General features: G+C 41.0%; 2 protein-coding genes across 3 annotated transcripts in view; both read right to left on the bottom strand.

The window, feature by feature from the left end:
• rprd2b (regulation of nuclear pre-mRNA domain containing 2b) overlaps positions 1-16,852 on the bottom strand; it is a 21,043-nt gene extending 4,191 nt beyond the window's left edge. Inside the window, exons 1-10 of one of the 2 annotated variants that reach the window (XR_011979718.1) lie at positions 16,631-16,852; positions 7,915-8,044; positions 6,831-6,961; positions 6,491-6,537; positions 6,215-6,341; positions 5,940-6,115; positions 5,329-5,611; positions 4,180-4,461; positions 3,791-3,991; positions 1,429-3,671 (exon numbers count right to left, since the gene is read on the bottom strand). Coding sequence is in view for 1 of the 2 variants with exons in the window: in XM_072679877.1 (XP_072535978.1) it covers positions 1,693-3,671; positions 3,791-3,991; positions 4,180-4,461; positions 5,329-5,611; positions 5,940-6,115; positions 6,215-6,341; positions 6,491-6,537; positions 6,831-6,961; positions 7,915-8,044; positions 16,631-16,832 (3,558 nt within the window). In the remaining variant the exon portion in view is untranslated. Of the gene's footprint in view, positions 3,672-3,790; positions 3,992-4,179; positions 4,462-5,328; positions 5,612-5,939; positions 6,116-6,214; positions 6,342-6,490; positions 6,538-6,830; positions 6,962-7,914; positions 8,045-16,630 lie in introns of both variants that reach the window. The other variant, XM_072679877.1, reaches the window with a different exon arrangement.
• A 6,760-nt stretch (positions 16,853-23,612) lies between these two features.
• Positions 23,613-96,966, bottom strand: adamts16 (ADAM metallopeptidase with thrombospondin type 1 motif, 16). Its single transcript, XM_072678869.1, has 23 exons — positions 96,816-96,966; positions 96,627-96,720; positions 93,014-93,348; positions 78,397-78,754; positions 75,830-76,032; positions 73,399-73,482; positions 72,771-72,930; positions 67,988-68,093; positions 67,574-67,711; positions 62,561-62,714; positions 57,046-57,141; positions 54,730-54,878; positions 53,645-53,817; positions 52,719-52,849; positions 49,019-49,142; positions 48,071-48,315; positions 45,520-45,658; positions 42,959-43,085; positions 30,259-30,463; positions 27,911-28,099; positions 27,488-27,697; positions 26,127-26,274; positions 23,613-25,062 (listed from the first exon to the last, which is right to left on the bottom strand). The coding sequence occupies exons 1-23, from the start codon at positions 96,903-96,905 to the stop codon at positions 24,947-24,949; spliced, it is 3,774 nt and encodes a 1,257-aa protein (XP_072534970.1). The 5' UTR covers positions 96,906-96,966; the 3' UTR covers positions 23,613-24,946.
• Positions 96,967-144,179: the final 47,213 nt, after the last annotated feature.

The raw sequence follows: 144,179 nt of genomic DNA, 5'->3' as shown, positions 1-144,179 counted from the left end.
AGCAAAACACTAGCTAATATCTTACACTCAGATCTAACAGAATAACACTTTTGAATGTCATTCGGACTGTCTAAAACACACAAATCCTATCCAGCCAACCTCCGCAGGGCAGGTTGTGTAGGAGATGTTGCTGGAAGCTGCGATATACACATTTGTACACTTAGAAAACGTTTCTGGAGAACTTAAAGAGTCACCTTGATGACCTCAGAACTATGCAAACTGAAGATTTAAATAAATGTATGTGGTTAAGGGGGGTGGGGGGGGTAAAATAGGAAAAGAAGATACAAAAAATGCAAAGTGTAAGTGAAAGGCATCAGTGCCTCTTCATTGGCATTCTCCAGGATCAGCTTTCCAGGATAGTGACGGAACATACACATGGCCTTAAAGGAGCTACTTGCAGGATTTGCTTTTTAATTACACTGAAATTTGGCATGATTACCTTTACAACAGAAATACACTCTAAAGCATTTCCAGATATTTAGTTTAAGCCGAATTATACAGTTGTCCCAGATGTGTGACCCAAAAATAGCGGGCAATCACGCTGACTGGTAACCAAGTTTAATATTACGTGTAGCTCCTTTAGAGGCCACAAGACAGTGCCTGCCTTAACCTACAAACTCAGAACAAATGATGAACAAAAGGACAAAACATGAAAAAAGGATCAAGGATCAAGATCAGAAAACAGAACAGGTTCTTTTTGTTTCTTTAGTTTTACTAAAGTTACACATTCTGTATTCACACTTCTACTGAAAAAAAGCAAAAGCACACCAAAACTAAAAATGTGAAACACTGTCGTCATCGCAATGGTAAAGAAATGCTAGCCCCCATCATTCTTGGTTCTCAGCGCAGGGCTTTTATTAGCAACAATACACGTGAGAGCTTGGTTCAAAACTGAACAACAGAAACTTGAAGGAAGAAAGCACTAGGAAATCCATTCTGAGGCTTGAGTCGCTCTGCTTTGCTCTGCTAGCTTATTTCTGTACCACAGCCTTCAAGCTTGAAGAAGGGCAAGCGGCGTTACGAACGACCGTGGATGGCCGAAGCTAAGTCTAAGGTTAATTTTGAATTCAGTTTAAAGTTGAAGCAGAGATGAACTGGTCTGTTGAGTGAGTGAGTGTGTGTGTGTATGTGTACAGAAAGAGAGTGACAGGGCTTAGAGAGCAGAAAGGCTTGTTTTCCCCTCAATCAGAGCTGTAGGAAAGCAGAAGCCATACACAGTGGGAAAGAGCAGTAATAGTTACAAGAAGGAAAGAGCTAAAGTTCCTATTTACATTTATAATTACAGCTCTAAGTAACTGAGAAAACTTGTTTTTGCACACACACACACACACCCACCTATATACACACGCACACGCGCACACACACACACACACTCCTTCATTCGTGCTACTCCATCCCAAAAAAATTGGAACTGAACTGAATAACCACCTTTTGGCTTTCTCTTTCTCTCTCTTATTTCGTTCGTCTTTGTTGCGTCGTCTTCCTTTCCCTCCTAGTTCATCACCGTCATCATCTCTTAGTCTAAACGCAAGTGAACGTTGCTGGCTGTGGGTGAGCAGGGTTGAAGGTTGAGGGGGCATCAGTGAGTGTGTGTTTAGACTTTAATTATGGCCTGGAGTCTGGCGCCAACCCTTCCTACACCAGACCGCAGCATGAAACGAAACTTCAGGCGGACCTTTATTCTACCTAAGCCTAATAACGTGGGGGCATGAAGGGTCGCTTGGGGGGGTGCAGCGATCCTCCTCGAAAGGCAGGACCAGGTCGTTTCATTCCAGGCAGCAGTGGCTCTCGTGAGAGGGAAGGGGGTGGGAGAGGCAAGGGAAGTGGAAGGCCTCCTCGGGACAAGGGCCTCTGGGACATTGGGGAGGTGGGGGGCGCGTGGTGGGGTGGGCGAAGGAGGCCATGTGGGGAAGGGGGGCGACGAGCTCGTTGGGCTCCAGGTGGGGCAGGTAGACAATTCGGGGAGGGCAGGAGGGGTCGTGGGTCTCCGGATGGAGAGGGTGTGGTGGGAGTACTTGGGGTGGAAGGTGACGGTGGGCCCTCTCGCCCTCGGCCCAAAAGGGGTGGGGGTATGCCTGGGGCACCAGGGCGGTGGAGAGGAGGGGCATGGTGAGGGATAAACTGCTCTTTAAGTGTGCCAGGTCGCAAGGGCAAAGACTTACCCCTGGTGGAGGTGCCAGTGCCAGCCCCACCCCCTTCTGGGCGCAGGTTGGCAGGCGGGTGTGGGAGGACACGATCAATAGGCACCAAGACACCTCCTACCATAACTGCAGAGGTGGGGGAGAGAGGAAAGTCTCTGGGGGCCAGTGGGGGCTGGGGCAAGGGTGGGGCTGTTGTGGGTGGAGCAACTGAAGGGAGTGGGGGCTGAGGGATGGGTGGAACTGGAAGGGTGGGGAAAAAGGGAGAAGGTGGATGGTGTTGGGGCATAGTGTGAGTGTGCACAGGATGGGCAGAGTCCTCAGTGGTGTAGGGAAGTGGGGGGTATTGCCCCTGGGGCACTAGACGAGCAGGAGGTGGCGCCAAGCCCAGCTCCTCTGAGCTCTCAGTGGCATGGTTGCCAGGATGCGATGGGGGCGGGGCATCCATAAACTCCTCCTCTTCATACCAGGCTCCGCCTGCTCTGGTTGCAGCTCCACTCGCCCTCCGAGGTCCTCGGCCAATCACGCGAATGCTCTCCACTGTCTGGATGCGGTTGCTATAGCCCAGTGCTTCTATAGGCGTGCCTTCATTGCTGCTGGTCGCAGTGGTAACCACAGTCTCAATGTGATGGTAGTGCTCACGGTCTTCCTCCTTCTTCCCTCCTTTCTTCCCTTTCTCTTCCTTCTCCTTGCCTCCGTTCTGAGACCCACCACTAGGTCTGCGCAAAGAAATACTCTTCCCTCCAGATCCCTCCATCTTAATTGCCTTTCCGCCCAAATCTTGCACAGAAGAGGCCGAGCCTGTGGATCCCCCAGCTTTTCTTTTCATGCCATCCAGCTCTTTGAGTTTCACTGTGCTCCTGCCTGCGTTTTTCCCGCTGGGACTGAAGGCCTGTGGCCTTGAAGTTGAGGAGGACGAGGCAGGGGTGCGGTAGTCCCTATCCTTTCGCTCATCCTCTCTTGGTGTGATCACAGCGTCCCAGGGGTCACTATGGTATGCCGTAGGTGAAAGAGCCCCGGAACAGCCTGGTTTCTGGTCGTTAGGGACACAGGGGGTGTCCATGATCTCGTCCTGGGTTGGGGTGCTACCACTTTCATCCCGCACCGGGGTGCCGTCCGCATTGTCTCCGCCTACCAAGAGGGGGCTGTTACTGACCCCGTCATCCAGGCCCAGGGCGCTGAACCCAGGGTTTCCCTGCAGGAAGCTGTTGATCTTGGACTCCAGGCTGGGCATAGTGGCCACCTCCCGCTCTCTCTCCCGCTCCCTTTCCCTCTCTCGCCTGTCCCTCTCCTTGTCCTTCTCCTTCTCCTTCTCCCTGTCTCTCGCTTTTACCCTGTCCCACTCTACGCCTCGCTCACGTTCCAGGTCACGCTTTAGGTTGTTGCAAGGAGGCTTTGGAGTCTTAGGGGTGCTCGAGGTCGTAGTAACTGTCGCTGTGGTGATGGTTGAGGATGTTGGGGTGGAGGAAGGAGGAGTGGGATTCTGTGAACTGAGAGAGCCGGCACGAGCAGATGAGAGCAGAGAGGACAAGCCTGAGAGACAGAAACAGATATATATATATATATATATATAAGAGAGACAAAGGCAAAAAAAGAAACAGAAGAATCTGTTAAACTGTTACAATCAATATGAGAGAGGTGTGTGTTCATACCTTGTAGACGTGGGCTGTTTGCCTGCGTTTTGGTGAGGGCACTGAGTATGCCCTCAGGTGAAATGTCCACTCTGGACAGAATACTGGCCAGTGGATTGGATGTAGAAGTTCCACTGGGAGCAGCAAGAGGAGCTTTTGAAGGGGTGTGGCTAGATGGTGTAGTGGGTGTTCCAGGCGAAGGGCGGGACACAGGGCTTACACCTGTGGAGAAAAACAAGTATATAAAAAAATAAAATATGTGAAACTATATTTGGATATATAGTAAATACATTTTGCCAAACTATCAATTTAATGTTTTATTACTGAAATAAATCAGAGAGATTCTGGATGTCTGTAGAATCTTCTCAGTAAGAAATATAGCCCTGTTGCTAGCATTGAAAAAGGTTCACCTGTGCTCTTCATCACATTAGTGATGCTGCTGAGAATGGAGCTGATCTTGCCTAGATCCACATTTGCCAAATTCATCTGCAAAGCGGCATGGCTTGCAGGGACAGGTGTGGTAGGGGTAGGGGCCGGAGACGCTGGTGGCATCTGACTGGATGCAGGCTCAGACACCACCTTCGTAGGAGGGGCTAAAGCTGGGGCCGCTGTGACGTGAGGAGATTGGGCAGCTGTTGCGTTGGCAGTCTTGGAAGCAGCCACTGGAGAGGTCTTTTCTTTTTTTTCTTCGACTGAAAGAGAAGCGAAAACTAAAACGGTTAAGAGAGACATTTTCTACAGTTCCCCAGTCACACATCTTGCATTAAGCCAAAGACTTCTGTAGCACGCTCACTGTGAACTCTCTGGACAAAACTTACTCATACACCGGCTCACTAGGACATTACCTGGACGTTGTACTAGGGGGCCGACAGGATAACGTCTGGTACAAATGATTCAGGCATTACATATGTTTTACTTTTTTTTTTTCTAATTTATGATAAAACAACCAACTCTGTCAGGTATATATAAATTAAACACATACACTCTTTACTCTGTCTAATTGCCTCCAAATAGTAATTTGCACAGCAGAACTGCAATACCGGATTAGTGCTAGTTGTGTGCATAATAAATGATTAAGAATAAAAAGACTAAAAACATTAACAGTGTTATGGTACGAATTCTGCCACTCTTAAAGACCAGCTCCTGCTCCCTTGAAAGATGCCATGCTTATTCTGACTTGTGCCTTTAACCCTCTGGGGTCTAAGCTTCAGAAAAGTAGTTGGGCGTATGCATAAAATACAACAAGAGGCAGAAGACAAGGTTCATTGGACAATGAGTGGAGTGCCCATTGGACAATTTCGCATGTGTGGGTCACATAAGATATGGCAATAATATACAATGGAAAGGGTAGGCTCTACAGATTCAGGAAATATTTGAACCGTATTTCTGTGCTGAATTATTGCAATTATACTAAATGGAACATTGGAACTATAATAATTGACTGCCCAAAGGAGAAAATTACTGCGATTTGCTCAGATTCTAAGAAAATTCCAGGTTAATAAAACAAAACAAACAAACAAAACAAAAAGGTGGACTCCATCACATGGTCCTGTTCTCACCTATGATGCCAGGGTTTGTGAAGTTCTCCTCCTCCTCAGACAGGTCCATGTCCTCCACATCCCGATTGTCCTTCTGGTCTCCTGCTCTCACTCCCTCTCGGTCCGCGGTGGCCTGGCCCGCTCTTGCCCCCAGCGCATGGAAGGGAGACTCCGAGCCAGTGGGTGAGGGAGCATCCTCAGATGGCGAGGGAATGGGTGAGTCCTCCATGTCTGGTAGCGTGGTCTTCAGAGCATCCAGTTTACGCTTTAGGCCGGACACTCGATTAGCAAAAGTTTTGTACGCCTGAACGGAGGCAGAGAAAGAATATGAAATGGTAGTTAACAGGAACAGTTGAGGCCTGAAAGCCCACAAAACATTTTAGAGAAAATGTGACCTAAAGGTCATTGAAAATCTGGATACTTAGTTCCTGCAAGACTCCACAAAAATCTCATAGAATTAGAAGCCTTTAACAGGGAGGAATGGAAAACCAGGAAGGAACAGGAAATCAAGCCATCTTATACCTTCTTGGCTACTCAGTAACATGTTTTTTTGCATTTAACCTGACAAATACTCCAATTCATTGTTTCTATGGTTGTTTCTAAAACATTAGACATAAACAAAGCTGACTTACATTGGCAACAATCTTGACCTCTTTGTACTGCATTTCATAGAAAACTTCTGCATTCCCCAGGGCTTCCAATAGAGGGGGTCCTGCTTGCATCTGCCCCTCCAGAAACTTTACAAACTCTTGCAGCTTCAAGCTGCCCTCCTCAAAGTCTTTCGAAAACTTATTTCCTCCTGCTTTATCTATAGAGACACAGAAGAAGAAGCAAAGAGATAAATGAAGAACACAGCATTTTTCATTAACAAAACTCCCACATGCATAGCAGAAAAGTTCCAAGTCACCTTTGAGCCTCTTAAGGGCCTCTGTGCTGCAGACATCTACTCTGAGAGCAGTCAGCTGCTTCTCTCTTAGCTCACTCTCTTCCATAGAGCGCTTATAAGCGGCCAAGCTCTCAATTAATACATGCGGCTGGAAAAGGGGGGGGGGGTAGAGACAACATTAATTGATGAGAAATAATATGAAGAGGAAAAATATTCAGCTTTCTGGGTCTTAGGTATCAAAAAAAAAAAAAATAAAAAAAATAAATAAATAAAAAAAAAAAAATAAAAAAAACTTACCGCAAACTCTGCCACGATCTTCGACTTGAGGGCAGTTTTGGGGTTAACTGTGAGAAGGAAAGAATGAATACACAAGCCATTTCTAATAAACCTTGTGTCACTTGTGTAATCAGTTCAACTATAAACACAACTTCTACACTGCTGTTGTGATAATCACTGTTCTCCTCAAAATCACTTTTAATCAGTGGGATATCTCTACTGAAAATAATTGGTATGATTTCCAGAAAAATCATACACCCTTAGGAACTACTCGACTGTTAATCATTACAATTTGTCAAGAGTCTTAAAATCAACAAGAATGCTGTAGCAGTCCTTTCCGAACTATAGAGTATGCAGTTACCAGAAGGTGGTGGTGGCTGATCTTTTTTCTGTAGAGTGGCCTTCAGCTCGGTGATCAGTTCTTCTGGATAAACAGTCCTCTCCTGCCAGATGTTGAATATTCTCTCCACTGACTTGCGCACTTTAGCATCCCTACAGACAAAGCAGAAAAAGAAACACGGAAAGGATGACACTTAAAACAGACTTGATTAAAATGTAAATCTATTCAAATTAGTGTTGAGAGTCTTGCTTAGTTTGAATGATGATGATGATCAGGGTATCCACGGGTCAGCAGTCTGAACATTTGCCACAAGGAGGCGCTAGTAGCACTCAAAAAGCATTTGTAAAATCACAAATATGACATCTGCAACAGCAGAATCTTATGAAATGCAGGTATGTGTGTAGGTACAAACTGTCCTTCTCAGTTTTAGCATTAAAAAATTGACAAATGTATTGTAAAAGTTGGACAGATCAGTGTTTTTGGGGCATATACTGACCAAGGGCAGAGCTGGATGTCACAACAACCACATTAACATCAAGATTACCAGATTTAAAAGATGCATTTTCAACGGCCTGCCTTTTGAGGATTTTGGAAACTTTGAAAGACGCCTGTTTGGTTGGATACTGGATTAGCAAGAGAGTGCCAGACCTTTCTCCACTCATACACTTAAAGAATCATCCAAATGCCAGGTGTGCGGCCCACACACAGAGTGTAATTAAATTTTTATATTTATGCTGCATATTGCAAATACAAAAAAACAAAACAAACCAAAAACAACAACAAAACCCACTAATCCTTGATGTTACAGACTGCTTTGCATAATAGTGACCAAATTTATTTTGCTGGCTCATGTGAACACCTTTTTTAATTCAACATTATCTGTGATTGGTCAGGATACTCAAATAACATTCAGTTACTGGTTAGAGGGACATTAGCATATTTCTGTAGTAACTGTATTATAAAGAATGAAAAATATGATTAGCAAACAACATACTGTGCAGTCATAACACGCGCACACACACACACACACACACACACACACACACACACACACACACACACACACACACACACACACACACACACACACACACAAAGTGCTAACCTGACCAGCAGGGCGGCATCTGGTAGGACGTCAGCGAAAGCGCTGCGGTATACGATTGCGTTCTTCCTCTTGCAGTTCTGAATGACATCATTAGCGAGGTAGAAGAGGTTCAGCCTGTGACTGGGATCCGCTGTACAGGGAGGAAGAGGAAAAATTGATTGGAAAAATGGAATGGAAAAGGATTTCCAATTTACAATATTTGTCACACAAGCTTTTTCTTGCAGTGGCAATTTCAATGAGCATCCTCTGCTGCATCTTGAAGGGTGAGAAAAAGAAAAATAATAGAGATTCTTCGTTTACCGTTTACCGATATACATGTACATTTAAATCTCCACTCTCATGCTCAGGTGAAAGGCTTAAGCCTATAAAGGTAGCTACTGATACTGCTGCTTTGGTGCCAGATGGGTAAACAGCAAAAGTGTGACATATTACATTAGGGCTGGGCAATAGGACAATAGTTTATCGTATTGTGATAAATTGGTGTTATAGGGATGCACAATATGCTTTTCTTAACATAGAGGATACTGTTAGTGCTTAATAAACACTGATAAGCTGCAGGTTTCATTGCAAACTGTGTAATAAGGCTAGTTTGATTAGATGAAGTGCAGCAGGTGCTGAATAAATGCATGATGTGAGCGTCAGTAAGCTGGAACAGAGTCTGTGATTCATTATCATCTAAACATTGCGGGGTTTCAGTAGCCAGACTTGAATTTGATCTGTGGTGAGCAGACTTATCCTGTTAACGAAGTTAAGGCCAACCAGCTTCTCTCTCCTGATTCAGATTGAGTAGTTTAACATCTACAGCTGTTGTCAGACTGAAGGTTTAACACTTACTGACTGAAACTGTGCACTTGGTCTCCGACCCTGTGAGTAAACCGAACTTTGTATATGATTGTGTTTCGGTTTTAAATCAACGCAGGAGATGAGATTGTTCGGAAGCCACGTAAACATAGAACCATCTGCGGAACTTCTGCAATTTGCGCTAATCCCTGTCCCCGGTAATACTGTATACAGCAGTAATAAATGAGACGATGTGATGGTGCGAAAAAAGTGCATACCACCCAACCCTATTAGTGTCAAATTAAACAGCTCGATTGTCAGTGTGGTTACTCAGGAGCACATTAATATTTAATATTTTTTGAAGGCTGATGCCACAAAACACAGTACACTGGATACTATTTTGATTCTTCACACAATGAAATTAGCACAATGATAACTTGCGATTTCTAACTTTTTTCCCCCAATTTAGTTCAGGAAAAAAAGATGCGTTTGTAATATACTGAGATTTACCATCTAATCTGTAATTTTTATTTGTCAAGTAATAAAGGATAGGAATTTGAATGTCAAACGTATTAGATGGCTTCTTGTAGAGGCAGGATATCTACCTGCAGCAATATTTCATGCCGTGCACATGGTATTTTTACATTACAGTAATGTAATTCTCACACAAAACAAAAGCATACTCAAGATTTCGGTATTGATCATGGGACAGAAATAAGAGGCATCACATCATTGCTATTCTTTAACGTTAATAAGAAAGAAAAACTGTACATTACCCTTGCTCTCCTGCCCTGGACAGCCCAGACTAGTACCATGGTTCATCTGTGACCTTACTTGAACTTGATAAACACTACATGAGGCCAAGGGAATGATTCAGAATGCCAAGCAAAAAGCTGCTGATGAACCATGTTCAGCTTGGTTTGTAGCCTCAGACAGGCCTAACCGACACATTCCACCAACTGACAAACAGCATATATGGACAGTGGGCACAGCTAACAGCTCAAAAGTACCACAGTTTAGGAAATGTCCCAACAAGTTCCTTTTTCTGTAAATTTTTGCCAAAAACTAGACATTAATCAAACATTTACAGTCAGTACCACAAGCAGAGTGACTGGTTAGCTTTGGGGCTTTTGCCTTAGTTAACTTTAAAATGATTTTAACGTTTAAAATGATCCTTTCACTAAATCTGGTTGCACAACTTATCCATATGGCATGTCCTAACTAGATAATGCGCAGTCTACAACCGTGATAAACAGTGTCACACAGACGGCAATCAGCACAGATTTCTTCCTGCATCCCTAGATTTTTGAAACAAAGTTAAATACAATGTAATAAAAGCACAGTTTGCTCTGACCCAGGGAGAAAATAATGTAGCCCCAAACAAGCCATATTTTGTTAGCTCCAAGTTTAGTTGCAACTCACATCTGTTTAGGGGTAGGTGTAAATGTTCAGCAGGTAGTATCTTCTATGCAGATACGACGCAGCTGTTGTGTGATGCAACCCGTTTTGATTTAGGAACGTGTAAACCTGAACTTGGCACACTTACGTTACAACTAGCCTTTGCTTAAACTGATACACAACTAACGCAACCAGGCCCTGGAGATGACAACAGAACTATGAAATAGATGCTGTAGACTGACCACCAGCCAGGCGAAGAGTGTGTTCACTGCTCAGATCTTTTTTTTTTTTTTTTTTTTTTTTTTTTTAAACTGAAAAAGTGACACATTAGGGTAAAGGACGAAATTTCAGTTTCTGTATAATTCATACAAATGAATTTTGCACCTCACCTCATTTGGAGGAGGAGGAGGAGAAAAAAAACCCCAAACAAACCAAACACCTTGCGTAAAGGCTAAAACATTTAAATCTAATATTTTTCCTATGTCTGATGTCAAATGTCTGCCTTGATTATGAGAGTTCCTAATACTAGGATATGTTTTACAGTGTCATGAATCGATGAAATTTTTGAAATAGGTCTAAAAAATAAATAAATAAATAAATAAATAAAAACTTCGCCTGCACGATATCAGGAAAAAACTGACACTGCAACATTTTTCTCCTTGGTGATACATATTGCAATAAAAATAATAATAATAAAAAAAAGATACCAGACTTGGTCAAACATCTCATGATGATAATGCCCTCGTGTATCCAATATTGGAGCAAAACAGATGATATTGGCCAAATATATTCTGCCCTGCCTGCCTTACGAGTTAAATAAACAATCACAAATTTTTAATCACAAATCCAGTGAGAGGAGACCTTACTCACAGGAGTAAGACTGTTTCACAGTTGATGTTAAACATCTCCCTACAGCATACATTAACCAACCACACAGTATCTCAGCATCACCCCAACATTCGGTTCTGATGGAACATGCTTCACCTAATCAGTTTGAAATATTAGTCAAATCTAAACATCAGTCCAATCAAACTGCACTCAGCTTAAAGCCAAGCCATTGCCCTTGCAGGAAGTGGCTCTTGACAAAGGCTCAGATATTGAGTCTGATTCAAGAATAGTATTTTTTGCATTACTTAAGGGATGTAATTAAGCAGCATTTAACACACTGACCAGGCCTACACTAATTAAGTTAATTTTTCTCTCTGGTTCTTTTAGGCTTGTAGGTATGTGGTGAAGAATTTGAGAGGTAGAACCTGTGATGCTTAAAGAGAAGCTCCACTGGACTACTCAAGTCTTTTCTAGAGGTCACCTGGCAATCTGAGACACATTTCTGGGAAAGTGTTGAGGTACTGTAACTCTCTGTAGTCCGAGAGAAAGGATGTACGAGTTAAATAAAAGAGCCCAAAAGTTATAAGAACAGTTTTAACCACAAATGGAGCGAGCTGAGATCATGACCTTACTCAATCACAGGAGTAAGACCACTTCACAGTTGAGGTGAAACATCACCCTACAATGTACATTAACCAACCACATTATTTTTCATGTGACTTCTTTTGCTAACAAACACTGGACATATTGTTCAGCTTCAAATATCAAAAAAGATAAAATATGAGATCAAACTACATCATTTGCATAACCCCCTGTTTTGTAGCAGGCTTGCGTTTTCAAACTAGACCGCAACTTGTGAGATGATACCACAAATTGTGCTGTATGAAACCACTCCAAATCTAAATGTGTTTTCAGTAGGTTAAACAGTGTCTCTGGGCAGGTATTTAAGATCAGCCATAATTTGCCACTCGACACTCGTGAAAACATCTTCAGTGAGCTAAAGATGATGTAAATGGGACGTGCAAATGTTGTCAAGAAAATTTACTCTATACATATATTTTATTATAAAACAAACGATTGCATTTTTGTTTTTGAGGTAATCATGTCCTTGAGGTAATTTGTCAAATAGTCATGGTATCTAGCATTTGATCATCTGTGATCATTAGGGCTATGCAATATTGGAGGAATATATTTACATTGCAATATGTAAAAAAAAACAAAAAACAAATAATAATAAAAACAAACAAATTTGGAATAACAAAAACATTTTGAATAAGCAGCAAAAACGCTTGTCTCACGACATGCTTGACAGAATTTCACAGTGCATGTCTGTGAATATTGCGCATGCACACAGCGACGGCGATGTTGAAACGATATACTGTGCAGCCCCAATCACCATCCTGCTCAGCTCTCCTCAGACTCAGTGCTAGCATTTCTCTTACACAGGTCTGGGTTTCTGGCTCAACATTAGTATTACACAGAAGTGTAACGTAAAAATGTAGTCACCTCAACACTGTTCTGCTAGAAGAGGCTTCATCTAATCGGTTTGAAATATTAGTTACATCAGTCCAAACTAATTCCACTGAGTTTAGAGCAAAGCCAGTGCCCTTGCAGTGAGCCTTTACAGAGTCTGATTCAAAGACAGTATCTTTTGCATTACTGAGTAATTAAGCAGCATTTATAACACAGACCAGACCCACAAAGGGTACTTTATACTGTTTACTGGGCTAATGTTAGACAGCAATATTTGGCAGGCCATTAGTTGTACCATTAGTTGTTTATACTAATTAAGTTCATTTCTTTCCTTTTAGATGAAGAAATGTGAGAGGTGGAATGTGTCAGTTTCTTTAGGTTTTTGGTAAAGTATACCAGAACAAGACCAGATACAAGAACAAAAACAAAAAAAACAGAACAAATAAAGAAACTATTTTAATGACATCACCAAAATAATGCAATTTAATACATTTGATGACTTTCGATCTGGCGCACACTGTCAAATTAATGAAGCCTGTCTAGATGCCACTTCTGCCAAAAAAAATAAAAATAAAATAAAATAAAAAATCCACAGAAAACACTGAATATGATGTAGCATATAATCCTTGATTAGTTGAAGAACCCAAAACTAGTTGGAAAACCCTCAATCAACGCATACGTCTGCTATTCCAATTACTCCTTTACATTTATCAATAGCTCAAACATTTATATACATTTATATATATAAACAATTATAGGTTGTCATTTTCTAGAGGTCATGTAATGTGTAGGTGGTGCTGGACTACTGCACTACATACCAGCATTTCAGTTGTTATAGTTCTTACCCATGCTGACACAAGCCTGACACAAACATCTGCACTTATATTCGAGATTAAGCATTATGTGTCACTGCAGGGCTAATCTAGATGGATTTTGTTCCAAATTATATATGTTTATGTATTGGTGTCGACATATGTGGAAATCTCAGTTATTAGCAACAGCCCACAATTCCTATAAATCCATCCCCATTGCTTATTTATCACTGCTGTCATACAAAAACAAAAAACAAACAAACAAACAACAAAAAAAAAACAGTGACTATACAGAAAGAAAAAAAAACCCCAAAACAATAAAAACTCTTCTTAACCTCCAATAGAAGTCAACATAAAAACATACCACGTTTTGGAGCATTTCTATTGGTCCAAATTGTGAGAGACTATAATGATGAACAATAGCCACCACATTCAAATGATGTTATATCACAGCAAACATACATAAATGTGTTATCAAGCAAAAATTTAAAGTCTAATCAAACTGGAGTTTATAAAAGAAAAAAAAAAAAAAAAAAAAAAGAGAAAATAGAAAAAGTTGATCATTTTCTAACTGGAAATGAAAAACAGCTACAGAGGAAACCTGCTGTCCAGGCCTACACACAGACTGCTTACTTCAACCAGTCACTCACTCGTCCCCTTGACTGCCACAAAAATAAACGCTGCCCTCATGAGTGGTAAACCTAGTATGCACTTGTTGTTCACAAACGCAAGCAGCAAGTAGCCAACAGGCTGAGACTGATAAGGTAGAATTGAGAGACAAACTTTGCCAAAAGTTTACTGGACTTTTCTTCAACATTCAGATAAGAACAGATAGCCCTCACCACTGGAAACAGCACTTACCCACTAATAACAGTGTGAACCAAGTTACATCTGCTAAATATTTAAATGGTGGCACAGAAACACTTCCACGGTAGAATTTTTAAACTCTAGTGACCAGTTAGCAACTGCTGATTCAGCCCCACAGCTGCACAACTGACAGACAGTCTCAGTGAGGCATTGTGGGGAATGTGGTATTTGTGGGTCTGCTGATCTGTGGTGCACGGTGTCAGTGTGCGACCTCAGTTCTGCTAAAACAGCCATTCAGAAACAACACCTAGAAAATTGTACTGATCAACAGCGTTGGTCTCGCAATACTACAGCTTCATCTACCGCCCTGAACCATCTACAACTCTGATCAGAATTCTGGACACGACATTTGTTTTTCAAGCTTCCTACAAGCTGTAAGTAACAGCATGGTACTGGATATATAAACACGCGCAACAAATGTTTCTTTTATACGATTAACAATCATTTCAGACGTTTGAGAAAGTTTGTGTTTCAGCTGGGACTGGTTTGTCTGTTAGTGCTCTGAGAGGACGGAGGCTGCATAGACCTTCACTATATGACTATGATTCACAGTTTCAAAATGTACCACAAATGTTGCAAGAGTGGACTATTTAGAATTCCATGGTCATGTGAAGCCATATATATATATATATATATATATATAGGGGCAGTGGTGGCTCAGCGGTTAGAGCACCGGGCTGTCGATAACAGGGTTGTGGGTTCGATTCCCGGGCTCGGCAAGCTGCCACTGTTGGGCCCTTGAGCAAGGCCCTTTACCCTCTCTGCTCCCCGGGCGCTGGAGTTGGCTGCCCACCGCTCTGGGTGTGTGTGTACTCACTGCCCCTAACACATGTGTGTGTGTGTGTGTGTGTGTGTGTGTGTGAGTGTGAGTGTGTGTTCACTACCAGATGGGTTAAATGCGGAGGACACATTTCGCTGTACACTATACAGTGACATATACTTGCACCTTTACCTTTATCTTTACTTTACTTTTTATATATATATATATATATATATATATATATATATATATATATATATATATATATATATATATATATATATATATAAAAAACAATCCCACGCACATACTGTATATTCACCTAGTAAGAAGGGCTGTGAATTGGCAAGAACCTGCAGGCTTCTGATTTAATATTATGTGAAACCCTCTTGACCCTCATATACACCAAAAGTGCCCAAACGTTTGCATACAACTGCATGTAAATAAAATCAAGGTTTATGTATATAAAATCTGTATAGACCAGAGAAGACTTTCTACTAGATACTTTGGAGAATTGTGGTGAGGATTTCATTGCATTCAGCATCAAAGTGTGTTAGAGAGGTCAGAATGTTGGATGATCACCACCTCATCTAATCCCAAACTCATCCCAAAATTGGATGGAGCACTAACCATCTTTCCAGAGAACACAGCTAGATTGCTGGGCTCAATGCTGGGGGAGGGCTTTATAGCCCTCTAGCCCCCACCCGGCATTATGTTCATGTTTATGATTATCTGCTCCAGTCATGTTGTATGTATGTATGTATAAATAAATAAATGTAAAAAATATATAATAATAATAATAATATATAATATTAATATATAATCAAAAAAATCTCTACAGGGACTAGACAAGCTGTGTGTGTGTGCAATATGTCAGCAATAGGAGTAGCTGAATGCATTTATTAGAAGGGCTGTGTTCAAAACATTTGGACATACAGTATAGCGAGTAGATGGATGCATACATGCATATGTAAGGATTGCATTGTGGTGCTTGTACTAAGCAGCTTTAAACAATGTTTAGCAATTTGTGTGAAGCTGCAATAATAATAATACTAATAATACTACAATATACATACAAACAGCCCCATGTCATACAGTGCATTCTGAAATTATGCAGAATGCCATAAAGCACTGAGCAAAATAATGTAAAGTAATAAAACAGCGCGTGTAACTGGACTTCAGTGCATACAGCTCTGGTGTGTAAAGGCTGCTGGGCAGACCTGTGGCAATATGGGCTCAACCCCAGTCCTACATTAAGAGGGGTACCCAGGCTTAGTTTAGATGCCAGTTCTGGTGAAGATGCACCTTCTGAACGCTTTAAGCAACCTGCCAAAATGAAGATACAGTCTACAGAAAGTTCTCATCTATCTTCACAGACTCTGTCTCCTAAACTCGCTGTGCAGACTAGCCAGCCCCCACAACAGCAGCCCTCATCATTAGCACTAGCTGGTGATCTGATATGTGCAGCTGATTGAGGTCAGACCATGTTTAAGGGACAGTTACGGTGACTTCATGTTTCCCTGAAGCACAAACCAGATAAACCAGGCCTGGATGATCAGCAGCAGCAGCAGCAGCAGCAGCAGCAGCATGTTAGCCAGCAACACCAACACAAACTGAGTCACCATGTCCTCTGCATGGAGGAATACAGCGGAAAAAGTGCCCACAGCACAGCCTTACAGAGTTTCAACTGCGCACACATGGCTGCAGGCTTCCCACGAAGAAATAAGCGCTCAAACAGCAGACAGGCAGGCTGGGCCGGAGCCTGTGCAGAGCAAAGCATTGAAAGAAAAACACTCACATTTCTTGAGCCACTTCATCCAGTAGCGCACGACCAGGATGTGGTGCTTCTTGTTCTCGATGCACCATGAACTGAGGCCCTGGATGGACTCCATTGTGTTGGAGACTCCCTGGAAGCGGCGGTCCATCGTGGCCTCCAGCGCGGCCGCGAAGCTGATCCTGCTGCGGCTGCGACCACGGTCCGCTTCAGCTCCGGCCGCCATCTTTCCTTCACCTTCTCCCAGGCCCCAGCCGCTTCATTTAGGACTGACCGCTGGAGGGCGCCAGGGGGCGGGACGCTGCTCACTACAACGAAATACGGGGTCGCGTCCCAAACCGCAAACAAGCACACTAAAAAGTGTGCCTTTTCAACTGCGTATAGTAGTGAGGTAGACAAGTTAGACTGTTCCGTTGTGCGGGTTTGGACACCTGAGTACCCGCTCACTTTACTTCAAAATTCACACACCTCATTTCAGTTGGCTGTAAACAATATCGATTTAAAATAAAATACACTGTCAGAATGAAAAGAAACACTGAAGATAATGACTTAAGGAAATTGGCTCAATTGTTCCCGTTGGATATTTTAGTTTCCAGCAGAAATTTACCAAATGTGCTTAACAAAACACCAGAAAAGGATAATATTGGCCTAATACATATCCTAATAAGCCCCCGATACTGTACAATTATTATACATATCAGATAGAACAAATATAAATAATAAATATAAATAAAATAAAATAAATATAATAATAAATTAAATACAGCTCATGTGTTTATTGTAGTAATTGTATTGTGTCAGCAGATGGCGCTGTCAGACTGTTTATATGGAGGCAATGGACCCAGACGTTCAGGTCAAGTCCCGAAAGGGTCCGTCTTCATTCTCTCTAGTGTATTAGTGTGTACTTTTACTAGTATACTTTCGTTTGCTTTTTTCCTTAGTTACATTTTATTATTATTTTTTATTGATTCTGTAATTGTATTTTTGATTCATTTCATTCACGTCTGTTGTTTTTCTGTTGTGTAATTCTGAACTTTTATTTTAGACCAAAATGATTTTGGAAAGTGAAGATTAATATCTAACAATTCCAGGTCATGTGCTGATAGATGCTTCATGTTACTCTGCAGTTCTTTAAGGAGCTTTAGGAGTTGAGCAGTATTAAACCTCACCACATTTTAATTATTTAATTGTAGTCCTTTTATGTGAGGATGGATTTAGGCTGGCCTGTCTGCTCAGTCTTTTTTCTGTCTGTCTCAAAATGCATGCTTAACTCCACACACCCTCAAACAGCGGAGTCCTGTCACTGCTGTAAGTGGCTAACAGTATGTGGATCAGTGATCCATGAGTTCTTGTCCATCATGATAGCTTTTCTGAACAAAGCTCTAAGTTTGCTTTCTAAACTCAAGGGTTGCCACGACACTCACCTAAAAGGGTGTAAGAGGGACAGAGAGGGAAGGAAGTTGAGCATGTTGGGGTCAGGTAGGAGATAGGTAGGAGGTCAGCCGTCCCGATCCGCCAGATAAGAGATAAGAGGAGACTATTGTGGGATATTAGCCTGGAGGGGAAGAGACTTGCTGTTACAGCCATCAATCCGCAGAATGATTACTCTTTCGTGAAGTTGGGTTTCCGGTTTTCTTGGGTTGCTCTAGGTCATCGCCTTACTGCAACAAAGAAAGTCCCTCTGTTTAAGACTGACTGAAGGATTAACTGCACATGACAGTTTGGAGAGGCTGGAGAGCAAACACTTGTAGCAGTCCAGCTTGGAGAGTGAGCACAGGGGGAAGGGTGGGTGGGGGAAGGCTGGGGTGCAATGAGGAGGACAAAGTTACAGTGTTAGTTTTCAGGCCTTTCAGTGAAACATGGTCCTACCCTGTCAGTGTCTGATGCACATCTGGCATCGGTTCTTAAAGCAGGAGGAGCATGTCTCATGGTGGTAACTGCCTGGGGAGATGCACTGGGATTGTATGAGACTGCATGAGGTTTTAATGAGATTGTAAGAGACTGCATGATGGATACTTGAGGTTGTGAGAGACAGTTTGAAACTATATGAAATTGTAGAAAAGAACATAATGAGGAATAAGACACTATATGGGGACTGTATTTGACTGTATACGGACTGTATTGGGTTATATGATGACTGTATAAGACTGTATAGGGACTGCATGGGGTTGTATGAAGACTGTATAAGACCATATAGGGACTGTATGGGGTTGTATGAAGACTGTATTAGACTGTATGGGGTTGTACGAAGACTGTATAAGACTGTGTAAGGATTGTATGGGGTTGTATCATTTACATTTACATTTACGGCATTTAGCTGACGCTCTTATCCAGAGCGACTTACAAGGTGACTGGAATTACAGAGGTGGGCCAATGTAGTGTTAGGAGTCTTGCCCAGGGACTCTTATTGGTGTAGCACAGCTTAGTCACCCAGACTGGGAATCGAACCCTGGTCTCCCACATGGTGTAATAGCTCACTGGCAGCTAGTGGTTTTATCTGTTGCGCCACACCAACCACCATCACTGTATCACTGTATGAATACGGTGTGAGTATTGTATAGGAATGTATGTAGACTGTATAGGACTCTGAGTATTGTATGGGACTGTATGTAGACTGTATAGGACTGTAATGATTGTATGGGACTGTTTGGCAATAAGACTTCAAGACCCTATTAGTACCTGGCCACCTTATTTGACTAGTATCTGGATTGTATCCTGATAAGATTTTAGCCACATGCATTTACACTTGTTAGTTGAATGGGTCTCTGGTTAGTCAGACTGAAGTCTGATTGCTGTGTGGGATGGAATATGCAACTTTGCTTGGTGCACAGCAATTATTACTGGTGTTTCCTTTGCACTGGGAGGGTCTTGGAAAGACGGATGCGTTTCCATTGCTATAACTTTGTTAACCACTTCAGACCACCTCCTGAAGTGGTGGCTATCTGATTTGTATCTGTTTAAAGTGAAGGGCCTGTTTCACACCTGGCATTAACCTGCATTTTTGTATTTTTAAAAACCCTCTTTGACACACTGTAATCGAAGCACTCAGACCCCCTTTGAAGGTGGTCAAAATCTTGTCCACATTTAATACCAGTGTGAATGGAATGTAATTGGATTCCGTCAGGCAAGCGGAAATAGGTCTGTCAAAGAAAAAAATGAGTAATGAGTTAATATGAGTAATAAATACTGTGGATCTTGGCCTCTCTCGTCCTCTTACTCTATCTCCATCTCTCTCTCTCTCTCTCTCTCTCTCTCGTGTTTGTGCGTGCTTATTTATGGGTAGATGAGAGCAGTATTACATAGTTTGTTTCCCTGCAGTTTAAATATTCCTGACCCTTTTTCTGATTGAGCAGTTACAGGAATTTGAGAAGCATCTATTGTTCCACCACATTGTAGAACCACTACCATTGCTCTAAACTGTCTCCCATAGCAGGACAGTTTTGATGAGAAACTGTTGTTTACAAGAAGCGAAACTGAAGTTTTTTTTATGCAGGAAAGTAAAATCGCATGTCATCTGATCACACTAGGGATGCATTTTAATGCCAAGTGTATACAGAATCAGTCACGGTATATCCAGATACTACCCGGATACGATGCATGTTGATGCCCTATGTAAACAGGCCCAAGTGACCAGGTTTCATGGGACTGGGTGGCTGTGTGAACACTGCATAAGACTGTGTGAATACTGTACAGGGGTGTGTGAGGACCATTAGACTGTATGAAAGACAGCATTAGATCATATGATGACATGAGCCAGATTCAAAGCTTTGCTCCTTATACATCTATTCTTACATTGGCTGCTTTGGCTATAACAGTGCCTGAAACATCTCAGGATCTCTGTAGAACTGCGCTGGAATGAGCTGCGACAGTGAGAGAATTGCTCAGACATTAGTAGCTGGAAGAGCTGACATCAGCTTCGGCTTGGTCAAGCCCAGGCAGGAGTCCTGCAGGGGGTAAATAAACACCCGCTACTGCCTCAGCTGACCAGCTATAAATCACCCTTACTCATCCCCTCCTCTCTCTCTCTGTCTCATTCTCTTTCCTACCGAGTTTCTCTCCCATGAGTTCATCCAGATGTCCATTCTGCGCTGTCGTCCCATGACTCAATGGGATGAAGGAGAGTTGGTCAACTCTGAGTTAATGAGGAGCAGCTTGCAAAGTTGTATCCATTCTGTCTGCTGCCTATTACTTGAGAGACTGGCAGGCCATGAAATATAAACACACATGAGAGGTTTAGCTTCCTTTTGGAAGCATCAGTGCTGTTTCTAGGATTTAAAACTAGAATATATTTACAGACAGGTGATAAATCAACAGAAAGTATCTTAGTGAGGTGTTGGGCCACCACAAGCAGCATGGACAGCTTCAGTGCGATTTGACATAGACATCACAAGTCTCTGGAACTGAACTGCATGGTATCATGGAGGCATGGTATATCATTCTTTCAAAAGATATTTCCTTCATTGATGTTTTCATGATCATGGTTTAGAGTGTTATCAAGCGCGTTGGTCCACAATCTCGCAGCAGAATATAAATATTTACATTTAAGGCCTTTAGCAGATGCTCTGACGGCTCATTTATGCTCACCGTTAAATCTGGATAAGGATACGGACAGAGACTTCATTCATGTTTATTTCGTCCGTATTTGTGCACGTTTTCTGAAAGCTTACAGATAATGAGGAAATGGAGCAGTACCACTGGAAACCATGGGACAGTGCAGCCAATAGTTCAAGTGAAACATGACCAAATGGACCAAATGGACATAAAAAAAGAAATCTCTGGCAAAAAATAAACTTATGGTGGAACATTTTACACAGTTTTTTTTAGCCAATAATGCCGCTGCCACTTCTGGCTTTTTGTAGTGAGTACATTAGAACAACCTCCACCACTGTCGCTGTATTTGTTGAGTGACGTACAAATGAGGTATTGAGACCAAGTGGGCAAGTGCATGTGGTGCATTTACTAAGAGAAGTGTACATACATGAATGCTTGACCCGTACAACAGGCCACAGGGCACAAGTAGTCGATAACTGCATTTACAATGGCATGCAAATGTTTGGGCACCATTGATTAAGGAAGTAGACAATTAACTGACTTCAAAAAACTCCTTGGTGTCACAAGAGATTTGATCTCTCAGATAACTTTTACCAATATCTCAGACCTCACAATCATCATTAGGATACACATTTGAAAGCTTTATAAATACTCTGACTCTTCAAACCTTCAGCAGAAGTCCTCTAAGCTATCTAATGCCCACAAAGCAGTAGAAGGCTATGGAGTGGTGGTGTACTGTTCTACAGTGCAAATATCTCCTTCATGAAAATCAGAAGAAAAGCTTTTCAGCATCCTCACCACATAATCAGAGATGGTCAGAGCCAGAGATTTTCGAGGGAACATCTAAACAAGCCCTGATGTATTTTGGAAACAAGTCCTGTGCACTGAGGAAGTCACAATAGAACATTTTGATCGCAATGAGCAAAGGTATGTTTATAGAAAACAAAGAGAGAGGAGCATGGTAGGAGAGGAAGAGGAACCCAAAGATCACAGTCTTAGAACATCAGACTTCCTGGAAGAGTTCCATCATAGAAACCCTACCTAACAGCAACTCACAAAATGCAGCACCTCAACACCACAAAATGTCACTGAAACCTCAAACGGAATCATTTACTGTGGTCAGATGATACAAATATTGAACTTTTTGGTCATGTTCAGCATCACTATCATTTGGTGAAAAAAAAGACTGCATACAAGGAAAAGCTCATGATACCCACTGTCAAATATGGTAGATCACTGATGCTTTGAGGCTGTTTGATACTGAAACTAGGCCATGGTGGACCTTTCAGCAAGATAATGACTCCAAACAAACATCAGAAATCCACAAAGAATGGTTGTGGGAACTCAAAATCAAAGGTCTGCAACAACAGCCCATCCAGTCTCCAAATTTGAACCTAATTGAAAACCTGTGTGCATTGAAGAGGGCAGTCCACAACCAAAGACCCAAGGATATCAAGGGACTGGAAATGTTCTGCATGGTGGAACAGTCCAAGATCCTTCAACAACATCACACAATTTGAGAAATCTCCCTTCCCAGAACAGCTTAATCTGGAGACAGTAGTGAATGCGCTGAGTCAGCATTAGCATAGTGCACCCAAATGTTAGCAATCAATGTGTCTGTTTCTGGAGCTTTGGGCCTCCATAAGCATTGATGATCTGACACAACTCTCAATTTTGCTTCAAATCATATCTGGTTTAAACAAAAAAGTGATTATGCTTATTAAGATTGCACTGTAATATGAGTTATGAAATCGATTAATACAGTGCTTTGGACGGTCCATCTTCTTCATACCATAGTTACCCAGACAGGGCAATATCCATAATTGCCACAGAATATTATACAACCTTTACCTTTCACTCATTGGCCACATTCTAAGCTCTACCTATCTTACAGGTCCACTATAGCAGGTGTACAATTTCAGACTGTCAGTTTCTGAACACAAGACTGCTGCTAATGGGATATTATTTGGTTGGTCAAAAACTCTGTGAGACAAGATAAGGTGAGAGTAACTCAGCAACAAATGGCTCTGACCATTGATTAAGCGCAACAGCAGGAGTGGGCAATGTGTCCAGCACAGTTAGCTGATTTCTCTGCTCTAAAAGACCTACTAAACCCTCCAGGACCGGAATTGCCCACCACAGCACTAGAGGAAGGTTTACTTAATTCTGCATCAGAAATGCTACAGTCTCCACCCATTCAGCAGCAAATTGAAGGGCTTTACTAATAACTAGGATGGTGTGTTTAGTCTTTTGGGGTCCTAAAGCTGATAAAAAAAGCTTACTTGACGCAACTAAACCACAAGCTTTATAGTCGGCGATGTAACATGCAAACCAGTAATACAACTGACAAGCAAGATGTCAAATACTAATTATTGTACATTTAATGCAAAGGCACGAAGACATACTATACTATACAATACATACAAAAATAATAGCACGTGTCTTTATAAGGGGATAAACCTGAATTCATTTTGACAGATAAATGCCAAAAATGAAAAGCACATTAACATTCAGAGTAACAAGAGAGTGCTGTTAATAAATAAGTGGATCAGTTTCAAAGGTCCTACAGAACGATTCACTCAGTTCATTTTTTTCTGTTAATTCAGAACACTTAAGAGGCTCCAGAGCCTTTGGTTAAGTTTGGAAATGTGTAGCACCATGAAAATACTGGCTGTGTAAGAGGTGTAACATGCACTGCAGAACTCAGCTGAACACTGTAAGGAAATGAGTGCCAGAGAAAAAGGGAGAGAGTGAGACAAAGAGTGAAAGAGAGGCAGACAGAAGAGATTGAGGCAGAGAGAGCAAAAGTGATACAGAGAAGAGAGAAGAATGGGAAACATGAGAGACTTAAATACGGACAAAGAAGACAAATAAACAAGAAATACATGGAGAGAGATACACTTTATGGACAAAAGTAATGGGACACCTGCTCATGCATCGTTTCTTCCAAAATCAAGGGTATTAAAAAGAGTTCATCCTGCTTTTTTTGGAGTAACTGTCTCTACTGTCCATCTGATTGCATTCAGCGACAAGCGTGTTAGTGAGGTCAGGATGTTGGATGATCACCACTCAACCTCATCACCGACTCACCCCAAAAAGATTGGGTGGAGCACCATCCATCATTCCAGAGAATACAGTTCCACTGCTTTATACCCCTCTAGCCTCTCCTGGCATTAGGCGTGATGGCCAAGACAAGCTGTGTGCACGCATTTGCACATCTGTGTCAGACATGGGTGCAACTTCAAGTGTCAACTTCACTAACATTTGGACATATAGTGTAGGTAGGTTCAGACTAACAGAGAGAACAAACATTCCTGAACAAAAATCACTCCTCCACTCCTAAATAATCAGTATGAATAATCAGCAAATGTCTGATTTGTGCTTCATCAGCTGATCCACACAGATGTCAGGTGGCTTCACTTAGCCGTTGGGGACCAACACCAATCCCACTGCAGGTGCAGCTGCGCGACGAGACGCTCCACGCTCATCTCTCCACATCTGCGAGTCCATGGGGCGCTCCGAAAACCATCACTAGTTCCTTTAGAAGGAGAGGAGAGATCTCTCTCCTCCATGGGTTACAGTAAACGTCTTCGCAGCCATCTTCCAACAGAGAACAACGAGAGCCGAGCGGCTCAAACCAAAGTGGCACACACACGCAAACCACACTTGCACGCCATCTTGACAGCTTCCAGTCACTAGAAAACACTGCCGTGATCCTCATCTGCCTGCAGTCTCACATGCGAAAGCCGCTGCCTTGGCTGCACAGTTCCAGCAGCTTGCAAACGCCTATCATAAATTCGGATGTGAGCAGGATCTACAGCACTGCTTCCCATAAAACTTGTGATTGCACACTCCATGCTGGGGAACCAGGTAACACCAGCTGAAAGAATCCTTACAGACAGCATCTGCGAAAGGAAACAGAGAAAAACATGAGAAAATGAAATCTCCAGACAAACAGAAATGTCTTATCATATGCCGTGATGCTGTGCTACACAAAATACAGGACTCTATATTCAATGGTTCTTCTGAAATTACAAGTTTTAATAGGGAGTTTGTGCCCCTTTTGCAGCCTCTACAGCCTCTACTCTAGCTTTAGATAATTAGTTCCAGATCACTAACGCCACGCTCCTAAAAATGAAGGTGCTACAAAAGGTTATTTGAACAATGTCACAGAAGAACCATTTTTGTAATAGAGATGTGTGAGTTTGTGTGTGTTTGTGAGAAGAACCTTCCTCACATCTCTTTCAAAAACTGAGCAGTTTTGGCACTGCTCAAAAACTCCAACTCATCCCAAAGGTACTGGATGGAGCGCCATCACTCCAGAAAATACAATTCCAATGCCAGTGGGCTTTAAACCCCTCTAGCTGAAGTTTAGCATTGAATAGGAAACCTTAGGCTTGTGTGCATCTGCTCCAGAATGTCCCGTTCTTTTGAGAATGGAGGTTCTACAAGCTGTTTAGATTTAGAAGGGTGTCTAGACATCTGATTAAGAAATCCGTTAAAGAGAACTTAACTTTAATTCATCAGATTTCTCACAGCATGTATACTCTTAATTGGAGTTGTTTCGGATTTCTCAGTCTGTGCATGTGTAAAATGTACCAGAAACAAGCAAGCAGCATGTAGCACAGCACCTGCAAAGCCTTTCTGGAACAACGCTGAAACTGACAACATCACTGACAAAACGAAGGATTTAATTATACCGTCATCTTCTAGATGCATGGTCAATATAGTGTCTTAATGTGTAAAACAAAAACACTGGATGAAGTTGGGGTTTTACATCACGTCTTATTCTGTGAGATTATTGGCTGGTGGCAAAGCAAAACTATCGGATTACTCAAGTGTAATAATCAGTAAATGTGTTACTGACAAAATCCAATGTTCTGCAGTTATGGAATTCTGAAGTGCATGTACACAAACTCATTATTTTGTTCTGTATGGCTTGGGATGATTAATACTGCGGGAGTTTTACCTTGGTTCTGCTGTTGAGGACAGAAGGATGTGCTGCAGGCCTGAGACACAGCTGGCTTCAGCTGAGGGGAACAGGCAGATGAGGGACGGCCGAGGACAAGGCACTGAACAGAGCGTACCTGAATGCCTCCACCACACGACACTGTGCACTGCGCGCACACACACACACATATACAAAACACAATTAACTGCCTGGAAAAAAGCTGATGGCTGATAGAGCAGGGTGGGTTGAAACAGGGCTTAGTAATGTGGTATTTCAGTCACTGCTAGATGTTAACACACCAATTCTACTCTTGGCTTTGGGAATCTAATATACTGGATTGTTGCTTAAAAAGGTATCCATGTCCTGAATACAAAAAGCTTGCTGTCAAATCTGGGGGAGGGGAGAGGTCCTCATTATCTAACATACTGGCCCATTGGGAACGTTCCTATGTCCTCATCATCTAACAAACTTCCCAATGACAAATCTGTGTCATGTAATGTTAGGTCAGCATTATATTTATTTATCTTTGCTATTATTTTTTATTTGGTTTAATATTTACTTATTTTTATTACTTTATTACTTTAATACTTATTTATTTACTTAAAATCCATAAACCTACACTATAGGGGGATTTCACATAAATTAACCTTTTTTTTTCATTAAGCTTGAATAACCTTCTGAGATATACACTTTTTTAAAATTCCAAGTTAAACAAAAGAAGCTGGGATTTTCAGTATAGATGTTATTGTGTACAGAACCTTCTTACCGTAAATCCCAAATCCAATCTACGCTACATCTGCAGAGACTGACTACCATACCATAGCAGATACAGAATAAGCAAGGAAGTGGATATTTTTGTATTTTTACTTTTTTAGTTAACAGCTTTTTTAAGTTCAATTATGGACAAAAAATCTATTTTTTCTTCTGTACATTTTTTTTATATTAAATATTTGTGTTGAATAATAGATAGATAGATAAATAGATCACTTTATTTATCCCACGGGGAAAGTCAGTTTTTACAGCAGCAAAATCAAACAAGAGAGCAGCATAATAAAGGCACTTAAAATAGTAGTAAGAAGTGGCAAATAGGAAACAGTAAACCTGACTATGAATACAGCTATATTAATAAACAGCTATACAGCTATAATATACATAATATAACCCAATTATATAAATAATAATTGAAAAGCTACATTTGTGCTGAATCAAAGGACATCCATCACATCATCCATCGTACTTTAATACCCTACCAAGTTCAATAACATAAAAATTCAACAAGGTGGCCACTTTTAGGTTTAGATTTTATGTAATTAAATCTTTTCAGCTTGTGCTAGAAGAACCGGAAAAGGGAAAAACTGGAAAAGGGATGCTGGACTTGCCTGTGACCAGGGTGAGGTGTACCAGTCTGGCCTTTGTAGGCGATGGATGCTGGGGCAGTCTGGCTGGACACACACTTTCTGAAGCTCCGCTGAGGGTTTGGGCATGTGCTGGCACTTCTTTAACGCCAGATCCTTGTACTTCCCCCCAGAGTCTTTCTCCACACACTTTACCAATCGCACCTGAGTACCTTTACCACACGTTACTGAACACTGTTGGAGGAGAGGGTGGAGAGAGAAGGTTAAGAATGTGTTAGGTATTAAACCTCAGGAGTTGCTGCTTAATAAAACAATTGCTTTTTGAATTGTTTGCAAATCAGTCATGATGTCTTATGATTTTAATTAGATGGAATGGTTTAAATGGGCCTCCAGGAGTAAATGTGTTGTCTAATTCTGAAAGTAAGCTCTAGCAGTGGAAGTGTTTACCTGCTGCCAGCTGGAGAGGGTCCACTGGGCTTTGTGCTGTTTGGGACAGCGTTTGAGCATGCAGCTATCCTGGCTGTGAGGTTTGGGCAGGAGCACACAGGAGCTGTCCGGCAGCATGCGTGATCCTGGAGTACTGCTCACACACGTCACAGTCCTCTTCCTCACACCCTTCCCACACTTACGAGAGCACTGGGAGCAAAAAAAACAACAAACGACCCTTTCAGACCTACTGCATACTGTTTGACATGATTAGCGCATTTAAGAGAGAGTTTTTAGAGTGCCAGCAAATATTATGCTGTACCTGCCTGTCAAATGTTTGGACATGCCTGTTCTATAAATCCATACTTAATTACTACATTTTTAATGAATGGCTTCACCCAGCAGTGACATTGATGTCAGCACTTAATTTTGTTTGGACCAAAAATGTAAATTATTATACATTATATGGATGAGCCATTACATGAATACCACCTGCCTAATATTGAGCCCCTCTTGTTCTGCCACAACAGATCTGACCACTCAAGGCATTGGCTCCACAAGACCTAATATATAGACACAAGGTGCTAATAAAAGGTGCACGTATTTGTCACTGTACAGTGTACACTGTACAGCGAAATGTGTCCTCTGCAGCTTGCCGAGCCCGAGAATCAATATTATGGCTGATCGGGTATATTTAAGCAGGTGTGCCTGACTGATCCCCAGATTGAGCAGAACAATGAGGTCTGTCTGATACGGTTAGACTGTTTTTGTAGAGGAAACGTAAAGAAAAAAACCCTGACAACTGGTTTGTGCCAGGCTATGGCTGGATTTGGCAATGAGCAAGTTAACACTGCTCTAGACACGGGAATGGTTTTATACACTCTACTGCTCTGAAATCCATTACACACCTAGTGTGGACTCAGAGGAAGTGATGTAAACAGTCTTTGTAGTGTGCAGGGAGTAAGTAGTGCAGTAAGTGCTTTTTCAGATGGTTGACGGGTGATGAAAAGCTTTATTCCAAGCTTTATTCCAATCCTTTTTTACAGGAAATCCTTCTGTTAAATGTGCTGAATGTGTTCTGATTTGCTCTGGAGCCTCAATTTAAATTATTGCAAATCTAGGCTAGTTTGTATCTGCACTTCATCTTCTTTTTATCTGATTCCTTTTTATCATTTGAACACAAGATCACAGCGAACGCGACCATCCAGCAGGACTACAATTAATAATTACTTCTATAATCTATTATAAATACATTACACAGCTTTGTTCACTTGTTTGCTTCCCACAGCATTAGACCCCACACACTAATATTGCATTTTGGACCACCAACACTGACCTCTGTTTGCTTACTTCTTACTTCTACCTCATTCCTCCACTATTATTACTCCTTTCTGTACTGCCAGACCGTAACTCCTTCTTCTTTATTTATCTCCTATTACTACAAAATCTTTCTGCTTCTAAAACTCCTCTCCCCAGACTCCTCCTTTAATCTTTATTTGCATTTTCCGTGTGCATCACTCACTAGGAACTCAGCTGTCTGATGTATTGGTCTGGGTCAGCTCTGGGCTAAAGACAAAACCCTGGAGAACATTTATCTGCTCTCGGCTTCTTCAGAGAGGAGCTGCTATTTATACACAGACACTGGGTTATACTCAGACACTGAGTCTACTTCACAATCAACCGATACAATATATGGTTCAATACGACTACAACTATAACAATTGCTTCTTCCTGCTGCTTTGCCATCAGTGACTGGAGTCTGAGAGAGCACAAGTGGCCCCGCTCGCTGGTGTTTTCTCCCCTTATTACTCTTAAAGCGATGTTGGCTGGCACTGATCTGTCTGTCAGCTGGTTCGGTGGAGCTAGGGAACCGACGCTTTCCTCAGAGCATGTCATCTGCCCGGCGATGCTGAATAGTGCCGCAGAGTACTTCTGCTTTTAAGTAATTGATGTGTCAGTGTGTGAACTACTCAACATAAGTTATGAGTAATAACTTAGTAATAACTTAAATAACCAGTCATTACAGATGTTAGAAGATCAAACTACAGTACAGTTTTTAGCTTGTGCTGTCATCAGTGGACACAGATCACTTGATGCCAGCACAATACATTCAGTGAAATATACCAAAATACTCAATAAAATAGAGATATGGCCAGGCAACCACTTATAGCCATAGGCAGAGTTCAAATCATCAGCATATCATAGCTGCTGGAACAAAGTCTCCAAAATAGCACCTTCGCAGCAGAAGCACCAAATCAACCCTAAATTATGCAAAAATGGAAACATAAGGTTTGGGATGATAGGACATTTTCTGTACTGTAGGAGTGTTCAGCTGAGGAGCTTTTTGCTGTTTATTTGGGACAACTCACCTGAGACCATGCTCCTGTGCTCCATGTTGGTGGACAGGTGTGCGTGTTGCAGGGCTGCCTGCGGGCTGGAGGGGGTAGTGCACAGTGGGCATCAGTCACTACGTCAGTCTGACTAGAGCTGGTTTGCTGGACACACCGCACCTGTCGGCTCTGCTCTCCTGACCCACAGGTGCGACTGCACACACTCCAGTCTCCAATGCTCCAGCTGTGTTAACACAAACACACACACACACACACACACACACACACACAAATTAAGCAAATAAACAGTTGTGTATTAAAATGTGCACCTGTTTTCACTCAGAAAATGAACAAAACAAGCCAGTCAATCAGAGGTTCACAACCTTTGGCATATGACTGTACTTGAATGCAGACTTACAGTATATTATATTATGTTATTAGTGACTGTGTTGATATTTTTTGGTCCTTTAGTTAGATTATATGTCAAAAAGGTTTAAGCTTTTACTGTGCACACAAGTTGGAGTGTTGAGTCCTTAAGGAGGCACCATTACTACACCACTACACCACTAGTAGTAAGCAAATGCAACTGGGATACCCCAATGCTACAAATCTTCACCTGTATGTGTCTGATATGCTAATGGCAGCATGCTTGCCCATCCGTGTCAGATTTATAACTTTCAATGAAAGCTTCAGAAAGTATGTTATTATAGCACCTTGGAGCACTTTACAGTCCTTCTTCTTTCCATAGCTCTTATTACCATGAAACCTCTCTTTCCAACCTCTACCCTAGATGCCCCAGACTCCTCCTCCAATCTTTATTTGCAGTTTTCGTGTGCATCACTCAGTAGGAACTTGGCTGTGTCTGCTGTAGTGGTCTGGGTCAGCTCTGGGCTAAAGAAAAAGCCTGGAGAACATCCATCTGTTCTCAGCTTCTTCAGAAAGGAGCTGATATTTATACACGAGAATCAGACACACAGTCTATTTCACAAGGTAGATTTGGCAGAGCACAATCTGAAATCTGATCATGCTTTAGATGTTATGCTGGGTCAACGCCTCCACCCTCATTAGGTGAACATTCTGTTATGTCAGCAAGAAAATTCAAACTTTTATTACTGACACCTTTAATTAATTCATGTGCATTAAATAAATACTAAATAAATAAAATAATAAAAGCTCTAAAACACTTTAAGTACACAGCTAATGCATTCTCCAAATTGTCCACTGTTAAAGTCAGTAAATTTGACTGAAAAATGTTAATTTCAGGTTAAGCTTAATGTAATGTAGTCCTGATCCCCAATAGATCATTAGTATATTATCGTCACTTGCACCTTCATATTAGGGCTATTTATAATGAAATGCTTTAGATTGAAATCTTCTGACTGAGACACTGAGTGTGTATTACATAAACAGTCCTTACAGAAAACATACACCATAGTAAGCCTCATAAGTAAACCACATTGGGCTTAATTCAAGTAACAACAAAAAAAAGGAAATAAATGTTAATTTAATCTGGATTTCTGAGAGGATGTGTCATGATCTACACTTGCATGCAGTGTTTGTGTGTGTGTGTTTATAACTATCTTTGGGGGTTAAGAGGTTATTAGCATCCCACTGTAACCCCAACCTGGGCTGATGTCAGTCATAAATGTAGCCAAGCACCTATTTCCATGATGTAATGGCTTCTTGAGGTCCTCCCTGGCACTCCTGCTGCAGTGCAACCAGATGAAATAATGCAGAGTCCAAAAATACCAGTCCTGCTGTGATCCACGGCTGGCATGTGCATATGTTTGTATGCTTCTGTTTTGGTCAGTCAAACCCTCCCTCTGTCTACGCTGAGACTTAGAAACGTTCTGGACACTGCAGTTCCTGTCTCCTAGTTTAGAGTGGATAACACGATGAAAGTCCACTTTCTTCAGCTTTGCTTAAAAGGACATGTTCATAGAATTTTGAAATGCAGTCGATCAGCCGAGACTGGTGGCTGAAGTTTGCTTTTACTGTTTTGCACTGGAATTCCAAGACTTAATGTGTCTTAAGTAAGCTTATATCCCACCATAAACACAATTAAACTGAGATTACTTAAAAACTATGCAATTACTGACTATATTTAGAATATGGACCATTGGGTCAATTTGATATTGTAAATTGTGCATTGCAATATTTTTGTGATAAAAAATGCTTACAAATAAAGTCAAAAAGTTTAAGTTCACACTCCTTCCAGGTTTTTTTTTAAATGAAAATGCCCCAGATTTACATGACAGGGGCACAGTAAAATAAACACTAATGTAAAAATAAAGCCAACAATAATGAACTATATACTGACAAACAATTAAAACCAAATAAATAAGTGCAATTAAATTAAAGGGACATAAAAAAACTTTGTAAAAAACAAACTGTAAACTAGAACAACCTTGAAAAAGGGTGGGCATGAGGTGAGCAGCAGCTCATTCTCATTTAAAGGAACAGGCACTTAAAATTCTAATATAAAAAATACAGGAATGTTTACCAGATGCCAGTGATCCAACAGGTCATGGTATTAATAATGCACACTTTGCATCCTAAAATAAACAATATTGTCCAGACAAGATCTCTGGTAGATCTGTTGTGCGACAATACACAAGACATTGCACATCCTGCATTGTGACCTTTGCGTATGTGCACACTGCGATTACGATGCTAAAACAACATACTGTGCAGCCCTATTACACATATGAAAAGGGGTATGTTTTGCTAATGTTTTGACTAAAGCATGTCACAGACATCTTATTAGAACTGAGTCTAATTACAGTGTGGCATGTAACAATTTCAATTTACCTGAAGTAATTAATACTGTCTTCATAGGAGGTTTTTCAGCCAATATCATAAAACACACAAATGATCATACAAACCACCCAAAACAGAAAGAAAAAATAACTAAAAACAACTACTTCTTGAACACTTATGCGGCACAGGTAAAGTATGTGACTGTTCATACACTTCTCTAGCCTCACGCTACCAGGTGTTTTGACATATGCTAAAATGCAATCTAGTAGCAGCACTTTACACTTTTCCAGGGGTTCCCTCATATTTTTCAATATCATGAGGGTACCTTGCATACGCAACGGGAGCCCTTCGGAAATGCAGAGGAGAATAAAAGAGCAGCAGTAAAGTATTCACAGAGTTCACAGAGGGCACTAGGCACGCGTCAGTGCCATTACAGAATCAGAGGCCTGTAGCCCCGAAATCTGCATCTGTGTGTGTTTGTTTCCACTGCCAAGTTTGGATGACTTTTAACCTCTGCCTCCCCAGAGGGTACGACACATGTGGCCCCACACTCCCCTAGCACCATTAGGGGCATTTAACAGCAGTAGCAACTAATCACTCATGAGAGAGAAAGAGAGAGATAGACAGATAAATAGATGCTCTAAATGCAGTTTGTTAATATCGGCAAAATGTCGTACAAATATCAACAAGGCTTAAGAAAAGGAGAGTAAAGTAAGAGAAAAAGATTATGTCTCTCAGGAAGCAACAAACCATCTAGAATACAGACAGCAGCAGATGAATAAAAAGCCCCTCAGTGTCATTATCGCAGACCATATGAGGCTTTTTATGATGTGGCTTGTCCATGCCGTTCGCATACAAGCACCACGCGATGCCCCAAAATTGTCAGTAAACAAATGTTTGGCCCATGGCGAAAGAACTAAACATTTTGGGTGAATCATAGTTGCCCTTCTGGACCCCTGGATCATCACTGCCTGCCTTTACAGCCTCCAAGGATAAACAAGGCCTGTCTCTCTCGATTCTGGCCTGTGTACTAAAATGCTGCAAAACACATAATTCTGTTTATTTCAGTTTAATCTGTGTAAACCGCGGCACTCTCTCTGTGCTGCTGACGTCTTCTGAGTCCACTGAGACCAGCTGAACCTCAACATGAGGTCACATCTCATACAAATTCAGTCAAGGACTATAAGTGCGCTAACTAACTTAACCCTTAACCCTTAATCCTCATTTATTGTTATTATATCTCTTATAGCACAATGAAACAAGCAGGGAAGATCGGCCCTCAAAGCTTTCAATCAACTGTTTTCAAAAGTAGAAGATATAATAAGACATCAAAGCATTTTCAGGTAGCCGTTTCCTCAGTTCCTATTGTAATTAGAAAATGGCAGTTAACAGAAACAGGTGGTCTGGAAGTCTGGAAGACCAAGCTTTCGGAGTTGCTAGAAAGGCTTATTAAAGCCACTGTCTGGTTGCAAAAGACCTTCAGGAAGTTCTAGCTGACTCCAGAATAGTGGTGTAACGTTCTGCTGTGAAGCCCTGCATAGTCATACCCCTGTATAACTATGAAAGAGTCAACAGAAGAAAACTTTTCCTGCATCCTCACCACAAAATTCAGCTTCAGGAGTTTTCAATGGAACATCTAAACAAGCCTGATGCATTTTAGAAACAGGAGCTCAAAGTAGTTAAAATAGAAAATGTCTGTCAAATCACAGAATGCCACCAAAATGATGGGTTCTTCTTTTTCACACAGGTTAATGGCCCACTTTTTTCATGATTCCCTTCTCGCTATTATCTACAGTCACATGAATTTACTGTGAACCGGAAGACAAAAAAAGTGATGTTTGTCTTTTCTATGGATAGATTTTTAGATTAATTATTCTGTAGTTTTCTAAGTTTGCCCTATCTGACGTCAGATCAGCCAAGAAACTAATCAGAGACAGCAATGGGTTTAGCTCACCTACCTCGATTAAGAGAATGCCTTCTCCTGCCTCTTTGCTAAGCTTCAAACGTTATGCAGCAATACCCCCAGCACACAATAATTAAAACACAGTAACACCTGTGTTAATCTACACAAGTTTGCCAGTCATACCGACCATGCACTTGCTCGTTTAACCTCTGTTTGACACTCTGTGTGCTAGTTTAAGCTCCATCTTCAACATACATTCTTGTGATGTCTTACCCTCTTTCTTTGCTAAGACAGTGTAAAAATGTTCTTTCAGCCTGCAAGTGTAACCATCTCTGTAACCTCAGCTTAACATTTCTGCCTTTAAATTCAGAATGTGGTGATTCATGTAAACAAACACGGCTGCTCCAACGATGCTGGGGATATTCTCTCTTGCAGGAATTTTCTGTTCCTCCTGGTTCCAAATAAAGCTGAAGCTTGAGTGCACAGCAAGCGTTTCTATTTTTATGATATATATTTTTATGTTATATTTTCAAATGAAAACTTGAAACGAAGTCATGTATAATGGGTGGGGGGCGGAGCTGCAGCCTAAACCTTTTAGAGCAATTTTCTGTGCAAGTTTTAAGCATTTAACCACAATAAAATTGCATTTATATATACATTAAATATAACTTTGACAAATGTTTATTCTGTTCCATTTCTTTAGTATTAAATATACTTTTTGGAAATATTTAAAGCCAGCAAACAGTGGCTTTAACATTTTACTGAACTCTATGGCCCAGGGAAGTGGCTGACACTCTGCATGTGTGCAGTGAAACACAGGATGTGACTTGTTTTGTTAAACAAAGTCAAAAGTACACACTTTTTGGATTAACTGTGCAACCGATTTTCCACACAAGATTTGGATTTCAGCTACTGCACATTCAATGAGATTTGATGGACATTCTGATTTGACGTCTGAGAGCATTCTGTTTGGAAACATTTATTTCATTCCGCTCTCATTGTGCTTTTCGAGTTGGCGGATTTCAGGGCCGCTTGAGCTGTGTGGATGTTTCTGCATGCATGTATTCGAGGCTGTGGTTCATCCCTGTCTTAGAGAACAAAGGGGCAGTCGTGTTCAGACCCGCTCTGACAGATTCGCTTACAGGGAGCAGTCTTAAACTGAGAGCAACAGCTCTACTCCTCAGCTATACTCATTATAGTCTCACAGTTCTGTTCACTTTTCTCATGCTAATATTGTACCCGTAGAGCATAGTGAGTCAGTGTATGCAGACAACAGACCCAGAGAGCACACTCAGTGCACCTTTATAGACTACATTTAGACAACTGTAAAATCACGAAGCCAGAGAATGCACATAGACAGCACACTCACCCCGTTCACACGTGCCCTTTTTATCCAGGCATTTATGGCTAAATGAATGGAAAGAGGTTATATAGAAACCCAAGCTGGAGAGAGAATCCTGGTAGGTTACCATTAGGGCTCACATGTGCAACATTTTACTGTCATTTTACAGTATTTTTGTACAGCGTTCTAGCATGTGGTTGAAATCTTGTACCCTGTAGGCATCTGTGACAGTTTGTATGTGACTATGTGAAGTATGATTTTACAGTCGAGTTTTAGGTTTTCGCATAAAAAAACTGAGTGTGTTCTGCAGATGCTTAAGACATCCTGTATTTTTTTATAAGAATCAGTGTTACAGTGTATAAGACAAAAAATGTCTGTAAGAGTGTAAACTCAGATAGTACCCTCATGTACAATACTCAGAGTGTAAACTCAGATAGTACCGTCATGTACTGTACTCAGAGTGTAAACTCAGATAGTACACACTTGTAAACTCAGATAGCACACTTATGTACAATACTCAGAGCGTAAACCTAGTACACTCGTGTACTGTACTCAGAGTGCAAACTCAGAGAGTATCCTCATTTACTGTACCCAGAGTGTAAACTCAAATAGTACCCTCATAGTATAAACTCTCAAGTTTACACTTGAGTGTAAACTCAAATAGTACCCTCATGTACTGTACTCAGAGTGTAAACTCATGATAGTACACTTATGTACTGTACTCAGAGTGTAAACTCATGATAGTACCCTCATGTACTGTACTCAGAGCATAAACTCAAATAGTACCCTCATATACTGTACTCAGAGTGTAAACTCAAATAGTACCCTCATGTACTGTACTCAGAGTGTAAACTCATGATAGTACACTCATGTACTGTACTCAGAGCGTAAACTCAAATAGTACCCTCATATACTGTACTCAGAGTGTAAACTCATGATAGTACACTCATGTACTGAACTCAGAGCGAGTACACAGTGTACTCAGATCGTACATGCTAACTGTACTCATACAGTACACTTATTTACTACACTCAGAGTGTGCATTCAGATAGTACACTCATACTACACTACACATACTATAAAAGAGTTAAGTATACAATCAGATAATACAATCATCACAATCTCAATCATAGACTTCACTCAGAGTGTATACTCAGATAGCGCACCTACTTCACTAAAAGTGCACACTCAGCACAAATCCCCAGGCCACCACATTACACATCACACTCCAACCAGATGACACATCAGACTCAGGTAATGTCATTAAACTGGGGTATTAAATGAAATGTGACTGGGATCTCATAGTAACCAGGAATGTTTCCAAAACAGAAACAAAACGTTACAATGTCAGACTCACTAAGTCTGGTGGAAAGCAATGGTAATTTCTACTCTCATATTCTAGATGACTCCATGCTGTAATTCAGTGACTCTAACAGACAAGTCGCCATTCAGCAGACACAATGAACACAAAAGCTCCTGTGGGCTTCTTAGGCTTTTTGTCAGACAAGAAATAACTACAGCAGTCTCGCAAGACCCATATTTTGAGAAGGTGGGGAGAGCTAACCTCAACTCCCACTGGACCTATAAATCTTAACTGGTCCCAGCAAGAAGATATGTGTGTGTTTTGTTAGATGTTACTAATGACTAAATGATTTCTCAACTAGCTTACTAATTTGATGAGCTGCAAAGAAGAATGTGATGGAAGAAGCTAAGGATGACTAGCTTCCCAGAAGGAGATATTTCTGAAAATGAGAAATGCCAGATTAATGCCTACGTATGTACGTACTGTCAGTAGATGGCCATCCCCTACTAAAGAGGCCAAGAAAGAAAGAGAATGTATGCAGGGTGGAGGTCCCGATCTACTCATCTGGAGGCATGGATGTGATTTGTTCCCGGCCATCAACCTGCTGTCCTCCCTGCTTCTCACTAGTCTGGCTCCCACAGCTCTGTGGTAGACATTCTAGGCCTTCAGCCACCAACTTGCTCACTTCCCTCATCACTCCAAAGCATCCAACCTGTCAGCACCACACTGATGCAGCAAATGTCCACCCAACCCGGCTCACTCATCTTCTCATCCTTCTTCCCTCTCCCTCACTCTTTGAGCTCAGAGGCTAACATTCTCTTCAATATTCTACAAACGATGATTTTCAAAAAATATCAATGATTAATTTTTTATCTTTACATCAAAGAACAGTGAACAACCGTGGCTGGCTTTACAATCGGCTAAATCAGAACAAATCTATAGGAATCTACCAAAGATGTAAGGCTGGGTGAACTGAGCAGATGCTCGCAAAGGTTAAACCAAATGGTAGGTTTATTTAGAAAAAAGACAATCCAAAAAAAAAAAGCCAGGCCAGGACAAAAACAGTAAGAGCAAAACACAACATATTGGACCAGGCTAGGGTGAATTGAGCAGACAGGCAAGCAGAAAAAACAGAGGACAAATGGAGAGTCAATCAAAGCAGCAGGGCTAAATCCTAAAGGCAAAAATGGGTCATAAACAGAGGGACTGACAAAAGCAAAAGCAATACTTCACAAGGTGAAACAGATGATCGGAACTCAGGTGTAGATTGTTGTGCTGAGAGCACACGGCATTCATGTGAGTGGGGGGACTGAATCGATAGGAAGACCAAGAGCATGAAGTTTTAGTTTTGTGGCGTCGAACTCAGCAAAACTTACAGTTTCTACTGCTGAGTGCCACCCCTGCCCTGTCTCCATGTCACCTGATTTCCACCCCTAACCATCATCGTTACCTGTGTCTAGTCTGGAGTCCCGCCTTTTAATTATTGTCTGCACCTGTTTCTTAACATAGGGTAGGATAAGTAGGATAGAGAGTTTGTTTGGGCCTTCTTATGCCATGTTACCTCACACACTATTTAGCCTCACTGTGTATAGTACTCCATTTCTCTTTATTTATGCCTTTAAGGAATTCAAATTCTATATACTGGTTTCATTTCAGAATGCTATGCCACCCATGGATGTTAGCCTGAGTCTCAAAAAATAGACTGACTGGAATGATGGTAGCTGCAGAAGGGCTCTTATTTGTTCCATGCCGGTGGAATTCACCTCAAAAAATCTCATGGTTACTGACTGAGGAGGTTGTTCCATCTGTGGTCAGGTACAGAACAAGGTGCACACTGTCTCCACAGGTGAATATTGTACACACAGCATTGGCCATTTCTGAGGGCAATTATGTCACTTCTGAAATAAGCATGAAGCTTCTTAATGTGGCTGCTCCAGTCCTCCAGCCTGCAGTTCTTTTCTCTCTAGCCTTCCTGACACAAGAATCTGCAGATACCTTAGACAAGCTCCTCTAGGCAGCAGCCGTTGAGTTTCCAGTGTCTCTGACATCTGATTTGGCGCATCAGTTTCTAATCTGCCCTTTTGTTTCGGTTTGGGTCTGAATGATAGCCATGAGTTGGACACTGATTTTGTTCTCCTACTGCCTCCTATCCCAAAGCTCTGGTCTAATTGTGCTCTGGTCTCGGTCATGGTCCTTAACTTCATATCGCTGTAATTTCTTACGTCCTGGTTCCTATCTACTTCTCATCACTGTCCTGGCTTCTGCCCAGTCATGCTGCTGGTCATATTTCGTGTCTTTTCCCAGTCCCTGTCAACGTCCACTGTGGATTCAGGTCTCCTGCTCGCTCCTTAGGGCATGTGTGACTGGGTGGGATGGATTATGTTGTGGTTACCCTATTGACTCTGCTTAGGTAGCTTAGGTAGTTAACAGTGATTTTTGACTGGTACTAGCTGGCAGTTTTTCAAAGTTCCATAAGAAAGTTTGGAGATTGTATTATGGAGGCTGCCCCATCAGATAAGCTAACCATGGCAGAAATATCAAGTTCTAAATCCTCTGTAAACTGAACAGAAATGTTGATATTGTTTAGGTTCTAGCTTATGCCAGTAAGAGGAGTATACCTCCAATCTTAAATTGGCTTTTCAAGAGTTCTTTAGAAATGGTAATTGCACTATATGAAAGCATTACAAAATGTTGGTGGAAAACCTTTTGTAGATGGTTGTATATGGCACAGAAAAGTTGCAAAGAACCTGGTTTCAGTCCAACATTTTTTTATAGAGCTGTTCTACCTGTTTCCATTTTTTCTTACAGGATGATGCAGCATTTGCAGTTTTAATACAAACACCTGGAACGGTTAAATGACTGCAGTATCCTCTCTGCATCTAGTTGCAGCTTGTAAATGGCTGAAACTAGTTTGTGTATATAGAGCTTTGTCTTTTTGCTTTGTAGAACTTGGTAGTTCATGGTGTCAACTTGCCTGCTTGGGTTGTTTGTATTTTCCTTACTTTGTTCTGAAGTCTGGTCTTTTCTAGTTTGTCTTTATGGCTACCCCTACCTGGACTATTCTGAACAATAGGCTCATAAGTTTATCCTGTTGTGCAAATCAATTAAACCTGCTTGTACACTTACCCAGACTCTAGTCCTGCTGTAACTACCACACTTTTACACACTTTCCATAGGCCTGGGAAGATCATGCAGCCCTCTAGAAAGTTAAAGGGGCTAAAGCATGCATTTATTGAGTATTGTAGGTTATATTTGACATATGAACAGTGTGGCTGTGGTGAAAAATGCTCAGATGTTTAACACTCTTTTTACAACCCTGGTAATTTGCTTTATGGTGGGGACTGTGGGACATGCACAATTTTCCTGTTTTGCCAGCTTTAGCTAGAGCTTTTGTTTGAACTTTTAACTATGCCAAGGAAAATATCAATTTGACATTCTAGGGCCCCTTTAAAAATGATTTAAAACTCAAGGGCCGATCATCTAGATGAGATTACATGAGAAGAACATGGGTTCCCTCATAAATAGAACTCTCAGGCTTTCTTTCTTTAGTCTTAGAATTTTTCCTGACACTATGTCCAGAGTGTTGTTCGAAATCCCTTTAATATGCATGCGTCTTAATGACTGATCCAGTGGATTGGTCAGGCCTTATCTTTGCTGTGGATTTTTGCTATGGGTTCAGGACTGTCACTGACCCAGGAAAAGATGAGGGGTGACCTTTCCAGGATGCCAGTGTCTGAGTCATGGCAGAGGATACACCCTGCTTCTCAAGTGGAGTGAACTTGTTGCCTCATGGGCAAAAACCCCCAAACACACCCTGCCCATGCAGTGCCCAGAGTGGCAGTGTAGTTCAGTTTAAGTGGGCATTGACCTCTCCCACTGGCAATAAATGAAACTGTCATCAAGGCTTTGATACATTATGATGTCATCAAGACATTTAAATAAATTATGCCTGCAGGCAATCAAGTTTGAATAAAGAGGACCAAGAACATCCTCACACTCACACTGCTTTGGACGTGACAAGTCAAAAAACAGCTGCAGCTGAGACTGGAGAGGCTTCTGAGCTCATTTATGCATGTCTCACCACATCCAGTCAGATGTGTTAAAAGAGAGAAGAGTACTACACTCATCATTCATTTAACAGAAACTTACTAGATGAGGGAACATTCCTCACTTGTCTGTATGTGACTAGCGAACTGCTGTCCAGACCAGATATCATTCAGGGGGGCTGTGAGGAAAGCAACCCACGCCCCAGCGCAGACGGAGCCACTCTAAAGCCCTGTAATCCACCTGGGCGGCTCTTAGGTGGATATGGGGAACTAGCAAATGCTAGAGCCAAACAAAATTCAGTCTCACTTGGGACCCAATCAGCAAAGCAATCAGGCAGATTTTATGGTAGGTTCAAGTATTTTAATGGCTGGAGCAGCATAGTTTAGAGAAACTTCCCAGTCTGATGAGTCATTAGCTGTCTTTTACGACAGTTGGGTTACAGTTGAGGAGCTTATTAACCTTTCAGGTGTCTATCTGTCAATTCATCTACTCTTTACAAGTAATAATGAGCTGTAGGTGCATTTACCTGAAATAACATAATCTAACTGCTAAAACTGTCTCTTCTGTAACAAATCACAATAAAGGCAGCCTTGTGCATCTTTTCTATGGTTACGGAAAACATGGAAGCACAATAAATGAGGAATATTATGTTGGGTTTGTCATTACTAGGTTAACCTTTACATGCTCAGGAGTACTACCAATCTCCTGATCTTCTCCAGCAAAATCTCCACACAACTTCTAAGGGTTAACCTTGAGCAGTAGCTTCCCTGACAGCATTCCTAAGGGAAAAATGCTTTTTAAGACCTTTTCTTGTTTGAAAAACGTCCAAACATTATAGCTGGTGAACTTCCGTGACACAGACTGGTTCTTAGTCAGGCCTGACACACGAGACAAAAAGTAAAAAACACTGCTGCCTGAACCAGTGCCGAGATGACTTTTGTAAAATATTATTATGAGAGACTGGAGAGCAGAAAAGGCAGAACAAGTCTAGCTCACACACTCAAACACCTGCCAATTGAGTTGAGCTGCATAAGAGGCAAATTCTGCAAAGTGACACACTGCAAAATAATTTAATCATTACCAATTCTAATTATCATAAAACTGTTAGTGTTGATAAATGTACAAACTTAATTTGTTTATTGGTTAAGAAATTTGGGTAGAGCTGCATGTGTAACATCAGATCCCATGCAAACTACACTTGACCACTAGTTCACAGCGGGTACAGACTTGCCTGTAGCTCTTTTTCCTACCTGTATTTGTGATCTTTTTATAAACTGAATATTTCTGTAATAATAACTTGCAGACCTGCACAGCTGAGTCTGTGCTAAATCAAGCGATCTAGATCTCTAACATTTATTTTACAAGGTTAAAAGTGTAGTCTTACCGGGGAGGGCAGGGTTGAGTGTTACAGGGCATTACGCCGGTCCTGGGTCGTGAGCGTGGGTTGCAGTATGATGTGTTCACCTGGACTCTCAGATCCTTATAACACGCTGCCTTCACATTCATCTCACCTGTGGCACAATGAGAAGGAACAACACCAAAGATCAGGCTTGTCAATGGATATAACATACTGTATATGTCAACAATACATAAAAGCATGAAACAAACAAAAAAAACATGTATCTAACAGCCAATTGATGACCCATAAAGCTATTTTTTGTTTTATTCTCCCTTTTGTAATAATGGCACTTAATGACTTCAATAAGCGTTAACTCTTAGCAAAACACAAATGAAAAAATGAACTGCAAAAAACACAAAACACATCCATCAAAATAAAGAAGTGCATTTTTTAGTGTAGTATGAAAGTACTACTGTACTTCTGTACAGCTGCCCACCCTCCATTACTGACTACATTTACCCTACAAACCCTATTTGTTGCTATTATTATTATTATTATTATTATTACCATCATAAACCATCATCATTTTGTTTATGATTAGCATTTTTACCATCTCTACTATGATTGTATTAGTTATACTATATTATGACTATATCAGCACACCTGAATAGAAGAACAGTCTTACGTGGTGGTACGGTGACTTTTTATCAATAATTTATATGTAATTTTTAACCAGAGGAGGACGAGTCTTGGTTCCTCCCAAGGTTTCTTCCTCCAGCTCTGAAGAGGGCTTTTCTTGCCATGCTTGCTTTTGGCTTGATCATTGGGGGTCTTATGTTTTTTATGTTTCTGTTTTGTTGATCTTTTGTCTCATTATTGGATCATATCATACATCATATTATTGGATCTTTGCGACAACCAGTCATTCAAATAAAAAGTGCTATTCAAATAAATTTGATTTGATTTGCAGTGTAAGATTTGGGACATAGCCTGGGGCTACTTAATACATACACAGATCTGGCACAAGCAACCGAACACACAAAAAAACAAGCTATATTCGCTAATATAATTACCATGGTTTTATTATGGGTTTAAGACAGAACCAAAAAATTGACCTCTTATTGCTTTGTGTTCTTTCACTGGAGTCAATCTATCCTACTTTACATCTTTATGTGCGTATATGTGTGATATTACGATAAATGGACGAACAGAGTGAATATATTTTAATCCATGCGCACAAGCACTGTATGACGTTAATGAATAACAACATGTCTGTAAAGGTTGGCCAGAGGCCGTCTGACCCTTGTTTTGAGCTCTTGTCCTCTGTCTGACTGCAGGTCATTATTGCATGTAATTACAGGGTCAGGTAAGAGGGGAGGATGCCCCACCCCACTCATTTCCCCAAACAGTATGGGAACAGACTGAGTTTTGGAGCCTTGCGCAGGTCAGAGCTCTCATTAGGACAGATAAGCGCAGCTCACACAGGTAGGCCAAAAAGATAACTGGTAACGTCTGAGGAAGCTTTCGATTAGCCCCTTAGGGTAGGCTAAAGAAAATGCTTGAGGAATACCTACTGAATAGCAGTCAAATATTTTGGCATGCCATTTATGAAGTGTTTTTGTTGTCATTTTAGAAAGAAGCAAATAATCAAAACTCTCACATCTACTAATTTAAAATTATTAAAGTCATCTTCAGGTGGTTTTTGAGTGGTGTGGCATTTCCTCTTTGTATATGATGGTTAAAACTAAAGTTGCCCTCCGACAGGGAACCACATTCAATATAAAACAAAGCATGAATTAAGCCTATGTGCTAATTTACTGACAGTTCTACACTTTCTACATAAAGTTGCTACAAAGGATTCTCTGAGCAATGCAACAAAAGAACCATTTGTAATTCTGTAACAGAGTATTATGTGTGGCAAACAATATAAAGGTTCTTTACCAATTGAATGGCTCTTCACACTCATATCTCCTCCTTTAAAAATAGTTATTTATGGACCCAAAAGTGGTTCTTCCATAGCACCGTTCAAAAGAACCCTTTGTAGCTTTATTACTAAGATGGTTGGTGTGGTGCAACAGATAACACCACTTCCTGCCAGTGAGATACCACACCACGTAGGAGACTGGGGTTCGATTCCTGGTCTGGGTGACTATGCTGCGCTACACCAATATGAGTCTTTGGGCAAGACTCCTAACACTACATTGGCTCTTCTCTTTAATTTGAGTAACCTTGTATGTTGCTCTGGATAAGAGCATCAGCTTAATGCCGTAAATGTAAGTACACATTCACTGAATGAACTCAATTTGGTAAAACAGCACTTTTACAATGTTACATCCAAATGTAAAACTTTATTCATATTATAGCTTTTATAGCTTATATATTTCTTTATTCAAAATACTTTCAATACATAAGCCTGCTCTCTCACTTGTTGGTTTGCAATAACTTGCAATAACTCCAGATAAATCCAACTTTTGTTCTTTCAATAATGTAACATCCCTCATTGTTTTGATATCAGCTCTTTGATATTAGAACTCTGCATGCAACGTGTCCCTAAACCTTTGATAGGCAGTGTACATAAGACCTGAACTAAGTCCAGAACACCATACCTCTGGCACACGTAGCGGAGCACTGGGAGCGGATGACGGCCCAGGTGTAGCTGTGTTTGGTCTGGGTTTCCTTCGACACCTCAGTCTTGGCGAGGGTGTACTCCCACCGCACGCCTGGGTTAACACCCTGCAGTAGAACCTGCACACAGAAAGCACATAGACAAGAAATGGGCAGTAAGTTGAAATAAAAGGTATGTGTTTGGAATTAAATGACTTTGAGTGTAGATATAAATACACAACTTGTTTTAATCTGCATAGTGAAATAATGGCTTTCCAAGTCCATGTTGGTTCACACATGATTTGACCCATCCACTAACTGACTAGTCAGTCATTAGCTTTCTTTAGCTTTAAGAAGCACAAACCAAGAAAGACTAGGTATCTGTAGTGGAGTCGGCATCTCCAGCTCAGGAAGTGCTCTGTCCAGCTCCTGATAATGAACAGAGCAAAGCGAATGCAAACGTACACAGAAAAATTCACATCACCACAGTCAAACAGCTTAGGCTTGGTCTTGGCCTTGGCTGCACTATAATTTGATTTCTAGTTCTATTCCTGCTTTTGGAAAGCAGAACGCCTCTTAGATCTGCATAATATTTTGCATGGATGTCATTCAGCACACTCAACTCTTATTCTAGGAATGACTCCATCTGGTTCAATAAGCCAAAAGGAGTGTCCGTACAACTTTTAGATAAGACAGAGTGATATTTCACAAAACAGCAGAAATATATGTGAGTTTGTGGGACAGGTTTTACTGAACAGTCATTACAGCTATATGTTTTTTCCCCATTCAAATAGTATGATTAACAACCATGAACAGTCAGCCATCAACTTCCCAGTAGGGGTGGCATCATGTAATAGTCCTAACTATTGCTTGGGAATTGGAAATGACTATATCTGGGGGAAAATGACAGATTAGATATATTAGATCAGGGCTACTATATTAGTTATAATTGTACTATATTATGTTTGGGGCCTTTGACCACTCTTGGTTTGGCTTTTTCCCATGTATCTGGTGCCTTTAGTGTCTTTATAAAAATGATACACTATTATAATGCTTAATGCTGTAATATAAAATATAATTGGTACATAAATGAAATATATAAGAAATAACATTCTCTTTCTCTTAACTTTCTCTAACTTTCTCTCTCTTTCATTCTCCTTCTCTCTGTAGTTCCAGGTGTTTATATGATGTTTTGACCTTGCCTGGCTAGTTTGTACTATTCTTTTGGATTCTCCCATTACTAATAGAATTATTTAGGAATGTTTTATTAAAGGAAGGTTTATATCTGCGAGCAGCTGGTTAATATTACCAACAATACGCAAAGCTTGATAAAATCATCTATTTGACATCCATCTGTCTTAAAGCTGAAGAAGAAGACAAGCAGGGCAATAAAGAAAAACGCAACTTTAATATGTGACCCAAAGTGTGAGGTATTGATTATAACAAGGAAAAAAAGGTTAATTCTGTCTTAAAAATGATCTCTTCATATTAGATAAAAGTACAGTAAATGTACAGTAAAATACAGTAAAATGAGTTGTGTATTAGGTTTACAAGAATACAGTTCAGACAGCTCTTATTGTTAATCTGATTAAACAAATGTTTTTTTTTTCAGACATCAAAAACAAGCTGGACTTCACTGGATTAAGACTCCAGTGTGAATGTATGCTCTTGCTTGTTCACAGACCAACATACTGAATTTCTGCATCCAGCCCTGTGCATCTGCAGCTCTGGCAGTTATTATCGGTCTCGCCTTTGACACATTTGATGCATTACTTGAAGCAGTGTAAGGTCATCTGCGTCACAACTGCTGGAGTGCATGGTTTAAATAAGATTTTCTCTGAAAGTGTAGACGCCAGCATCTACAGAAAGAACTTTATACTCAAATCTGGCTGTGAGCCAGCTGGACAAGAACAACGCCAACGCAAGTTAAGTTAGGATACTCTTTGTCAAAGAACGATCAAAAATCTGTGCACCTGGGCTGTGTAAAACACCCTGACATTGAATCCTTACCAAATAATCACATGATCATATAAAATGTATAGACGTCTGTAAGCTGCTTTACGAGATGAAACAGCAGTAGCAGGAAAGGCATCTTTCTATCTCTCATCATGTGGAATAGGATGATCTCAACTAAAGTGTCAAAGAAGCATGAATTATGTCACAAGATCAGCAATCTCAGTGCAACCTGCTGTGCTGTGCTGGTGTAGATGTTCTCGTCTATCTGGGTCAAAGCCAGATCAGGGTACAAAGTATAGCCCATATAAACCTGATAGGCCATTAATACTAGGGAAATTTCATTGATGTATCATGATACGGTGAGTAGTACATGCATAGTGAACTAAATCGTGGCAGAATTTTGAGAATTTGAGATTATGACACACTGAACAGTTTCCTAAAGCATTCTGATGTTGAGATTTGCACCGTTTCAGACTTCCCCCAACAGACCTACTAGCTGAAAGCTGGTTTTCCAGCAGCTTCTTTTTTAAACACAGAAAGCATCCATAGCACAGGAGAGAGAGACTCGTTTACATCCTGAGCTTCTGAAACCCTTACCTCCACCACCAGGGTCTCATTGGTTGGCCCTGTGGAAGTCAGGCTCTCCGGGCGATTATAGGGTCTCTTGTAGTCAAACACAGTCCCAGCTATGGAGTGCCTGCCTGGCCAGTCCACTGTCCAGCGGCCATTTAGGTAGTACTTCCTGTGGCTGTTCCGCAGAGCCAAGTAGGAACTGGAGGTGTTCAGCTCTACAATGCGAATGCTGCGGGCCCCTGGTGGGATAGTAACCACCCCGTAGTACTCTATTACACAGAAAAAAGTGGAAAGGAAACAAAGTGATTAACTTACATTGGGCTTTAAGCTTTTGAAGTGAGCTCAAAACACTGTAAACTAAAGTTCTATATTGAATGTGACTAATATTTTAATATACATATATATGTACACACTGCTCAGTCATAACATTAACACCACATCCTTGTTTCTACGCTCATTGTCCATTATAACAGCTTCACTTACTATATAGGAGCACTTTATAGTTCTGTAACTGACTTCTGTTAGCCTCCTTTAATGGTCAGGACCACCACAGAGCAGGTATTATTTGAGTGGTGGGTCACACTGACATGTTGGTGGAGGTTGCGCTGGTACAGGATCAGGCACAGCAGTGCTACTGGAGTTTTTGAACACAGAGAACAGTCCACCAGGCAGAGGATGACCAACATGAACTGTGCAGCAACAGATAAGCTTCTGTCTCTGACTTTAAGTCGACAAGGTGGGCCAACTAGGTAGGGGTGTGTAATACAGTGGACAATGAGTGGACACAGTGTTTAAATATTCCAGCAGCACTGCTGTATCTGATCCACTTGTAAAAGGGGAACACACACTAACATGCCACCACCATGTCAGAGTAACTGTAGTGCTGAGAATGACCCATCACCCAAAACACAACTGAAGATGAGAAATGGCAAAAATGGCATGCATATGTTTGAAAGGGCTAAATAGACTTACGGTTAGCATAATGCTGTTTGGTGTATTGGCCTTTGTAGATTTTGCAGGTAGAGTTGTTACCGTTGCAGACACCACACATGTCTGGCACTGCTGTAGACCCTAGCACCCGGTCACAGCCCACTCTCTGCAAGAGACAACATGCCAGCTATCAGTGAGCTGCATCCATAACAGCAATGCACACTGCAGTCAAGCATGATACATTCATGTAACTTTCATAACATCTCTGTGACACAAAAACCTTGTATCTCCACAATGGCAACTTTACAGGAGAAGCGGAAAAGCTTCTTTACTTTCATTGAAAGTCAATGTCATTTTTTTCCAGGTCCTTTTAGAGCATTTCTTTTTGTCCATTTATTATGAAATGCTGCAAAATGTAATGAACGTAATGTAAGGATCAACTGCCTGATTCAAATTCTCTCAAAAAACAGCAACAATGGAGATGACGATATGTAAATATCAATGACATTAACATAACACATTCCTTGAGCATCCCATCGATTACATCCTTCCTTGTATTCAACTGACTGGTTACTCAATGAGCTCTATCTACCTTAGGTCTACCTCATTTATTAATGCAACACATGGGTGGTTGGCTGTTCCAAACTCAGTACTGAAATTGGGCTAACAGCCTGTGTGGTATAGGCACTATAGGTCATCTTACATAACAAACCCTTAATTAACCATAACAACTTACCCAATAGGGCATATGTAACACACATCTCCTGACATATGTGAGATCATCACATGATCTAAAATACATCCCAATGAACCCATAACATACATCACCAGACCCCCCCAACTACATCACATGTCACATAACACACACAGCAGGACCCCGAACAAACCCTAATGAATACACTACAAATCAAGGTGCCATAGAAAAGCCAAAAGGTATCACTTTATGGAGCCAAAGCTTTTGGCTCCAAAAAGAAACATGTTTGTAATAGAGATGAGTACATCTGAAGAACCTTGATCATCTTGGTAACGAACCTTTACAACTTCAACAATTTTACAATTTCAAGGTTCATCACATTTACACATCCCTATTACAAACATGCTTATTTCTTTATGGAACAAAAAGTCCAACTCAAAGAACCATTTAAAGCAATTTTTTAAAAGCACTTTTTTTTTGTAGTGTAGTGTACAGTACCCATTAAAACATCACAAGCTGGGTTATTGTTCACAAGGTTATGGGTATGATACCCCGAGTCATTAAGCTGCCACTGTTGGGTTGTTGCAGCATGGTTGACCCAGCGTTCTGAGCTGGGCAATGCAAAGAGACAATTCTGTTGTACTGTATACGTATAATGACACTAAAGTAGACTAAAACACTATACAATACACTATACAATATAAAAATACAAAAAAATACAATATACAGCACAACACAAGAGCTATGTACAACAGATTAGCTAGAATTCCTAACTCTACACCAGCAAGGTAGAGCTACAAGGCATGGGTTCTAATAAAGACAAATAGTTTTTGAGGCAGTCAAGGAAACAGAGAGCCTAAACATAAACTACTATAAACACATAAAAGAAAAGAAAAAAACCCACAATCCAGTCAAATCTCTCCTGTACAAAACAACCTGAAACTATGAAGGGGTGATCTCATACCTCACCTGAACGGAATACTGGTATTATTTTCAAAGCAGCCCAAATCCCATGTCATTTCCTAACAGTTTCTTTGGGATGGAAAGCACATTTCAGACGAGCCGCTTCCGTTAGTCACAGCAACCGTTTGTGCAAATCACATGGACTGAAACAACAGTTTACCGCCCCACTGCATATACCATCACTTTATGTCAAAATGATTTCTCTTCCTGTCATTCTACAAAGGCAGGTCGTGTCATTTTGACAAGTCAAATAGTTCGGTGCTCACAGTAAAATTCAATTAGATGGAACTGGAGCTGGCTGTCTCTGGGCAAACATACGAGGCATGAAATTGATTTGCATCCAGAGTCCTCCAAAGGGAGCTTTTGTTTCTGGATTCAGGACAGATTAGCGATTGGCCAGAGCTCAAGGGCATATTACATTGCACACAGAGGCACAGTCACTACATGCTGAGATGAAAGACACTTCTCCTTCTTCTACAGCTTTTTCTTCTCCATATTCTTCTTCTTCTTCTTCGTCTTCTTTTCTTGTTCTCCTTTTTGTTCTTCTTCTTCCTGTTCCCCTTTTTTCTTCTTCTGATTTTCTTCTTCTGCTTCATTTTGTCTTACTCCTTCTTCTTTCTCCTCCTTCTCCAACTTCTGCTGTTTTTCTTCTTGTTTTTCTTTTTTGTTCTGCTCCTTCTTCCTCCTCCGACTTCAACTCTCGAGAACAAACTCCAGAGGACGGGAGAATGCTGTACGACTCATTCTGCAACTCGACCAGCAGCGCAGTGCAAAATGCTTTCTGGGATATTTTACTGTCCACACAAGTCACCTAGCAATGCATCCTCGATAACACGGGTGGCGCAAGAACACATTTGGGCATTTAAACTGTAGTTGGCTAGACGCTGACTTTTGAATGGAACACTACTCGGGCTGTGACTGATGATGTTTCACAAGTTTACAAGAACACAAAGACAGACAAGAACACAGATTAAGAATCGTCTCTAGACTTTGGGAATTTCCATGATAGTAACAGCAGTCAAAATATGCAGCACAGACAAATGTTTAGTGGCCCCTACACGGCCGCTAAGGGACACATTCGGTATTACTGCACCCAGATCCAAGAGAAAAAAAATGAGACACGTAAACATGACAGTGGAGCCATAACTGATAACACCTTACAAGACACTTTAAACAAAGCAAACTATATAACACACACCCCATTGTAACCACAACATGCCACAGGACATGTAACACACACCATAGGACATGTAACACACACCACATGACCTATAATACATACCAGAGAATCTATAACACACATCACTGGACCCATCATTTACCTCAAAGGCTGCATAAAAGACACAGCAAGACCCATAACAAACCATAGGGCATGTAACACACACCAAAGGACATGAACCACTCACCACAGGACACAGAAAACACACCACTTTCCTAACTACAGTTCAAAACAGTACACTACAAGACACATACCACACACCACAGGATATAAGACATGGAATATGCACTGCAGAACACATTACATACACAGACACACTAGAAGACACAACTTTACAACAGGACTCCTAACACATCACAAAGGAAGGTCAGGTAACACACACCACAGGGCACAAAATACACACAACAGGACAAATAACACAAACAACAGAACACATCACATCATGACAAGAATTATTTAACCACCACATAAGATTATTATTTAAATATTATAACATTAGGCCTCTGATTGCGATGCTGCCCTTATGACTATCACTGTTTCAAATCCTGGGTCATGCTGCCTGCAATCAGCATCCGGATCCGGAGAGCACAATTGGCCTTGCTCTCGCTGGGTGGGCAGATCATCACTGATCATCAATGCTGCCCAGCACAAGCATCTTCTTGCAGAAGTGGGTGCCCAGTGCTTTTCCCTATATATATATATATATCCCATATTTATATGTGTGTGTGTGTGAGTGTATGTGTGTGTGTGTGTGTGTGTGTGTGTGTGTGTGTGTACTAATAAGTGGGTTAGATCTTAAATTGGGAAGGGAAATAAACGTTAGACATTAAACTCTTTTACTCTGCGCTTAAGAACAAGAGCATTACCTCACACATGCCGTCAATACACACATTGGCGCTGTCTTGGGTACAGAGTGTCCCATCCCGGACTTTGCTGGAGAGTGCAAAGAAGAAATCGTAGCCTTCGGCAAAGCAGTACAGCTTACACACATCCTGATCTGAGAAAGCACATATATATACATACACACATTTACATAATCCCTGGGCTTGGATAGGAACATATCCTTGTTGTAGCACCAAATCCTTTTATCTCCATTCTTTTATCTTCGTTTTGCATTTTTGCCATACTTTGAATAGGTCGATTATTCTTTACATTGTGCCAAAGTCATTATGAATGGACCAATAAAAAAAATGCTCCAAAATGACTTTTTCAACTTTCATTGAAAGTTAAGGTTTTTGTAACTTCTCCTGTAAAATTGTCAATTTGGAGATAATAGGTTTTTGAGTGACAGCGACAACATACACAAATTAGCATGCACTTATACATTGCTATTCACATTCTGGACTGGAAAAAAGAGCTCCAACACATGGTAAAACACAACACACACAGTTACACACCTCTTGATCCAGGAATAGGGTATACAGTCAAGCCAGATCTTACAGCTACACATAGTCGTAGTTATTATCTTGCAGTTGTGACTAACAGAAACCTATTAAAGCTAGTGAGCAGATTAGCAGAGCTGACTGTGGCACTTTCAACTAAAGAGATCTCTGTGAAGACTTTCTAGAATTTAGTCTCTGCCAAAACTGTTCATACACAAAGACGTATTGTATGTCATGTTATACTGTGAGCTTTTGCAGTCACTCACTGCTATTGGAAGCATGTGCTCATATTCTGGGAATACATTCATATCTTCTTCTGAGGCTTTGTGATATTCCTCAAGAGCTGTTCTTGCTTACAAAATGTGGTGTGTATTTGTCTTTCTGTGCTTGTGGAAACCTAGGCCACCCACCGTCGACTCGTGTGTAGGGTTTCCAGTTGTAGTACCAGCCACGGAAGGGTTTGCTGTTAAACTCTGCACACTGGGCATCTCTAAAGTCCACAGTGTTCTGTGGACAGTCCTCAGTGTTACACAGCTTATAAGAGCGGGATGGGCCCTCACAGAACTTGCCCCCATAGGCTGGCCTGGATAGCAGTGAGAGAGAGAGAAAGAGAGAAAAGATGAGAGACAGGCAGAGACAGACAGACAGAGAGAGATAGAAGATTAAAAGAAATAGAAAATGTAACATGTGAAAGGAATGTAAAAGGAAAAATGTAACATATTACAGGACAATTCACACTTTGCAATACACTAATACAGACGACATGACCTATAACACAATTATAGAACATACAACACACAATACACCCTACAGGACACATATCCCACTACAGGATACACAACACACCCTACAAGACACATAACACACCCAACAAGAGACATTATACACCCTACAGGATACATTATACACCCTACAAGAGACATAATTCACCCTACAGGACACTACTCTAATACCTCTGCAAGAAAGATAATACACACTATGGGACACATAAGACACTATACAGGACACAACACACCCTACAGGAAACATAACATCCCTACAGGACACATAACACACCCTACAGGAAACATAACACACCTACAGGACACATAACACACCCTACAGGACACATAACACACCCTACAGGAAACATAACATCCCTGCAGGACACATAACAGCCCTACAGGGCACATAACACACACCACAGGACACACAACGCACCACACACAACACATAACACAAGACGAATGACACAAACTACGGGACACATAAAATGTCCTACAGGACATAACACATAATTGTAGTATTACATTAATTCTTGATATATAATTTTATAGTATAATAAACCATATCTGTTTTAGTATATTATCTATCATAGTAATTATACAATTACACTAATGTAAACTTAAATACTGTATTGTATGTTGTAAGTATATGTCTTAATACTTAGTACAGCAAATGTGTGTGTATGTGTGTGTGTGTGTGTTTATTGTGCAGGTCAGGGGTCAGTACACACTTAGGGCTGTTGCAGTGTCTCTCTCTATAGGTCACTCCGCTCTCACAGGTCCTGGAGCAGTCGGACCAGCTGGACCAGGAGGACCACTGACCATGCACTGGGCGCGGTCCCTCGTCCCCTTGCTTCACGCACTGCCCACGACGGCACCACTGCAAGAGAGCACCAGTATGTCAGGCATATTTATCATTTATAAATCACAAATATATAAAATATAACACATGGTACATAATGAATAAAATATCACATATTTATCACAAGTATCATTTATTTAGTCTGTGATTACATGTATTGTGATAAATATTGTGTATCATGAAAAATGTCTTATAATAATAATAATAAATATATAATGTCTTATAGTATAAGTCCACAATGTATAAACACATCAGCAACATCTCTGTACCTGAAACAACGATATTAGTGTGGCTCAATCATGTCACAGTTACCACTGTGTTAAGAATAGTCACACCCAAATAATATAATATATAGTCAGCGGTGGTCTTACAGTGGACCCTTTCCATTTCATGTATAGGATAGATGGCACTGATAAATAACACTGCAATATGCTGACTGTATTTCAACATACACACAGCACTGCACTTTCAAAAAAGCTTTTTGTACAGAAGCACTTCACTTCAGATGAGCATCTATCATGTACAAATAGTACAGCAGTTTAACCATCAACTCCACTTCCATCCAATGAATTTAACCGAAGGCTACTTATATACAACCTGACACTTTGACATTCCTCCATTTGCTCTCTCTTCTCATAAGTGCAGAACTGGGAGCTGAAATTAACATCTATGTTTCAGTATACAGAGTATGAGCTCCCATGTGGTTTTGGGTATCCCCATTCGGGACTAGAATTCACATTAACATTAAAGTCTGGATAACAGCTCTTTTGGGAATGTAGCTGGGATTTCCAAAGAGTGCATGGCTGGGATTCTGGGAGCTGCGTAACTGACTCTCAGTGGGAGTGGACCAGATGAAGCCTTCATGTCCAATACATCCTAAAACCAAACCCTTAACTAGAGGCAGTCAAGGGGTAGAAGGCAGAAACACACACACACACACTGCCTGTTTGCCTGTATATATATATATATATATATATATATATATATATATATATATATAAATCTGGGAAAAATTGCACTCACACCATTGGACACCAATTACCTTAAACCTAAGGAACGTTCTCTAACAGAGTTCAAAAAACTGTTCAACTCCTTAGCACACACAGGTACTTGGAGCCTGAGTCACAGGAAAGGAATTCTGCCCTCTCGAAATTGCACAGTTCATGAGATCAAGGGGCTTGCGGAGAACAGATATACACTGAATATTTCAATATTTTGAATCAGACTCTACTTGGACCTAGGCTGCTTTATATCCCAATTATCACCATACATAACACTTTTCCAGTGCTGACAATTCCGGTAAGTTCCTGCTCCAATGCACCCATGTTTCACCAGCTAAGAATCACATGTTGGAGCAAGCTGGAAACTCCATGGGAATTAGAAAAGACTTCCATCTTTGTAATCTAGAAACTAGATACAAACAGGCCACAGCACTGCTGAACACAATAGGATCTTCTGAAGTAGACAAACATAAACCTATGCCTAATGCCACACATGGACTAGCGGGGTATAGAGCCCCCCAGAATTGAGCTGAGAAGCAGTATAACTGTGTTCTCTGGAATGATGGCACTTCATCCAATACTTTTGGGATGAGTTGGGGTAGTGATCATCCAACACCCTGACCTCACTAATGCTATCAAATCCTCACAGCAGTGCTTCAAAATCTAGCAGAAAGCTTTCCCCGGACAGTACAGACAGTTATTCCAACAAAAGCACTATACATTAAACACATTACAACATATTAAAACACCCTTTATCTCAGAAGAAACAATGAATAAGCAGATGTCCCAATACTTCTGTCCATATGCTGTAGCTATATCACACCAATGTTCCTTATAACAAGATAAACATGATATAGACCTCTAGCCTCTATTCACATACAGAGAAGCAGTCCAGCAGCTGATGAGCACTACAGCTCATGACAGGGCACTAGTTCTTACTCTGAGTCCTGGAAAACTGACACTTTCATGCATTTCCTGCTCTAGTAGGTCTGACTCAGGCCTTGAGTAAAGTGTGTGACTGCAGAGAAAGGGGAAAGTGCAAAGAGGTGCAGTGCACTGAGATGCCCTGCTAAACTGGAGGAACTCAAAACTCCCTGCAGCTTCCAAGTGCTCATGCAGTGGATAAAGAGCAAGGCTTGCTGTATTTTTAGGTGAAGATGGCTGGTCTTGTGACTGTGCCTCACCATCTCTGGCCCACACACAGAGCCCTCGGCAGCTGGCATGAACTTCGTCTCGCATTTTCGGCCAACCCGGTGGCACCACAGGGCTTTACAGATGTCCTGGGAGAGAGGGAGCAAGAGAGAGAATAAGAGACATAAGAAACTTCTTTAGGAGCTTATCTTTACGATGAAAGCTGAGCCAGCAAAGGTGAACAGGCAATCATTTCTTTATTTCTTTATTTATTAACTTAGTTATTTAAATGTAGTTCCTTTGTTCCACATTGTATTACAGTAGAATTTTTCTATTTGGGAATGTAAAAAAAAGGCAAACAAAATGATTCAGAACAATAACTGGTAACACTTCACCGCAACTATATGTACAAAAAGTATAAATAAAATATTCAAGTAAAGTACAGTAAGGTTCCAATACAAATAGATCCATTATATTACATTATAAGTTCACCAGACAAAAAAAATATGTACAGTGACATAAAAGCATGACCTAAGAGCATGTAATACCTCCATGAGCACGAATAACAGCTGTGATTCAATTTGGCATGGACTGCCCAAGTTCGGCCAGATTTTGTGGATGTTTTGTCTGCCAATTTTACCCATTAATTTCCTTTGATCTGGGATTTTTGCCACTGCTGGTAGACCTGTATGACGGTATGCTTTTGATACACCTGCAAGTTTAGCTGCTTTCTTCACACTGTGGCCTTTGGCATGCCCAAATGCAATCACTCCTTTTACCCAACTATAAACATCTGCTTTGCCACCCATTTTCCAGACATCCAGTGAGACTATTCTTAATCTATAAGTCCCGTCACACACCCTGCAGGTATTTATAGCCAGGTCATCCTCGTGCAATGGCATCTGCAGGAGCCTGAAGTTACTACTGTCCTAAACATGCAAGGTGACTATTTTTTGTCCAGGGGGTTTATGAATATTAATTAATGCATTTAATGACTGAATGAATTTGTCCAACTGATTATGTAATTGTACTAGAGTAGAATATAATACAAACTAGGCCTACAAAATATATCACTTCAGCATTGTCAGTGTAATGTGCGCATGCTCAATATTTAAACTGCAGGACAGGCAAAGGCACGTAAGGCCAATTAAATCAACCACATCATGATATACCTTTCTAATGCTTGATGCAAAAGGAAAATTTGTGCGACTTCTTGTGAAATCTGGTGCAAATTTATATAAAAATTAATATACACACCATATGTATTAGGACATCTGCTCATTTACTTACAGTCTTCTAAAATCAAGGGGATTCATAAAATAATGCTGCTTTTGTTGGAGTAACAAAATGGTCAGGATGTTGGATGATTACCACCACACCAATTCCCCTACTTCTTAATTCATCACAAAAATATTGGACGTAGCACCATCATTCCAGAGAACACAGTTCCACTGCTCCACAGCTCAATGCTGGGGGACTTTATACCCCTCTAGCCCATACCTGCATCAGTAATGGGTGTAGCTTAATGTAGCATTCATTAAAAGGGGTGTCCACAAATATGTGCACAAATGGTGTATGTTGCAATAAATAAATAACTAACTAAACATTGCAATATCAGTTTTGAACAATGTTGTGTAGCCCTCCTGGCAACTATATGGTGCTGTTCATGAATTTTCAACAAATGCTTCATGTAGTTTCTGTAGAGCATTAACTAGTAACTAGGAAAACTCATCCTCCCCTGAATCGCATCAGATAGTGGAGTTTCAACATGAAGCTCATGAATGAGAGCTTTATGAGTCAGCTGTTGTGTTTGAAAAATGGCCCTGGATTCATAATCAGATGCTGCTTTTGGGTTTGATATAAATCAACAGGATTTATTGTTTTCTTCTTGTAGTTGAAATGGAATGCTGTGGACTGTAAATAATGTACAACCCTCCACATACACACCTGCTCTCAGACAACTAGTAACGGTGGAGAAGAAATTAAAGTTACATACACTGCATGGACAAAAGTATTGGGACACCTGCTTGTTCATTGTTTCTTCTGAAATCAAAGGTTTTTAAAAAGGAGTTTATCCTGCTTGTGTTGGAGTAACAAGAATTAATTTTTTAATAAATAAGTTTAATGAGTGTTAATAAGGTCAGGATGGTGAATGATCCCCGCCCCAACTCATCCAAATAGTATTGTACGGATCACAAGAATAGAACAGAGAACAGTTTCACTGCATCACAGCTCAGTGCAAGGGGGCTTTACACCCCTCTAGCCCACGCCTGACATTAGGCATGGTGTCAATAGGTTCATGTTTATCTGGTCCAGAGAGCAGAGACTAGACAAACTGTGTATTGGCACATCTGTGTCAGCAATGGGTTCAACTTAAAATAGCTGAACACATTCATCAGAAGGGGTGTCCACAAACATTTGGACATACAGTGTATATATTTAACCCCCGTATGCTCTGTCTTCTATTACGCACTTAGGATTACTAATCAGTTACTACACGCAAAGCAGTGCAAACTGGCTGAGGTGTTCCTAAGTTATACCAGTGGGACACTGGTGGTTCTGAGGCGTTTAAGAGGTTAACTGTCTTAGCAGAGAATTATATTTTGTAAATCCGCATGCAGCCAGGTTCTGGTATTTAACATGCCTGCGTAGTTCACATCTGCATTATTGGAGGCTATTTTGACAACATTCAGAGCGCAGATGGGGAGGACGGCAGCAGCTTGCCAAAGTGATCATGGTCCAAAACCCACAGTGCGTTTACCCAGCTGCCTGTTAAAGTCACAGCTAATTTAACTCCAGGCAACGAGAGAGAGAGAGAGAGAGAGAGAGAGAGAGGCAGAGACAGAGAGAGATGAAGAAGAAATAGAAGAAGAAGAAGCAGAAGAAAGAAAGAAAGAAAACGGGACATTCCAAAATATTATTTACCCAACTTCAGTCTGCGTCACCTCCAGCAGAGAAGAAAGTGAATGCTCAAATGCTCAAAGCGTGCTCTGTCTCTCGCTCTCTCACTCTCTCTCTATCTTTTGCCAAAAGCCTGAGGAGAGGCTCATTCACTCTGGTAGTGATGGAAGACCAACAGCTGTTTTAAAATGCTAAATTTACAGCCCTAATATCTCTTAATATCACACATCACCTGGATGAACAGGCAGGTGACAATGATGGTAACCTTTATGTACGTAAAAAAACAATAAATCAGTTGGTGTCCCAATATTTTTGTCCAGATAGTGTACATTCGAGAACATCTGATTTGTTCATCCAGTGTTACAGTTGTGTTACAGTTACAACTGTGACACTGGATGTTGTTAGATCACATTCCTTACATGTCAAATAAATGCAGCAACAGCATTGAGAAATCAAGTTAGAAAAGGAGAACCGCAGAGCAAAGGGAAGGAACACCTCGTTTTTGTGTTGAAAAGAAACAGTAAATAAAAGGGGAAAAAATGAACTCTTTGTCTCTTGGAATGAAAAACAAACATTTAATTGCATTCATCTGCCTGTTAAGAATAATATTTTATTTATTGTTTTTTTTATGTGCAAATACTTTACACATAAAAGAAAAACAACTATTCGTCCAAGCAGAGAACCAAAATCTTGTTTGGGTTCTTCTTCAACAGCCATGAAACAGATGTGTGATCTGTCTGTGATGCTTTCACTGAATCAGTTGTCTGCTGCTGCAGCAAAGAGAAACTCTGGCTGCAGTTTAACTCCAGAATCCAAATCAGGCTTTCTAGCCAAGTATGTCTGCACATACAATGAATCTGTCTTCAGTTACTCAGCAGCTCACACTGAAAAGGAGCTAGCAATAGAACTATCATTCAGTACAGTAACAGAAATACTTACCAATGACAAGTTAAGCCACACATACACACTGTCACAGACGTACGTTTGTAAATAAAAGCAATATTTAAGTAAACTGCAGAAAGCGGTAGCAATGCTGGAAAAAAATACTGTACTTTTTTTGCATGTAAAGCAGCAACATTAGAAACCCCATATTGCAGCTCCACCTACACTCATAAAAAATGGCCCTTCAAATGGTTCTATGAGCAATGGCGTAGATAAACCACTTTGGTTCCATAATTCACAATTAAAAAGTATCTTTCTAAGAATTTCCTTAAATCTGTAAATCTAAAAAAAGTACAAACAAAAGTCTATCATATGTTTTTAAAAGTGCAGAATTGTTCACAGCTCTGCTTTGGTTCTTTATGCACATTCAAAAACATTTAAAAACATTTAAATCACCTTTATTTTTGAGAGTGCTGCTGGTGTACAGTTAGAAATTGTAGCTCATTTGTTGATGCACAGTGTGTGATAGCCATACCTTACTATGTCTTCAACTGTCAGTTTCAGAGCACAGAGCTGGCCACTTTGGGCGGGATATTTTTGAGTATAGTAGACCACTCCTAACCTAGCAGTGACATGGTTGTGCCTGATCCATTCATATTCGTATCAGCACCACATAATTCCAAAGTCACTGCTTTGCTGGGAAATCTGGTGAATAGTGGTTCTGTAGTAGTGCAAATGTCATCAGTTCCAGTCCTGGAGGGCCAGAGTCCAGCACAGTTTCCCTACTTTTTCTCCTGCTTTTGTGTCAAGAAGGAGTTTGACAAATAGTTCATAAAAGAGTGCGCAAGATCTGGAGTTGCACACCTATATAGTGAAGAAGCTATAGTGGAGGGGGTGCTCACAACATGGCCAAGGTAATGAATTGGACAGAAGGTAAATAGGGGTTTTGATCAGCTGTTTCCACCCTCAATCACCTCAGGATCAGATCTAGGCTTTTTTCAGAAGAGATGCATCTCTACAGTTCTCATTCAGTCAGAACAATCAGAGTGCAGTAAACAGAGGTTCGCACTGGCGGCAGTCCAGTGCATATTTAGCCCTCTGACTGATGGGGCCACTGTTGAGAGTAATCTGCACTGACCCAATGCATACACAGACCATCAATGTACTCTGGCTTGAGAGAGACCAGCAGTGTCCAAACTAAAGTGAAAGTGCAAGCAACAAAAGCTCAGAAACTGCCCTGACTGACTGACCCCTCACTGGAAATTTGTATGTAATCAGTAGTTTTCCAGATCATTTTCTGACGATCTTGCATAGACTATAAACACTGGTTTAATGGATCTTTACTCTAGTCTTCTAAACTAACCCATACCTATAAATGTCTACCAGTGATCTTCAGTCCATACATTCCATATATGGAGATAAACCCCTAGACCCTGTATGTTAGCCCACACTTCACTCTCATAACCACATTACTGTCACAATTACCTTCAGTTTCATAGACCCTAAAATAAAACCCTGTGGTACTCCACAAGAGTTGCCAAATCAAACTGTTACCACAACATATACAATAGTCTATGCAGTCTATAGGAATAATAATAAGCCTAGGGTTCAAGGGGTTAAGATGCTACAGAATGGCTAACACTAATAATGCATTAACAAATGAGCCATGGTATCAGTTGGTACGCCAGCAAGGTGGAATACAAGACAAGGCTTTGTGAAAATGGACAGTGAGTGAGTATACGGTAAGCATAGACCACGTATATAGAGAAAACAGGAGATCCTTGCCTTCTTGAAGTCCAGGGTGCAGAGTTTGGCCTTCTCTCCGAACTGCCACTTGCACTGTGTGTCTGTGTCGTACAGCTCCCCGGGAAGTTTCTCAGGGTATTTGTACTCCTCTACTGCTTTGGGCTCATCTGACAGACAGGTGGCCTGCGCCGTGCTGGACACAGAAGGTACAACCACTACTCATCACTCACTCACATCATAAAAAAACTACATTTCCCACATTACAGTGGGGGGCGGTGGTGGCCATGGAAACAAAACAATATCTCCAGCACTCTACTATGGGGCTAGAATTTTTTCTCCCAATCCTGTCCTGACAGTTTATTATGATGAATGTCACTGAATGCTGCTGGGAGAGGGCTGGCTATCGGGTCCTGTAGCGTCACATGATAGCGGGGATCATGAGGAAACGCTTTATGGCTTTTAATATGGTATGTTTTACATGATCAGAAATACTGGACTGTATTGTCAGAAATCTGATGAGTTTAACAGAACCTCTGACTGGGCTATAGGGCCAAAGTGTGTGTGTGTGTGTGTGTGTGTGTGAGAGAGAGAGAGCATGTTCATGTTTTAATACTTTTTCAGGGCAAAAATGTTGTAGAAAAAACAGAGAAAATCAGGACCTTTAAAGCCTTTAATTTTATTGGGTAAAACAAACCTTTGTATGTGTGTGCCACATTTCTTAGACTTTATTTGACGACTGATGTAATTCACTACACTACTTTACTACTGCACTTATGTACTGTTTATCTGCCGTTTATTCAAATACTAAAATGTATTAAATTATTACTTATTAAAATATCCTGTACTAAATATTTTCTTTTTTTGGGACTTTTACTTCCAACACACTACAGTTATGGTAAAATATACTCCTCTGCAGCATGTTTTATTCATTTATTAATCAATCTTAGAACAAATTTTGCTAAACTGTGCCCCAGTTTTCAAACTGCAGCTGTAAAGTTTATTGTATTTTAGAAACTGTGTTTTCCTGTGAGCAGCCAACATTCGTACAGTATCTGAAATAACTTACATGTTTAAACTGAGCAACGGATGTTGCTCAGTTTAAAGTTATAATTTAATGTATAATTAATAATGAAATATTGAATTAAAAATGAAATATAAAAAATTATTTTGCCTCTTGAGATGGTAAAAGCTGGATGGCTAGCGATTTAGCCTAGCATGAATACCTGCATGCTTCCCTGGCTTTACCTTCTTTGCTCAGCTAAGTTAAATTACCCTCCTGTGGACACTGGCACATGAAAAGCAATGGTCACAAATCCTGGTCTGTTTGCTTTAACTAAAAGAGTTCATGATTCTCTTTAAAGTGGTCCTTGCGTTTTACAGCATCTTCATTAACTTTAACTAGGACTATAAGGTTTGGATTAGGACTAGTGGGCTGGGTGTATGATAATGTTAGGGGCATAAATATAACATGTCAAAGACTGTTATGTAACAGTTTAGGGGTTTTGGAATTGGCACGTTTTGTATAACCCAATTCTAGGGCTCCTACAAGTAAATTTAGAAGCAAGTACTTAACTCCATTTCTTTTAGTATTTGGTTAAATTCACATGGCTTTCCCCTTACCCCAATTGAAACTGATCGGTCGGTGGACGGTATCTGAAGTTTGTTTCTTTAGTTTTGGAGTAATAAATCCTACACTCCTACTAACTGGCATTATGAAAGTGCATGCCTAAATGAATAGGCTTTAAACCATGTTTATTTATGAAGTAACATCAAATAGACTTGCTAATGTAGTTCCTGTATGACCTGCTGTCTGTTAACTATACTAGAAATCAACCAGTCTATGTTGTAGTAGCTACCAACAACTATTAGAATTAGCAGCCATCATGATGCATTCATTGTGTTGGCCCTATTTTCTATTTTAAGAGGTAACAGTTTGTCAGACAGCGTCAGACTGGGCAATGCAGGAACATGACACTCTGTTCAGCACATGCTCTGAGCCTGAGAAAACTGCCTCCATTCACACACACAGGCCAGGCTACTCTGCTTCCATTCTGCGGAAACTGTCTGATTTTCTGTCTGATTTATGAATCCATTCTTCTAAGCGCAGCTCCCTATCTGCTTCCAATTAGCCCGACTCCTCCGGCTCAGCCGCATCTGGAGCTGGATCTGACAGAGCTGCGCATCCTCACTCTGCTCTGTCACCTCCCTTCAGCTGCTTCCCACATTAAAGATAGGCTAAAGTGCTGGCGCATCACGCAGCAGGAGCACAGACCTCAGTCAGCTGAGAGGCTCTTCTCCTTCTAGGCTTTCTGCTTCCCTTTTGGGAGAGAGAGGGGACAGAAGCGTGCGACTGAGAGAAGAGGCAGTGTTTGTGTGTGTATGTGTGCTGTGTTATGTTCTGTTCTGATTTCTTTTTTGCAGGCTCCTTTAAGCAGTTTGTTCAGCCATGCTCTGTGTTAACCTGGCTATTGTTTTCTCTTTGCCCTCTTTTACCTTTGCTCCAGGTTGGCAGTGCAAGAGAATGATCAGACGCTTAGTGCCCTAAGACACAAGTCAAACGCATATCATTTGAAGGCATTAATATAGTGTCATGATACTCATGATATTTTCTGACATCTGGTAAGTTGGAATGGACTAATAGAAATCATTAAAAACCACAAGTAACATTTCACACTGTGCACTACACTAAATCCTTTCATTCATTCACTCCATTCACTACTAAACTCTGAACTACGCCTTTGAGGACAACCACTGCCCATTCTCTTTTCATTGGCTCACTACCAAAACACTGACAGGATATAGGGCGTTTTATGTAAACGATATACATATGAAGGAAAATTGGGGCATCTGTGAATGATATTTAAATGAGAAAGTTGTGTACAGGCTTCATGGTTCCATACACAGAAGATAATCATCACATGCATTTAGATCTGCACTTGTTTTAAAGTTGTAGGACATTTTCATAAATCAGATCTACCACACATTTCCTCTCTCTTCTATTTGTTTTTGTTTTCTATGCAACTATTAACAAAGGGCCATTATATATCAAATGCATTTTCTTACTGAAATGAATGCAGTCCACTTTATTAGAAACCCCTATCTTCAAGCCTTGCTACTTGACATCAGTGGACAGAGTCAGAGAAAGCACAACTGGCCGTGCTCTCTCCGGGTGGGTAGCTGGCACGCTCCCCTCATCACTCTTTAGCATTGTTGTCCTGCACAGGCGCCTGATGCAGTGGAGCTGGTGACCTGGCACTTTCCTCCAAGCGCACTGGCTGCTTAGCAAAGCCACACTAGCAGCAGTTTGAAAAGAAGTGGTTGGCTGGCTTTGCATGTGTTAATAAAACATCCTGACCTCACTAATGCTCTTCCTGTCGCTGACTGTAATCAAATCCTCACAGCAATGTTCCAAAATCTGGTAGAACATCTTTCTTGGACATTAGAGAGTAGGATCATTATACCCTCGATTTCGGGAGAAACAATGAAGGGGCAGGCATCCCAATACTTTGCTCCATATATTGTATATTTAGTGGACCTTTATGCTAGGTGGACCTCATAAAGTGGCCACTGAGTGGAAATACAATTGGATGTTGTGTGTACACACACACACACACACACACACACTATGATCTTGAAAGTACATTCAAAAACTGCTTTAGCTTTGACTGTAAAAGCCAATGTATTTCTATGGATGCAGCTCAAAACCAGCGTTTACACACACACACACACACACTCAGGGTGAACACATGATCCTTAGCCTCAGTCCACTTTTCACTAATACCACTCACTGCTCATAGACTAGACCCCTGACATGCTCTAACAAGGGTGAGGTCATGGTGTTTGTATGAACTAATGAAAGCCTCACTAAATCAGTCCCATCAGTGAGGAAGTGGATATTTAGCATTTCATTTCACCAGCAGGTTAATTTAGGGCCGGCGGGGCAGGCTTGGTCAAGTTACACACAGGCATAGAACTCGCTTGGACGAAACCTGAGACTGGCCTGGGCTGCCCGACGCTGCATGTCAGAACAGCGGCCATTTTGGCTCTATTTCCACGCAACACCCCCATGAATAGCACTTATAAAGGATGAGGCTGTGTCTAGACACTGGGCACCCCGGCGTGTGAACTCGAATGGATGATGGATGGTTGAGAGGATTCTGTGTAAAGGGCAGAGCTGTTAATTTGAGCGGACAGTTTTTGAGCACAAGTCTGTTTGTTCCTGCCGTGGGCTGCTAATAGCTGTAACATGTGACTGGTGGGTAGTCTTTCTAAAGGGTGTCTACTGTTATGTTAGTCTCTGGATTACTCATGCTACTGGAGAGCAAAACATCGTCTGGGTGGGTATATTGCTGGGCGATCGCATCATGGTTGCAAAACAGGTGGAATAAATGTCATCTTTTGTTGATTGAGTTTGCAACCAAGAATCAGTTGGGCTGGTTAGTAAGATGCAGGCTATTAGTCGCAATATAATTAGCATTTTTGTTTTGTTATTGTGAGTATATCATAAGAATATTTTGTTCTTCTTGAACGCTAAACAGCTGCAGCTGATGGATGTCAGTCAATTATGATGTTACCTTGTTTTATTGAATTATTTTGTAACTAATAAATTTGGTTGTTTTGCTAACAAAATGTCCTCATAGCTGTGCATAGTCTTGACTGCTGATGCAACGTCATTGGACGACCAACTTACGTGATCTAACCACCCAAAGAGAGCAAGCCCAATGTGATGGCAGGCAGCATGACCCAGGATTCGATCCAGAGATCCAGAGTGGTATGTAAATTTCGAGGGCGTAAATAAAATTAGCCAAAACAATTACATAACAGTTTCTGGGTTTTGGAATTGACCCATTCTACAGCCTGGGTTTTGCTTTTAAAAGAGGACCCAACAATGTTTGATATGATATGTCATGTCCATGTACCAAACTCTCATTATTTTACTATGCCATTCCATTCTTTTAAGTATTTATAAGCTTATAAATTTATATGCTTGATAGCAGGTACAAAATACCTGGACAAAAGTGTTTAGATGTTGTAGAGTGAATGTGCACCAACCTGAGGAAGCGGCTGAGGTATTGTCGACTGCAGGATGACCAAGAGAAGAGACCGTTGTGGCCAGCTAGTGTGGGGGACATGATGTTGCCAACAGACTTCTTACACACATTTCCCTCTCCATCATGGACCATTCCAAAGCTGGAGTAAAAAAGTAAAAAGAAGAAAATATTATAATGTATTTTAGTCATTAAAAAATGTCAACACAATCTTCCTGCAGAGGTCATTTTAGGGCTATGGGAAAAAAAACACTGTAACATCTGGATGACTTGAATTGAATTTCTGATTTTAGAACCAAATAAGAGGGTTGAGAACAAACAACATTGGGACAAACCCCTGCAGGAAGACTGACCTCAAGAAAAAGGGAGGATGGCAGTAAACACAGCTGACTGTGATGTGCTGAAAATAAGGGCTTACTTGTGGCCAGACTCGTGAGCGATGGTGAAGGCTAAGCCCAGGCCTGTGTCCTCATTGATAGTGCAGCTGCGGTACTTGCTGCACATGCCGCTGATGGGGGCAAAGCCTGAGGGGAGACACACAGCACTCAGTACTTTTTCATCTGTACTTCTGCCCAGCAATTTACAACATCCAGAATTTCAGAACCGTATAGCCAATAGAAATGGATTACTCAAGTGCATTACATAACTGCACAGGAAAGACCCAGACCCCGGCCATATCTGCAGTGTGCTCCTGCAGTTGATCGTTGTCGCATCTTACAACTATAGCCCTATATAGTTAAGTCTAACATTTGAGACCGCATTCCATACCACTGTATCACTGCTTTTCAGTTCTTTGCGAGAGATATAGTTTTTGTCATTGTAACACAGAAGCAGGTGTAGCCATTAGAAGTTAGTTAAAGGTATTTTATAAAGTCTTGAGTTTAACACAGAGCAGGCAGATGCAGAAAACAAACTAACAGTCAGAACCAAATTTACAAAACTAGATAAACAAAGAGCTAGCTGACACTTTGTACATGTTTCATGTTCAGTATGTATCTGGATAAACTTTGACAGGATTCCACTATACACCAAAATGTGTCCCCAATGTTACCAGGTAAAATTCAAAATATTTAAAGCACATTAACACATACATTGTTTATTATTATATATTTTCTGCAGTCCCACAAATGGCTGCTGTTTCTGCCATTTAATCTACTTTCCTCTATCACTAACATGATCCTCAGTGATGTTGACAGATTCACTCATCTTTCAAAGCCAAAAAATCACATGTTTGTATTTTGTTAGTGCCAAAACTGCCAGACAATTTAGGAAAACATGAAAACAAAATCAGTATGAATATAAGTCACATAAAAAATGAATTTTGTATGATTGTTAATTATGCAATAAAGGAAGTGTCACGCCCATCTAAACTTTCAGTGGAAGGCAATGTAAAATTATGTAATTTTGGAGCTGATGGTCCATTTATCATGTCACGAAATGTTCAGACAGTGTTAAGAATCAAAAAGTGAAAAACAATGAGAGATACAAGTTCTGATTCTACATAATGATAACCTCAATAGATTTCCCATTATGGGGGCCCTGCAAAGGAGCTACAACAGGCAACAAATTGTCACAACTGTCCAGAGGTTTTAAGACACAAGAAATTTGTTTTGTTTGAAAAAATCATGTTCAACATTCAATTTAGCAGAAATGTGCTACATAACTATACAAGCCAGCACAGAAAAGCTCATTTCATTTACACTTGTGCTGAATTCTCTGACCTCTATCTCTGACCACCTCCGAATGTGGTTCAAATGATCTTACTGTAATCACTTGAAATGATCAACTGTGATCACAATGCGTCCTGGGTATGTTTACACCTGGCTTTTCATGCGGTCAATTGTTATCTGAACACGATCAGATCACAAAAATCGAATGTTGATGTAAGACATAAACAGCCTCAAAGAATACTACACGAAAAACACATAAAAGAAACAAAACATGAAACCAATGAAAACTGGGTGGCAAAGACAAAGGAGAAACAACTGTGATACAAAACCCAGACGAGTAACAAGGCTCAGCTGAAGGGCGACTAGAGACAGGGGTTACAGCCTATACAAGTGACAGAGATGACAAGGGGAAGATCTAGGTTAACAAGAATGCGGAGAAGACATGAGAGGTGGAACCTGGGCAGGAAACCTGTAGACTAGAGCAAGCCCCACTTTAATAATATTAACATGACTGTCGCTTCTTAGGTATCTTTTAATCAGTTTGTCTGGGCGATACGTGTGAATCTTGTGAGCTAGTGGGAAGAATACAAGTTTTGTCCAGATTGTTCCTCGATGCCCCAGACCATCACCTAGATCTGTTTCATTCCGCCAGCTCACACCTAATAATAATAATAAGAGGTTTCAAATAGCGAAATGAATACATACAGTACACAAATAAAAGCCCTACTTTTTATTTCATTGATTTATTTGATTTATTATTTTCTTCACATTTTGTCCTGTTTTGTACTGTTGGTTCTTGATGTGATGCTTAATATTTTGACTACACAAATTTCAAGTGCAATAATGTTGATAATACTATATGGATGAACACCTGCTCATTCGCTGTTTCTTCCAAAATCAAGCTCACAATCAGTCAGAACAATAAGAGTGCAGTAAACAGAGGTTCTCACTGGTCATAGTCCAATGCATATTTAGCCCTCTGACTGTTGAGCCCTCTGACAAAGTCTGCCTGGCCACTGTCGATAGAAATCTGCACTGACTGCATTCATCAAGCCTCTCAAAAGACCTGACAGAGGACAATGATTTGGGGCAAATGCATATTCAGCCCTGATATACTATATGTGGACCAAAGTATTGAGACACCTACACAATGACTGCTTTTTCCAAGGGTACTGAGAAAAAAGGTTCTCCTGCCTTGTCAGAGAAACTGTCTCTACTGTCCATGGAAGGCTTTCTACTAAAATTTTGGAGCACTGCTGTCGGGATTTAAATGCATTCAATGACAAGAGCGCTACCAAGGTCAGGATATGGATGATCATCACCCTACCTTATCCCCAATTCCCAAACTCATCCCAAAAGTACTGGATCCAGCACCATGATTCCAGAGAACACAGTTGCACTGCTCCAAAGCTCAATGATATAGGGCTTTGTACCGTTCTAGCCCACAACTGGCATTAGGCATTGTGCCAATAGGTTCATGTTTATCTGCTTTAGAGAGTCCTATTGCATTGGCAGTACTTCTCAACAGGGACTAGACAAGCTGTGTGTGTGTTTGTGTGCATTTGCACATCTGTGTAAGCAATGGGTGCAACTTAAAAGTAGCTGAATGCATTCATTACAAGGGGTGTCCAAAACATTTGGATATTTAGTGTAAGTCACTAAGCAGTTTGTAATGTAGGGCTATAGGGTTAACTAGTGGATTATGAGTATTGGAAACCTTTCAGTGCACTTTGGAGTGCACTGTGTTATTCCAACAAAACCATACCTGTAATAATAACACCAAATGCTATGGTTATCAAATAACAGTAACGACTCAGTAATTTTCATTCTGTCTGCTGGAGATGAACGCTCAGATTTTCCACATTTTTAGAAACATAAAAATGACAAACATTACAGTTGATTTCCTTCTTCTCTACAACTGATCCTAGAAAGCCAGGCTGAAACAAGGTCACTGATGTGTGATGTGTGTGTTCATCAGATAAAAAGGAGAACACCTTGCACAACATGGTCTGGCCTGCAGGCCTCTGGCAGGTGTGGAGGGAGCACAGACTGTTGCACGTTTTTCTCTGTTTGCTTTTTATCAGAGCTCTGAAAAAAATATGGAAGTACCACAACATATGTGAGAGATAATGTTATTTAGCTCATAAATCATGCAAGACTGACAAGGAAATATGGCCCAAATCAGAAAGATCTGCAAAAGCAACAGTAAGAAGAGCATGGGCTGGTTTCATAATGCTGATTTACATGCTGCTATTATACATATTTTTTTATTTTGTTTCCCCCTATTCACACTTTCATAAGATAGAGTTTACAGGGGAAACAAATAACAAGGATAGATTAAGACTACAGCACACTACGACACTGATAAATGGACAATTGTCATTGTTACACTACACCCATTCCAAAGTTATGCCCAGCCCACATCCATTTCCATGGTTCCACTACACTCATTCCCATGATTTTACCAAGCCCATACTCATTACCATGTATATATATATATATATATATATATATAGTGGCAGAACATCTGAACGCTACTGCAGAGAACATATAACCTCAAAGAATTACAATTAACCATTAAGGCGAACAGGTCAACTTCTTAGTCTTCCCCTATTATTGTATCCCAGCCCTAGATATGATAGGTGATTGGCTAAGAGAGCCACAACACTGGTCTTTAATCTTCCTCTGACCTCTGGCTGGTGTGAGATCCTCATTAGTTCCACCTCCCCTGTACTTCTGAGGGGTCTGGCCCTGCTAGCTTCGGGGTTTGGGGAGGAGTTAATCACAGCCCCAGCCCCAACCACCAGGTTACCAGCACCTTTGAACCATGACTTGGTGGTTGAATAGCAGGTAACGGACAAATAGAGCTTACTGGTTAGTCAAGACCAGAGGCTTTGAAGTAAAAAAGGTGGAACTGTGAGGATACACATGGTTCTCACAGAAAAAAACAAGGCAGAGCCATTGCCATGGTTACAGATAAAGTTAATCCCTGGAGACACCAATCATTATAGGGAAATATAGGAAAAGACAAGGACATCCAAGAGCAAATGGGCATGACAGGTACATGAAAGCTTATCTTCTAAAATTCTGCATTCTGAGCATTTATTTTTATGGGGTACTGAGTTGGTATATGACTGAAGAAAGGCTAAAGTTTAAATAAATTGTGGTAAGCATAGAAAAAGATGAGCTGTTGAACTTTTTGTTAGTAAAGACAAGACATGCAAAATCTTTGGAACATTTGTGGACGAACTAAAATATGGCAAGATCTGCCGAGAGTCACATTTCCACACTCTCCTTCTGCTGCCATCTCATCTTGGAACTCAACTTCCCATGATCCTATGAAACCTCATGTCCCCAGTCACCCAATCATGGACAGTTCATCAGATTTGGATAGTTTATAATTATACACCTACAATTAATAATTGTCAAAGAAGGAAATGTGTTTACCCCAACCTCCCAACAAGCTGCAAGTCGGCATGGTCAGAAAAGCATGAATCAGTAAATCAGAGGGCTCAGGGGTTTGAGCCTTACCCAATGTATCACACGGCTCATTCTTCCATGAGCATATGTCCAGTCCTGTGAGGAGAACAGCGTGGTCATGTCGACGGCCTTCGCGACCCGCCAAACCCGACTGCCACTGACAGAAACTGTTTAGAGTGTGATCTGCATGGTGGCTTATAACCAGCCCATCCTAAAAGGAGACAGGAGAGAAGACTAGTGAGCAATATTTAATGTCCTCCTTAACCTTCTTTTAGTTCATGAGTCGAGAGTCAATTAATCTTGCAGGGTGAGCCAAAGTCAACCAGGGCAAGTGACTCTAATTGTGCAGGCCAAATAGGAGACAATGGTAATTTTCTGCATTCTTCTACTTCATTTGTGTTACTGCAGGTGTATCAGTAACGCTCATTTCTGGCACGGACACCAAGCTCATCTGGCTGAGGTATGCTGCCTGTCCAATTAAACTGTCACTGAAATTAGATCTGTCTGGCTACATGGGCCAAAGACACAAGTCTCTCAAGGTAAGGAAAAAAAAACAGCGAAGAACACAGCTGCTTTAAAGCAGGTACTGGTTTACTTGTCCCATGCGGCTCTGTAAAGAGGAACGATCCAGTGACCTTTAATAATCAAGTCGATAAGACTGAAAATGCCGTCCCCTCACCTGGTCTTCATGCAGCAGTATCAGGCCGACAATAACTATATTGATATCACCTCCTATGGTTCCGTCCTTGAAAAGGGTGGAGACCTGCACAAAGAAAGACGCCATACGCATCAACAGCATTCAGTGAACAGCATTCGAATGAACAGAACTGCACTGATCAGAAGAGAAGCTTTTCAGCTTAACCTATTCTTCGTTCAATTAAGGCTCTAACTGATGTATTTACTAAGCACTAAGCTTCATCTATTATGGCTATTCTATAGTACATCATGGGAGGTCTGTGACAATCATTAATAACTATAGTATTAGCTGTAATAATGCACCATACGTACTTACATACATACCCTGTTAGGCGACTTATTAAGCATTAATTATTACTGTTATACCATGTAAGACATTAATAATTGACAAATATTATTGTCATATAACAATAATTATTGGTACATGCATTATATATTGTTACATATTGTCATATTTACATGTTATTAGTAAGTAATGCCAGTGCTTTGGTCCTTGTGGGTTGTAGACAGTTCCAGAGTTGTACGTTTATTGAGTTAATAAGAGTTTAATAGGCCACTTATATACGAATAAGTGTTTCATATTCTGAAGTTAGCTTTAAACGCATCAATATTATATATAATAAGAAAAAGTCAATGTGAATTTATTTAACTAACTCAAGTTTTTTCCTGATCATACGTGTGTCCAGTCTTACATCTTACTGTGTCCAGTATTTCCCTGTGTAAATTAACATCCAATCTGCTCTACATCAGCAGAACCATCTGTATAGACTGGCACCTAGATCATAGTAGATACACGATTAATGGTCAGTGGACTGGTCAGTATTTTCTATTCATACTTTTTTTTTGGTTTAGGTTGTCAAACCATACCAGTCAGTCACAGCATTAAATAAACCATCTACCAGATCCAAACAACAGACAGAGATCATCAGATGCTAGTGTGACAGTAGAGTGGAGTCTGACAGTCAATAACAAGGACAGACCCACAAGGGTCTTTCAGGCTTAGGGTTTAGAGGGTTAAGAAGCTCAGGTATCATAACCCTGCTCACTGGACCTGAACGCAGACTTTTTCACATTGCTTGTTTTGTCTTTTGAGCGGCCACGCCATGCGGGGTGCTCAGGACACCTAAGCCTTGACACCACTGATTACGCCCACCACCCGAAATGCGATATCATTTTTCTTCCATGTTTTAAGCCCTCAGGGTCTGTTGAGATGAGGAGTTCTGAACAGTGCCAGTGTGTTTCCTGCACTGCACTTATTGTGTGTTTCCTGCACAGACAGGACTGGGTCTGGATCCCACAGGTTATTAGAGAGAACTGAGTCCTCGAATCTTCAAGTGAAAGCACATGGAGGCACCTTACCTTGACACTGATTGTATTTCTCCAGCCAAGTCAAACATGTTTTGCATTACTCTATGGAATGTACATATGGATGGATGGGCCTGTGGGTCAGTGAACGAGTGAATGAAAAGTGTGTGTGTGTGTGTCGCGGGGGTGTTCAATGGATTTATATTTACAGATGCAGAGTATCATTCAAACATCTGATGTAACATTTTTTTAATCCTGAATTGGTATTGAACATTTTGAAGTTTTAAGGCCTGTACTCAAATTCTTGCTTATAATTTAAATAGTGAAGTTGATGCCTATGCATGAATTAACTTCTGAAGCAAAAAACACGGCAGTGCTTATTTTATGTAGCTGTGAATGCCTCCTTGAAACCTGGATTTACATGGTGTTAAGAGAACTGTAGTGGTTAAGGAGTATTGCTATGGTAACTATAGTCTTCAAAGTTACATACTACCTCTGCATCGCAAACATTAACATATCGACTCTGAAGAAGGTTTATTGTTATTGTGATGCAAGGTTTGTCCTGATTTGTCCTATATGTCCCTCCCAACGAGTTGTTTTCAGCAGCTAACAAGTTCAGCATATGAAAACTGTGTAGTGGTTGGTGTGGCGCAACAGCTAACACCACTACCTGCTAGTGAGCTACCTCACCACATGGAACCCTGGGGTTCAATTCCCACTCTGGGCGACTATGCTACGCCAATAAGTCTTGGGCAAGACTCCTAACACTACGTTGGCCCACCTCTGTAATACGAGTAACCTTGTAAGTCGCTCTGGATAAGAGCCTCAGCTAAATGCCATAAATGTAAATGTAAAACTCCTGTGAAAGTTCCTCTAGGACACACCTTTTTCTCAGCCAATCACCAGCTTCCACCTGTATTTGTAAGATCTCAACCACCTATTTTGCTGCATTCAGATGCTGATGACGTTACATTTCTTTCCTTGTTGTTTTTTGTGCTCATTGTAGAATTCCATAGGTGGTATTTCATGCAGTGCCTTTCCCTTTACCCTTAAATGTAATAATCTGCGAGGAGTCTATCCAAACCTCTGACTGGGACTCTATGACTTACCATGTTGAGAACAGTCAGGACGTATGTGGTTATGTTCTCATGGCCGTGATTATCCATCATCTTCTGGTCCACCACCACCAGTGTCTCCACATTCAGCTTCTGCTTTGGAGGGGTCTGAAACATCACAGCCCGCTTGCCTCTGGGGAGGACCTTGTACTCATCAGGTAGAATATAGATGTCTTCTTCAGGTGGCTTAGGCATATCTGTGAAAGAGATATGAGTCCATATTGAAAAATAAAACAGCAAAGATTGATTTGTAGGTTTACAAAGTGAAGGAAAGTAAACACATCAATAGTAATGATAGCAATTTATCTAGGTAGTAAACATTCATTGGAAATAGCGCCTTCAAGTGCACAAGCCAGCAACCACACCTGTGTTCTTCTAACACATACACAAACACATTTTTGCCACACAGATAAGAAAGGAATCCTCTATCTAATCCAGCAGGATTACATTCACTCACTCACTTACTCACTTACGCACACACACGCACAAACATCAAATCTCCCATCTAATCAATACCCACATTCATTAAACCTGACTTTGAGCAAGGTCAACTGATTCCTGCCTGCACTTTTGGTTACTTCCATCGCAGCCCAATCACACACAAACCAGTTGACAAAAAAGGGTGGAAACACAGACAGGTACACATGCATTTAAATTCCCATACATCAGCCTACATTCTTCACGCATACTCTTCTCTTTACAGGTCATAAACCACACACTGCACTCTTACGTCACATGCTTGAGCTTTAATAAGTGCTGATGTGATGAATGTGGCCTTAATTCAGCGCTGAGAGGTCAGACAGCACAGAATGAAGCTCAGATTTCAAACACAGTGTGTTGACACGGTGCGAGCTTGGAGCAGGTGAGAGTAACGTGACCTTGACTAAACACAGCACAGGTGGGTGATGATGTCACCAGGAGGGAATGTAAACAGGTTAGGGTTGCCGCATGAACAGCTGCGACCTCAACCTTAATGAAAAAAGGGCAACACTTAGCAAGTGTGATTGACCCCGAGTCAGGAGTGTGTGTGTGTACAATACTAGCACTATAAACATTAATAGTCAGGGTCCAGGACCTAGATTAAGCCTAGATTTGAATTAAAGTGTCTTAATTGTAAAAATGCTTCTAATCTATAGTAATCTACACCAAAAATAGAGGTGCTACAAAAGCTTCTTTGAGCGATGCCGTAGAAGAACCATTTTGGTTCCATAAAGAACCATTTTTCTAATAGACATGTGACCTTTAAATTTAAAAAGACCTTTTGCATCAAGACAAACTTTTTGGGGTCTTTTAATGTTTCTTCATGCTCTCACATCCTTATCACAAACATGGTTCTTCATGAAAGCAAAAGTTGTTCTTCTGGGCTTAGGCCAAAAAAGTCTCACAAGGTAAACCATGTTTTCATTATTCCAGGTTGTATCAAGTGGCTTACAATTCTGAGTATTTGAAAGATGCTGAAGGAAAGTGCTGGGGAAAAAACAATAACGAGGGTGCTAATTTATAAATCTTTTGCATAAAACGTATGTACAATCCATGAATAATGTAATATTAGAATGATTGTATAATCAAATTGATGTTAAAGTAGTGATTTACAACATGCACATTTCATATGAAAATATCAATCTCACATATGGCAGAATTTTAACCTGACATACACATTATAGTCCATGTTTTGTGAACACTGAGCTTTCAAAAAAAAAAAACTCTGCATGCAAATGGGAAGATGTTCCTAAATGTTTTCATGAAGCCTCCCATTAGCTACTGTATAAGCCAGCTACCTAACCCAGACATTCTGACTAATTTCGCAGTTCAGTACTGCTTTAAACACAAAAAGTAATGAATAGAAAAAAATACATACATACCCTGAATAATTACATAGCATGTCTATCTTTATTAATACAGCTGCTGGGACTGCTATACTACATGGACAAAAGTATTAGGATCATTCAATCATTTTTTCTTCTCCTGACATCAAAGATTAAAAAAGGAGTTATACGGTCCATGGAAGGCTTCTACCGGATTTGTGAGGATTGGATTACATTCAGCAAAGGGTGCAACTTAAAGTAGCTGAATGCATTCACAAGGGGTGTCCACAAACATTTGGACCTATAGTGCAGCTTTCCAAACCTACTATTTTGTTACAGTAGGCTACATACAACCTGTGGAAAAGGAAGATAATGAACAGGTTTGGGGTTGATGCAAGCATTAACAGAGTGAAACAAAGTTAAACAAATTGATTTTGACATATTCCTGTTATTATTAGCAGCAACTTATGTCCTAATTTATTGACTTGGGGGAGGGATGTGGACAGGGAGTCACAGGACGATTGTACTAAAATGAATATTAATAATACATTTTTATTAAATTATATTAAATACATTTTAAGCTTTGATGGCGTTGAGGATCGAATGCAGAGGCATACTCCAACGACAAACAGAGGAATTAAAAGTATGTAAATGATAACTGTCAGTATAATAATATATAAAAATGTTGAATACTGTATTACATGTATTCCATATGGAACAGTGCAGTGTAGCGTAATATAGAATGTCCTTACATACATTTCTTCCTTCTTCCACAGAAGTGCTGCCTCTGGCGAGTCCCGTGCTGATAGTCATTATGGTGAGTGTGAAGGTGCCGCGGGTGGTCACTCGGATCTGTCTGCGTGTGTGTAGAACGTCTGGGTCTTCTGCTGTTTCTGTACAGCCCAGCAGCCTCCCCGTCATTTCCACTGGGTTCCTGAGGCTCAGTTGAATCCTTGGCACTTCTTCTTTCTCTGGCTCTGTGAGTCAGTGCTTGTCTCTTGTAGAGGATGTGAGGGTGGTGGTGTGCTGGTGCTGTGTAGTTTTCTATTCTCAGGTGATGCTCAAGCAGCGGCCTCAGGAAGTAATCAGCCTCTTGTGTCCGGATCAAGCCTGACTACGGGGAAACACACACAAATATTGGTCAGAGCCTTGCCACACACACACCTGGGTACTTCCATGCTTAATTCTTGTGGTCATTAGTTCAGAAACTCCTTGAATGATTTTTTACAATTGTTGCCATATTTTGTAAATATTTAAACATAACAAAGTACAAACTGAAAACTGCTGATGCAATGACAATTATATTATTGACAATGAATATTAATGCATTTCATTAACTAATTAACCATGTAATTAATCACGACATCATATTGTTGATAATTACACAGTCCATCCATCCACCCATTCATCTTCTTATTTGCTTCTTCCTGGTCAGGAATACCCAAAATCACTGGCCGCAAGGCAGGAATACCCGAAATAACTGGCCGCAAGGCAGGAATACCCAAAATCACTGGCCACAAGGCAGGAATACCCGAAATCACTGGCCGCAAGGCAGGAATACCCGAAATCACTGGTCGCAAGGCAGGAATACCCTCAGGACAGGGCACCAGTCCATTGCTGGGTACCACAAACACCCACTGACTCACACCTAGGCAGATCTCAGCATGGTCAACTCACCTACCATGTGTGTTTCAGGAGGTGGGAGGAAACCCCCTGGACACAAGAAGAATACAGACAGTGAATACAGACAGTGAGGTTTGAACCCATGACCCTGGGCCTCTGGAGCTGTGTCACACGCACACTATTTGCAACACCACATTGCCAGCCTAAACACACAATTCCAATGCCATGAACTTTAACACTTTCACACTTCCAAATCCAAATGAGCAAAAGCAGAAAGAAGGGGCTGAAGAAAAGCATTCCTTCAGTTTAATTAAGCACTTTTAATTATGCTTCAGGAATTCAGATACATAAACAAACCAGGAGGGTATGGACACTGAGCAGGGATGGGGAAAACGAAAGCTCTAAAAAGCAAAAACTCGCAGTGATGGATGAGGAGCCATATTCGAAAGCGCTGAACAGTTTGTTTATGTTTTGCATTGTTTATAAACAAAAGGATGAAATCATCCTTTTTGGATCTGTGTCGGTTTTTGGTTCCCAAGATCTCTGCACACCCCCAGCTGAGGGGCAGGCGAGGTCAGAGGAAGAACTCCACTGACCCCAGTCTTCTACTCTTGGACCGTTAATGTGCTCATGACAGCTTTTCTGCTTTCTAAAAAAAGTACTCTGAACATAATATGGGTCCAATTATTCTTTTTCATTATCAGCCGCAAAGCAGTCGCACACAATGGCCTGTAAAATGCAATGCAAATGTCCTGCTTTTTGTTTTAAAACAAAGACAATCTGGGGCTGAGTCCAAGCAGAGCAATTTTTAGCATCATATATTTATCATATGATGATTAAAAAAGCTCTTACAACAGCGGGATCAGCACACACAGTCTATAAACAAGAGTGTGTGTGTTGAAGAAAACCAGCAAAGCCACGTAGGCAAGCACAACGCCATCAGTGTGTGAGGTCCACGTTCCAGTCACAACAGCAAATGAGAAGGTGGTGTGTGTGTGTGTGTGATTGTTCATGTTTAGTGAGCATGCAGATTTCTATGTGTGTGGGTATGTTATTGTGATTTGGTTTGGCTGGCTGAGGTACACTAAGTCAGCACTGACATTTTATTGTTGGAACAGTGCCGTTTCACAAAAACTATAGCACTTCTACAGTGCTACTTCCTCAAAGCAGATGGGACTGAGGCAGGTTTGATTTGTCCTGCCAGATGAATGGCTGCTACTCATCCGAGACTGGATGATGCTCTATACTGAATAATGCTAGCAAACTAATGAAGCCACAATCAACCATAACTGGGGTAAAACTATACCTACGTCTGAGCACTGTTAGCAGACATTAAACTTTTGCCTGCCAGTGTACTCCTATTACCTTCTTCCTCAATTGCTCCTCAAACTCCTCAATTGTCCTGTATAGCCTTTGCTTTTGCAAGTCAAAAAAAGCACATGAATCTTTGCACAATAAATCAGACTTCACACTAACTGATGTGATGAGCTCTATGAAAAGTGTACCTGCTATTTTATGACTACTGTCAATGCCATGCCACCTTCATGCCAGCTTTAGTAAGCTCTAAACGACACTTACATCTAACACGATTTTACTGAGGCACAGATCAGAGCAGAATCTGACAGGCTGCAGGCTTGTGCCAATCCCCAACACTGTGTCACACCTATGCGGTCATGCTAGTCATACAAGCAAAATCACAGATGTGTACATGAAACAAGTTAATGTTTTTTTTTTTTCCGGAAGGAATGAAACTAACTAGGTTGTATATGAAGAGGAAGTAGCACAGACAGTGGTAAATAGGTACACAGAATTGCACTTGTAATTGTAACGTAATTACTTTTCAATTGTTGAATCACTATTACGTTTAATGTTTAGATTAAAGCAACATTATGCAAGAATTGGTATAACTTGCTCCTGGAAGTCCTCAAGAAGCAAGAAGGACACACTTACATGCATTTCTAGGCACAATAAGAGATATAAAACTGTTACTTAAAGAAAGTGAAAGGAGCATGTGGACTAAGGCAATAAACAGTAATTCTAAGTATTTTATACAAATATGCATTCTGATTAGGTAGTTCTCTACCTATTGCAGGTCAGTGGAGCGTTACAATGATTTTGAAGCTGTTATTTTGTGACCAAAATGCTATATAATGTTGCTTTAAATTAGTTATTTTAAGGTGTAAAATACAGAAAATAAATAAAATACAGAAGAGTTGGACAAAATATGACCTATCTATCACATTACTGTGAAGTCAGTCAGTCAAAAATGTTTGGCTGGCTGAGTCAGTGTGTGTAAATCGTTTATCCATGGCTTGCCACTTTAGATCACATCCATTAAACTCAATTTTAAGTCCTTGGCAGCACATTCGTGTTGCTCCGAGTCGATGATTTTATGAGGCTGAAAAGGAACCGGCATTGGTAGTAAATTTTATGGAGGCACCCGCAAATAGCTCATCAAAGGGAAACCTCCATGAGGAACCTTTCGAATTTCAAGAATCACTTGGCTGACTGGACCACAGTCGATTAGCCACTTTGATAACTTTGATATCATTAACAGGTTTAAGCAGATTAATGAAGAATGTTGATCAGGGAGCACACATGATCAGCAAAAAAGCCCAAAGCAAGAGGGTCAAACAGCTGGGCTTTTGATCTTCTACAACACAGCCAGGACTTCAAAGAGGTCCAATTACCTGATTGTTCAGGCCCAAAAACGCCAAAGCTCTTGACACCACGCTTCTTTCCTTGTGCAGATTAGGCGGGCCGCTCTACAGAAGCGCCGCTGAGGAGTGCTGAGCCTTTTGGACCACAGCTCAGGCAGAAGCAGAAGCGTGACTGGCAGCTCCACGTGATTGGGGCCAGGCGCTGTCCCCAGGCCTTGAGTCTGGGTGGGTCCCAGAGTCTTTGTCAAAACTAATCCTCTCAAAGCCAATTCTGAAAATTCACTTTTATGTCACGGCCCTTCCGTGTCTTGCTGTGTATCGAGCAGTACATCTGGTCCAAGTTTTTGTCAATAGCAGCCCAAGGCAACCTTTGCTTAGAAGAACATCTCAGTGATGCAATATAGAATGAGAATGAGAAAACATGGAGAGACATTGTGGGGTGTAGGGCAACATGTGGGACGCACAACAATGAACTCAAGTAATCATAGCAACTACATAATTTCTATACTATCGCTAATCAAATATCACATCAGCATGGAATATGGAATACAAAAGGCCAGTTCTTCTTATGATGTTCTGTGTACTTTAGTCTTTCTCACTGACCTCATTGATAAAAAGGTATGGCTGCCAACATGTTCACAGCATCCACTCTAAATCATCCATAGCTTTTGTCAGTGAGAAAGACAAATATGTCTCCCTATCACTACCAGTGCCCCGAACACTAGGAGGGTAAAAACTAGCATGTATCCTCCTTCAAATGTGAAGCCAGTCACCACCTCTTTTCGAACTGCTGCTGATGCAGCACCACTAGGTAGCCAGCATCGCTCGGAGGAAAGAGTGGCTCCCCGGCACCAATGCAACAGCTAACAGACACCTGTGCTGACCAACATCACAATAATAATGATGTGAGGACAAGGACGTCCTATCAAGGACAAGGAAGTTGCTCAGACTCCAGCTGCTGATGGCAAGCAGCATGGATTGAGTAGTGCCTTAGTCTGAGAAGCTGAATCTTCTGATTATATGTCATATTGTATGTGTCAGGGCTGGATTGGGAGCAAAATTCAACCCCAGACTTTGTGTCTAGACCAGCCCACTAAAATTACAGAAACCCACCCTGTCAGACTTTTAATGTAGAACACATGAATTTGCAGAAGAAATTTTAAACATTGTAAATTTCACCAATTTGAAACTCTCAGTTAGGGCCATCAACATCAACAGTTTCTAATGAAGGAAAAGACGTGGCCTATGCTCTTAGTAAAAAGGTTCAACATACTGCCACGGACAGTTCTTTGGCTTAATAGTAACAGTAGGTTTGGACTAGGGCGTCATAATTGGTGTCATATATTATGGAAAAATTATGATTTGCATAGTGTGTGTCAATGCGCCACAGGGATAACTGCGTCCACTGAAAACAATGGCTGTGTCCCAAACTGCACATTACAAAGTAAAAATAGGGCAATAAAAACTCACCTATGCACAAAAATATTAGCCATTAGCTTAACTACATATTACCCCAGAGATTAATTTATTCCAAGTTAAAACCATTTTAAGTTGGAGGTTTAGTATAAGTAAAAATATTCATACTCCATTTCAGGTAGAGGGTAGCTATGACATAAAACAGAAACATTTACCTGTTAACTTCAAGGTATATCCTGTTGCAGAATAATGTCCTGAAGTGAAATACTATGTGTTTTTAAAAGAAGATTAAAGAAATTATGAAATATTCAGAGAAATGTTGTTCAGAGAATTTTCTTTTATTATTATGGTTAATTATTTTAATTGAGCACGCAAACACACACTATAGAACCCCCTCAAAATAATCAATAAAGTATTCATTACTTTATTTTTGATATGATTAATCAACTAAATGGAAAAATCATTAGGTTAATCGCATTAGTTGCACTGGCAAAACTACAGTAGTGGAATAGTGAATATATGCAACCATTTTGTCCATGGACTTCTGTACAAACTGGTGGGGTCAGTCTTTAGTAATAAAAGTGTGTAATAACACTTTCGGCCTGCTGGAGGCCTTTATAGGGTTAAAGGGACCATCAAAGTTTCTCTTTCTACAAAAAAAAAGCTGTTTAAGCAGCCAAAGAACTGTTTACATTTTAATAGTTCTTTTACTTTTCTACTGTTCTATATCCACCTATTGCTTTTACTAAATACCTCTTGGATAACTCCTTTTTTTCCAAAGCTTTTTGCAATGACTTTTGGTATTCTTATTATTATGATTAATCTACATATATATTCATTTATATTTCAGCTGATTCATGCTAAAGCTGTTGTAAAATACTCAGTACTGAATTGCGTATTTATGCACTCTGAAATCTTTCCCAAGACAGTCATCTTCTTCACCATGCTTAATCAAAATGAACCTATTAAAAGAGTGTAACTGCATATATGGTGCAATATGGTGATGATTTGCATGTGTGGCTAAACACGTCTGAAAACATCACAGGAAAGGTAATTCAGTCCACACTGGCTTCTTACTGAGAAATAAACCATCACTCAGGCTCATTTTGTTTGGAGGCATATGAAATCCATAAAATGAGTAATGGTGCATTTGACTCTGCATTTTATGAGTCTGGGCCATAGTCAAAATTTTACCAAAAAGCATTGATTTGAGATTCTGTGTGTCTTCTAAAGCCTTTCTATCAACCTGATAAAGACTCTGAGGTTTGGCAGTGGACTGTAAAGCATTGCAGAAACACTAGGACACATTATTGGGGCCACTGCAATACAGAACAAGAGTCTGCTGACCCAAATGCACTACGGTTTTCTGTAAGCAAGCTTAGTGAGGTTATTCCAAACACTGACCTGTTGTTTACTATGCAGCACTGGTGTTTTTCTCTTTTACAGTTAAACCCCAAATTGCGGCCGACTTTTGTTTGAATTCCCTGCCCCTGATCTTTTGGCCTTTCCAGCGGGTGGGTCTTTTTTTTCTGTGAACTCTGAAAATTGAAAGACACAACAGTTGAAACTCTTCGGGGGTTTATGATCATATATCCATAGGCACTTATGCTCTCTTGTGTAAGATAACCAATGACTCACACAGTGAATCTGTCCTGAAGGTGAATGTTATGACAGCTGCATTAACCCTATCAGACCGGCGGTCCGAGGTCGACATTTCTTTAGAGCATTGCTTCTCCATGCTTTTAGTGAGTGAGATGCAAAACAAGAGATACTGGGCTAACCCGTAAGGTCTAGTGTGTAACAATGTGGACCATGTTCTTGCTTAATCAAACTACCATGTAAATTTGCTTAGTTTGTTCCAGTGTCACATCCACTGACAGATCCTTGGTTTCTTTTCATTTCCCTTTGACGCTGCAGCCATGTCCTCCTGAGGCCGTGTTCCACCATTTCATTAGAAATCAAATCTAACACGAAGTGGTGGTTGTGATACTTGCCTTCTAATTTAGTTTGAACAGAGAACAGAGATCGCTCTAAATATTTATGAGATCTGTTAACTCGCTATCCCGCCACTGAAAACCTCTTTCACTGCTGTCATTCATTTTCCCTTCTCCTCAGCGTTGAGTCGCATGAATTCCGATCTGGCTGTTCAGACTGAGTCACATTGGCGCGTATCGGATTTCAATACTACATATGAAAGTGACCCAAAGTTACCGGAAATAAAACTTTTGCCATTTACATTGCCACACAGATAACACACCTGTATCACATTTGACATTTTGGGGTTGACAAATTTGGGCCGCTTTTACCTGCTGTGCAACGTAGCCTTCATGTAACTTTCTAATTAATTCGGCTTTTAAACCAAGCCAATGATTTGACATTTACCAATCCTTATAATTTTATCATCAATGTCAAATTAGCTGTATCTAAATGGTCAGTCTGAACTTTTTGCTGTCCCATTCATGGACTTCAGATAATCAACGAGGCTAGCCAAGAAAAAAGTACTTAGTACTTAAGTAGTTTCTAAGAGGACTGTTTTTTCTTTCTCAAGTGGTCTGTCTTCAAGACATCAGCACTTCTACAAGAGTACAGATTTTTATCCCTCTTACTAACACTGGTAGTTACCCTCCACAAATCAGCATTTCCTTTCTGCAGTCCCACAGCGGCCTTGGCCAAAAACAAATGTCTGTAGATACCCATCATCAAATTACACGCCAAGAGCTACGAGGTGTAAATAGCAGTTGTAAAAACTGCAACGATCATCTAAGCTGCCCTCCAGCAGTATGGGGCAGATCCAAACATGACCTACCAAGAGGTAGAGGTTAGAGGTAAATTAGAGTTAGAGTTAGAGGTAAATCTTCAGTTTCATTTGTATAGATGAAACTGATGCATGTTAGATTTCTGCATATACAGGTCCAATCATCTAATAGTCGAGCTAAGGGAAACCTTTCGAAAACCCATCCTCCGCACAGTGGACAGTAGAGTTATGATGCAAATGAACTCAAATTTCTACAGGACTGAAGTGTAGGCAAGAGTGGAGTAATTCAACCCAGGCTGTAAAAAAAGATATCACGGTAGCTTGGCTATTTGAGAGACGTTACTGTTTTAATAGCATTACATCACTTGAGCCGCTAACGGCTGCCTAACTTCCTATGATGAAACACATGCAGTTAAAATGTAATGAGTCGTGAAGCCAGTCAGACAAAATTAAACGTTATGATACCTTGTATCGAATCTGTGGACCAATCTGAGACACCTCTACTCACAGTTAGCACAGAGCTTAACCTGAGCTGTGGAGTTTTGATGCAAATGAAACTGAATTCAGAACTGAAGTGAAAGTGAGAACAGTGCAATTCAATACAGCCCACGAAAAGAGAGGCTAGCTGGGCTGTTTATGAGAGATGATGACGTTGCTTTTTTAGCAGCATTACATCACTTGAGCTGCCAACAACTGCCTATGCTTGCTAGGATTAAGCTATAGTGAGTCGTGAAGCCAGATGAAAGGCACAGTACCTTCCACCAAATTTGGAGGCCATCCCCAGACATTAGAAAGGAGTTTGCCACACATATGCAGTGTGAGAAGCCTTATGTAAGGCACTATACTCTGACATTCTTTAAATCTTGCTGCCTTACAGCCAGGGGTTAGTCATCACCTGGCTGCTCCACCAGCTTTGCTTTCATAGTGATTTTCCTCTGTTTAAATCAAGCTATGCTGAGCTTTTGTGTTTATCATAAATATGTTAGTCAATAATTCAATCAACCCATTTTAGTCACAACCATGTCTTTTAATACATGATATTAATATATATTTTTTGGATGCAGAATTTTTTCTTGTTATCCGAAGACCTGTTGGGACCATGCAGTGTGTTTTTATAAACTGAATTTCGTCAGTTGAACACAAGTCAGTTGGTGAAATGTCCTCCCTCCTAGATTATCCACCATCAACAGTGAGTGGTATTATTAAAAAGTAGAAGTGTTTAGGAACCACAGCACCTCAGCAATGAAGTGGAAGACCACGTAAAGTTACAGAGCGGGGTTGCCGAGTGCTGAAGCGCATAATGCATATAACTCACCACCGCTCTGCTGACTCAAGAACTGCAGAGCACCAAACCTGCTATCATAGCTGCAAAGGGGGAGCAACTCCATATTATAGCCTAGGGGTTTAGAATGGAATGTCATAAATGCCCCTGTAGGTGTAATGTGTAGGTGTCCCAATACTTCAGTCCATATTTTGCAATGGTCATCATTATAAAGCAGGTTTACTGTAGACTGGATCCAAGCCCCTGGTGAAACCCAGAGAGGAACCAAGGTTCAAAAGAGAGTCCTGCCTCCTCTGGTTGACACTTGATAACAAAATAAGAAAATAAACACCACATCATCCTGCAGTATGTCATACAATGTCAGAAACTATATAGACAGATCTGTTTGCAATTACTCAAAACAATTTGAGAAATGTTCAGTGAAAATGTCCAATGCAAAATTAAAAAAAGAAATGAAATGTTCGGAACTGTGGCAGCGACCATTCTTAATGCAGTTCTGAAATGCAGGCTTTGTGACCAAAGCCCAGCATGTTTCTCACCATGCTTCACAAGCTCCAGCACAGACAGCCTGAAACCTGAGTGAACGCGACATAAGATTACATCATAACCAAACACTTCCTGCAATTTGCTGGCCACAATCAGGCATGTCCTTGTTAAAACCACAAAACTGCGCTCTGTAGCGCTATAGTCTTTTCTCCCATCACAGAGCATTTCCTTCATGACCCTCCAGTGTTTTCTCCAGTCATGTCCAGGCCGCAGTTCATGTACTAATGATGTTAAAGGTGCTTAGAACTCTTTCTTGTCCAGACTAAACTATTGCCCATAATATTTAACTGTTTTTATCCTTCTCTCTCAATTCCCATTATGGTGCAGGAAAGAATAGGATTCAGTTACCATTCATTGGTGGGTTTTCCACTAAAGTTCACAAGTGACATCACTCACAATTAGCCCACTGTTAGCCAAGGTGAAGTCTTATGCAGACACTTCACAGGGGACTTTGTTCCCGGTTGTTTTCATGCCATGGAGCCCTTTTGAGCCCAGACTGGCATTCGCAATGACGCTCCCAATTGACATTCCCAATGAGCCACCTCTAAACTTGAGCATTGTATCTTTTAACTGCTACACACAAACACACACACACACACATACACACATGCAGACATAGACCCACACAGATACATGTGCACTTGTATTACTAAACAAATAGGTGACCAAACCAATTTCTTTTAGAAGGTATTTCCGAGTAGTGCTGATTACTGATGGCCCACTGCTCACTTTTAACTAACATTCCACTAATTATCTGACCCTGAATGTAACATTTACTCCTACCCCAACAATAATCTCAAGCCAAGGCATAAACCTAACCCTAATTCTATCATGGTCCTCACAAGGTTACAAATACAAGTGCACCCACATAAAGCGACTGGCTTCACGGCTGCCACAAGAACCCTTTTGTAACACGCTCGCCGGCCAAGGCTCATGAAGTCGCCCACTCCTTGTTCTGCAGACCCCGGCCCAAGACTCTATTTCTTTACGACAAACTCCCTACTGTCATCAGACCCACGCCAGCTTCGCCAAGACCCTGCCAAGCGCCCTTGCAGTCATTCGGAGCAAATTTATGCACAGACTTTAAAACATGGCACAACTTGACACAGTGCTTGGCCCTGGAAGAGACAGAGTTAACAAACGAATGTGCATGGCTGAGCTCCTAATCATCTCCAGCTGAAGACGATGACGGCGTGCAGCTGCCAGATCTGAGTTAGTCCCAGACTCATCACACGAACAGCAACACTGTGACAGTCATTCACGTCAGTTACCCACTTCTGATCTGGATCACCAAGGTTTTTGTTTCTGACTGAAAATCAGCAACCCCCCCCGTCATCACCCTATCAGCTGACTGAAGAAGCACTAGTGATGCGTGCATGAACCCGGATTTGAAGTGTCACATCCTTCAGCACTTGTAATTTATCTGCAGTAAGTGATTTTAAAGTGGGGGTGTGTGTCAGCGCTAGCAAAAACCCTTCGCGGGCTGCGACAAGTTCATTTCCATTTTGTCTGATTCATGCACTTCATCTGGCTTTCTTCCAAGTCTTGTTGTGGCAAATGTGAAGTTTTGACAAGCTCACAGGCTTTTCTGATTAATATTTTCTTTCATGGAAACTGCTTTCCTTGGCTAAGCCCTTAGAAGTCCACAGCTATTACTGTTGTTTTGCAGTTCTCAATTCACATTACATCACACAATCATTTGAATAGCTACACATTGAAATGTATTTATATTACTGTCATTCTGACAGGTTTAAGTCTGCTTCAGGCCTTTGTCTGTTTGTGTCAATGCAAAAATGTAATTGTAAAAAAAATTGTAAAATTTGTAAAAAAAATTGTAAAAATGTAAAAAATGTATGCATACTGTTAATTATTCTTCAATTTCAAATTATAGTAAAATATCCACTTTACTTACAAAAATAAATTGATTCAATCAGCTAAACTCTTTTCCTAGTTTGCCCCTTTGAATCATCTGTAGATCAAAACTAAAACCATTGCTATAACAGAATCTGCAAATCTGTGCCAACTGAATAGTCCACTCACCACCTCCTGGCTCTTTTAACCACAGGTTCCACTGGCCAAACTTCCCAGTAGAAAGTCAAAATTAAACGCAGTATTTAAAAACAAGGACCCATGACTTTCAGTCTCCTCGAGAGCCTTCGCTGTAACAAGAATCCACAAGCTGTATGAACGACAGCAAAAATGGGACGCTACAACTGCATAACTGCAGAACTATTAGCTGTATAAATGATTTATATAATATTTATATAGTAGCTGTACTGTGTCAAAACGTCATGATGAATGGACCAATAAAAATGCTCCTAATTGACTGGGTATAAAATATAGTCCCCACACACACACCACAAACACACCAGATCTGAGCATTCGAGGCATGGAGTCCAGTGATATCTGGCACCAAGAGATTGGCAGCGGATCCTTTAAGTCATGGTGGGGCCTCCATGGATCACATCAATGGGCCTTAGGTGCCCCTGATCCTGTCGCCAGTTCACTGGTTGACCTTTCTTGAACTATTTTGGTAGGTGCTGACCACTGCATACCAAAAAAACCCTACAAGACTTGCCAGATGTTTTGGAGATGCTTTGACCCTGTATATATATGTATGTATTGGTGTATATAACACTTATATAGCTATAACAGAGTGCACTGGTAATAAATGGAAAAATAACTGTTTCTCAAATTTTTTGAAATCCCAAAATAATGTAATTAATCCCAATTAAATGTGGATTACTGCAACAGTTGAAAGTGAAAACAAGTTGATTGTTCAACTATATGATCAATTGCAAACCAACAGAAACAGAGGTGCATGCTCAGTATGTGCTGGCTCAGAGAATTCAAGGGGCTTAGGCAAGAGCTCCAAATAACCCTACTGCTTTTGGTCTGATTTGTAGTGCTTACTCAAAATGCTAAGTGGTGGTCAAACATGATGGCTTTGGATGAAACCGAAAAACAGACTCATGTTTGGTTTTTCAAAGGCATACAAAAATAACAATGTTATACAACATTATGGACGACAGGGAAAGCTCGAAGAATTATAGGAAATCCTTGGAGCAGGCCTGTATGTGCTGTTCCTCTCCCTGCTGGGTTTTTAATCATCTCCTCCACCATAAGCTCCATCCAAAACAAATTAAGAACTGCAAAAAACATCTTAATAAACTCTTAATTATGCGAACATGATAAACATTGCTTGTCAAGGACTAGGAGGGACACTCGAAACCATATTTTGGACTATAAATGGAGTCTCTGTTTTTCCAGTAAGAAACTCTGCTGTTCCCTGACCTAAATTTATGTGGGCTAGTGAGTCACTGGTTTAAAGGGATTTTTCTCTGCAGGCAGACAGATCTCTCTGATCTACAGGGGAGAATAAAGATCAGCCTGGTTGGGACAAAGTCATGAGAATTGAAGCTCCAGTGGCTGCACTCTCTCAGCCCCTGACTGGGAACTGTGTGCGGAGGGGCCAATGAGCCGCGAGACCCAGCGGACCAGACCGCCGCCTAACAGGGGGAAAGGGAAAGTTTTCCCGGGACCAATTTGCCACTGTTGAAATTCATTTCACTTTTTACACTCTCCCATTTTGGTCCTTTAATTCCCAGTGTGGGTCTCCGCCATGTTGGAATTTGGCTCAATCCGATGCCAAGGCCAACAACATATATTCATATAGCACATTTTTTATGTCCTGATATACTGTGAGAACCATACTGCACATTTTCCTTTCATTACCAGGCACACATAAATGGACAAAGCTACAGACTACAAGACTCAGGTTGGCACCATTGTTCTGAGGAATACTGCATACTGTTCTAATTTTTATAGAGCACATAGCATATCACACAGTATCAGTTTGAGATTACTTAACAACTCAGTGTTGTTTAAGACGAGCATAGACTTCCATTACGTGCTAGCTATATTAGTCTAGTAGCTCCAATATAAAACTAAAGAAGCAAACTTTGGACAGTAAATGTCTTGGCTGATTGACTTACATTTGGGGTAAAGGGGACACTGTGTATTTTTTGCCAAACAGATCCTTTAATTAGCCCCCTACTGATTTCTGTAAACATTTTTTTTTTCGCCAAGAGCTGCAGACAAGCGTTTTTTTCTGTGCCTGAGAATTCCCACTCTCCCAAGAATGGAGCAGATCCCCTGGAGGGCAATGGCCTGAATGGAGGAGGACTCTGCCAGGGGTCTAAGTGGGCATCCAGCATGGGACAAACTCTGAGAGTCAGGAATGAGAGCAGTAAAGATTAACAATTTGGCTGTTCAACAAAAAAGGACACTGCATGAGAACACAATGCCCCTGTATGATTATGATCTCTCAAACTGCCCATCTCTAGTATTTAAAACAGCTGCTAATAACTGTTTTTGTGCATTATAAAAGGCCACAACTATTTTAATAATCAAAAGCAATTATTGGATTTGCTTCACACAGACTGGATGTAATTAATTTGAGTGAGGAAATATCTGTATTTAAATAAACAACATTAATTAATGTCCATGTTCTGTGATGTTCCCAATCAGTTTTGTACTTGGCAGAGAACTGAACTGTGACTAAGTGTCTGAGTATTCCCATCTATTACCCAACTGCTGATTTGTATCATTATTCAGCTGAAGAAATGACAAGACTGCACAATCATAACTTGATGTTGTTAACTGATGATACCTGTGGTTTGTTTTTTAATATCTTACATTTATTTATTTATTTTTGGCAAAATCACATAGTTCCTTATCTTACTCGACCACAATCACATGCCTTGATTAGGCATCTCTACCTATGTGGCTCCACCTCCAGTTTGTGTTAGTCATCCTCTAGCGCTTCATTAATGGTCCATTTCAGACCCCTGAGTTGATCCTGACTGGATATTTGTTGTGGTGGAACACTGACCTGTGGCACTGACCTGTGCAAAAACCCCAGCAACACAGTTGGGCCTCATACATTCATGTCAGCACACTACCAAAGTGGTCAGTGAGTGAAAGTATAAGGTAGGGGGTTCTAATAAAGTGGATGGGGGGGGGCTGTACTGTACAGTACGGCACACTGGTCTAGGAAACACTGTCTAATAGTTCACATAATCCACTCACCATCCCTGCACATGTTGACAAGGCCACAGAAGAGTTGGCCATTGACCTGAGTGACCCTTGGTAGAAGCAAAAATCATCTTCTGCCAATGGCTGGAGACTCCTGGTGCCATTCCTGCCCAGAATTTGCACTGTAAACCCGGATGCAATCAGATTGCTGGTGGGAAGCAGCTCCAGGTGGAACTCTTGGCCCAGACCATGGAGCCTAAAGTGGGCCACAGCGGTGAGGTCAGTCCCCTGACCATCTAACGAACGTCTCCTGCGATGGTGGTGAGCCACAGCGTGGGAAATGTACTGGCCTTCATGGTCCACCTCATATGGAGCCACAATCTCATACTCTACAAAAGAAACAAAGAGTGAAGGTAGAATGTGCACTGATTATGAATGAAGTAACACAGGTCCTACACCACCAGACACTCACTGTCAACAATACGCTGTAGACCAATAGATGAGCTACTGTCTCTAACTACAGTCTACAGTCTCAAACGCCACCTTGTTCCACCGGCAAGGTGGAGATACACAGTAGGGGGTTCTAACAAAGAGCAACCAGGCAGAAAAACACTGAGCTAACTAAGATAAGAGTTACACAGGGTGGGTTGGCAGTCGCTGGGTAATGCTGAGTCAGCGTACTTTGGCCTAGGACTGTATTTGTAGATGCAGCCATAAGTTACCCATAACCATACTTACTGTATCCTCTGTAATACACTCACTCAATCACATAAATGCCTTGTTAGATGTACACGTCAAGATAATGAGAAAAAAGGAATGTGTTATTTAATGACAATACACTATATGGACAGAAGTATTGGGACACCTGCTCATTCACTGTTTCTTCTGAAATGAAGCGTATTTTTAAAAAAATCTACTCTCTACTATCCAGGGAAGACTTTCTACTACATTTGGGAGCATTGTCGTGAGAATTTTATTGTGTTCCGTGACAAGAGCATTAGTGAGGTCAGGATGTTGGATGATCACCACCCCACCTCATTTCCAACTCCGAACTCATCCCAAAAGTATTGGATGGAGCACCATCATCATTCCAGAAAACACAGCTCCACTGCTCCACAGCTCAATGCTGAGGGGCTTTTTTATATCCCTCTAGCCCACGCCCGGCATTAGGCATGGTGCCAATAGGTTCATGTTTATCTGCTCCAGAGAGTTTTTTATTCTCTTGGCAATACTTTTCTCTACACGGACTAGACAAGCTGCATGTGAGCATTTGCTCACCTGTGTCAGCAATGCGTCTAACTTAATGTAGCTGCATTATGCATTCATTAGAAGGGAAATACAAAAATATTTGGACAAATAGTGTATGTGGCTAAAAAAGTAACTTTTTGTGCCTCAGCATTAAAGTGTTAACAATACATGGGAGTGAACAGATATATTTTAATGAAATAATTGCAAGCAAGTGCTGTGATGCATTACGCCATCTAATTTGCTAAGCCAAGCATGTAATGGTTGCCCTGAAATGTACTGGACGCTAGAAGCTGAATTCATACATAAGACTTCAGAACTCTTTACTGCATCAGCAGACATCAGTCACTGGCTGTAGTCAGTCCATACACAGCATCATTACCATTTACAACAACATGTAAAATCAAAAGACTATATTGTCCTCCTCAGAGAGATGAACAATGTCAAGTCATAGCCAATAATGATGCACAACCCAGGAACAATATTTAAGTGTGTTTCCCCACCCTCTCCTGCAGGTTTACAAAGTTCATTCAGAGACCATCATTTCATTTACACAACTGTCTGACTGCAGTTTATCATGTAGAAATCCATGCATAGTTATTTGCAAGAACAACACACAGCAACACTGGATGCAGAGGCCAGGAAAGTACAGTGCATGTTACTTTTCATCAGTCCATGAATTAGGTACAGTTGACCTGTGGTGACCCCTCATCTGTGCATCTGTAAGGTGGTCTGCTAAGCTCAACTTCCAATGCTTTAACAGACAGAACCAACTGTCCATTACTGTGAAACTCACACACACATAGGTACATACACATACACACATACACTATTGTGTATTGCTGCCTTTATGGGGTATTTCCATGCTCTTCTGCATGAGTGCATTTAAATGCTGTTGTGCTACACCTAACCCTCCGCAGTCAAATGTCCTCACAATGTTCATGTTTTCATCACCCTCCTCTTTCGTCCCTTCTTTCTCTCTCTTTCTCGCCCTCCTACTCTCTCTCTCTCGACCACATACGTGAACCATACAGTTCCCTAGCCCAATACTGTCAGGCAGTACACAGCAATTTAGAGCCTTTGATGGAGAGCTTCTTGAAGTGTCTGTCTTTGTTCACAGTTGAGTGCATGCCAATCTACAGGCTGTGTGTGTGTGCGTTTCTGTCTGTGTGTGTGTGTGTGTGTGTATGTGTGTGTGTGTGCAGAAAAAAGGAGAGAAATTCTCAACAGATTAAAGACTTTTTCTAACCGCTGAAGGAACCTTAATAAGTACAAGGAAGCCTGGTTCCCTTTTGTGAGGGGTGTTTATTTCATTATGTTGTATTGGTTTAGTGCATCTCTCACTTTAGTTTATGCGTAAAAGAGAAAAAAATATATACACACCAAAAAAAAAAAAAAATAAATAAATATTGAATAATATATATATATATATAATAATCTAATAATTTAAGTAAGTCGAATAATTTCCTGTGCCAGGCCTGCTGGATGCAGGGTTTTCACTGCAGGTCTATAGACTGCTGTGCATAGCCAGGATGACAAGGAAGGTTAATAAAGTTTTCACTTATCTTGACTACAAACAGGCCTCCATTTGAAGGGGGTGGTGGGGGGGGGGGGGGGGGATGAAAGGGAATTCCATTATCTCACCCCTCCAATCCTTTTTGCATTCAAGTCTATCAAAGTGTCAGGGGTCTTTTTAAGTTGTAATTGTTTGGCTTAATAACTCACACAGGATTCCAACAGCACAGTATTTTAAAAAGCCTAATTACTGCAGTGTTCCATGCAGAATTCAGAGCGTGTCTTTTTAGCTTAATAACTAAATTAATGCAGGAAAAGACAAGAGTGTTGCAATGTTAAAATACCTTCTTGTACCTTCATTACAAACATCTACTGAGTAAAAAGTACCTAATTCACAGTTCACTGACCTTCCAGTATCTCTTCCTGAATCATCTGATTCTCCCTAGTTGTTCTCTCTTTTTACCTGTAGTCAGTTAAACTACTCACTACAGGTAACTCTGTGCTTGAGGGAGGTTTAAGATCAGGTAATAAGGTGGGAACTACCTTAATTATTTTTTTTTTGGCTGAAGTTGTTATTTTAATTGCAGTAATGAGACTTTTACCAGATGATGGGTTTGGGCTGCTCTACCTAGCATCAGCTTTTTTCTCACGCTTTTACTGTTGCGCTCAGTTCTCCAGCGCCCCCTGCTGGTCTTACACCTCACTGCTAGCGCACTTTTCTCAGTGCTCAGATCCCATTCAAGCATTTAGCACTCCAACACTGCGTGCAAACCTGGCATGCTTTGAAACCCGAGAATGGACGTGTTTTCCTGGCTAATTATAACAGTACGAGATTGCGCCGCTAAGCTACGGTGGTGCTGCTGTCCATCAGACCGGATTTAGGTGGGGGGGTCTAATGAACTCTTACCTGTGTTGGAAGGTAAACGGAGGGACTCCAGCAATGAGGATGCAGCCCTGTCATCTTGATGAGCTTTGGGGGCTGGAGAGCTCAGCTGTGTGCTCTAGGGGGTTAAAACAAGAAAACATGCACGAGCGTAAGGATGCGTAAGGACTGTGATGGGCAGACTTTCAGTGGTCACTTTAGGCTTTTGCTCACCTTGTGGCATCCCAGACTGAAAATAAGAGCTAGTGCTACGAAGGTCGGTGTGCAAATCCTCCTGTTTGGCACAAAGTGCATGAAAGCCATGTCCCCAGCAGAGCCCTGAATAAGCCGTGCTCCAGCTTAACGGTGCGCTTTCAGGGATCCTCTCCAAACGCGCTCCTGGAAGCAGTGAGTGAAACTTGTCGCGTCTTACAGCACGTTCAGGACATTTTCACTGGCGTATCACTGACTCCAAATGCACGCTCACTCCAGGTTCCTGAATCCATCCCTCAACCAACAGGAAAGCAGTGCTGTGCGCGATGGAGGAGAGTAGAGTGAGCTCCAAGTCCGAGCGCATGTTTCTGCCGCCTCTCAGTTTCCACCCAGCATGCGCTAATGCCATGTTCGCGCTGCGGTCAGTGCAGCTTTCTGCCCTCCGCCCTCCCGGGCCGCCCCCTTCCGCCCCAAACAGCCAATCACGAGCTACACCTGAGAGAAGGAGGAAAGTAACCCTGAGGTTTGTGAACAGCAGATATTTTCACTGGCTCTGAGAATACATGAGCTTTTGACATCAGCTGATGTGAACAGGAATATGAAATTGTATTAACAGTACATTCACTGTATTTATTACAGACATTTATTACAGGATTACATCTGCGTAAGGTCACATCATTTTAGGACACATTAAGCCACATAAAAATGTAAGTGTAAACATTCCCTAGACACAAATCTGATCACTCAAACCATTTCAGCAGGTGATCTGAGACGCATTAGAGCCACATGTTATAACAGTGTTAACGAAGCTGTCTTTCCAAGACCCATTCAACACCCAAAACATCTGCCGTTGGGTAAATGATTCATAAGCACAGTATTTTCAGACTTGACTTTCATTGATACGCTGATGACACTTAGCTTTATTTATTAGCTAAACCAAACAATGGCATTTGTCTTAATAAAATAAAGAAACAGGATGATCCACAACTCAATCTTGATAAAACCGAGGTTTTACTTTTAGGTCCCAATGTTGATAAATGCAAAAATGCCAATAGTGCTGTAAATACTGCTGTAAATCTCAGTCATTACCAACCACTGTAAAAAAAAAACACCCTAGAGGTTGTTTTCAGCTCCTCTCATTTGAAGCACACATTTGCTCCATTCTTCTATCTATGTCATATTACCAGACTGCGGAATGTACTCTCTTTACATGATGCTGAGAAGCTGGTGCATGCATTTATAACATCAAGATTGGATTACTGTACTGCCCTTCTGGTTGGAAGTTTAGCAAATCATTATTAAATAAACTTAGACTAGTTCGGAATGCAGCTGCTAGAGTGCTCACTGGGGCTAGAGAATTTAAACATATTAGCCCATATTATTTCCTCATCTTTACACTGGTTACCAGTTCAAAACTCCTTCAGAGACTCCTTCTGACTTATAAGTCTCTCAATGGCTTCGCTCCACAGTATCTTGGGGAACGTCTTAAACCTTCCTACCTGTCACGGACACTTTGCTTGCAGGGTGCTGACCAACTGTCAATTCCTTGCCTTAGAAAAAACAATGCATGTTTCTCTTATAAAGCCTCCCAACTCTGGAATAAACTTCCCCTTGCTGTTTGGGACTTAAATCTAGATTCAAAACATACATTTTTGCTCAAGCTTTCTGTTAGTCCACCATTGTACTGTCTTGTACCTTGCTGATGTAGCCTGCTTACGTACTAACCCTGTTCTGTACTGCTGCGATTACAGGTTTTTGACCGTTATTGTTGTTTTTCTAAAGTACTTATTTTACCAGTCTATTCATGCTCCTAAATCCCTCTCTTCATTCTCTTTTCTTCTCTCTCCCCCATGTGCTGAGCTGCCCCCTGCTGTCTTCTCACTGCTGGTGCAAGTCCATTTGTGGTTGGGTGCTGGTGCCTGTCTATGCTCTGGATCAGCCTTGTTCCATTGGATGAAACAACCTTTATACATAGTAAAAAGATAAAGCAACATTGAGCATAAAGCTGTAAAGATAGTAAATATGTCAAATGAAAAATTCCAGGTAGCGAAAATGAGACAATTGGATGAATGTCCATGACCAGAAATTACCAGGAACTTACATTTTTGCTTCACCACATTCGTAACTCATAAGCAGGATGCAGGAGATTCTGGATAGAAAGCTTAACTGTTCTCGCTGTAAAGCATTGATCACACATGTGACATAAAGACTCATATGGAAGCAGAATTCAGATCAAAGTTCATATTTTATCACAGCCATCTACAGAATATTCATCAGTTCGGTGTCCACAGTTTGGTATGTTCCAGACTTTTTTTCTCATCAGTCAAGACACAATATGACAAATCGGTTTGGGGGTGTTTTGTCAGTTTATTAAAAATAAGGCTCAGTTTTCATAAGTATTCAGATCCTTCATTTAGTCCTTGCACACCTTTCTTTTGGAAGTTTCTCCCATTCTCTTTGGCAGACTTGTTCCAGCTTAACCAGGTTGAACGGAGAGCCAATTTCAGATCTCTCCACAGATCCTCTCGTGAGTCTGGACTCTGGCTGCACTATTCCAGTGCATTCACAGAGGTTTTCCTGAAGTCACTCCTGTGTTTTCTTGGCAGCATGCTTTGGGCCATTGTCATGTAAAATGTACACCTTTGCCCCAGCCTGAGATCCTGAGCACTCTGGAAAAGGTTTTCAGTCTCTGTTGTAGAAAAACATCCCTGCAGCATGATGCTGCCACCACCACATGTGAATGTAGGGATGGTACTAATGAGCTGATGCTCAGTGCCTGGTTTCCTTCACACATGCTGTTCTTCTTGTGGTTCAGGTGCCTTTTGGCAAACTTCCTGTGGGCTGTCATTTGTCTTTTAGTGTGGAATGGATTCTGTCTGGCTGCTATACCATAGGTCTGATTATTACAGCCAAGGCCACATCATTGGAGTGCTGCACTGATGATTGTCCTTCTGAAAGGTTACCCTTTTTTTCCAAAGGAACTCTCATTCAAAATCCCATTCATAGTGACCATCGAATTCTTGATTACCTGTCTGGCTTCCAAGGGTTCCCCTCCTCGATTTCCTCCTGAGTTTGTCTGAGAGGCCAGATCTAGAACGACTGTTATTGGTTCCAAACTTACATTTGAGGAAAATTGAAGCTACGGTGGTCTTGGGCACTTTAAATGCTGCAGAAATGTTCTTGTTCTCTCCTCAGACATGTCTTGCTGGTCTACAAATGTTCTCAATCACAGCATTACAGACATTTACATACACTTCATTTGACCCCAATTCTTTGTCATAGTCCACTTCACATGAGATGTGGCTCTTCTACAAGCAGCCGCTGGTGAATCTGTCACTGTTTGACAGGGACAATAGAGGTCTCCGTCAACGCCAAAGGGGGTTTCCATAGTGGCCATGGTGAATGCGGGGAGCTTAGACACAATCCTTACGGAAGTGAGAAGTCATAGGGCTCCATCATAAACTCTCACTACAGTGCTTGGGCAGAAGGCAGTGCATAAATGCTTCCTGGGTTGTAATCCTGGCATGTAATGTAGTGAGACTGAGACCAATTCCATCATAATGCCATGGTTAGTGGAAAACACAGTAACTACAGTAACTACACAACATAAAGTCTCCAGAATGACAAAGTACTAATGTCAATGAAACAGTGGCTCATTTAATTCACTTACACTTTGTTGTGTTTGTTGGAGCGACGCCATAGAAATACCACTTTTGGTTCCCTAAAAACCTTTCAAGGAATTGTTCTGAAAAGAAATGTCTATGTGCTGAGAGATGAGATGTTTATGTGTGAAGAACTAGTGAAGAATGAACCCTATAGTTCCCAATGTAGAACACACCTGCATTTGAAAATGTAAGTAACACAACCTTGAAGTAATCCTAAACATCAGTTCATGTAATTCTCAGGGAGAACCCTTAAGGAAAAAAAAGAAGCTTAATATGCTTGTTCATATTTCTCCACCTGTCACCACTCATCAAACGAACGAGTCTCTGTTTTCAATTCTCACAGATTACAGCCAGTGTTAGAAATGACCTCAGACCTGTTTGCTGAGTGGAACAAACGATAAGGGCATATGTTTCTCTCTGGGTGCCTGGTGGGATTGTCTCTGAGTCTGGGTCAGTTCCAACACCCCCCCAGCCCCCCAGTCTCTCTCTTAGCTACTGCTAGATTTACCATCGACAAACTTCATTTAGGCAGCTTAGAGGCTCTGCAAATCCTGCCCGCCTCTCTCTGCAGCAGCTGGTCAGAGGCCATGTGTATTATGCTGCTCTCAGTAGAAGGCTCTTTATGCATATTGTTCTATTCAGAAGACCAGAAGTGATCTTTAGTCTGACACTTATGAGCGTTGATCATTGTTCTTCTTGCTGTCATAACAGTGTTACTGTTTATAGTCAGTATCCATGTTATTAGACATTTATGTACATTTTAAAAGGTCCAGTTATCATTGTAGTCTTTTATACAGTGGGGAAAAAAAGTATTTAGTCAGTCACCAATTGTGCAAGTTCTCCCACTTAAAAAGATGAGAGAGGCCTGTAATTGACATCATAGGTAGACTTCAACTATGAGAGACAAAATGAGAAAATTTTTTTAGAAAATCACATTGTCTGATTTTTAAAGAATTTATTTGCAAATAATGGTGGAAAATGAGTGTTTGGTCAATAACAAAAGTTCATCTCAATACTTTGTTATATATCCTTTGTTGGCAATGACAGAGGTCAAACGTTTTCTGTAAGTCTTCATAAGGTTGGCACACACCGTTGCTGGTTTGTTGGCCCATTCCTCCATGCAAAACTCCTCTAGAGCAGTGATGTTTTGGGGCTGTCGGCGGACAACACTGACTTTCAACTCCCTCCAAAGGTTTTCTATGGGGTTGAGATCTGGAGACTGGCTAGGCCACTCCAGGACCTTGAAATGCTTCTTACGAAGCCACTTCTTTGTTGTCCTGGCAGTGTGCTTGGGATCATTGTCATGCTGAAAGACCCAGCCACGTTTCATCTTCAATGCCCTTGCTGATGGAAGGAGGTTTGCACTCAAAATCTCACAATACATGGCCCCATTCATTTTTTCATGTACACGGACCAGTCGTCCTAGTCCCTTTGCAGAGAAACAGCCCCAAAGCATGATGTTGCCACCCCCATGCTTCACAGTTGGTATGGTGTTCTTTGGATGCAACTCAGCATTCACTCTCCTCCAAACACAACGAGTTGTGTTTGTACCAAACAGTTGTACTTTGGTTTCATCTGACCATAAGACATTCTCCCAATACTCTTCCGGAACATCCAAATGCTCTCTAGCAAACTTCAGACACGCCCGGATATGTACTGGCTTAAGGAGGGGAACACGTCTGGCACTGCAAGATCTGAGTCCCTGGCGGCGTAGTGTGTTACTGACAGTAGCCTTTGTAACGTTGGTCCCAGCTTTCCGCAGGTCATGCACTAGGTCCCCCCGTGTCTTATGTAATCCTAGTGACATAAGCAATTCATGCTTAAAATATCTCTGCTCTGTTATTTGCAAGCTGTGTTGTTATAAGAAATAACCTAAGGGGCACCTGAAGTGATCTTATGACAGTTAACTTTTTTTGGTTTGCCTGTTGTTAGTCTGGAAATGATTCTCACCTGAACTCATGAGGTGTATAGATTCAATTATTTTCATTTTTGTTAAGGAAAGGTCTGAATGCATCATAAAATCTCAAATTTCACCACAATTAGATTTGATGCATTTGGGATTTACTGTAGGTATATATTATAGGCCAGTGTCAAGGTTTTGAATCAGATGCTGGCAACTACAGGAAGCCAGTGACAAGAATGCAGCAGAGGAGGATGGCTGAACTTTGAACATTGAAGACAAGTCGTGCCGCCATGTTCTGGATCAGTAATTGATTGAGTTCTACTAACTCAACTCAGATTTTAAGTTGGAAAAGACAGAATTAAACAATACACAAAAATTTCAGCTGCAATGCATTTGCTGATATTAGAAGTACTAAATTAAAGATAAGGCAACAACACTGTCATCTGTTTACTTTATCAAGTTATCCTGCTTTAACTTTTTTTTCATAGTGCATATAATACATCTGCATAAAGTGATACCCAGTTTGCTGTGTGGAAGGTATAATGAAATAAAATGTGTGCTGTATGTACTTTATAGAAATGTGAACATCAGTTCCACACAACTGAATTCAGTGTAGTACTATTACACACCACATTATACTATCAACTAAATCATCCTCACAGTAAAAGAATGCAGACAACAAAAACAGTACATCATATTCTTTGGGATTTCATTTTGGCTAAGTTACGCACATACTGTATTAATTATTTTTATAATGATTTATAACACTCCAAAATCCGTTCCAGAACCCCACCTACTTATTTCTGAAGCAAATATATCTATAACCATTTCAAGGACATCTTTAAAACAAAGACTAGACATCCTTTAATAGAAGCTCTATCATTAACTTCACTTTTCAGACAGTCATTCATTCTTTCCAGTGATGTGCAGGATTCGTCCACTGTTCAGTTTGCAGTCTAGTCTAAATTTCAGGATGTCTGCCGCTGAGGAATGACTGCCAACTCTAACACATTTAAAATGCCACCTTTGTGCAAGCATGCATGCTGTCCAAGGGGCAAAACAAAATCAACAAACGTGTTGACAGATCCTACCGGGTTCATGTGTATTGAGCCTGTCAGCACATTTGAGTAGACATTTTTACTAGAAATCAGGGTCAAACGGCCCTGTGGATCATTTGTGGAGTTAAAATTAGAAAGATTTAAACAAAATCAAAAAGCAAATATTAGCAATCCATATACACATTACCATGTATTGGTTTGGATCTACATAAAGCATTCTTTGAGTTTTTTGTGAGTATAGTCTAAGAACTCATCCAATATTGATTCCCAGTTGCAGATATTTGTATTTTAGAATATGTCTAACATTAAAGGTTGAACTGAATGAAGACATGTCAGGGCTGGGTAACCTGCCATAGGATTACTGTGTTGTTTAGCTTCAAGGCAAACCAGACACCTGGTGCATGCTGTATGATCATAGTAATTATGTTTTTAAAATGCTAGATTCATATTCGTGGCAGATTTATTATGGAAACAAAAATGCTTTACCCTACTGTCCTCTAGACCTCCCTAATTCAAAACGTCTGTTTGACTGAGGTTTCATTTCCGCTTCTGCTGACTTCTATGTGGATATTTTCAATGCTGCTCTTGCCCTATAGGATAATGCTTTATGTGGCAGACTATAAGGAATCTGTATCTGGTGCCAAAAAGTAAAACATGGCCACTAGGTGCTTCCCGTGTCAATATGTTACATGGTCATATATTGTGCTTGTCCTGTATATTACATGAAACCCCATATCCCCATAAACCATAAAGCCGAGCAATGGAATAAAAGTCTATAGAAAACATTACAGCATGTACAGAATACTGACTGAGAATAGGAGAACAATTTGTAATTAAAACAAACAATAATGAATAAAGAAGAGATGCTTTTAAGTCATGGACCTGATGATGATGATTGTTTTGGGCATCTTGAATTGAAAAGTGAGCGCCACACACTCAGTCAACATATCAGTCAACAGAACAAAACCATGTATATCCAATGTGACAACTTTACAGGAGAAGGATAAAAACCTTCATAGCTTTCAATAAAAGTCAATGTACAAAATAATGAAAAATGTTGGTCTACTCATCATGAAATTACGACCGAATGTAAACAACTGCCGGATTCAAATTATGTTCAACATTGAAACATGCAAAAACTAGAGATTTTAAAGGTTCCCCATAATATAGTCTAATAGTCAAGACGTTATTAGTCTCTGAAAGTAGTAGAATTTTCCATGCTAATGCGACTAACAAATACTCCTTAAACAAATGGCAGGCCCATATCATCAAGTGCTTGACTCAAACCCGGTATAATGTTAAGCCATCCTAAAAAGACAAGCTTATGTGGTTTCTGACACTCCTGTTATGCATAAAAACGATGATGAAAGAAGATTGACAGAATGTCAAATAGCCAAGAATAATAAAAGCAGTCTTCCTGAGGCCTGAACTTGAGGTCTGTACTTTTAAGAATCCTCAAACACCTGTCTTGGCTGACTGAATACATTTAGGGTAAAGTGCAAATAGTGAATTCTTTTTTTCATCAAACTATTTCTTTCTGTGGAGTGAATCTGATGAACCTTTTGCATTTATGTGCACATTTTCAGCAATAATGATGCATGTACTAAATTCACTGACAAGTAACTTTAAATAACACTGGGTCAGGTATTGTCTCAATGGAATGTTTAATTGAAAAGATTCCCAGCTGTAAATGTTACTCCTTTTGTGCTGAAATACTCACAGACACACAGGCACACACATAAGCAGCCCTATGAACAGTCCCAGCTCCATGAAGGGGTGCAGAAAGCTTCATTCTCTTTTCCAGTTTAATTAACTGTCTGAGAATTTCAGGCTGGCCAGTGTCAGATTGGACCATGGCACAGGGCCATTAGAGCCACGCTCACCCTGCTGTCGGAATTCTTCTCAGAACTGACTGCTTATCATCAACAGAGCAGGATAGAACCTACATCCATTTAGTCATATATATGTACACACATGCATAACTTCAAATTATTACTTATTTTTCTCCTCAAACATATTTCCGAAAAGTAATACTTTTAGTTCCGCTGTAACTCAGTACTCAATAAATATAAATATGTAAATATCTGTGTTCAGTGCCACTGTAATACTCAGCACTCAGTACCACTATAAAACACGAGTAACCTTGTAAGTCGCTCTGGATAAGAGCGTCTGCTAAATGCCATAAATGTAAATGTAAATGTAAAACACAGTACTCAGTACTACTGTAATACTCAGCACTCAGTACCACTGTAAAACACAGTGCTCAGTACTACTGTAATACTCAGCACTCAGTACCACTGTAAAACACAGTACTCAGTATTAATATAAAACACAGTACTCAGTACCACTGTAAAATACAATACTTAGTACCACTGTAATACTCAGTGCTCAGTATTAATGTAAAACACAGTACTCAGTACTACTGTAAAATACAGTACTTAGTACCACTGTAATACTCAGTGCTCAGTATTAATGTAAAACACAGTACTCAGTACTACTGTAAAATACAGTACTTAGTACCACTGTAATACTCAGTGCTCAGTATTAATGTAAAACACAGTACTCAGTACTACTGTAAAACGCAGTACTCAGTACAACTGTAATACTCAGCACTCAGTACCACTGTAAAACACAGTACTTAGTATGAATGTAAAACACAGTTCTCAGTATTGTTTTAATACTCAGCGCTCAGTACCACTGTAAAACACAGTACTCAGTATTAATGTAAAACACAGTACTCAGTACTACTGTAAAACGCAGTACTCAGTACTACTGTAATACTCAGCGCTCAGTACCACTATAAAACACAGTACTCAGTATTAATGTAAAACACATTTCTCAGTCCCACGCAGAGCTTATGCAACTGGACCTTCCCAAAGCTGAACACTCCTGGTTTAGGCAAATACCTACGTCTGGTTATGAACCACAAGATGAAGACATGCACTCACCACAGACAGGAGCTCAGAGAGGAAAGAAAAGAAAAGAGCCAACTGGAGAGGGAGGAGGGACAATGGAAAATAGAGAGAAGATTAAAAAGGGAGACGAGACGAGGAAAGGAGTAATAATGGAAAGGAGGGATGGAGTACATGAGCTAAGTAAAAAGTAGAAGAACAGAGTAGTGAGAGGAAACAGAGAAGGGAGGGGAGGGGAGAGGAGGAGAAGACAGTGTGTGGTGATAGAAAGCAGGAAAGGAAGGAGCTGGGAAGAACAGAGTGGAATAAAGAAAGAAGGATGAAGGAGGGAGACTGTAATGGAGAAGAGGACAGAGAGTTTAGAGAGGAGTGGAAGTGTTCTGGTAGTGGCACAATAACACTTCACACTGTGCACAAAGCACTTCTCTCATGATGGTCACGTTCCTAATACATCTCTGGATCAAAACCCGGCCCTTCAGGGGCTCGTGCTGGACCCGGGCTGGAGGAACGGCTCTAATTATCCTCTTTCATGTCTGCCTGAGCAGCAGGGCAGAAAGGGCACGCGAATGTGGTGTGTCCAGTCTTATGATGCTCCGTAGGGGTGCGCTTTCAGTAAGGAGGTTGGCACCTTTGTGTTATGAACACAGCTCAGTTAGAATAACTCCTCGTCTTCCTCATGCAAGGAGCAGGGCTTGCTTGACTATAGTGGAGGGTTGTAGGCAGTGAAAACATTGCAAGAAAAAATGCTAAATGGTTAGTGCGTTTAAAGCATCCTTATGCAGCATTTTACCTTAAAAAACAGCTTCAAAATCATGCTGATGCTCCACTGACCTGTAATACGGAGAATAGCATCCCGCCATTGCTACTCTGCTTGTACACTGCTAACTGCACTATAAAACTTTTGCTAAGCGTGCAGAACAAGGCTGCCGAGATCTGAGAGCCACATCCTGTAATATTACTGTACCACTAGGCGTTTGTTGGGGAATGATGATGGAGGACATGTAAGGATTTGATGGGACATTATGGTCTTTTGGGCAGGTTTACCCACTCACCAGCACCCATCAGCTAAGAAGCAGCAGACCAATCAGAGCCTAGAACGTGTACTGTGGGAGGAGTTAAAGCTCTAACTAAGACAGCTGCTAGTAAACGGCTGCTACTGCTAGCTCTGTTCTGCACACTGTGATGCCTGCTTTCAAAGATTCAGTTTTCAGTTTTAAGAGTTTTTCTCCTTCCTGTGAGGTGACTTGCTCAATTAATTATATTTGTTGCTGCTGTTCCATCTGAATATTCAAATTGGCATGATGGCATGATGATATTTACAGTCTTAAACTGAATAGGAATAGTGGTTTATAAAGATCCCTGTGCTAGAAAGCGGGTGCAATCTTTAAATTTTTTTGTTGTTGGCTATGAAAGAGCAGATTAGCTTTGGTTTAGCCTTCTGTAGTTGGTCTGGTGTGTTGCTTTAGGGCTGTCCCCAGTTGTCTGTCCCAGAGTGGTGCCCTTGTTCCTTGTTTTCTACAGTAAACACTGTAAAATTGTTACCGTTTTGGAGCTTGGAGGCAAAGGCGGACATAAATATTGGTAATTTACTTAACATGAAACAAAAAGCAAAACAGGAAACACAAACTGGAGAACATAACTAACAAATGAAATAATCACACAAGAACCACATAAACTAAGCTAACAAAAGGATCAGCCAGCAACTAAACAAGCCAAGCAAACGAACCATGACCTGGTGTGAAACATGCACAAGCCCAGACAAGGAACGCTGAAACCAAGAGACTACTTATACACAGACCAAAAAGGAACACCTGAGACTAAGAGGGCATGGTTACAAAGAAGGCACAGGTGGGAACAGTAATGACAAGGCGGGGTTAGGACAGAGACAAGAAGCAGAACCATGTGCTTATAAACAGAGATACAGACCAGGAAGGGTAAACACAAGGGCAAGACAAAGGTACCTGTTACAAAAATACATTTGTTTGTGAGTGTTTGGTGACAGGTTGTAATTTTAAAAGCTGTTTTGTTGTGAAGTTATAAATAAAACCAATTAAAAGATGGTTTGTCTGTTCCTCCCCCTTTCCTCTTGCTCACTGGCTTACACATAAATGCCACATATTTACCCCCTCCCTCCCCACAATGCCCTAGATATGAGGTAAGGTTGTAACATGGTGGAATTCAAGCATTGTTATCATTGTGAATGATGGTGTTTGCGGTGTCATAGAGCTTTGCAGTAATGTTAAATGCAATAGTTTAGAGAAAATACAGAATCACAAGAATTTGTCGTAAAATTAGTGGTGCAGTCCAGACTGAGCCTTTGGACAAAAGACAGTAGCCTCCTTGACTGTCTGCCCAGCCTGCTGTGATGTATGAAAGGTCCTTTTAGGTCAGCTCTTCAGGACTTTTCCACAGGAAGAAGCAACGTCCTGCACTCTCTTCTTCGATGTTCTTATTCCAACATAGTGTACCACTAGTGAGATGTAGGGGGGGTCTTTGAGAGCCAAAGATTCAGTGACTGACCCAAAACCCCAGCCTGTATGCCAGATTGAGAGAGAAAGAGAGAGAGAGAGAGGGCATAAGAAAGAACCTCTTAGTCAGAACTTCTGGCCTGCACCTCAGCCTCCCTCTGGACTGAGACTGGGTTGTGCAGACTGTCTGGCAGAGACCACCCACACCTACTGCAGCCTGACTCTACAGAGATTCCTGTATGCCCAGTCACCTCTGTGACATGGTAGAGCTTGGTACCCTGTCTACTATATGAGTAGCCTTCAGCTCTCATAAACCCCTGGCAATTTGATCTTGACTCTTTAATGTGCACCTTCTTAATACCCATGATTGGGGGGTGCAATGGCCATACCTTACAATCCAACTCCTAAGTGAAGTGTGTTATGATGTCATGTGCTTTTTTCTAAGAATGCAATGTGGTAAAGATGCATGGCTACCTCCATTAAACAGCTTCTTGATGATCTCATTGTTAGCTATTTACTTAATATGATTTTTTTTATAATATCTGTCCTTTTGTTTCTATTCAGGCATTCTCTTAATATGACAGGCCATGGATGGATTAGTTCTTATTACACGGTTCTTTGGATCCTCTTGGAAGGTCCACAACTGTACACAAAACAGTGCACAGTCTGTTGACCTCAAGCACATTTCTACCATTCAGCTTAGCTTGTTCAGCATCTTTCACAAAGATGTCATAAAGCACCTTTACAGAGCTCCTGGTCCAGAGTCCAAGGGAGCAAGTCAAGTTGCAAGGGGAAGCACTGAGGATTAAGTCCCACTCACAGGCATCAACTCCATGTCTTTCACTTAAATGGTAAAATAGAAGTGTTCACAGCATTAGATAAAGGCCCAGAACTTCTCAGATGTTCAGTACTGACAATTTGAGGGGCTGGGCAGGTGCACCCAGCTGGTTTTGTTCCCATTTGAATGTACTCTTCTCTTAGCCTGAGTCTGGCCTGGACTTCATGCTACTACTGTCTTAGTCCTTCATCCACCCTGTCTGCATGCTTCATGCTCATTAATTGCACTCAAACTTCCCAGAGCACTTCCTTAATCGCACTCCAATCCTCAAAACGGGAGCCTGGCATCCGTGGCCAAGTGCTGAAATAAAGACAAAAAAGGTGACATCACGACATGACTACATAGTCTGGCGTGGAGATCAAGTGAAATGCTTGGAACACATGCAGACCGTGAAAATATGGGTGCTAGCTGTGAGCTGTAGCTTCTTCCTGAGCAGGTGTTTCAAATTTCATAGACAACATAGTGCTTTTAAATGTTGGTCTGCAAGAGTTCCATCATGTCATGCTTTCATCAAAGCCCTTCTAAATATGCTTGAATAACATAAGAGCAGAACCATGGATTAAAAATGAATTACACATGCCCCTGACCCCCATGGAAGGTCCTGCTAAAAACCCAGTGTTCAACCCAAAGTTCTGCCCTTGCTTAGTACTTAGGGGTATATAAACAAGAATTCTTAGTTTTTTACTGCGACAAATAAAAGACATGCCAAATTCTTGCTCATCCCAGTATGTCCAAAGAGATGGTGGGAACTGCTGATGTGCCAATAAATTTGATTGTAACTGTACATGCACATGTGTAGCGTATTCAGACTAAATGCTTGACCCGGCCACAGTAACAAAGAAATGCATGTTTTGCACAGCAATAAAACCCATATTTCCCCCAGGGTCCTGTAGTATTATGGGCAAAGTGAAAACACATTCATTAGCCGTGTCTAATCACTGGAACCATGCGGATCCGTGCGGGCCGGACATACTCCGACCTCACCGAATTAGTTCACAAACATCCACAAAACAGTGAGAAAGCACGTCTGTGAGAGAGCACGCTCACCCTGGAGGTGTTTGCCGGGGGGGATTTGTCCACTGGCCGAAAGGGCTAGTTAAGGTTGACTGGCTCTCTGGGTTAATGTCCAGGATATGGTCCTTTGTTCTTGTCCCTCTCTCTCCCTCTCCCTCCCTCTCTCCCTCTCTCATGGCCACTCAGAAGCTCCTTGCCTGATCTTGAATGCCAAAGGGTGACAGGCTAAACAAACATGGCCTTCTCTGACTGCACCAAAGAGAGACTTGAGCGCTCAGGTCAGTGGCCACATCACTCCAGATCATCCTCAGTGGGCACAGAGTGGACAGGTAGTGGTATAGGCCTTGGTGAACTTCAGAACATTAGCAGAATTTGTTGTTATGTTTGATATGGTGGTTGATTTTGAGCATCACATATATTTAACCCCAATAAGTCAGAGTTGTTGTGGATGTTGTTGCTGTGCTACAAATCTGCTTCACATAAGTAAGTTTAACTAGAAATAATTGAGTGGTTCAATTTTTCAGTTCATTTTATATTTAATTAATTTATAATTTGTGTTTATGTCATTTATATTCAAGATAATCACATTTCTTAGAAAGAAATTTCTTCTCAAAACCTTCTTGTGCAGATTTAACAAAGTTTCTGACATCCACCAATACTTTCTTGTTTGGGATTTGTTAAATTCATGAGGACAATGGGGTTCTCATTATAATAACAGACCTGTGAACAAGTCTGTGCATTGAAAACACATCATGAATCTGACATTAAATATAATATAATAAAATATATTTTTTAAGATATTGGTGAATGAAGCCCTATTATTGTTTGCTTTCCTCATATTATTGTGTGAAAATTTCTATAATGAATCTCTCCTCCTAATTATAAGCATAAACATGCTGTTGATGAAAAAGTTGTGTCTTCAGCTTGTTTTAATGAGCAGCAATGGAGACATACAATAAAAACAATATAAAATTACAAAATGCCTTTGTTTTTGCCCCATTTCAAAGTTTCTCAATAACTCCGTTTGTACCTTTGTGCATCTCAAGTATCAGAATTATATGCATTGAACAACCAAAACCACTAAAACGCCAGTTTCAGTAACAGCTGCCTTGCAATACGTGAATTTGCATATTCCCACACAGTGATCGAATTTCAGTAAGACTAACCAAAGACGTATTTGCAAAGCAAGTGAAAATGCATGTGGCTAAACTCTTACCAGGATACAATCCAGATACCAGTCACATGAAGTGCCCAGGTGTAAACGGGGTCAGTGAGCATCAGCTTGTCGGGTGCTTGTTTTTGAAGAAATATACACTCTTACAAAGGTGCATCCACACATAAGACACCCTATGGTTCTTCTTATCATCTTGGTGAGTCCTTAAACTGCTGTTCACGGAACATGATTTTTACCTTCTTCTATATTCAGCACAGTGGGACCAAGTGACCCATAGCAGCTCGTAAAGCTCCTTCCTAACTCCCACACCCTGAGCAGCTAACACGCTGAGCCTGTTTTCTGCTTGACTGCTTCACACTAAAAACTAGAGGTCCATCTACTGTGGGGAAGAGGGCACTCCAGCTCCACAACACAGTATAAGAATACAAAGTAGAAAAGGCATCTAGAAAGCATGCCAGGCTGGAACTTCTATAATCATTACAGGCAGCTTTGAGAGCAGGTCTAACGTCTAAATGGAAATGTGTGGAAATGTGTTAAATGGTGCTGCTATATATATATATATATATATAGCCAATATATATATATATTGGCTATATATGGCTATATATATAAGTAGATATATATAAGTAGATTCTAAACCTCCTAGTAAGAAAGAAGAGATAATTTCTAATGATTTGGCCATCATTTTCAGATATGTTGTGTGTACAGTCTTTGTTTGCAAACTCTATTCTTTACCTTTAGGCCAGATTTCTGTCATTTGACACCCAAACAAACATAAAGCAGTCCAAAGTGCAGACTGGAATCTGTCTATAGAGAAGCTGAACACTGGTTGAAATTGAGTGACTGAGCCAATTTACTCTCTCTTCTGTTTCCCTTCCCCCTCCTTTCTATCCTCGCCTAAGTGACATCTTTGAGCTCTCTTTTTCTCTCTCTCTCTGTCTCTCTCTCTCTCTCTCTTTCTCTCTCTCTCTCTCTCTCTCACACCGCGCTGGGTGGCACACCATCCCACAGCTTGTGTGAAAGGTCTGCATTCTTGTGTGGGCAGTCCCCGCGTCGCTGTCACATTGGCTAAATGGCTGAGGCAACTAAAACCCCATTATCTGGAGTGGCAGACCATTAGTCTTTGGCATTAAGGGCTCGCTGGAGCTCGGGGACAGAAAAGGCCCAGCAGACTCAGCAATGGGAGAACGAGGGGAAAAATGAGACCTTTCACATCGCTGGACAAGCAAAAGGAAGAGGGAAAAAAGAGAGCAGCAACAATCCCACTCAGTGTCTCTGACTCCGCAGCAAATTTACGAACGATGAAATCTTCATTTGAGGCAGGATCGTAGACCCTGGTTCTGGCTGGCTGTGCCCAGGGATGGATTACTGTTCGGGCCAGTGAGGCAGTGCCCAGGAACTTAGGACTGCCAGGGGCCTCCACTCCACTGTGGACAGTCTACTGCAGTCATGAATATGTAAATGCTAAATAAATGACTTAAAGGCCCCTCAGTCCATATACTGCTATGGCATTTTGTGTAAAAAAATTATTTTGTACAATAAGATTCTGTGAGTTAAAATGAATGTAATTTAAGTCATTTTTGTTCAATGGCACCATTGAACAAATAAAACTCTTCAAGATTGCAACACTAGTCTTTAGGGATGTACCAATCATGTTATTTTGCCCACTTAATCCAAATCTCTTAATGCTGAGTATCAGCTGATACCGATCCGATCTTCATCTTTGTATAAATAATACAGCCACATAGCTTAGGTAAGATAATTCATGCTAAAACATACAACAATAAAATCCCTTTATTTTTAGTAGTGGATTCTATAATTAAACATTCTGGACTGATTGGTTTAGTTTAGTAGAGACTTTTCCTAAAGTGACTGTTTTATAGTATGTTTAAGATCTTATAATCCAGTCTGACCCACCTCCCTGACCAAACAGTCTAAACGCTTTCTTCTTTTATATATCATACCATTTGCAAAACAAAAGGGGGTGCTGTATTTTTGCTCTTTAAATATTATGCTTAGAAAATTTTTTCAGCTTATCAGAGATAAACTTACATTTTGGAAAAAAACAACCTTTTTATGTGTAATTAAGCCTGTTTGTAGCTACGTTGCAGACAAATCCTAAGCAGTAACCAACACCTGGGTGTACACATATATTTGTGCCAGTGCTTTCTCTGTGATCATGCTGCTGACCTCATGCTTTGAATAAATACATAAACAAATAAATAAAACACTACGAACACTCAACTGTGAGAGACTGCCTTGTTCATTTTTTTTTTTTTTTGACGTGAGTGAACCAACCAAATCCATGGATGACTGCCAGGTGCCCAAACTGCTAGTCCAAAAGCAATGTTGTATTGGTTTGGAAACCAGACTCTCGGGGGCATAAGCTACAGTGCTTTAGCTTGAGTGTATGAGTTAGTGACAGGAGGTGCTTGTGTGTGCCTATGACAACTGCAGCTCTAATCCCTAAGAGTGCGGCTCTCAGCATCCGGCCTGCAGCAGCTGCTGCGACTCCGATTGCACCGGAGTTCCTTCACCTTGATATGAGTCTTAGATGTAGACATGGAGATGTACAACCTACACACACAAACACACACAGACACACAAATTGCAAAAAAAAAACTTTCCTTTTCACACTTTCCTCACACACATACACATCCCAGGGGTTAGGCATGCCACATGAGTTTCCTCTGTACTGGAAATGCTATAGCCTAATCTGTGCCAGCCTACAGGGAAAAAGCCCTGATTTCACCGGCATCACAAAGCATGGACTGTTAGGGGGGAATGCCAGTGTAGCCAGTCAGCCAAGCAATTGATAACACGCAGAATAGGGAGGGGGAGAGAAGGGGAAACTCGTGAGAAAACAGGTTAATGACTCTACCAAATGAAGGGATGAGTAATTACTAGTCTCAGTGGCAGTAGTGAACAGTAATGAAGTACTTCACTGCTGTACTTAAGGACATTATCACATATCTGTTGTTTATTCAAATATGTCCATTTCTGACACTTTTCATTTCAGTTCACTGCATTTCAAGATAAAGTATATACATCTTGTCTTCCTCTACATTCTGCAGCATGTTACCTTAATCACAACTCTGAAACTGGACTCTCTGAAGGAATATGTGATGCCCATTCAAACTTTCCAGTCATAGCTGCAACATGCTGGAGTAACAGAAGCTCTTTGATTGGTCACTTTGACACTTTTTCAGACACTCACTACACTGGCTACAAGGCGAATGTTGCTAACAATAACAGAAACATACTCTTTATAAATTAACATTATTCAACCTCCATGGCTAAATCATTGTACACTTGCCAGGCCATGTTGTTAAGTAACCTTAAATAGTTGAGTTTACATGGTTTCTGACACCGTATGACTTAATGTCATATTTCAAATTTAGTTTTTTAAATGACTCCTAGTACAAATTATTTTGAATGTTTCTGGGGTTTCTCTCAAATCTTACCATTGCTTTGTCCCACCCACTAGCTAGGACTCCCCCATCACATCCTACCACCAGTGCTGCAAGGGATGAAAGCTAGCTTGTGCTTCCTCCAAGACATGTAAAGCCAGGAAACAGCATCTTTTTGAACCGTCTTTAATGCAATGTCATTTTACAGCTCAAGATGCTTGGATGAGAGTACTAATTCCCAGAGAAAGGGAGGCCACTGAGGATTGAACTCATGATCATCCCAGTGATCTGATGGTTAGGTGGTTTCATCACTTGGGAGTCCTCTATAATATATTTTGTATACTAGGACATCTGAAATATATTGGATGATTGACTATTTTGCAGCAAGGAGAAAATTAGGTAAATTTGGATTGGTACTGGACTACTCCTGCAAGAAGTTATTAACAGTGATGCTTCCACCACTGCAAGAGCTCACTTCTATCACCAACTATAGCCAGAGCTGTTCAGTTTGCATAAATGATGTAGGCTGATGATGACGACCCAAATAAGGCATAAATGTCTCATTAAGAATCACTATGGTGAAATTTTCTATGACAATTTATAATAGTCCTCTCTTACTCATTTGTAAAGTGCACACATTTACTATGCTATCTGTTCATGCTGTGAACTCTGTGGGCATTACAGTGACATTCCTGAATGTGGATTTAAGAGTATTAAACTCCTCATCCATCCATCAATCAGTCGTCTTAATTTATTCTTTCCATGTCTAAGGAGGGGTGCATGTAAGCTAGGCCAATTACCAGACTGATGGACTGATGAGTGAAGAACAGGGCTTTAGTGAAGCACAGACCCTTCTGAAGAGGGCTGCATACCAGCCCACCTCATGCCTAAAGTCTCCATTACCTGAGGGGCTAATTAGCTAATGAGTGCTAGCATGAAAGGAGTGGTTGCCAGAGGATTAACGTGAACTTCTGCAAGGGGCTTATTGAGGGCGATATTTACTCTTTGGAGATTACTGTGGACAGAAGGACAGAGAAGACTGAAAAGAGATTAAATAAGTATTCTTAAGGTCTGCAGGAATATGCTTCACCCAAGAAAAGCTAACATTATATTAAGTAGATAGGAATATGCATGCATTCACACAGTCACAGATGGCACATAAGACATTTTCAAATAGTAAAATATGTGCAAATCAATGTTAATGTGAATAAAAGTGAATCTGGGTCATACTGGACCATTTGTCTTCCACATCATTTCAGCCACAATAAATATATGTCCATATATATATGTCCATATACCCCTATACATTTCCATCTAGAGTATCTCAGACAAGCAGTGGACGTTGTCCATTGTGAGTGTTTTGTGATGACTGTGCATTTTATTCGGAGGGAAAATCATTTGAGCTGGGAAAATCCCCAACATTTGCCGTGTCAGACGCATTCCTGGGGTGACCGGGTGAAAATCCTCTGGTGGATGCTTTCCATGTCTCCCTTGCTCCCTCAACAGCTGATGGCAAGCTCGCTTTCACGGAAGGCCTCCCAGGATCTCTAGAGCACGCGGGCCAGGTCCAGGCCAGCCTCACCAGAAACACACGGCTCTGTGTGGAAATCGTAGCTCTTTTCCTGGCCAGAGGCCCAGCACGCTTTCCTATCACATGGATAAAGTTAACGGCATTTTGCACCCGTAAAGCATTTTAAATGGCTTACTCTAAGAACTGATGGTTTTCTAATGTGTGTTCAGCATACTAGTTTTATAATATGTGTGGACTAGTAGTCAGCCTTGTGTCTGAAAATTCACTTTCTAAAGAATGGGTGACATGGTATCAACCACCCCTTTGGCATTTGGCCAATGTACTGTAGCTATTTATGCATAGCTGTTATGGGCAAAATATGGAAAAATGGAAAGTCAGAACACTCATGAATTCATAATGAATCAGTAATGTGCACTTTTGGCGGCTGAGGGCCAACAGTTGCAAGTCAAAATAGACACAAATCAAAAAGTAACTAAATCCTGCCCTCTGTTGGTGAAATAGGTGCTTTGCACAGAGACTAAAAATAATATTTAATTAATACAATATAAAGCCTTGATTTTTTAGTAATATAATTTTTTTCTCTAGAAAACAAACACTCTACTGTGTGTTTGTACACTTAAGAGCTCAAAAAACATAATGAGCCAGTGTACATAGACAAGTGAATCCAACCTGATACCTACGGACGGTAGTATACCAGTATTTCCAAAGCATTTCATCAGGAAAGAAAGGAAAGCCATACATGTGCATATTCTGTAGCAACCAGTAATAGCAATCATAATGAGCTAAATTACAGGCTTTTTCTAAATGTCTCACTCTATTCATTTCCTTTGCATGGCAATGCCACCACAGTCTGATCAGCCAGATCAGAATGTCACTCCAGCTCAATTTTAATCTAAGTTTCACATGACCCCTTCAACATGCTGTTACTATGGATCACAGGTTTTGTTTAGATGGTTCAATGCAGCCGAGTAATACCATAAATTATTGATCGCAATACTGCACCTATACAAGTTTGCTCTGAGGCCACGTTTCTGGACCATAGTTTACGGATAAATTCCTGTCTTTCAGCAAAATGAGCCAATCAGCTTGCTGGTTTCACTGCAAGTGGAGGAACATCCCCTTGATGTGGAGATCTGTGAAAGCGCAGTATCCAGAACAAGCCAAAAAATCTTTGATAAATCAAATTTTTGTCAGAAACTGTAATTTTATCTTTCCAGTTTCCAGTATGTTGGTCTCTCCCCATTCAAAGAGATAGTTGCCTGATCTCGTATCACTTAAAGTAACTACCAGCTACATTGCAAAGATGGCTGCCAAGTGAACAGACTTGCCTATAAGGATATAGATTATTATAATTATATATGATAATTATATATTGAATATTTAAATTTCCATAATTAGTGTTGTTGCCAGTTCTGCATTGTACTGACCCAGGTTGGAAACACAGACACAAAGCAGTTAGCACACACACCCATACTTAGAGATCAATTGATCATAATTAGTTCACCTTCCGTGTGTTTTTGGGAGGTGGGAGAAGAAAGGAACACCAGGAGCATGCAGACATTGAGAAAACATGAGAACATCACACAGAGTCCAGAGGGAGAATCAAGTCCCCGGAGCTGTGAAGCACACACACTACCTGCTGTGCCACCGTACAAGCTGAAGTTCAGCTGCAGCTCAATTAGCCTACTATGTTGCAACATGATGTGAAGTCTTTTTTGATGTTAGTACAAAATGATGCAGGATGTTATTGCTTTGTGTGCCAACCAACCAACATCCCAGTTAACCTTGTGGTATTTATGATTGGTACAGTTGTACAGTCGAGATTTGGGATCAGTATCTTTTCAGCTATGAGAAACCGAACCATATTAGAATGCTTCAGCTTCAGAGGAGCCACCTGTCAGCAACAGTAAACATATATTTCCCACTATCCCCTACGGATATCAACTCCTGCAGAGTGGGATGAAATTGATCCTGTAATGCTGTGTTCTGTGGTGGCGCCTCGCAGGTCTCATAGCACTTCACTACAGAGCCACTGACCTCTAAACTTAACCACTTCTGCAGCATGCTGACAAACAAAGCCCATGCTTAGTTTGGTTTAGCTAAACGCTGACTGGTGTTAGTGGTGAGAAACAGCATTTTATTTGTAGTTGCTCTTCATGAGTTCATTAGTACACTTCATTTGTAGTAAAATGCGCTATATGGACAGAAATATTGGGACACCAGTTTATTTAGTGTTTCTTCCCAAATCCAGGCTGTAAAAAAAAAATTATTTTATATTTTAGCTTTATCCTGCTTTTGTTGGGGTAATTGTCTCTACTGTCCAAGGTTAGTTTTTGCATCATTGCTGTGAAAATTTGATTGTATTCAGCAACAGGAGCATTGGTAATGTTAGGATGTTGAATGATCAGCACTCCACCTCATCCCCAACTCCTCAGCTCATCCCAAAAGTACTGGATGGATCAATATCATTCCAGAGAACACAGTTCCACTGCTCCACAGCTCAATACTGGGGGGCTTTATACCCTTCAAGCCCATGCCTGGCAATAGGCAGGGTACTATTCTATTGCCAGTACTTCTCTAAAGGGATGAGACAAGCTGTGTGTGTGCATTTGCACATCTGTGTTGGCAATGGGTGCAACCCAAAGTAGGTGAATGCATTTATTAGAAGAGGTGTCCACAAACATTTGGACATTTGTTATTGTATACTATCATCCTCAAGATTTATAAACTGAGGTCTAGATGCCATTATCAGTATATTCTGTATTACATTCTGAAGCTTCAGTCCTCTTGTCTTCAGTCTCCTCGTCTCCAGGCATAGCTTTTATGTACAATAATATATTAATGTACATCTAAGCTACAGCCTGATCATGTCTAAACAGTTTTCCCAGTGGCCGCTTAGACCTTCTACTAGATTATTCAGTTAGTTTCCCTTTCAGAGAGTCAGTAGGAAGGTTTTACATGTGGGAACAATTTATGGTTAAGGGCAGCTACAATTAGACACACTATGGATTTCATATATTATTTTATGTTATTCGTTATGATCTCTGTTAGTACATACTTAGATGTCACAATAAAATCTAGGACCTTGTTGTGTACCACAAAAACAGACAGCAGGTAAAAGTGGCCCAAATCCACACTTTTTCATCATATGTGACACAGACGTGTTATCTGTTTTTTGGCACATCTGTGAATGGCAAAAAACACACTGAATCTGATATTTTCAGTTCTGATTTGGGCCACTTTTATGGTATTGTTTACATACTGGAAAAAAAGTCCATCCAGCCCAAGCTCAGCCCTGGCTCTGTGAACAGGAAACAAACATAGTGGCTCAGGTCAACGCCACACAACACTATTTCAGCCGGTCAGCAGCAGGGGGCGTTGTGCTCGTGCACAGCATGGCAAAAGGAAGGGGCAAGGGCGAAGACATGTGTAAACACTGGGATAAGGATGCTTCTCTATTCCTGCTGGATAGATGGCAACAGCAATTATAGCAAGATTGCTACCCAACAATGTGCATGAATTTGGAGGGCGGAGCTTCTTAAGGATCACTGAACGGAGGGGGGTGTTTTTTTTTTTTTATTAGTTCGCATATCAACAGTCGTTTTCCAGAATCGTATACAGCTCCTTTGAGTCCTGCTTAATGATGCCGTTATTTGCAGTTAGTTAATTACCCATTACTGCCTGAGTAAGTCTTACTAAAAGATTTACAAGGGCATCATAATACCCCTTATATGAAGAATTACCTGAATGATTTATTGAACATGGGTGAACATTTATAATATTGTACCATACATGCCATGTCTATGCAGACTCCTTAACTGTACATTGACTATACACACTCTGCCTCTCATGGCTTCCTTCTTTACTTTGCACTTTGACTGAGTGTTTAGTATACATTAGGGACACAGCATGACACAGCTCAGAAATATGTGTGCCCTCCCTTCCCACCCGCCCTGTCCCAACCATTTGTTTCATTGTGTTCTAACAAGGCTGTCTTTTCCAATCACTCAGACACAGTTGTTAGCGATCGGCGAATAAACCTCTGGTAGAGAGACCTCTGGAAAAGAAAAGAAAAGGAAATTAAGAACGAGAGGGTTGCAGGGAGAAAAGAGGAGGCAAAGGCACACAAAGCGTTTAAGCGCACTCATTACCGTGGCCCCCGGTGGTGCTGCTGCAGCAACTGAGGGGGTTTTATAATTCAGCTGGCATTATGCGCCGGCGAGCCTTTCAAGTTTCGCCAGGGATCGGGGACGGGGGGGACGACGACTGGCAATTCTGCAAAATATGCACATACATTTAGCACTGGGAAATCTCCACGGGCGGAACAGAGACAGGCACATGTCATCCGACGTATTGTGCGGTCGGGGGAAGAGAGAGCAAGAGAGAGAGAGATAGGGCCGGCTGCGGAGCTCCATAAATGATTCAGCCCGTTTATTTATCAGCAGTTTAGGCCTGCCCCGGGCGGCCGCCATGGCAATATTAATGACTCGGCCCCGGCGCATTTGAAGTGCTGAGGTCACGGCTGTTAGACTCCCAGCCTGGATCTGCGGCCCACTGTTTATTTAACGTTCTGAAGAGAGCTGCGAGAGAGAGAGAGAGAGAGAGAGAGAGAGAGAGAGAGAGAGAGAGAGAGAGAAGAGAGAGAGAGAGAGAGAGAGAGAGAGAGAGAGAGAGAGAGACAGAGGACGAGGAGGAGAGGTGTTTTTTCCTCCAAGGGCTGAATTTGTGCCTGCAGTTGTTTCTCCAAGTAACATGTGTTGGTTTTCAAGCAAATGAGCAGCATGACAACGACTTACAGCCCAGAGAGGAATTCCAGCAATGTTTTATAATGTTTAGAGGGAATACTCCATCATTTAAACCTTTTACTTGTTAATTATTTACAATATAATAATATAATTATGAACTTGCATCAAGCAATTGAAGTATTCAACCAAAAGGCAGCAGTGTCGTTACTGGTGAGTAAAATCTGGAAGAGCTGGGAGCCCAGCTATGGGCCAACTGCTGTTGGAAGGCCTTGAATACCGAATCCAGTATTCAAGCCATGAGATTCGGTTCAGTCAGTTCCCTTCTCTGACCACAGGAGGGCAGGACAGTCCTGTGTCCAGCCACAGGCCGCTCAGACTGATTAAGAGAAAATGCTGTAATCGGGCACTCACGCTGAATTTCGCGTTTCTTTGTGTGTACACCATTAATTATGCAGCATTGTTGCCAGAGGAACAAATGGTAGCACACACACACTTGTGTGTATCCCGGTGTGTATTTGTGGTGTGTTTCCATGTTCTTGTGTACGAGTGTGTAAATGAGGCTGTGCTACACCTGACCCAACTCTGACCTTAACCTCAGCAACTAATCAACTATCTGTCTGTCTGTCTGTCTGTCTGTGTGTTATGTTTAAGTTGCACCCATTGCTGATACAGATGTGCAAATGCACACACAGTTTGTCTAGTCCCTGCAGAGCAGATAGACATTAACCTATTGGCACCATGCCTAATGCCAGGCATTGGCTGGAGGGGTATAAAGCCCCCTGCATTGAGCTGTGAAGTTGTGGAACTGTGTTTTCTGGAACGATGATGGTGCTCCATTCAGTAGTTCAGGAATTGGGGAGGCGGTGCATCATCCAACACCCTGACCTCACCTGATGCTCTTGTCGTTGAATGCAATCAAATCCTCACAGCAATGTTCTAAAATCTAGTAGAAAGCCTTCATTGCTTCAGTTTCAGCTGTCCCAATACTTTTGTCTATGAAGTGTATGTTTTAATGTTAGATTTAAATATGGCAAAAGAATTAGACTGACATTATTATCATTAATAATAATAATATTAATTATCTATCTATCTACAACAAACACAGGATGTGTTTAAGTGTTCATTATGTTTAATTATGCATATTCATTACATTGCATTTTATTAGCATAATTAAGCGTAGTGACATATTTATTAACTTCTTTATTAATTTGCACTTACTAATCATTTTCACCACATCATTTTCAGGGAAAAAAAGAAGCAGCCATTAAATCACAGTGAGAGCAGTTATTCCTGGGCCTTTCACACTTCAAGACAACAAACTAGATTAAAAAATACACAAGAGATGATGATTATCTAATGATGGGATATTTGTTTGTGTCATAGCAGGGTTTTTGTGGGGTATGTGAATATTTCATTGCAGCACAGATTCCTCCATGTCTGTTCCCACGGCTCGCTCCGTAATTAATTTTGTCAACCGCAATTACGATTCTTCGCGACAGAATTTTAAGTGAGACGAGAGGGACGATTATTTCCTTGATAACGTTCCAATTAAATTGTTTGTGTGTCTGTTTGTTTACGTAATTAAATATTGACACAAGCAGCCAAAACTGATTAGCGCAGAGGAAAAAAAAAGTCAAGAAGAAAAAGAAGCCTCCTCACTCCATCTCAAGCTTGGAGGACTCCACTTCTATTCACAGACATGTCAGAAGATCTAAACAAGAGTCGCAAATAATAGAGCGAATCCCACTTGTGAATTTGAGAGTGTGTGTGTGTTTTGCCCTATGTTGGTTCGCGAAGTAACTCTCGCAACAACCCTCATCCTGCCTCCCATTTGGAGATGCTCTTTTCTGAGGAAAATAAATATCGTCCGGACTTGCGGCAGGCTCCCTGAAAGTGATTTTCCTCCAAACCCGGAGATATTGCATTGCTGGGCAGCTGAAGGCTTCTGGCTGGACTGAGGATGCTGCAATATTTTCCAGCGCTCCAGGCTGTGCGCTCTCCCTCTCTCCCCCGTTGATAAAGCACCAACCTTCTCTCTCCTACAGGGCTCTGACAAACTCCAAATAAAAGCGAGCTAGCTTCACTACAAAGCACTTAGTGGTGGCTAACCGCATTCGGGGAGGTGAGTGCAATGTCAACAGCGCTCTAAATTATTTCGGAGTGGCTTTAAATGCAGGCCGCAACAGCGGTGTGGGTGAAGCGGAGATCTAATAAGCGAGGGATCACGCCTGGAGCAGAGAAAGAAGAGCGGGGGAGAATGAACGGGAAAGCAAAAAGATGACAGCAGGAGGACAAGATGGCAAGATATAGAAGAACTGAAATGAGAAATTAATGTTCACGCTAAATCAATGCAGCAAAAGCCAGGCATTCTTTAGGTAGCCTACAGGAACACGGTAGAGGAGCGAGAAGGTATACTCACCATCCACCTCCTAAACTGCCATCACGGCATCAGCAGTACTTTTGCAAGTATGTAACTAAACCAGGGCTCTTCAAACCTGCTGTTAAAGAGCACGGTCACAGCACAATCCAGACAGTTAGCTTATTACATTTCCCTGCTCAGACATTTAATAACCCCACCCTAGTGCGATTGCTCTGTTAGTGCGACTCATTAGAGTAAGTGTGAACAGTGCCTTCTGAACTCGGAAGTGGACCAAGACCACCTGAACAGGGGGTTTCAGCCAGTTTCTAAACGAACTCTGGTGCGGTTTGTTGAAAGCATGACCACAGTACGAACCAAAGGCATCTAAAAGAACCGAACACAGAGTTGTGCACGGGCACGGGGTCACTTCTGCCTGCAAAATCTAGTAGCAACCCTAACTCGCTCGCTCCAACATCATCACGTCATTTGCATCTGCCCACTTTATCGTGGGTGAGTCTCCATGCAGACCTGCCCTGTGCTTTAATAGGACAGGTTTGGGGGCAACTTTTTTTAAGAACTTGTTTCCGCTAGTTATTGCATGGATTGCACAGGACTGGCGGACACATCCACCTCATGCAGACCTCTACTTGCAGTCTTTTGTCATACATGCATCATACCTTTTTCCCCTTTTGGTTTGATAACAAATATGTCAGTATGAACGCAAAGCAAACCAGGACTAAAATGTAACAATGTATAATTTTCTTGAGATAAAGTATAAACACACCCTTAAAAACAAAGGAGCTACAAAGGGTTCTCTAATCGATGCCATATAAGAACCACAGCAGTTCCATAAAGAACCAATTTGTAAGAGATGTGTTTTAAAGAAGCAGATAAAATAGTTCTTCTCCAGTTTAACGGTTCATCACAATCATCTCTTTTAAAATTGACATTTCTTATGCAACCAAAAATAGTTCTTTTATACAATCTCTCCTCTTTGTAGCACCTTAATTCATTAATTTATTTACTTTGTCTGACAAATTTCCATTTTTCTCCCTATTTGGTGCTGCCAATTGAACCATCGTAGCCCCTCTTGCACTAGACTTACCGCAAGTCTCCTTCGTACATGTAAAGCCAGTCACCGCCTCTTTTCAAACTGCCACCCATGCGGCATTGCCGGGCAGACGACATGCTCAGTGGGAGACGCTGGGTCCTCAGCTCCACCGCACCAGTTAACATATACTTGTGGCACCCAATACATCTTTAAGAGTAAAGAGAGGGGAGACAGCACCATCTATCCACCCATAGAATGTACAGCTAGTTGTGCTCTCTCAGACTCTGGCTGCTGATGTCAAGGCGGCATGGCTTAGGACTTGAACTCCCGTCCCTCTGGGGTCATAATGGTAATGCATTAGAACTATATAATAGAAGTAATTGTAGGTGTACAATTACAGACTGTATCTCATCATTGGTGCTCATATTGTCAGCAACCACCTACTCCGTTTCTCATTGGGCAGTTTCTGGAGCATTGTTGTTGATCAAAGTATTTTCAACACTGACATTAAAGGGGCATAATAGTGTATATGGTGACGCTACAAGTGTAACAGGCACAGTGGTGTTGCTAGAGTGGTCCACCACCCACAAAATATCCAATCAGGAGTAGCTCTGTGGTCAGACACTGACCGTTGATGAAGGATGGATACAGAATGGCTAATACAAACTATGTATCAACAGATGGGCTCCAGTATCTACCTCTACACCAGCAAAGTGGAGCTACAGGCTACAGGTTTGTAATGAAGTGGACGCTGAGTGTGGAATACCCCTCACAACATATGGGGTTTCATTCGGGTTAAACGAAAGCCTGTTTAAAGACTCTCGGGTCCTGGTTAAATATTACTGTCCTGTAACCTGGCTGTCAGGTATCTGCCGACTTGTGACTGCGGCAACTTTAGTACATCCACTGATCTATTCTACATAATGCCCAGAGTGGCTCTCTCCTGGCCAAGGTAGCTCTTATTTATGTGGCTCAATAATTCAGTAGCTATTAAAACAGACCTTGCTCATGCATTGATGGAAGGCACATTAATATTTGAATGTAAAGAGCCCTGGCTTTGCATGTTCTTTCCCGCCGATCATTTCAGGTCCATTTCAGTGCCAGGATCAGTACATGTCAATTTTAAACACAGACTTCAGCACAATAGTTACAAAAAAAAGTAATGCTTCTCCTTGTCTGTGTCACATCAAATCGCTGGAGCAGAAATATCGAGCGAGGGCCGGAGGGCCGTCATGAATTATTGGCCGTTCAAACAGAATGATCACCTGAGGACATATTGAGAGGCATCTAGGGGAAGTGACAGCCAGCAGCTGATCGAAAGCGATCATCAGTTAGACATTTGAGTTGATTTTACGTGGACGTGACGGCAGAATGTGTGGGGTGGTTGTGTGTGTGTGTGTGGGGGGGGGGGTTGCAGGTAACCTCTCAAGGTCCCACCTCTGATCTAATAACCCTCAGTCTGGCTGTTGGTATAGAGGAGTGTTAATTAGCGGCGTGGCGTCCGTCAGCAGCCGGAGCCGGAGCTGAAGCCGGAGCTGAAGCTGAAGCAGTTGGCAGCTGTTTAAGAAGGGGAGCGGCGCTGTCAGCTCACTGGGTGGGTTTATTTCACCCAGCGCTCTAATGAGGTTTATTTACTTGTCAAATCTTGCAGTCTGAGCACGGCTTGGCCTGACACACAGCAACAAACAGCACAGACATAATAATAATAATACAGGGAAAGGAGCAGACAGGTAGGAGAGAGAAAGAGGGGGGGGGGCAAAAAGAGAATTAAAGGAGAGAGGAGGAAAGAAGGGAAAACAGGGATTGAAGAAAGAGATGGCATAGAGAGAGAGGGGGAAAGGGAGAAGGAAGGACAGAAACAACAACAATGAAGAGAGAGAGGACAGAGGAAAAAGAAGAGAAAATGATAAAGAACAGAAGGGAGAGTGAGAAAGAGGCAGGATTACAGACAGAGAGAATGAGATGGAGGGATGGAAGGAGAGAGGGTGGGCAAAAAGAGAGCAGGAAAAGAGTCAAAGAAAAAAGGGAAAATGGGAAGAGAGAGGAGAGAGAGAACAAATGGGAGAGTGGCAGATACAAAGAACAAGGGAGAGAGAAAAGGACTGAGGGGAAAAAGATGGAGAACAAAAAAGAGAATTGCAGAAAGAAAGCGAGAGAGAGTGAGGGACGGAGGTAGGCATTGAGGGAGATAGAGAGGGAAAGGAGAAGGATTGAGGGAGGAGAGAACAGAGAAGGAGAGAGAACGGATGGGAGAGAGAGGCAGAGACAAAGAAAGAACAAACAAGGAAGAGAGAAGAAAAGGTCAGAAGAAAAGATGAAGAACTTAAGAGAGAGCAAAAGAGAAAGAGAGAGAGAGAATGAGAGAGGGAGGGAGAGAGGGCAAGAGAGAGCAAGCAAGAGAGGGCAAAAAGAATGAAAGGAAAGAAAGTTAGAAGGGGGGATTGAGGAAAGAGAGGAGAGAAAGAGAAAAAGTGAAGGGGGCAGAATGGGTGAGAGAGAGAAAGAGAGAGAGGTGAAGAAAAAGAAGAATCTAGAAGAAGGCTGAGAGAGAAAAGGACAGAAGAGGTAAAGAACAAAAGGAAGAGCGAGAAAGAGAGGAAGACAAAGAACAAAAGAGAGTAGTAAAGGACAGAGAAAGAAAGAAGGGCATGAGGGAAGATAGAAAACAACCCAGAGACAGACAAGAAAAGACGAGAAAGAGGTAATTACAGAAAAAAGGAAAGAGCGAGAGAGAGAGGTTGAAGATGAAGTGAAAAGGGAGAGAGAGGGAGTAAGAGAGAGACAAAGAGAAGAGAGTAAAAGAGCGAGATAGAGAAAGAAATACAGATGAAAGAAAGGAAGAAACAGTGATACAGACAGTGAGGGATGGCCGTCTGTCCATTTCCATCAAACCACTCTTCTTTAAAGCAGCTGTGTTTGGTTATTGGTTATGAGGGGTTACAGGCTGATGTGGCGTGGCGGAGGTGAGCATTTGTCATGACCGTTTGTAGCCCTGCAGGTGAAATGACCCCCCCTGAACCCTGTCAAATCACTGCTCCCTCCATCCCTCCTCCCCAGACAGGACGACAGCACACACACACTCTCCAGAAACATGAATAAATGAGGAGCTTCCACCATCTGGGGATTAATAAATAAACCTGCTAACATAAAGTAGCATCTGATTAGTGATCGGGATGGTCTGGCAGCTAATGTGAGTTAGTGGACACTGATCACAACCCCACTGCCTCTCACCACACACACAGGGCTCTCCAGCATGAAGCTTGTGAACCGACAGTGATTTTCTGACAGCTGTAAGCGTTCTGAGGCTGTAAACGTTCGTGCAGATTTCTCCACTCTGACCTCCCTCCTTTCTCCAGAACAAAAAACAAAAATGACATTTTTGCCACCATTAATTATTGAATTATTTCACTTGGTCCTGTATTCTTTCCTCAACAAGACGTCGTCATCCGATTGGCCGAGAGGGGCCAGGGCGCGTGAGAGACAGCGCTGACGGGGACTCTTTCATTTTCGACCCACCTTTTACATCCATATTTAACCGCCCCACACCCCTCCCTGGCCTTCATCCCCACAGCAGCCCGGCTGAGAGGGGCGGTAAATGCGGAATAATGTAGCAGGACGGAATTTGCATGGTCATATGTCAAAAAAATGAGGCCTTTCCCCGAGCCTTGTCAGGGGGAGTAGCGTAAGTGGCGCGCTGCAGTGCCGCTGTGCCATCATCGGTTAGCTCAAACTGTCATCAGTGACCATGGAGAGGAAATCACGGTCATTATCTCAGAAAAAGAGAGAGAGGGAAAAGAGGGAGTGAAGGGAGGTTGTGCCCCCCTACCTTCTTCTTTCTATCAAGCTGACAAAATATCGTCACAGAGGGAAGAGTTACAGTGGAAATGTGACTTTTTTTGTCAGTGTGTGTGTGTGTGTGTATGTGAGTGTGTTGCACCCCCCAAAGAATCACACGTTGACTGTTAGTATAACGTTAATTCTGGGCAGGTTTTTATTTTTTTAACATGCCAGTACAGTTTTCACAGTGGGGCTTTTTTGAGAGCTCTGAACACACACACTAGACTGAAGCCGCCATTAATGAACTCTTTCGACACCCCCCCCCCCCCCCCCCCACCCTCGCACACTCAAACACACTAAAAGCCTGTACGACAGACACAACAATAAAGCAAGAGTAGTCAAAACACATACCTCACACAATTAGGGCTGCTTAGGGCACAAGTGTGGCCTCAACTGTGGCCTTAATTAAAGTCACACCCCCAACCTACACTAAGACACTGTTTCACACATGACAGATAAATTAAGGATGGTGGGAGGTGGAGAAAAATATTACATTTTCTGAAAAATCTGTGTTATAGAAAACCATAAATAAATAAATAATGAAATAACTTTAGAGGATCTGAATATTCTAAAATATGCAACATGCTGGTCATCAGTCAAGTACGCTTTAGCCTTGTTTGCCCTTGAATGAAACAAACAGAAAAGCAAACACACACACACGCACACACAGAGCTCATAAAAAGGTACTTGGCAGAACATTGTGGTTCGAGGTAAGAAATGTAAGAATTTAAAAAAAGATAGAGAAAGAGAGAAAGTCAGTGAAAGAAAGAGAAAAAAAGAAACAGAGAGAGAATTGAAGACCACCCAGTGGTTACAGCAGTATGAACTAATAATAAGCTAAATTAGAAGAGATTGTGGTCCAATTCTATTAAGACCCACAGATCCAAACAAAACACTAGCCAAGCTAGGTTGGCCAGACTGAACTCACATCAACTATCTGTCTGAGTGTCTTTATCACTGTCCTGCTCCATTATTGCTAAATGTTAAAGGCCATTAAAAAAGTTAAAATTTGCACTGGAAGCTGGTTTCACTAAATCGATAATCCACAAGAGGCTGTGCCTCACTGTGTTTTTATAAATGTCCAAAAATACTGACATGTATTATTAACAAGAATCACAAGAAATTATTTTTTACAGTAGGCTACTGCTACCTGCTGAATGACGACAACAATGTTCACTATCAGTCACCCATCACTGTATATTTTAGTCATTTTATTAACCTTACATATTTTTCTCACATAAATTTGAACAAAACCTACTAAAGAAGTGCTCCATGTGTCCTTTTTCCACGGTGGGTTTAACATAGCTCCGTTCAGACATACCAAAATCAAAGCTTTAGAACATTTTTTGCCAGGGCAAGACTTTTTGCATCCGATATGAACACGGCTTAAAACTATTGAATAAAGAAGCCTTCTAGCCAGTTAGCATATCTTCTGGCTTTTACAGCCTAGTGCTAGTTGTCGTGAAAGTAAAGTTTGAACTAAACATATGTTTAGCACTGTTGTGAGGCATTTATTGGTATGCAAATATAATGATATGCATGTATTTTACAGTGACTTCCGGTGTAGTCTATTCAATCATTTCTTCACTGTTTTAGGACAGCAACTATGGATCGATGGTTTCCCAGTGAAATGTTAAGAGGGTGTTTTTGCACACAAAACACATATGACAAACCATATGTGATAATTGACATTTTTTATTATATAAGGAAATCATGTATATATTAAGAAATGTTATTATGCAAAATAACACATTTTTCAGTGGCTTTCAGTGTAGCCCATACAATCATTTATAAACCGTTTTAGGACTAGAACTCTGGATCTCTTTTTTCTACAGTTAGAGATGTATAGACGCAAGCAAGGCTTACAATGTATTTCTCTTGAGAGAGTTAAAACAATAAATAAATAAATATGCAGAACATTAGCATTAGCTGCTTAGCTAATTTAAATTGCTTTCACAAACTCTTTATAAAGTGATAATTCTGAACATGGCAACCAACATACACATACTGTACTGTTCCAAAGTTACCAAAGGCAAGCTTGTAAGAAGAAAAACTTCAATCTTGAGAAGAACTTAACAATTTGATAGATGACAATTAACTGTACGTAAGTCTTGCCCAGGTCTTCTAACATTTACTTGACCCTTGCAGATCCTGCTCTACATGGATGGCAGGGGCAGAGGAAGGAGAGAAAATATCAAATGTCAGCATCTGAAAGACAGGTGGAAGATCGTGATTGGTCGAGATAAAGGTAACGTTGCATTAGAGTCTTGTGGAAGAACTTCAGCTAAAGCTCTCATTTATGGATAATTAGATAAACAACAAGTAATGTACTCCACTGTGCTGCTCCCAACACTGTGTTGTTGTTTTCATAAACCCATGGCGTGCCTCAGTGAGTGTGTCTTCTGCATGGTTTAATTCATTATTATCTGCATGAAGTGCATAAAATTTCTTAATATTGATATATTCAGGGTTACTGAATGTATTACCATATTTCTCATTTAAATGAAACAATAAAATTAATACATATTGTAATTAACACTTTCTGACATTTAAAATCTATTTAACTCATGTAATAAATTAGCTGTGTGCTGTGATACCTACTGTATCCGGATTTCATTTATATGGTGTGCAATCATTTATAATAAACAAAATCAGAATCCCTGGATATACAAATTAAAGCTAGGTTAGGATGTGTTTACTGTAAGAGTACTGTACAGTACTAAAATAAGCTTTGAGCTGTTGAATGAATGCTTAATCAAATGCATATCTGTTATCTGTTATTACTATATTACTAAATTCTATAGTAATTCTATAATAATACAGTGTCAAATTCTATTCATATAATAATAAATACAATGCATATACATTATATAATATATAGGGGTGTGGGGATTTATATTTTTAAGATCAATTATTAAATTAATTTATTAGAACAACTGTATTTTTTATTTGTGTTTATTTTTTGTTGTTAATTTTATTTTTTTTTAAAAAAGAATAATTTTCTATCTATGCATCTCACACCATAAATAGAAATCAGCTCATATCAGACACAGAGCTGGAAGTCAGGCATTCATGCTTACACATACTAGAGAAGCATGTAAACGAAGGCACATGAGTAAAACCATCCTCTTCTTCCTCTCCGCTTTCAGCCTTAACCAGCCCTGCAAACCAGCTGCCGGATCGTCTGCTGCCAAGCCGCTGTTCAAAGTGACACCGGGACACACCGTTTCACACACTGTCCTGACAAAACCAGGCACAAAACCCCTCTGCAAATTAGCCATGGCCTGCATTATTAAAATAACAGGCAATATTTCATTGGGCTTTGCAATATATATATATATCCCTTCCTCTAATTGTCCACTTTAGCTGGCCCTCCCTTTCCAGCCTTCACGATCAGTCAATTTGTGCTATTGGCTTGCAGATTCCTCATATCCCATTAGGGAGAAGAGCCATGGCAGTCCAAAGAGCCCTCATTTATTTTAATAACCTGCCAAGGCAGACATGAAAATGTTAAAGTTAGAAGGCTGCAACGTGACAAGGAAGCAACTTGTCAGATGTGTGTCGGAGTCCGGTCCTGCCGTTTCCTCTCTCCAGCCGCACGGCTGTCAGGCAGCGAGAGAGAAATGATTGACTAATTGTCATATTACCAGTTTTGTGTTGCTATTAATATGGATGGTGTATGGATGATGTGCACCTGCGTTGGCTGCCGGTTCTCCCCGAATGCACAAGGCTAAGTGTGAACAGTGGAGTTTTCGCAGGAGCAAAGTCTTTATTCTGTGTGCTATTGTGCTATTGCTCTCATTTTCATTCAGTCTGCTATATTTTTACCTCAATTTGGCACCTTTTATTTCCAATTATGTACTGAGTTCAACCCATCTGGTGATGTATTCAAAACTAATAACATTTTGAAATCAATATTATTTTTCCCCCTGAATATATATGAATAATTGATTCCTAAATAAACACACACACACACACACACACAAAAAAAACATTTTCATTGATTTATGTTGACAGTGAAATGTTGAGAGGGTGTTTTTACACACAAAAAAGATATGATATACCATATGTGAGAATTGATTGGCATTTCTTTTTATAATATAAAAAAATTGTTTATATGAAGACATTTTGGCTTTTATTATAATTCATAATACATTTTGGAAAGAAATATTTTTTGAAAAGGCCTTATTGGGGTTCAAAAATGCCTCATCTTTTATTATTAATTCTAAAAGCAAAAGACCCGAAATAGAAAATTGGAGTTTTACATCATGAGACAGAATTGGCTTATGATCCAAATGGTTCAAGTTCAAAATGAAAAAAGTAATAAATAAAAAATCTAAAATTAGGTGTTAAAATGACATATTTTTTTAATTACACTAATTGTCCTTTTATTTTCTAGGTACTTAGAACCCAAAGGGGCGGTGGCTTCACCGCAGCAGATTTTTTCAGTAAATGAAATCAAAGCACTTTTTGACTATAGGCCCGTCTCTTGCCTGAGACTGACCCTGAGCCATAAGGGCCAAACCTGTCAAAAACAAAACATCTAAATAACATCTGGAAGGTGCTCCGACACTACTGTGCCATCAAGGACTCGGCAGAACAATGCTGCATTATGGGTAAGCAAGCAAACAAGGCCTAATCCGGCTTCAGATCTGAGTAAACAGCCCCTGGCTCTGATTCACACGTTAAAAAACTCCGGCCTCTGCCGGTCAGCCTGCTCTCTTAGCTGTTATCTGTCAGGCTGCTAATACCATGTAAATGAGCCACTTCGCAGATTCCAGCGGCATCTCTGCCTAATCCTCTGCCATTCTTTTAATCAGCGGACATGCTGGAGCCAATATCTATTTTCATCTGGCCTGATAGGATCTCCTAAGGATTTAAAGAGGGCTTCCACCGCTTCTCGAGCGCGGGGCCAGGACTTTTGCAGCTGTGATCTCGGGGCTTTGGGGAGTTCTCATTAGGTGCCGAGGCCCCGATCGAAGAAGCTAGTTCTGGCTAGTGGATTTTTAATCCTCCGGTGGCCCATGTTAGGAGCTGGAGTTATTTAGGGCCTTTGATTAGCCACAGCGCCACACTTTGATTAAGAGAACTTCAGAGGATGGAGCCGCTGCTGTGATGTGTTTGTGTGTGCGGTGGTGGTGGGGGGGTGGTGTTTGACGTTAGTGTACCCATTTCAGAGCAGTGAGAGTAGGGGGCTTTGTCCGTAAGCCGCTCACTCTCCCACAGCTGACCTTGCTCTGTGCTGAAAGTCACTGTGTACATGCAGACTTTTGATGGCGGTAGGGAATCGATTTTTTCGTAGGTGGCTCTGTGCAGGTGGAGGGGTGCCACCACAGCTCACAAGCAGGGCATGGACCCTTACATGTTGAGAATATGTGTGTGGGAAGGGAGTTGGGTGGGGCTTTGTATTTGCAGTTGTGTTCTGCTTTAAATGACCAGTAAAGAGAAAATACGGAGTCTATGTGCAGGGTAGGGGTTGGTGATATGGCTAAAATATCATGGTGCTCAATATTAAGTTACATGAGAAGCCTAGCACAGTGGAAACAATGTTTTACTGATTGAACCTGTGCAGTGCTGTTGGCAATGGTTTCTAAAAATTCCAGTACTTTTGGGATGATCTGGGGAGTTGGGGATGAGGTGGAGTGCTGATCATCCAACACCCTGACCTCACTAACTGTGTTCTTTGAAATGATTTTGCTCCATCCAATACTTTGGGGAGTTGAAAAAAGCAGGATAAACTCTTTTTAATACCCTTCATTTCTGTACTGTAATTGAGGCCAGTGCTGGAATGCACACACTGATCAGCCATAACATTAAAACCACTGACAGGTTAAATGAACAACATTGGGATATATTACTAGCAATTAAACAGTCAGTTCTTGAAGGAAAAATGGCCAAGCATAAAGATCTGAGCAAGACTGGCTAAATGATTGGGTCAGAGCATCACCAAAATGGCAAATCCCAATGGCCCATCCGGGATGCAGTGCTTAGTACCGACCAGTGAACCAGCCACAGGGTCATGGGTGTACTGATGCTATGCATGAAGGCCCAACCTCACAACCTACAGATCTGTTGCTTACTTTTTGGTGCAAGATACCACACCTTCAGAGGTCTTGTGGAGTCCATGCCTCGAATGGTCAGAGCTGTTTTGGTGGCACAAGGTGGAAGTACACAATGGGCTGGTTTCCCAGAAAAGGATTACAAAACTGCGGCTGAACTTCACTATGTGGTAAAAAAGTATCAGGACTGTCGCTACTGTCCAAGGAACACTTCCTACTAGATTTTTGAGCATTGCAGTAAGACTTTGATTACATTCAGCAACAAGAGTGTGAGTGAGTCCACCCAACCTCATCCCCAACTCCACAAAGTATTGGATGGAGCACCATTATTCCAGAGAACACAGTTCCAATGCTCCTCAGCTCAATGCTGGGGAGGGCTTTACCCCTCTAGCCCACACCTGCCATTAGGCACGGTGCCAATGGTTCATTTGCACATCTCTATCAGCAATGAGTACAATTTAAAGTTGCTGAATGCATTCATTAGAAGGGGTGTCCACAAACATTTGGACATATAGTGTATGTTTACTTGGGGCCATCATTTCCCAACATCTTGTTCATCTCTCAAACTGACATATCCAAATTGAACTTCTGTGCATGCGGTGGCTAACAAAAATTATGCATCAAGGGCTGAGCTACAGTCTCTAAGCAGTAAAGCAGGAGTCCAGGCCGTCACACAGCAGCATTGCATGGCCATGAATACGCGACACATGCAGTGGATAATGTGGCTCCGGAAGCCCTTGAGGATGGTGAGGAGGAAAACCACAGAGACGTATGTATGTTTAAACTGTGTGTAAAATTAGCATGGTTTTCCATGGGGCTGCAGAGATGCATTACCTCATGAAAACCTTATGAAGGCTAATGACACATAATGAAGGCCCCAGAGGATTGGCCTGGATCTTAGCCAAGCACCGGAAACTCTCGTGTGGATTAGGAGATATCCATAATGAAAATCTGCTCTCACACTTCGGCGGTTTCTGAGAGGACCTTGGAGACATGCTGCAGGAAAATATCAGCATGGTGATTAACATGGGGGCGGTTAAGCTTGAGTCCTCTATGGACTGGATATGGCCGAACATCACTTGAGTGTAGTTCTGAATTCACAACAGCTGCACAACATCTGTGAACTACATAACATTTAAAACTAATATTAGTGCATTGCAGCCACCCTGAAGCCTGAATTTCATCTGTGCTTTTGGACATTTTTACAGATGGACAACAGACGGCTGTATGCAAAGGTTTGGGCACCCTTTCTGACAAGGTCTCAGACCTTGATTAGCAAATCATACCTGTGTAAATGTCTCTAATTGTAAACGGGAACTGCCAAGGCCTTACAGATTCTCTGACTCTTGAAACGTTGCGCTAACACTCTGCATCAGTGGGCTTCTGTAAGTAATTTCAATAATCTGTAAATGAAAGAAATCAGGGAAGACTGTAAACTTTTCAGCTTGCTCTTTCTACAGTGCATAGTTGTATTAAGAAATGGCTGTTTAGGGGAGCTGTACAGGTCAAGATGAGATCTGAAAGACAGAGAAAACTCTTTAAAGAGAACTGGGCAAAATTACAGCCCAGAACCTGCATGCAAATGTATGCTCTTTACTGCTCTTTAAGAAGGAGACTTTACCTGTAGCCTTGTCAGCTCAGTGTATGAAGTATGCTACAGAACATCGAGACAGTTTCAGAAACTGTGGACTGATGAAGTCACAATCAGCAAATGTACATTTGGAGAAAATGATGGTGGCTTCTACTATATGATAATGATCCAAAACATACTTTAAAATTCACCATGGAGAGCATCAAACTGAAGCTTTTGGAGTGGTCCCTAGACCATCCACGAGCTGTGCTTACATGTAGCTGCTATGTATGAGGGTTCTGCTTGTGATGCATAAGATTCAGAGGCAAATCGTCCCAACTCTTACAACTGGTTTGGTCTCCAAACTACGATGCTCCTGATTAAAAGTGCATGAAAGTCACAAACACGCATTTCCCCCAGAAAATTATTTCAGAGTGTACAAGCAACTTCCACATATGAGGAATGTTCTTCCCTGTCAACATCAACTACACTAGTACCTTTAAACCCAGTTGAAAGCCAGATGTCAGGCGCAATTAATGGCTTCTGCGGACGTAACCTGATCGATAGCGACAACCAGGAGTAAGGCTGTAAACAAGAAAGCAGAGCAGGCCTTTTCAAATGCCGTTCATGCAAAATGCTTCTTTTTTGGTGTCACATCTGAACCCCCTTATGCTTTTTTAAACACGCAGGAGAACTTTGCCATCCTCTGGCATGCTGTGGCTTTGATAGCGGAAGGGTACAAAATAATATCTTCCCTTTGAAAAACAATTTTCAGGGGAACAGAGTTGGTATAAATAGCTCCTGTTTATGCGTGCCATGGGCCACTTGCAGGCTGATGTGAAACTTGTGATAGGCTTTTTAAACAGCGATGCAAAATTGATGACTACAGGGTGGAAACTGTCGTCAGGCGTTTGGAGATGTGACTGCATGAGGACATCAAGGCCTGGGCATAGCAACCAGGGACTTTCTCCTCCTCCTCCTCCTCCTCCACCACTCTCTCTATTTCTCTCTCTCTCTTTCTCTCTCTCTCTCTCTCTCTCTCTCTCTTTGCCCCCTCTTCTTTTCCCACTTTCTCTCTCCTTCTTTTACAACTTTAATTGGGCCTAAAATTGTGGTCTGAACCCAAATATAGTCAAAGAATATTCGGCCTGTCTGACTGGACCTGACCCCACAGCACCAAGTTTACAATCTGAACCCAACAGAATGTTGAATCTGGTCTAAACACAAGTCTTAATACAGGCTAAATTACCAACAACAAAAGTCATCAGCCGATCATTGATAAACAAAAATAAAAAGTTATCTAAAAATAGGTTTAAGTTTCCTTTTAATTAATGTATTTATCAATCAGTGCCTTCAAACATTCTGAAAGTTGCTGGCTTATTTAATATAGTCTCATTTGGGTTTGTGAACCTTGATGGATTTAGTGGATGAGTTACTTCAGCTTGCGAGAAAAACTCTTTAGAGTAGGTCCAAAAGAAGTATGGAATAATATACAAACTATTCACCTTAATCCATCTCGCACACTTTCAAGAGTTTGTTTCTTCCACCTTTGCTCTGTTAGAATTTTCAATCATTGAGTATCAAATGGTTTGTGGTTGTATGGTATTTAAAGTGAATGCAGTCTGAAGTAGGCTACTGCTGTGGATGCTGATCCTAATGTATCTAGCAATACTAAAGCAACATTCCAACAGGCTATTTTTAGTTTTAGTTTTTTTTTTACCTAGAGCATAGATAGCCAGTTTTCCAACACATGACAGAAAGATCTTTTCACAAAAAAGTTTTGTGGCGTACCATATCTGAAAAAGAAGAGTTGTTAAAGGCATTAAATTGAAAGAATCCACCCAAAAGTCCATAAGTTCTCTTCTCTAGTTCCCTACCATTTTGTTGCTCCAGCCAAGCAGCCACATCAGGTGTTCAAGAGGCTATCAGGTAGGACGTTAGTCTAAAAGCTACCCTAGCTAGCTAATACTCTTTAAAGTGGTTTTGGGAACTAGGAAATATTGTTTGTACCACTTTTAAATTGCACTCGAACAGTCAACTGCAGTTCAAAAAGTCATATTTACTAGTAGGAAACTCTGCATTCTAGATGATACATGACATGTGATGTATACCTTGACCTTTTACCTTTTCTATCTGTTTTCAAAAGCAGTGTTTAATCAGATTTTTTTAGTCCAATGCTCAGCTGACTAATATTAGTTCATTTGGTACTTCACAGTGTTGGTGGAGACCCAATGCTGTTGTTTTGTGATATCTTACAGGTCTCTTTACTTTACTGAATGTGTCAACCAGCAAGCTCCCGAACAGAGTGAAGCTGTATTATCTAGTTACTAACTGGTATACACAACCTTCCGATGAGCACTTAATGTGTTCGCTTCATTCAGAGCTTCATAACCAAGTCATTTCTCTAGGTAACAATGTTCTAGTGTTGGTTTCCTCTTCACAACTTGATCAGAGCAGACGTACAGACAGTGGTTTAAAATTTAGAGCCATCAACTTCAACCAGAGACGCAGGTTCTCTTCCTTGGAAGGTGGTAAATAGTTATATGGTGCCCCATAACACTTCAATCTTTTAGTGGTGCGTTTATAACACTGTTGTTCACATGGAATTCTCCTCTTCTTCTAATTATTGTGACACCCTCTGACGGAGAATATTATACTACTCATTGTATGTTTATTATTACTGGGGTTGTGATCTGTATCAGCAGATCTGCAGTGGCACTGGAAGATCTAACACAAAGTTAACAAAGATGGCCACATGCATTGTTGTAATTGAAAATAAGGTGAATAGAGAAAATCTAAAATAAGGGTTAAAAACAGACCAAAATATGATAAAGGAGATGGACACTTGGACTTTAAAAGAACTATTGTGAAATGGGAACCTTAAGAAATGATGTCAGAACCTGCTTGAATCGAACACAGCATCAAATTTTTCTAGCTGTACCACCTATACCCTCCCCCCTCCAGTCAGCTTTAAAGCTTTAATAGAGGAGAGCTTTAAAAGGCCTGAATTAGAAGGTCAACTGTGTCTCAGACAAGAAGGCCAGTACTTATCTCTCTTTCTCCACACCATTTCTCCCTCCCTCTCTCACTTCCTCTCTCTTTCTCTCTCTCTTTCTCTCTCTATCTCTCTCAGTCCTCCTCTATCTCGATGGTTATTGGAGTAGAAGCAGCAGATAAAACTGTCTAATGAACATGCAGGAACTTGGGTAAGTTAAGCATCGAAACATCGAAGGCGGCTTGAACTTTGACTCGGCTGAATTAGTGGCTGGGGCCTTATCAGCCTCAGAGACTGCAGAGATTAGACACTTCCTAATGAAGTGGAGGGATCGGAAAGGTCTTAGCAGTGGCAAAGTGGATTGCTTCCAACATTTTTCACTTGTTATCGCCGCAATCCAGATTGTTGTTGAGAGGGCAGGGCTTTGCTCAGTTTCACGTCGCTAAAATCCTAAAGGCGGATCAGAGAGAGAGTGTGTAGCCTGCAAACGACTTTGACTCACCTGACAAGTCGCCTTGCTGTAGTCTAGTATTCACAGGTTTAGACTGACCTCTGTCTGTTCGGCTTCTACTGTACTAAATTCTTCAAAATAAAGGTGCTTCAAAGGGTTCTGAGAGGAATGACATGAAATAATCTATTTTGGTTCCCTAAAAAGGTGAAATGTGAAGAACCTTTAAATTAGCAAAGAACCTGTTCAGTTCTTAGGTTTCTACACACTCACACACCTCTATCACAATCACGGTTCTTTAAGGAATTAAAACTGGTTCTTCTATGGCATCACCCAAGAACCCTTTGAAGCATGTTTATTTGTGATAGGTCTATGGGGCTTTTTTAGTGGTTTTCTTGAAAAAGATCTCCACTCTAGTTATGATATACACTATATGGACAGAAGTATTTGGACATCTGTTCATTCATTGTTTCTTCTGAAATCAAGGGCATGAAAAAGAGTTCATCCTGCTTTTGTCAGAGGAGCTGTATCTACTATTTACTCTGATTTTGGAGTTGATTAGATTCAGTGACAAGGGTAATAGTGAGGTCAAGATGTTGGATGATAATCACCCCACCTCCCCAACTTTCCAGCTCATCCCAAAAGTATTGGATAAAGGACCATCATTTCAGAGCATACAGTTCCACTGCTCCACAGCTCAATGCTGGGGGCTCTATACCACACTAGCCCATACCTGCAATTAGGAGAATTAGTTCTCTTGGAGAATTAGACGAGCTGTGTACGTGCTTTTGCACATTTGTGTCAACAATGGGTGCAACTAAAGTAGCTAAATGCATTCTTTAGAGGGGGTGTCCACAAACATTTGGACATGTAGTTTCAATCAATTTTACAAATAAAAATCCCATTGTCAAATAAAAGTCCCATTTACTCTTACATATAAAAGGGTTATTCATGTTTTTATATTTTATAAAGAAACATGACTTCAAAAAACGTAACGGATGGTTACGTGGTTCTTGACCTGGTTCTTGACATTGGTAGAAAACCAATGGATGGATGGATTATGTCTAGAGCCTTTAAAGGATTTTGAATATTGCTATAGAGTCAAGAGTTAAAGTACTAGAGTCAAAGAGAATGAGGGCATTTCTTTATTTTTTTATAAAATATTGTTTATTAAAATGCCATTTATTTAACTTTTAAAGAGTTGAGCAAGCAGACCATACTACTTCGTCTTTATATAAGTGCTGCATATTATGTAATGGTTTGCTTACTATTATACAATTATTAAATATACAATTATTTGCTATAAAATTCTATGCGTATTAAGCTGAAAGTGCCAACACACACCCCCTTATAAATAAGCCTGATGATCCATCTAAAATGCAGAGGAGAAGTCCTCGTTGATTATTCGTCCTGTTTGTCTCAAGAGCCCAATGGCTCTGACAGGGCCTAAGTAGTTGTCATCTCCCACTATGTTGGACATGCGTGTGCCTCTCTCCGAGCATGAGGCCAAAATCTTTGCACAGGTTAATAATTAATTGTGGAGTGATAAATTGCTCTGAAGCATGAGAAATGGCAAGATAATATATAATAAATATGAAAAAGCACATTATAATTCATAAGGATGTGTTGGATTACTGTAGAGGCCCCTCCATTATTTGCATTATTCATAGCATGATATGCAGCTCTCCGGCCGGCTGGCTTTGCCTGGGCGGGCATTGTAGAAACGTACATGATAGGAATTATCTTCATCATAGGGAAGGCGGATATTGACATTTTTAATCAAAAGCTCATAACATCAGTGAAGAAGAATACATGCGTTGTAATGAATGGAATTCATTTCGGGAGGCTTTTTAAAACGGCTATCTTCATTAATTATGTTGTGTTTTGCATTTTCATCATATTCATCATTGTGCCTCTTACTGTGATTGTCATCATCTTTGCAAATTATTAGTTTCTCACATTACTCCATTCTTCCTTTCATTTTAGGAATCCTTTTGAGCATGTACTCTCCATTCACTTTATTAGGAAGTCTTACCTTGTAGCATCACCATACTGCTGTAGCACAGCCCATGTGCTCATACTCAATTTGAGTTAGCTGGAGCGTTTTGTTTGGTGCACTACTCTCAACCTAGCAATGACACCACTCCCTGGCCACTACCTTTGTCAACATTACTAACTGCATAATATGTGGTGAACAGGCCAACTGTCTGATTAATGATGAACGAGGTACAGGTCGGTTGACAGAATGTGCATGTCAGAAGATAAGCTACTGTAAGTCTGTAAGTGTACACCTGTAGGGGAGGTTTAGGTAGGTGGATTTCTTTGTGGGCGACGAGTGGAAGTGCAATGAAGGGGTTTCTAATAAAGTGACCGGTGACTGTAATGATGACATTTAGCAGCAACATCTTTCTGATCGAGAATGACGGATGTGATCACCAGCTCAATGTGCTGTATATTTCCCTTTTTGTATTATATAGGCCGAGCTCAGGAGGGTCTAGGGAGTGGAGTTTTCTGGCCTCGGTAACGAGACTCTCTGGCTCTTCATTAGGTTTTTATGAGGCCTGCTCTCCAGCAGATGCTTGCTAGTGAGCCGTGCCTTCTCGATCAGGCCTCTCCAGAGACTCGGAGCGCCATTCCTCTGAGATTCTCTGAGATGCAGCCATTTCACCACCCCCTGAGACAGGAAACTTAAGCGCTGTCTCAGTTTCAGTGCTCTGGCTAAAAAGGCCGGGGGGAATCTCAGCTCATATTGATGTTTGCTGAGCAGTTAGAGATAGTAATATTTTATTTCGCTCTTGCTCTCTCTCTCTCTCTCTCTCTCTCTCTCTCTCTCTCTCATGCAATCTCTCTCTCTCTCTCTTGCTCTATGTCTATTTATACACTACTATATATAAGTATCAATGTTTTAAATAATAAAAAAAGAATTAAGAAATTTAGAGCTGCACATGGTTCTAAAGGAGAAACAGCACTGGGTAAAGTTCATTAGGAATAAACAAAAAAACAGTGAGCTTTGGAAATGCGTATAAGAGTGCAGAAGGCAAAAGACCACATTAGGTTTCTCTTCTGTCAGCCAAGAACAGAGAGCTGAAGCAGCAGTGCTGAGGCACAGGCTCAAAACTGGACTGGTAAAGACTGGAAACACATAGCCAGGTCTGATGAATCTCGATTTCTGCTAAAGATAATAAGCACGCAGATGGTAGAGTCAGAATTTGGCACCGGCAGCATGAATCCATGAACTTTAACTGTGGAGGTGGTGTGATGGTGTGGGAAATGTGTTCTTGGAACACTTTGGGCCTGTTAATTCCAATCATTCAAAAAAAAAAAATGAAAAAGTATATCATAAATGCACTTTTCTCACTCTTTTGGGGACTGGGCATGATGTCTAAGCATCCTCAATCCAGCTGAGAAGTACTAATGTCTCTATGACTGCTGAAGGAATATTGAGCTGGGTACAGGACATCAGCATACGTTTCTCTGTCTCTCTGTGGAGACAGCCTGTATGCCACAGCACCACTGCCCTCCACAATTGCACTTACTGAGCAAATTGTAGTTGTGGGGACGGACAGCACTACTGTGTGTGTGTGTGTGTGTGTGTGTGTTTATGTCTTTGGAAAAATGAATTTGATCAACAAAGACATCCTGGTAGGTCCTTGGTATTCAGTTGGCTGCAGTTGTCCAACATCAGTCATAACGAAACAGTTTGCTTAAAAGGTGTCTATGGTTTGCTCCTTTAGTTCACTTTTTAGCATGCCTGAATCTTGGGCTCCGCTGCCAATATGGCCCAAGAATTGCTGGTTCAGTTCCACAGTTGGTCTTGCTCTCTCCGGATGAGTAGATGGCTCTCTCCCTCCACATCACAGCACGAGTGTCTGCTGGGTGATGCCTTAGAGCTGGATTTCCAGCGCTTATCTCTGAATGTTGGTTTTTACGGCAGTTCGAAAAGAGGTGGTGGCTGGTTGCACATGTGTCAGAGGAGGTTGAGTCAGTCCTCACCTTCTCAGTTCTGGGAGCATGAAATGTAATAGCGTGAGAGCTCTAACGAGTGGGTTGGGTAATTGGATATCTAAAATTGGGAAGAAAAATTGCGCAAAAAAATAAATAAGAAAAGAAATGCCTGAATTAATGCCTGAATCATCACGTAATGACCTCAACAGTGTTATAGTTATTAAGAGTTTATTTATAGAGTATTTATATATATAGAGTATTTTTCAAAACAAAACTACAGTTTTCGGAACAACTCATTCAGCATCACATAGTTGATCACCTGCAGCTCACTCAAAATGCTTAGTTTCTTGAAAATAAAAAGGTGTGTCAATGAAGAAAATGCTCTTTTGACAAGGTTTGTAGT

Source organism: Salminus brasiliensis, chromosome 5, assembly GCF_030463535.1.
Source record: "Salminus brasiliensis chromosome 5, fSalBra1.hap2, whole genome shotgun sequence".
Taxonomy (NCBI): Eukaryota; Metazoa; Chordata; class Actinopteri; order Characiformes; family Bryconidae; genus Salminus; species Salminus brasiliensis.
Note: the sequence above shows the minus strand (reverse complement) of the source record. Positions and strands in the feature narration are given on the sequence as shown.

Bases quoted from the DNA above. Each gene is read 5' to 3' on its own strand.
- adamts16 (XM_072678869.1), bottom strand. From the start codon at position 96,905: ATGGCTTTCATGCACTTTGTGCCAAACAGGAGGATTTGCACACCGACC. The intron at 72,931-73,398 runs GTGAGGGGACGG...GTCTCCTTTTAG, and splicing joins TACTGCTGCATGAAGACCAG to GATGGGCTGGTTATAAGCCA. The intron at 57,142-62,560 runs GCAAGGATCTCC...CCTCTCTCCCAG, and splicing joins GCACCCTGGACTTCAAGAAG to GACATCTGTAAAGCCCTGTG.